Source organism: Salmo trutta, chromosome 21 (assembly GCF_901001165.1).
Source record: "Salmo trutta chromosome 21, fSalTru1.1, whole genome shotgun sequence".
NCBI classification, from domain to species: Eukaryota; Metazoa; Chordata; class Actinopteri; order Salmoniformes; family Salmonidae; genus Salmo; species Salmo trutta.
This window is the reverse complement of record NC_042977.1, coordinates 35,285,214-35,396,094: the sequence shown is the minus strand read 5'-3', so window position 1 is coordinate 35,396,094 and position 110,881 is coordinate 35,285,214. Positions and strand designations below refer to the sequence as shown.

Below are 110,881 nucleotides of genomic sequence, written 5' to 3'. Positions count from 1 at the left end.
ATCTTCAGGCCCAGCATAGCAGCAGCATCTTCAGGCCCAGCATAGCTTTGAACAGGAGGAGGAGTTTGGACTCCTAAGACTTTAACTTTCCTAACCATCTCTGCCAAAATGGTTTTCCTTTCCAGTACTGGTCTTTTGGAAAAGGGGGGCAGCGGTATTCTCCTCAGCTTTGTTCAGCCTGGTCCCAGCAGCCTTCAATATAGACCACCCAGCTAACAATTCTAGGGGTAATGTTATTCTATCAATGTTAGCAATAACTTTTTGTTGCATGTTTTGGTATTAGTTAGAACATTCTCTTAAAGTCAAACAACTTATCTAGAACATAGTTACAATGTTCTCAGAATATACAACAATAATGTTCTAGACACATTCTGTCCAGTTTTCTGAGGATTGGAGAATATTTCAGAATTTTCACATCAAACATACACAGAACTTTGGTTGCCATGTTCTCAGAATGTAAGATATTAAAGTTCTAGACATGTTTCATAGGTACGTTGCAAGAGCATTTCTGTGTATCAGTTGTCAGGATGCCGCCTGAAGGTCCAAAGAACCCCCCCCCCCCCCCCCCCCCCCAAAAAAAACAAACACATTACGCCTTGTTACTGTTGCCAAGCCCATGATTGGTGAAACACTGAACCACCCACAGCTCCATTTGTCTGTTGGCAAGGTTAGACATAATCACACAGTGATTCTTACATACAGCGTTCTCAACTTACGTATTTGACACACTTTGACATAAATGATTATCTTGTGCGTGTTCATTTAAACAGTAATAATTATTCAACATGTCCTCATCTGGGATTTGAAATCAACACCTCTTCGTTCACAACATTCTAATCTTCCTGCTACGCCACCATGTCTGTGTTAGTGATCAGTTAATATGACTGTTCTCTCATCAATCATTTGATTTACTTATTTCAACAATATAATTAAGGGTTGTTGGTGGGACATATTAACCTGTTTTAATAATACTCCTGAATCACTATGATCAAAACAAGTTTTTCTTGAGTGTACTTTTAACAGAGCTGAGATTTAATTTAAAGTGCATTCACCCTATTGCTTACACCTATCAAGTTGTGTCAGATCTACACAAGTGCCGCCTAGGAAGTAGGGGGTAGGGTTTCTTCTGGACAGGGCCCAACTATACTGGCCCAATAAACACATAGTGATATGTGTTTAAGGGATATGTAATATCCCTTATTGGTACAGTGGTTAAGGTGTTTGTCATTGGTGCTGGTGGGCTCAGTTAGAGACCCACTTAGGGACTCATCGTATTCTTAGCAATATATGTTAAAGTCATTATTTGGCAACAGTTACAACAAACCTATCTGATCTAATTCAAATTTGTTTCTCATTGAAAGATGGGAATTGATAGAATTCTAGATAACTGAGAATCTCAAAGATACCCATTTTTGAAATCCACACCACATACAGTATACCATGTAGAACAAACGTGCCTTTGATAAGTAATCACCTCAGCTCTCGTCATTGCATTTATATATTTTTCAAGCATTGTGGTGACTGCATCATGATATGGGTAAGCTTGTAAAAGTTTTTCAGGATAAAAAAGAAATGAAAGGGAGCTAAGCACAGGCAAAATCCTAGAGGAAAACCTGGTTCAGTCTGCTTTCCACCAGACACTGGGAGATTAATTCACCTTTCAGCAGGACAATAACCTAAAACACAAGGCAAAATGTACACTGACGTTGCTTACCAAGAAGACAATGTTCTTGAGTTACAGTTTTGACTTAAATCTACTTGAAAATCTATGGCATGACCTGAAAATGGTTGTCTAGCAATGATCAACAACCAATTTGACAGAGCTTGAAGAATTTTGAAAAGAATAATGGGCAAATATTGCACAATCCAGGTGTGGAAAGCTCTTAGATTCCCAGCTAAACTCAGCAAAAAAAGAAACGTCACTTTTTCAGGACCCTGTCTTTCAATGATAATTCGTAAAAATCCAAATAACTTCACAGATCTTCATTGTAAATGGTTTAAACACCGTTTCCTGTGCTTGTTCAATGAACCATAAGCAATTAATGAACATGCACCTGTGGAATGGTCGTTAAGACACTAACAGCTTACAGACAGTAGGCAATTAAAGTCACAGTTATGAAAACTTAGGACACTAAAGAGGCCTTTCTACTGACTGAAAAACACCAAAAGAAAGATGCCGTGGGTCCATGCTCATCTGCGTGAACGTGCCTTAGGCATGCTGCAAGGAGGCGTGAGGACTGCAGATGTGGCCAGGGCAATAAATTGCAATGTCCGTACTGTGAGACGCCTAAGACAGAGCTACAGGGAGACAGGACGGACAGCTGATCATCCTCACAGTGGCAGAGCATGTATAACAACACACAGCATCTCACAGCAAGAACTGGCAAATCAGGTGCAGTCCATGAGGAGAAGATGCACTGCAATACTTAATGTAGCTGGTGGCCACACCAGATATTGACTGTTACCTTTGATTTTGACCCCCCCACTTTGTTCAGGGACACATTATTCAATTTCCGTTAGTCACATGTCTGTGGAACTTGTTCAGTTTATGTCTCAATTGTTGAATATTATGTTCATACAAATATTTACACATGTTAAGTTTGCTGAAAATAAACGCAGTTGACAGTGAGAGGATGTTTCTTTTCTTGCAGAGTTTATAATCACTGCCAGTGGTGGTTCTACAAAGTATTAACTCAGGAGTTAATACCAAGCCTGGCCTGCTGAGGAGTGACGGACTCCATCCTAGCTGGAGGGGTGCTCTCATCTTATCTACGAACATAGACAGGGCTCTAACTCCTCTAGCTCCACAATGAAATAGGGTGCAGGCCAGGCAACAGGCTGTTAGCCAGCCTGCCAGCTTAGTGGAGTCTGCCACTAGCGCAGTTAGCGTAGTCAGCTCAGCTTTCCCCATTGAGACCGTGTCTGTGCCTCGATCTAGGTTGGGCAAAATTAAAAATGGCGGTGTTCGCTTCAGTAATCTTACTAGTATAAAGACCTCCTCCATTCCTGCCATTATTGAAAGAGATTGTGATACTTCACATCTCAAAATTGGGTTACTTAATGTTAGATCCCTCACTTCCAAGGCAGTTATAGTCAATGAACTAATCACTGATCATAATCTTGATGTGATTGGCCTGACTGAAACATGGCTTAAGCCTGATGAATTTACTGTGTTAAATGAGGCCTCACCCCCTGGTTACACTAGTGACCATACCCCCCATGCATCCGGCAAAGGCGGAGGTGTTGCTAACATTTACGATAGCAAATTTAAATTTACAAAAAAAAAAACAATGACGTTTTCGTCTTTTGAGCTTCTAGTCATGAAATCTATGCAGCCTACTCAATCACTTTTTATAGCTACTGTTTACAGGCCTCCTGGGCCATATGCAGTGTTCCTTACTGAGTACCCTGAATTCCTATCGGATCTTGTAGTCATAGCAGATAATATTCTAATTTTTGGTGACTTTAACATTCACATGGAAAAGTCCACAGACCCACTCCAAAAGGCTTTCGGAGCCATCATCGACTCAGTGGGTTTTGTCCAACATGTCTCTGGACCTACTCACTGCCACAGTCATACTCTGGACCTAGTTTTGTCCCATGGAATAAATGTTGTGGATCTTAATGTTTTTCCTCATAATCCTGGATTATCGGACCACCATTTTATTGCGTTTACAATTGCAACAAATAATCTGCTCAGACCCCAACCAAGGAAGATTAAAAGTCGTGCTATAAATTCTCAGACAACCCAAAGATTCCTTGATGCCCTTCCAGACTCCCTCTGCCTACCCAAGGACGTCAGAGGACAAGAATCAGTTAACCACCTAACCGAGGAACTCAATTTAACCTTGCGCAATACCCTAGATGCAGTTGCACCCCTAAAAATTAAAAACATCTGTCATAAGAAACTAGCTCCCTGGTATACAGAAAATACACGAGCTCTGAAGCAAGCTTCCAGAAAATTGGAACGGAAATGGCGCCACACTAAACTGGAAGTCTTCCGACTAGCTTGGAAAGACAGTACCGTGCAGTATCGAAGAGCCCTCACTGCTGCACAATCATCCTATTTTTCCAACTTAATTGAGGAAAATTAGAACAATCCGAAATTTCTTTTTGACACTGTCGCAAAGCTAACTAAAAAGCAGCATTCGCAAATGGAGGATGGCTTTCACTTCAGCAGTAATAAATTTATGAACTTCTTTGAGGAAAAGATCATGATCATTAGAAAGCAAATTACGGACTCCTCTTTAAATCTGGGTATTCCTCCAGGGCTCCATTGTCCTGAGTCTGCACAACTCTGCCAGGACCTAGGATCAAGGGAGATACTAAAGTGTTTTAGTACTATATCTCTTGACATAATGATGAAAATAATCATGGCCTCCAAACCCTCAAGCTGCATACTGGACCCTATTCCAACTAAACTACTGAAAGAGCTGCTTCCTGTGCTTGGCCCTCCTATGTTGAACATAATAAACGGCTCTCTATCCACGGGATGTGTACCAAGCTCACTAAAAGTGGCAGTAATAAAGCCTCTTGAAAAAGCCGAATCTTGACCCAGAAATTATAAAAAACTATCGGCCTATATCGAATCTTCCATTCCTCTCAAAAAATTTTGAAAAAGTTGTTGCGCAGCAACTCACTGCCTTCCTGAAGACAAACAATGTATACGAAATGCTTCAGTCTGGTTTTAGACCCCATCATAGCACTGAGACTGCACTTGTGAAGGTGGTAAATGACCTTTTAATGACGTCAGACCGAGGCTCTGCATCTGTCCTCATGCTCCTAGATCTTAGTGCCGCTTTTGATACCATCGATCACCACATTCTTTTGGAGAGATTGGAAACCCAAATTGGTCTACATGGACAAGTTCTGGCCTGGTTTAGATCTTATCTGTCGGAAAGATATCAGTTTGTCTCTGTGAATGGTTCGTCCTCTGACAAATCAATTGTAAATTTCGGTGTTCCTCAAGGTTCCGTTCTAGGACCACTATTGTTTTCACTATATATTTTACCTCTTGGGGATGTCATTCGAAAACATAATGTTAAATTTCACTGCTATGCGGACGACACACAGCTGTACATTTCAATGAAACATGGTGAAGCCCCAAAATTGCCCTCGCTAGAAGCCTGTGTTTCAGACATAAGGAAGTGGATGGCTGCAAATTTTCTACTTTTAAACTCGGACAAAACAGAGATGCTTGTCCTAGGTCCCAAGAAACAAAGAGATCTTCTGTTGAATCTGACAATTAATCTGGATGGTTGTACAGTCGTCTCAAATAAAACTGTGAAGGACCTCAGCGTTACTCTGGACCCTGATCTCTCTTTTGAAGAACATATCAAGACTGCTTCAAGGACAGCTTTTTTCCATCTACGTAACATTGCAAAAATCAGAAACTTTCTGTCCAAAAATGACGCAGAAAAATTAATCCATGCTTTTGTTACTTCTAGGCTCGACTACTGCAATGCTCTACTTTCCGGCTACCCGGATAAAGCACTAAACAAACTTCAGTTAGTGCTAAATACGGCTGCTAGAATCCTGACTAGAACCAAAAATTTTTATCATATTACTCCAGTGCTAGCCTCCCTACACTGGCTTCCTGTTAAGGCAAGGGCTGATTTCAAGGTTTTACTGCTAACCTACAAAGCATTACATGGGCTTGCTCCTACCTATCTTTCCGATTTGGTCCTGCCGTACATACCTACACGTACGCTACGGTCACAAGACGCAGGCCTCCTAATTGTCCCTAGAATTTCTAAGCAAACGGCTGGAGGTAGGGCTTTCTCCTATAGAGCTCCATTTTTATGGAATGGTCTGCCTACCCATGTGAGAGACGCAGACTCAGTCTCAACCTTTAAGTCTTTACTGAAGACTTATCTCTTCAGTAGGTCCTATGATTAAGTATAGTCTGGCCCAGGAGTGTGAAGGTGAACGGAAAGGCTGGAGCAATGAACCGCCCTTGCTGTCTCTGCCTTGTCGGTTCCACTCTTCCCACTGGGATTCTCTGCCTCTAACCCTTTTACAGGGGCTGAGTCACTGACTTACTGGTGTTCTTCCATGCCGTCCATGGGAGGGGTGCGTCACTTGAGTAGGTTGAGCCACTGACGTGGTCTTCCTGTCTGGGTTGGCGCCCCCCCCTTGGGTTGTGCCGTGGCGGAGATCTTTGTGGGCTATACTCGGCCTTGTCTTCGGACGGTAAGTTGGTGGTTGTAGATATCCCTCTAGTGGTGTGGGGGCTGTGCTTTGGCAAAGTGGGTGGGGTTATATCCTGCCTGTTTGGCCCTGTCCGGGGGTATCATCGGATGGGGCCACAGTGTCTTCTGATCCCTCCTGTCTCAGCCTCCAGTATTTATGCTGCAGTAGTTTATGTGTCGGGGGGCTAGGGTCAGTCTGTTACATCTGGAGTATTCTCTTGTCTTATTCGGTGTCCTGTGTGAATGTAAATATGCTCTCTCTAATTCTCTCTTTCTTTCTTTCTTTCTCTCGGAGGACCTGAGCCCTAGGACCATGCCTCAGGACTACCTGGCATGATGACTCCTTGCTGTCCCCAGTCCACCTGGCCATGCTGCTGCTCCAGTTTCAACTGTTCTGCCTGCGGCTACGGAACCCTGACCTGTTCACCGGACGTGCTTGTTGCACCCTCGACAACTACTATGATTATTATTATTTGACCATGCTGGTCATTTACGAACATTTTAACATCTTGACCATGTTCTGTTATAATATCCACCCGGCACAGCCAGAAGAGGACTAGCCACCCCTCATAGCCTGGTTCCTCTCTAGGTTTCTTCCTAGGTTTTTGGCCTTTCTCAGGAGTTTTTCCTAGGGAGTTTTTCCCAGCCACCGTGCTTCTTTCACATGCATTGCTTGCTGTTTTTGGTTTTAGGCTGGGTTTCTGTACAGCACTTTAAGATTTCAGCTGATGTACGAAGGGCTATATAAATACATTTGATTTGATTTGATTTGAGTGTGAATTCTTACATACATTAGATATTTCTGTATTTCATTTTCAATACATTTGCAAACATTTCTAAAAACATGTTTTTTGACTTTGTCATTAGGGGGTATTGTGTGAAGATGGGTGAGAAAAAGTATATTTAATAATTTTGAATTCAGGCTGTAACAACAAACTGAATGAATACTTTCTCAAGGCACTGTAGGCCCTGTCCAGAAGAAACCCTAACCCCTCCTCCCTAGGCGGCACTTGGGTAGATCTGAAACAACTTGATAGGTGTAAGCAATAGGGTGAATGCACTTTATATTAAATCTCAGCTCTGTTAAAAGTACACTCAAGAAAATATTTTATTGATCATAGTGATTGAGTATTATTAGAACAGGTTTATTAGAACATTTTCTTGAGTGCACTTTTAACAGAGCTGAGATGTAATTTAAAGTGCATTCACCCTATTGCTTACACCTATCAAGTTGTTTCAGATCTACCCAAGTGCCGCCTAGGGAGGAGGGGTTAGGGTTTCTTCTGGACAGGGCCTACAGAGAAAGTATGCCCCACAAACATTAGACAACTACAGATGTAGGATGTTAATTTGAGCCAGTTTGCTACAGCAGGAAAATAATCCTGCAGCTTCAGGTAGTGAGAATTATTATGTGGATTATAATTAATGGATATTTTTTGTAGGGGTTAATGCATTTTACATTAGGGCAAATCAAGTCTGATATTTTTTTGTTAAAATTACAAACTTCAGTAGCCTTTTTAAACCTTGAGTACACAGCAAGTTTGCATTTCCTTCTGTGGAGGAAAATTCTCATCAACCAAAGAGTGATCAAATTAAGATCCATCTGTATACAGAAAGCACTTTAATTGCTCAAATAAGTAAATGAAATCAATGATGAGCAAATAGTCAGATTAACTGATACCTGACATGGACATGGTGGTGTAGAGATCGGAGTACTGTGAACTAAGAGGTTGTGAGTTCAAATCCCAGGTGAGTACATGTTTAATAATAATTAATGTATGATTGAACATGCACAATGTAATCATGTATGCCAAATATGTAAGTTAAAAGCACTGTGTATGAATATCCTTACCAACAGAAAAAAGCTATCAATGGTTCACTAATCAGGGCCTTGATTGGCTCGACAAGAGTGATGTGTATAGACGTTTTGGGCAGACACATGTCTGGCAGACACATCAGTGTGGATGACGGATCACCACCTCAAGCTGAACCTCGGCAAGACGGAGCTGCTCTTCCTCCCGGGGAAGGACCGCCCGTTCCATGATCTCGCCATCACGGTTGACAACTCCATTGTGTCCTCCTCCCAGAGTGCTAAGAGATTTGGCGTGACCCTGGACAACACCCTGTCGTTCTCCACTAACATCAAGGCGGTGACCCGATCCTGTAGGTTCATGCTCTTCAACATTCGCAGAGTACGACCCTGCCTCACACAGGAAGCGGCGCAGGTCCTAATCCAGGCACTTGTCATCTCCCGTCTGGATTACTCCAACTCGCTGTTGGTGGGGCTCCCTGCCTGTGCCATCAAACCCCTACAACTCATCCAGAACGCTGCAGCCCGTCTGGTGTTCAACCTTCCTAAGTTCTCTCACGTCACCCCGCTCCTCCGCACACTCCACTGGCTTCCAGTTGAAGCTCGCATCTGCTACAAGACCATGGTGCTTGCCTACGGAGCTGTGAGGGGAACGGCACCTCCGTACCGTCAGGCTCTGATCAGTCCCTACACCCAAAGAAGGGCACTGCGTTCATCCACCTCTGGCCTGCTCGCCTCCCTACCTCTGCGGAAGCAGTTTCCGCTCAGCCCAGTCAAAACTGTTCTCTGCTCTGGCATCCCAATGGTGGAACAAGCTCCCTCACGACGCCAGGACAGCGGAGTCAATCACCACCTTCCGGAGACACCTGAAACCCCACCTCTTTAAGGAATACCTGGGATAGGATTAAGTAATCCTTCTAACCCCCCCACCCTCCCCCCCAAAAAGATATAGATGTACTATTGTAAAGTGGTTGTTCCACTGGATATCATAAGGTGAACGCACCAATTTGTAAGTCGTTCTGGATAAGAGCGTCTGCTAAATGACGTAAATGTAAAATGTAAACATACATGTTCATGAAACGTGTCTAGAACATTAATATCTTACGTTCTAAGAACATGGCAACCATGTTCAGTGGATGTTGATGGAATATTCTCTTAACCCTCAGAAAACTGGACATGAATGTTCATTAAACATGTCTATAACAACATGGTAACCACATTCTGGGTGAGTTCTATTTGACATTAAGGGAATGATCTCTTGGAAACATTCCTTGCACGGGAACATTCCTATGAAAACGTTAGTTAAGGACCTAATGAGACTCTTAAGGGAACATTCTCCAGTGTTTGTTGTTAGCTGGGCATGCAGTAACTGTGTCCATCTAGACACACTGGACAGAGAAATTGATCCTGGTAGATGAGTTCCTCTGCCTGTGCCATTTCAGAGAGTACAGGAGAAACAGCCAGAGAGAGAGAGAGAGAAACAGCAAGAGAGAGAGAGAGAGAGAACCGTATTGATTTCTTTTGATAGTGAAAATTGCTGAATTATATTGTACTTCCTGGTTCAACCAGCAGTTACAGGAGGTGTGGTTACTGTGTAACAAAGAAAAAGGAACTTCCGGCTATGTTCATGTGTGTGTGCGTAAGAGACAGTATGACATTTGTTCATGTCTATTTCCATCTGGCACAGTACAAAAAAAAAAGAGGCATGAAATGAAAATGAAATGTATGTATTCACTACTGTAAGTCGCTCTGGATAAGAGCGTCTGCTAAATGACTAAAATGTAAATGTAAAATGTATTTCGCAACAGACTGGACTTTTGCGCACTGCTGTGCTGTTGCCACTGAGGTTACTTGTGATACTTTTGATAAAAACATACTACAATAAATGTGTTTAAAAAACACAAATGTCAGTGCTATTGATATTGCCCTTAATATGACACCATTTAAAATCAACATAATGGTGATGTGATGACAGTCAGATTAGACAATAGGGGAACAGGATAGACTTTTCTTTTAATTTCACTTCACAAGAAGGTATTTGCAAAATTTGCATTGAAATTATTGTGCTTTGTTTTGCCAGCAAAATACAAATTATATAAACTCTACAGTAACTAAACTACTAAACTATACTTTAACTCTTCAGTAATAAACAAATACAAACCGGGGTGAGCGACATATCTGAGACTATCAATTATTAACTTCACCATGAAACTAATTTTCACACATGCTACTGCTTTTCTCTCAGCTGTTATTTCGCTTTCATTCCATCTGGCACAATTTAACGAAGACTCCGAAACACATAAACTCAAAGCCAAGATAGAGGGGCTGAGTAAATGTGGCTTGGACTCTATGGAGCAGGGTCATTGTGTCAGAGACGCTGTAGAAACACAGACTTCCTGCCCTGTGATCCAGGTACACTCCTATCCTAGAGGAGGTTGAAGTGGGTATTCTAGTGGCCACGTTATTGTGCCAGATGGTACAACCTTTTCTGGAACAGAACAAACTCCAGGACTTGTCATTGCGTCCAAAGTGGGAGTCATTGCCCTCTCCTCTCCTGGTCATCTCTTTGTACGCCACAGCCATGTTGATGCCACTCCCGCTACACTCGGCTTCCCAGTAGCAGCGCCCTGACAGGGCCTCAGTACAAAGCACCTGGCTCCAGTGATCAAACCTCTCTGGGTGCTCCAGGCAGGAGTGGTCCCTGGCCCTCACTGTCACCACCTTGTTCTCCTCAGACACACTCAGGTCCCTGTGGGCTGTCCGGGGGTCCAGTGTGAGCTGACAGGAATCTACGAGGAAATAAGGGTATGAAAGGAATGCTAACAAGAAGATTAATGGAATCCATAGAGCACCACCACGATGCAGATTTAGCCCCGAGCTCAGTTTGGATAATAGCACTCTGGCTATTAATGGAGTTGAAACTGACTTACAGTATAAAAACTCTGGTCTGATCCGGGGCTCTGGACACTGCAGGAGTTTCACTGTGCCCGCTACAGTTGAATACGGATTAGACAGTGATGAGTAGTAATGTTCCACAGAAGAAAAAAAAACTGTACTTTTAAAACAGCTTTAATGCAATATGGAGTGAATTACAGTAAAGTGTCCAGTCTCACCTGCCCTGGATATTTTGGGCCATTCCCCTTTGAACAGGTCCTCCAATCTCTTCTGGAGTGCTGTTACCGAGGCTCGAACTTGACCAAAATCCACCAGAGGAACCACTGTGATTCTGGGTGTGTCTGTGAGTTCAGTCGATTTAGAGATTGACTGGCAGTTCTAGAATCCAGGAGAGAGGAAGACAAAGTGTGGGACGGATTACAAGATACAAATAAATAAAAACACTGGACACCTTAATTATACCAATGCCAGAGCAGCAGTGATGCTACCTGTAGAAAATAGATATGATCCTCTGTGTGTGAAAGCTGCTCCAGCTCACAGTCTTTCTTCCTCAGCTCAGCCACCTCCTGCTCCAGTCTCAGTATGAGCCCTTCAGTCTGACTCACTGCAGTCTTCTCCTGGGCTCTGATCAGCTCTCTCACCTCACAGCACCTTCTCTCTACGGAGCAGATCAGCTCAGTAAAGATCTTCTGGCTGTCCTCCACTGCTGTCTGTGCAGAGTGCTAGTGGGAGACAGAGTGTGGTCAAGATATAACATTTATCCAAGTATGAACAAACTCCCAAAACCTCCCCCATCCACTAAAATATTAGCTTATTAATACTTGAAAGTCGCTTCGGACTTGGCCATGGCTGCCATTGCTCTACGGATCTCCACAGTGCATCACCTTTAGTGATTGCAGAGCCTGTCTCAGATCCAGCAGTTCCTTTTCTTTGGCTTGCATTCTCAGTTTGGATTGCTTCCTCATCTTCCCCAGCTGCCTCTGCAGGGACAAGGACACACCCACAAGCCTATCTTAGTAAATATTTGGGGCTCATATAAGCAGGCTATTGATCTTATGGTGAGTCGTTCGCTTTGTCAAATTGAATATTTAGCTGGTGAAAGCTGTGAGGTTGTTTAGTCTCCATAACACTCAACATACATACTTTTTTTCCTTTTTACATTCTACATTCCTCAAATGAAAAAAAGCCTACTCAAAATGGACACATTGAGTCATAAAATGACTTACACATTCTATAACCCGTAACAGCTAGGCTATGGATGAAGGGAAAATTTTGACTTCCCTTAAGAGAATCATGTTACACATTTGCACATCATCTCAGTCAGATAGTCAAAAGAGATGAAGAGGTTTTGCATGTGGAAGCATAGTGTATGGTGCCACATTCAAAGCAACTGACTGAACCAATGACAGGCACCTGACACACCTTATCCAGGATAGGAACCCTTCCTCAGATCCCTGGTTACATATAGGCAGGTGTCAGATACAGAGTTAACATTTGAATATGGGAAAGGAAGTTCTATTGATAGAAATGTACCTCTAACCTTTAGATTTTATGGCCTCAACTCTGATCATTATCAGGGAAATGTTCACATTGTTCAAATTATATGAATCACTCCCAGTATATAAGGCACCAAACATACCACTTCCTTATAGTTATCAGTCATAGGAATGGGCATAAGTATTCTTAATGCACATAACATACTTTCAGAAATGTACATATTCTGTCATGGTTAAACAACTGAGGTTGAAGGACAAGAGATTGTTTTTCAGTCCTTACTCGTTTCTTGGTGCTTTCTGCTGCAGCTGAGACGGTAGCATGGCTCCTGTGTTCATCCATCACACACAGCAGACAGACACACTGCTGATCAGTACGACAGTAGATCTCCAGTAGTCTATCGTGATGAGAGCAGATCCGCCCCTGCAGTGGCATGGTGGCTTCAACCAGGGTATGCTTCTTAAGGGCAGGAGATTCGTTGTGAGTGTGGAGGTGAGCTGCACAGTAAGAGGCCAGACACACTAAGCAGGATCTGGTGGCTTTGATCTGACCACCGAGGCAGATATCACACGCCACATCTCCAGCTTCAGCATACCGGCAGCGTTGACCAGAGGGTGCAGCTTGGAGTCCCCCTGTATTCAGTTTCTCCACCATCTCAGCCAAAATGGTGTTTCTCTTCAGAATTGGTCTTGGAGTGAAGGTCTGTCTGCACCGAGGACAGCTGAAGATGTAAGAGTCGTCGTCTTCACCCCAGCAGGCCCTGATACAGCCCATACAGTAGCGGTGTCCACAGGGGAGAGCTACTGGCTCCTTCAGTATCTCCAGACAAATTGAGCAGCACAATTTCTCTCTATCCCGAGGACCTGTTTGTGCCATTCTCTACCACAGACAGGGGGAGATTGTATAAGCTTCTCTGGAGCCGCCTGTGGCATCCCTTTTATAAACCTACATACTGTATACAAAGCAGCAACCCACAACCACACCTCCCACAGCAGTTTGGGGTGTGTGTGTGCGCGCGCACCTTTGAGTGTGTGTGCATGTTTGAGTGTGTGCGCACATTTGAGAGAGATAGAGAGAGAGATTGAGAACACCTAAGTGTTAGTTTATTTTGTTCAATTAACAAGGACAAAGACAGATATACATAGGCTATAATTCAGGGATCATCAACTACATTCAGCCGCAGACTGTAAATTGCCTGGAAGAAGCCCAAACAGATAACATTTGACTCAAACATAATAATTTGAAACTTAGCTTACATGTGTATACAAATCACATTACTCGCTCTGTTATATGTGGAAATAATTTTGGAACAGATTTCCAAAATTAAAAACAGTTGAAGTTGATTTGCTGGTGTTTTTAGTCCTTTATGTCAAATCATTTAAATTTGGTGTGGGTTTGCTCAGAAAACTTGGGGGCCAAATAAAATTTGACCCGTGGGCCCCCAGTTGACAAACCCTGCTATCATTTGTCACATTGCTTTTACTGAACACTGGATTGTATGTTTCCATAACACTGATGTGGTATGCACAGTCTCAACAGGCACACGGAATAAAAAACATGTCATGTTTAGTAACAGCAGGAAGTAGTGAAGACGATGCAGCAAATGGATGTCTCCCTCTATGACAAAGTGGACATTCTCATTCACAAGAGCAGATTGTTACAGCAGTACAAAGCAATGGGCCAGATTAAAAATAACACATTTTCCTTTTTCTTTTTATTCAAAGATGTTTTTGGAGACACCATAGCCTACAGAGAACGGGTTATAACAAACACATAAGTGTCGAACAGTAAGTGTTCATTACACAGTGAGTTTTAATTCAGTTACCTTATGCATATATTATTTCAACATACAATATACTCCTGACATGTAGCTTGGCAGAAGATGAAAATATAAAAAAAGGGTAAAAACAGGAATGTAAAATTAGTAAAAAATCTACACTAACAGAGTATATCTTTACATTAATTCAAACACAATTTGTTCTACTTCACGTCTTGAAAACATTTGGAGCAGTGTACCAATCTTCTAGGAATTACTTAGGGGTTTGATTGAATTACTTTTAACCCTTCGTAACTCATCTTAAACAAACTAGGAAGGTGTGAGTTGTTCTGTAAAATCTACCTACAGTTTTCCATAATGTAAAAAGTCATGCTTATTAAAAGACCATTGAACGTTGTAAGACTTTACATGATCTATAGTAATGTCAACATACTCAGCAGATCCATCCGGTCTTTGGAATACTGCATTTATGTGTGTGTCAGATAATCAGAGCTCAAACTTTGAAAAGATCTGTTCCATCTGATCATAGTTCTTGGGTCCATAAAATCATCCTTGTGTAAGGACTTTTCCTTTTGCATGAAATAAGAAATCATTTAGTCTCTATGTGTGGAGGTGACTAATGGCTGAACATTGATATATAAATGACACAAAATACAGTAAGCAGTTTTTGTTTCTCCCTCTTTCTTCACCTCTTCATTTCTACTCCTCAATATTTCTTTCCATCCGACTCAAAATCAACTACCTCTTCTCGTTCTTCCCCTCTATACCTTTTGCTCACACAGTAATAAACACCAGTCGGGCAGAGTAGATCAGGTCTGCCAGGTAGAGCACCAAGTTGACTGCAGTGAGCACAGCCACAGCCATCTGCTTGTCCCATGCACACAGCCCTTGACTGTTACCACAGAAAGTGGGCCTGGAGGAAGAGTGCTTCCTGTCAAATGTAAAAATGGGCCAGACGATGGTAGCGGAGAGGTACATGATGACAGCCAGTAGGGCGTAGGCAGACAGGAAGCGGGCGAAGGGGAAAGGCAGGCAGCCGGTGCACTCGCAGATACACAGCACAATGATGGCCGCCGACAGGATGAAACAGATGCAGTAGACGGCCAGGCACCACCTCAGTGCATCGTGAGAGTCGTAGGACACTGGGTCGCTGATGAAGACAAAGATGACGCAGGCCACAAAGGTTTCACACACTTTCAGCAGACCCGGGGCGGTGGTCATGTAACCTGCTACCTCACCTGGCCGGGCTTTGCTGATGCTCACCTCACTCATGTAAGCGATGGTGGCCAGGCAGGAGAAGACGGTGGCCACGATGCGGTAGTTATGAGTCTCGTTGCGGGAGGTCTGGCCCTTGAGGAAGTAGAGGGGGAAGATGATGGAGGCGGAGAGGCAGAGCAGGGAGGCATAGCAGGCGAAGGTGATGGGGAAGTTTTTCCAGGAGACGGGGGCACGGGTCTGCAGGCCAAACAGCTCTACCAGCAAAACCAGCAGGGTCCCAGCGAAGCTGAAGGCCCAGCAGAACACAAACCAGTCCCCTGTACCGTGCTTGAGGTCGGCCCCATGGATGGTCACAGCAAAAGCCACACAGGAGAAGACCAGAGCACACAATCGCACCCAGAACAGGGGGTTGGAGTGCACCACCACTATCGGCATGATGGGATATGGATGATGCTTGACAACTAGGACGGGTTAGACTGAAGTGAAGGGCTGAATTGGCTGGAGATGTAGGTGTTTCTGCGAAATACCCCAGGCCTACAGTTCTTTGTGCATCTGTGGCAGAAGGATCTATAAGGAGACACAGAATAGAGAGCAGCTGTCAGTAACAAAGAACAAATTGACAGCATGCATTCATATAAAAAATATCTCATAGCAAGTATTGATTCCATTATGATTTTCAATGTACATTCTTGATGAGATATCATATTTGGACTCATGAGGGCAACAGTAGCAATGTGTCATTATCTCCCATCTCAACATGAAAGTAAAAAAAAAAGATTTCATATTTTGATACCTTGTACAAGGAGAATCAAAAGTATAGGTTCTCTTCAGTTTTATACTCTGTGAGAGTGCTTTATCAGCTGAGGGATTCCTGTTCTGTGAGTCAGTGTCCCTGGACATTCCTTCACCCCCCCCCCCTTTCAGACAGACGTGGTGCTGAGACCTCTACCCGACCTCTCAGCCAATCTGTCATCAGCCTCTGCGGCAGGGCCTCATCCACTAACAGTCCCAACATCCAGAGACACTCAGGGCTGCTCCCTCCCACTATCCCCCACAAGTAATAGTGAGTCCATGTTCCCAGTTTACATACTGTTGAAGGACTCATAAACAGAGACACATGTTTACATTAATAAAATAAGTTGTTCAAACAGCAGGGGACAGAGTTGGAGAGAGAAAGAGAGGAAACAGACAGACGAATTAAGATTTGAAAAATGGACAAACTCAAAGTGAGAGTGACCAAAGCAGTCAGGCAAAAAAGGCTAGCTGAAGTAAGAGGAGAAAAATAAATCCATTATTATTTTTTTTTAATTTAAAAAAAATGGGGAAAGCCCTGTGCCTTAACCTCAGGACACATTTGAAACACGATGATGAATAGCAGAGCAGTGAGTCACCTCCCTCCCTCCCTCTCTGCCCCTCCGTCATTCTCCCTTTCTCTTCCCCGTAAGATTTTCCAACTCGTTGATTTTTCCCAGATGTGCAGACTGCTGCCGAACTGCAAACTGAGTCAAAGGTGCCAAGTCCCTTCTACCTCTCTCTCACACACACTAGAAAAACCATATGGAAGGCAGTAATGGAAAACCCATCCCCTACCTACCATTACTTGAATGTTAGGAAAATTGGTAAAAGACCATAAAGTCCCTGCATGGAAAGCCACCTTATAAGGGGTGGCATGGAAAAGACTACATTATCATCCAAACAGAGGGACTTCCCTTTAGAGATACACTCACAGTCCCACACACAGTCTGGACAAGAGAGAAAACAGGATATTACAGTCAAATTATCTCCCTCCCTCTCACACACACCCTTGAGGGTGAGGAGGCTCAGTGTTTGTTTGCAGCCAGGGTCACGAGCGTTGTTATGACAACATGGTTAACTCGATTTCACCCATAATTCAGTTAAAGAGCTATGGGCTCCCAGGCTGGAGATGTTCACATGTTGTTTCATCATGCTCCATAGTTCAGCTGCGATAATAAGGGGAACTACTTGCTTCCACGTGTTCTGATCAATAGTAGACTATATTCACACAAAATACACTAATATATGTATGTATATGTACAGTTGAAGTCGGAAGTTTACATAGCCAAATACATTTAAACTCAGTTTTTCACAATCCCTGACATTTAATCCTAGTAAAAATTCCCTGTCTTAGGTCAGTTAGGATCACCACTTTATTTTAAGAATGTGAAATGTCAGAATTAAGAGTAGAGAGAATTATTTATTTCAGCTTTTATTTCTTTCATCACATTCCCAGTGGGTCAGAAGTTTACATACACTCAATTAGTATTTGGTAGCATTGCCTTTAAATTGTTTAACTTGGGTCAAACGTTACGGGTAGCCTTCCACAAGCTTCCCACAATAAGTTGGGTGAATTTTGGCCCATTCCTCCTGGCAGAGCTGGTGTTACTGAGTCAGGTTTGATGGCCTCCTTGCTCGCACACGGCTTTTCAGTTCTGCCCACAACATTTCTATAGGATTGAGGTCAGGGCTTTGTGATGGCAACTCCAATACCTTGACTTTGTTGTCCTTAAGCCATTTTGCCACAACTTTGGAAGTAAGCGTGGGGTCATTGTCCATTTGGAAGACCCATTTGCGAGCAAGCTTTAACTTCCTGACTGATGTCTTGAGATGTTGCTTTAATATACCCACATCATTTTCCTGCCTCATGATGCCATCTATTTTGTGAAGTGCACCAGTCCCTCCTGCAGCAAAGCACCCCCACAACATGATGCTGCCACCCCCGTGCTTCACAGTTGGGATGGTGTTCTTTGGCTTGCAAGCCTCCCCCTTTTTCCTCCAAACATAACGATGGTCATTACGGCGAAACGGTTCTATTTCTGTTTCATCAGACCAGAGGACATTTCTCCAAAAAGTACGATCTTTGTCCCCATGTGCAGTTGCAAACCGTAGTCTGGCTTTTTTATGGTGGTTTTGGAGCAGTGGCTTTTTCCTTGCTGAGCGGCCTTTCAGGTTTATGTCAATATAGGACTCGTTGTACTGTGGATATAGATACTTTTGTAGCCGTTTCCTCCAGCATCTTCACAAGGTCCTTTGCTGTTGTTCTGGGATTGATTTTCACTTTTCGCACCAAAGTACATTAACCTCTAGGAGACAGAATGCATCTCCTTCCTGAGCGGTATAACGACTGCATGGTCCCATGGTGTTTATACTTACGTACTATTGTTTGTACAGATGAACGTGGTACCTTCATGCGTTTGGAAATTGCTCCCAAGGATTAACCAGACTTGGAGGTCTACAATTTTTTTTCTGTGGTCTTGGCTGATTTCTTTTGATTTTCCCATGATGTCAAGCAAAGAGGCACTGAGTGAAGGTAGGCCTTGAAATACATCCACAGATACACCTCCAATTGACTCAAATTATGTCAATTAGCCTATCAGAAGCTTCTAAAGCCATGACATCATTTAATGGAATTTTCCAAGCTGTTTAAAGGCACAGTCAACTTAGTGTATGTAAACTTCTGACCCACTGGAATTGTGATACAGTGAATTTTAGTGAAATAATCTGTCTGTAAACAGTTGTTGGAAAAATAACTTGTGTCATGCACAAAGTAGATGTCCTAACTGACTTTCCACAAATTTCTTGTTAACAAACTATAGTTTTGGCGTGGTTGAAAAATTAGTTTTAATGACTCAAACCTAAGTGTATGTAAACTTCCGACTTCAACTGTATGTATGTATGTATGTATGTATGTATGTATGTATGTATGTATGTATGTATGTATGTATGTATGTATGTATGTATGTATGTATGTACACACAAACAAAAGTACAGTACTAGTCAAAAGTTTGGACACCTACTCATTCCAGGGTTTTTCTTTATTTTTACTATTTTCTACATTGTACAATAATAGTGCAGACATCAAAACTATGAAATAACCCAAATGGAATCATGTAGTAACCAAGAAAGTGTTAAACAAATCAAAATATATTTAATATTTTAGATTCTTCAAAGTAGCCACCCTTTGCCTTGATGACAGCTTTGCACATTCTTGGCATTTTCTCAACCAGCTTAATGAGGTAGTCACCTGGAATGCATTTAAATTAACAGGTGTGCCTTGTTAAAAGTTCATTTGTGGAATTGATTTCCTTCTTAATGCGGTTGAGCCAATCAGCTGTGTTGTGACAAGGTAGAGTTGGTACACAGAAGACAGCCCTATTTGGTAAAAGACCAAGTCCATAACATGGCAAGAACAGCTCAAATAAGCAAAGAGAAACGACAGTCCATCAAGATATAAAGGTCAGTCCATGCGGAAAATTCCAATTCCAAAATTCCAATTCCAAGAACTTTGAAAGTTTCTTCATTTGCAGTTGCAAAAACCATCAAGCGCTATGATGAAACCGGCTCTCACGAGGACCACCACAGAAAAGGAAGACCCAGAGTTACCTCTGCTGCAGAGGTAAAGTTTATTAGAGTTATCAGCCTCAGAAATTGCAGCCCAAATACATGCTTCACAGAGTTCAAGTAACAGACACATCTCAACATCAACTGTTCAGAGGAGACTGTGAATCAGGCCTTCATGGTCGAATTGCTAAAAAGAAACCACTACTAAATGACACCAATAAGAAGAAGAGACTTGTTTGGGCCAAGAAATATGAGCAATGGACATTAGACCGGTGGAAATCTGTCCTTTGGTCTGATGAGTTCAAATTTGAGATTTTTGGTGTCGTTCCCACCATGAAGCATGGAGGAAGAGGTGTGATGGTGCTCTGATGGTGACACCGTCAGTGATTTATTTAGAATTCAATGCACACTTACACAGCATGGCTACCACAGCATTCTGCAGTGATACGCCATCTCATCTGGTTTGTGCTTAGTGGGACTAACATTTGTTTTTCCAACAGGACAATGACCAAACACACCTCCAGGCTGTGTAAGGGCTATTTGAGCAATAAGGAGAGTGATGTAGTGCGGAATCATATTACCTGGCCTCCACAATCACCCGACCTCAACCCAATTGAGATGATTTGGGATCAGTTGGACCCCAGAGTGAAGGAAAAGCAGCCAACAAGTGCTCAGCACAGGTGTATAAAATCGAGCTTACAGCCATGCAATCTCCATAGACAAACATTGGCAGTAGAATGGCCTTACTGAAGAGCTCAGTGACTTTCAACATGGCACTCTCATAGGATGCCACTTTCCAACAAGTCAGTTAGTCAAATTTCTGCTCTGCTAGACCTGCCCCAGTCAACTAAGTGCTGTTATTGTGAAGTGGAAACTTCGAGGAGCAACAACGGCTCAGCCGCGAAGTGATAGGCCACACAAGCTCACAGAACAGGACTGCTGAAGCGCGTAGCGCATAAAAATTGTCTGTCCTCGATTGCAACACTCACTAGTTCCAAACTTCCTCTGGAAGCAACGTCACCACAAGAACTTCGAGAGCATCATGAAATGGGTTTCCATGGCCAAGGAGCCGCACACAAGCTTAACATCATCATGCGCAATGACAAGTGTCGGCTGGAGTGATGTAAAGCTCGCCACCATTGGACTCTGGAGCAGTGGAAATGTGTTCTCTGGAGTGATGAATCACACATGGTCTGGCAGTCCGGTTGACGAATCTGGATTTGGCGGATGCAAGGAGAACGCTATGTGCCCCAATGCATAGTGCCAACTGTAAAGCTTGGTGGAGGAATAATGCTCTGGGGCTGGTTTTCTATGGGTTGAGCTAGGCCCCTTAGTTCCAGTGAAGGGAAATCTTAACGCTACTGCATACAATGACATTCTAGACGATTCTGTGCTTCCAATTTTATGGCAACAGTTTGGGGAAGGCCCTCTCCTGTTTCAGCATGAAAATGCCCCCCGTGCACAAAGCAAGGTCCATACAGAAATGTTTGTCGAGATCGGTCTGGAAGAACTTGACTGGCCTGCACAGAGCCCTGACCTCAGCCCCATCGAACACCTTTGGGATGTATTGGAACACCGAGTGCGAGCCAGGCCTAATCGCCCAACATCAGTGCCCGACCTCACTAATGCTCATGGCTGAATGGAAGCAAGTCCCCACAGCAATGTTCCAACATCTAGTGGAAAACCTTCCCAGAAGAGTGGAGGCTGTTGTAGCAGCCAAGGGGGACCAACTCCATATTAATGCCCATGATTTTGGAATGAGATGTTCGACGAGCATGTGTCTACATACTTTTGGTCATGTAGTGTATATCAGAGCCCTCATATTCAAAAGAGTCAGATAAAATAGGTTTACAATTTCCCCGTTATTCTGGCAGCTGTTGCCTTCCGTTATCCTCCCGTTATTCTGGCAGCTGTTGCCTACCATTATCCTCCCGTTATTCTGGCAGCTGTTGCCTACGGTTATCCTCCCGTTATTCTGGTTGGTCATTGACAACCACAGGCCGAGGTGATGCGTGAAGTGCAAATTGTGCCGTGCACTGGAGTTTCTCAGTGTATCAACCATCAAGTCATTCATAGAAAGCAAAAACATTTCAATGGAAAACAAGTTTTACAACACCGCAGCAGTTATTGTCTTGACTATCCTATCTTGTGTCCTAAATACTGCTAATAATAGGCAATTTACTGGATCCCGTGCAAAAGTGATGTTTAATTTCCAGCGCTCACGGTGAAAATGATTATTTTCAATAGACTGTGTTAAAACTATAGAAAAGCATGCAGGTAGGCCAAGTTTCAACTGTTTGTAGACAACATGTATAAAAACTACGCTAACTCTCGGATAGACCAGTATTCTATTACACAATCTCAAATACAACTCTGAAACAAAAAGGTATTACCTTTTCGTTAGTTTTGGGACTGCAAAATCCTTCGTTCTCTCTCAGGATCTGTCATCGAATAGGAATTTACACTGGTAGCCATCCTAGTCCTGAATTTAACACATTCATAGTCAGAGAAAACCCTCCCCCCAGCTTCCCGCCCATTGCAACCAAATTAGGTATGAAATGTCTCAAGCGTTATTTCCACATATTTCTACTGCGCGTCATCCCAATCCACCCTCCTCCATTTAGATGAATAATCTTTATATTAACAACCTGATATAAATTAATGAAATAATGTCAATTAAATAATTACAGTTTAATTAATTGAATTGATTGTCATTTGGTTATTATTGTTTAATTTGGCGTAATGGTTCCAATTTAAAGCAGCAACGTCCTACTATGGAATAAGATAGAGTGGTGAGGGCTACAGAACGATGTCATCATTGGCTAGGCTACCAAGATAATACATCATTTTGCATGTACTACTATTCTTTTTTTTGTTGCTCACATTATTTGTATTATATTGCTAAGAAACAGAGGCAGTTCCCCTGGAAACCACTATTTATTTACTTAGAATGTGATTTAAGTGACTCAGAAACATCCGTTTCCGGACCTGGGTCAAAGATTGAAGGCATACGTAGTTGCACAAAGCTGCACCAAAAGTGTTGCGCTTCAGCGCGACAAGCAGTCACACACACATACACACACACACACACACACACACACACGATTCAGAGGAGTTGGGTTAAATTTGGAAGACACATTTCGGTTGAATGCATTCAGTTGCAGTGGTGTAAAGTAAAAATACTTTAAAGTACTAAAGTGGGATTGGGGGGGTATCTGTAATTTACTATTTCTATTTTTGGAAATGTATACTTTTACTTCACTACATTCATAAATAAAATAATATACTTTTTACTCAATTCAATTTTTCTGACACCCAAAAGTACTCATTACATTTTGAAAGGAAAATGGTCCAATTCACACTTATCAAGAGAACATCCTTGGTCATTCCTATGCTAGATTTGTAAATTTGGTCTGAGTGTTGGCGTGTGCCCCTGGCTATCCATAAAAAAACACAAAAAAACAGTGGTGCTGTCTGCTTTGCTTATTATAAGGAATTTGAAATGATTCATACTTTTACTTTTACTTTTGATACTTAAGTATATTTTAAACCAAATACTTTTAGATTTTTACTCAAGTAGTATTTTACTGGTTGACTTTCACTTTTACTTGAGTCATTTTCTATTAAGGTATCTTTACTTTTACTCAAGTATGACAATTGAGCACTTTTTCCACCACTGTTCAGTTGTGCAACTGACTAGGTATCCTTTCCCTTTCTCTCATTCTCATTCTCTCTCTCTCAAACACACACACACACACACACCACTGTGTGTGTGTGTAACTACGGACATGTAGCCTAACAAAGGGAAAGTGTTTAGCCTACCCTCCATTCATGTCCTTGATCCCACAAGAACACCTGGTAGTAGCATTTGCATTTATTTTTTTATTTAACCTTCATTTAACTAGGCAAGTCAGTTAAGAACAAATTCTTATTTTCAATGACGGCCTACCAAAAGGCAAAAGGTCTCCTGCGGGGACGGGGCTGAGATTTTTTTTAAATTAATATAAATACAGGACAAAACACACACCATGACAAGAGAGACAACACAACACTACACTACATAAAGAGACACCTAAGACAACAACATAGCAAGGCAGCAAGACATGACAACACAGCATGGTAGCAACACAACATGACAAGAACATGGTAGGAACACAACATGGTAGCTGCACAAAACATGGTACAAACATTATTGGGTACAGACAACAGCACAAAGGGCAAGAAGGTAGAGACAACAATACATCACGCATAGCAGCCACAACTGTCAGTAAAAGTGTCCATGATTGAGTCTTTGAATGAAGAGATTGAGATAAAACTGTCCAGTTTGAGTGTTGTTGCAGCTCGTTCCAATCGCTAGCTGCAGCGATCTAAAAAGACGAGCGACCCAGGGATGTGTGTGCTTTGAGGACCTTTAACAGAATGTGACTGGCAGAATGGGTGTTGTACGTGGAGGATGAGGGCTGCAATAGATATCTCAGATGGGGGGAGGGAGGCCAAAGAGGGTTTATAAATAAGCATCAACCAGTGGGTCTTGCGACAGGTATACAGAGATGACCAGTTTTACAGAGGAGTATAGAGTGCAGTGATGTGTCCTATAAGGAGCATTGGTGGCAAATCTGATGGCCGAATGGTAAAGAACATCTAGCCGCTCGAGAGCACCCTTACCTGCCGATCTATAAATTATGTCTCCGTAATCTAGCATAGGTAGGATGGTCATCTGAATCAGGGTTAGTTTGGCAGCTGGGGTGAAAGAGGAGCGATTACGATAGAGGAAACCAAGTCTAGATTTATCTTTAGCCTGCAGCTTTGATATGTGTTGAGAGAAGGACAGTGTACCGTCTAGCTATACTCCCAAGTACTTGTATGAGGTGACTACCACAAGCTCTAAACCCTCAGAGGTCTTAATCACACCTGTGGGGAGAGGGGCAGTCCTCTTATCAAACCACATGACCTTTGTTTTGGAGGTGTTCAGAACAAGTTAAGGGTAGACAAGCTTGCTGGACACTAAGAAAGCTTTGTGGTAGAGCATTTAACACAAGATCCGGGGAGGGGCCAGCTGTGTATAAGACTGTATCATCTGCATATAAATGGATGGGAGAGCTTCCTACTGCCAGGGCTATGTTGTTGATGTAAATTGAGAAGACGTGGGTACTCCCTTGGTGACAGGCAGTGGCTGAGACAGCAGATGTTCTGACTTTATATACTGCACTCTTTGAGAGAGGTAGTTAGCAAACCAGGCCAAAGACCCTTCAGAGACACCAATACTCCTTAGCAAACCCACAGGAATGGAATGGTCTACCGTATCAAAAGCTTTGGCCAAGTCAATAAAAATAGCAGCACAACATTGCTTAGAATCCAGGGCAATGGTGACATCTTTGAGGACCTTTAAGGTTACAGTGACACATCCATAACCTGAGCGGAAACCAGATTGCATACCACAGAGAATCCTATAGACATCAAGAAAGCCAGTCAGTAGATTATTGACAAGTTTTTCCAACACTTTTGATAAACAGAGCAAAATAGAAGTATGCCTATAACAGTTAGGATCAGCTTGATCTCCCCCTTTAAATAAAGGATGAACCGTGGCTGCCTTCCAAGCAATGGGAACCTCCCCAGAAAGGATAGACAGGTTAAAAAGGTCGGAGCTAGGCTTGGCGATAATAGGGGCAGCAACCTTAAAGAAGAAAGGGTCTAAACCATCTGCCCCAGATGTTTTTTTGGGGTCAAGTTTCAGGAGCTCCTTTAGTACCTCTGACTCAGTGACCGCCTGCAGGGAGAAACTTTGTAGCGATGCAGGGGAAAAAGAGGGAGGAGCGTCGCGGCTAGTCGCATTAGAAGGGGTGGGAGATCAGGAAATATTGGATGGGCAAGGAGGCATGGCTGTGTCAAATAGGAATCCCGACTTAATGAAGTGGTGATTAAAGAGCTCAGACTTGTGCTTCATGTCAGTAACAACCACATCATCAACATTAAGGGACATGGACAGCTGTGAGGAGGAGGGGTTTTTCTCCAGGTCTTTAACCGTTTTCCAGACCTTCTTAGGGTTAGACCCAAAGAGAGAGAACTGCTCCTTAAAACTAACTAACTTTGGCCTTCTGGATGGTCTGAGTGCACTTATTTCTCATTTGCCTGAACGAGAGCCAGTCAGCCTGAGTATGCGTGTGCCGAGCCTTTCGCCAAATGCAACTCTTGAGGTGGAATAAATCTGCAAGATAACGGTCGAACCAGGGGCTGAACCTGTTTTTAATTATAATTTTATTTATGGGGGCGTGTTTTTTAACAATACCACTGAAAATATAAAAAAATAAGGTCCAAGCATCTTCGACAGAGGGGATCAAACTGATTCTATACCATTTTACAGAGACCAGTCCATGAAGGAAGACTTGCTCATTAAAGTTTTTTGCAAGCGTTTATGACAAATCAGGACAGGTCGTTTCACTGAGCAGCCATTATGAACACAGGCTGTAAAACAGTGATCACTAAGGTCATTACAGAAAACACCAGACTGATAGCTATCAGGATTATTTGTGAGGGTAACATCGAGGAGAGTAGCCCTTTCTGAGTGTTTGGAGTCATACCTTGTGGGATTGGTAATAATCTGAAAAATATTTAAGGAGTCCCATTGCTTTAGGACTTGGTCAGGTGGTTTAAGTATGTCCCAGTTTAGGACCTAGCAGGAAAAATTCAGACTTAGTGTAAGGGGCCAGGAGAGAGCTTAGGGCAGGTAGGGCACAGGCCGGTGCTGATGGAGGACGATAGCACCCAGCAACAGTCAACAAAGAGCTATTTGAAAGTTTAATGCTTAGAACCAGCAAATCAAATTGTTTGGGGACAGACTTGGTGGAGACAACCGAGCACTGAAGGTGATCCTTGGTGAAGATTGCCACTCCCCCACCTTTGGAAGATCTGTCTTGTAATACAATCAAGGCACTGCAGTGTTGATTTATGACATCTGAATGTGCATTAGATGGCAACAAGATCATATTATACAGCAATTTCATCAGGTAACATGAATACAAAGCCGGCGAGAGGTGGTTAGAATAGGATGGGAGGCCAAAAGTCTGTGTAACCAATGGAGAGTCAGAGTCCCGAATGTTGGAATAAACATAGTCTGTCCCATGGTGTAACGCCCTGGCCATAGAGAGGGGGTTTTAGTTCTCTATTTTGGTTAGGCCAGGGTGTTACATGGGTGGGCGTTCTATGTTTATTTTTCTATGTTGGTTTGTTTCTTTGGTTGGCCGTGTGTGGCTCTCAATCAAGAACAGCTGTAGTTCGTTGTTGCTGATTGGGAGTCATACATAGGCAGCCTGTTTTTCCTTTGGGGTTTGTGAGTGATTATTTTCTGTCTAGGTTTGTGTTAATCCTGACAGGACTGTTTGGCTGTCGTTTCTTTTCGTGTTTTGTTTGTAGTGTTCATTCGTTCATTAAAAACTTTTATGATGAACACATCCTCCGCTGCACCTTGGTCTCATTGCGACGACGATCGATACAGATCTACCCACCAAAAACGGACCAAGCAGCGTGGAGGGGAGCAGCACCAGGAGTGGAGGAAGCAGCGTGCTCGGGAGGTGATGGCATCCTGGTCGCTGGAGGAATTGGAGGGAAGAATAGACTGGACTTGGGAACAGCTATTTGACCATTGCAACAACCTGCCGGGGAAGCAGGTGGAGGTGAAGAGGCAGCCCCCAAAATTCTTTGGGGGGGGCACATGGGGAGATTGGCGGAGTCAGGCGTTAGACCTGAGCCAACTCCCCGTGCTTACCGGAAGCGGCGTGGTACTGGTCAGGCACCGTGTTATGCGGTAGAGCGCACGGTGTCTCCAGTGCGCGCTCATAGCCCGGTGCGCTACATCCCAGCCCCCCGCAAGTGCCATGCTAGAGTGGGCATCGAGCCAGGACGGGTTGTGCAGGCCGTGCGCTCTAGACCTCCAGTGCGTCTTCAGGACCCGGTCTATCCTGTGCCTGCGCCCAGAACCAGGCCTCCTGCATGTCTTCCCAGCCTGGTGAGTCCTGTGCCTGCGCCCAGAGCCAGGCCTCCTGCATGTCTCCCCAGCCTGGTGAGTCCTGTGCCTGCGCCCAGAGCCAGGCCTCCTGCATGTCTCCCCAGCCTGGTGAGTCCTGTGCCTGCGCCCAGAGCCAGGCCTCCTGCATGTCTCCCCAGCCTGGTGAATCCTGTGCCTGCGCCCAGAGCCAGTCCGGAGCCGCCCGCCAGTCCGGAGCCGCCAGAGCCGCCGCCTGTCCGGAGCCGCCAGAGCCGCCCGCCTGTCCGGAGCCGCCAGAGCCGCCCGCCTGTCCGGAGCCGCCAGAGCCGCCCGCCTGTCCGGAGCCGCCAGAGCCGCCCGCCTGTCCGGAGCCGCCAGAGTCGCCCTCCAGTCCGGGGCCCGCTGCGAGGGTCCCCAGTCCGTGGTCGGCGGCAGGAGATCACGCTCTAGGGAAGCCAGTGAAGTGGGGTGAGCCAGTGGTGGAGTGGGGTCTGCGTCCCGCTCCAGAGCCTCCACCGCGGAGAAATGCCCACCTAGACCCTCCCCTATAGGTTCTGGTTTTGCGTCCGGAGTCCGCACCTTTGGGGGGGGGGGGGTACTGTCACGCCCTGACCTGAGAGAGCCTTTTTATGTCTCTATTTAGTTTTGGTCAGGGTGTGATTTGGGTGGGCATTCTATGTCTGTATTTCTATGTTGGGGATTGCTTTGTTTTGGCCAGGTATGGCTCCCAATCAGGAACAGCTGTACATTGTTGTTGCTGATTGGGAGTCATACTTAGGCAGCATGTTTTTCCTTTGGGTTTGGTGGGCAGATGTTTTCCGTATAGCTTATGTGCCTTATGGAACTGTGTAGTCGTTGTTTTGTTTGTTTTTGTAAGTGTTCACTTTTCTTCAAATTAAAAAGATGAGCATTCATATTCCCGCTGCGTTTTGGTCCTGTGTTCCAGACGACCGTTACACATGGGGATTTTAATGCAGGGAAACTTAAATCAGTTTTACCTCATTTGTATCAGCATGTCACATGTGCAACCAGAAGGGAAAAAAATTCTAGACCACCTTTACTCAGCACACAGAGACGCGTACAAAGCTCTCCCTTGCCCTCCATTTGGCAAATCTGACCATAATTATATCCTCCTGATTCATGCTTACAAGCAAAAACTAAAGCAGGAAGCACCAGTGACTCGGTCTATAAAAAAGTGGTCAGTTGAAGCAGATGCTAAACTACAGGACTGTTTTGCTAGCACAGACTGGAATATGTTCCCGGGATTCTTCCGATGGCATTGAGGAGTACACCGCATCAGTCATTGGCTTTATGAACAAGTGCATCGAGGACGTCGTCCCCACAGTGACCGTACGTACATACCCCAAACAATGAGACAGCCTTTAGGGAGGAGGTCAGAGACCTGACCGTGTGGTGCAAGGACAACAACCTCTCCCTCAACGTGATCAAGACAAAGGAGATTATTGTGGACTACAGGAAAAGGAGGACAGAGCACACTCCCATTCTCATCGACGGGGTTGTAGTGGAGCAGGTTGAGAGCTTCAAGTTCCTTGGTGTCCACATCACCAGCAAACTAACATGGTCCAAGCACACCAAGACAGTCGTGAAGAGGGTACGACAAAAGTTTTACAGCTGGACCATCAAGAGCATCCTGACGGGTTGCATCACTGCCTGGCTATGGCAACAGCTCGGCCTCCGACCACAAGGCACTACAGAGGGTAGTGCATACGGCCCAGTACATCACTGGGGCCAAGCTTCCTATCGTCCAGGACCTCTATACCAGGCGGTGTCAGAGGAAGGCCCTAAAAGTTATCAAAGACTCCAGCCACCCTAGTCATACTGTTCTCTCTGCTACCGCACGGCAAGCGGTACCGGAACGCCAAGTCTAGGTCCAAGAGGCTTCTAAACAGCTTCTACCCCCAAGCCATAAGACTCCTGAACACCTAATGAAATGGCTACTCAGACTATTTGCATCCCCCCCCCTTTATACACTGCTGCTACTCAATGTTTAATATCTATGTATAGACACTTTAATAACGCACAGCTCTACAAATAGCTGTTAATGATGATGGCATATTCAATGAACTGATGAAAACTAACCAAGCGCTCCAGGACAAGCTGTCTACAGAAATAAAGGAACTTAAAATCAAGAAATTCAACCAAGACAAAAAAGACAAGGCCGAGGATAAAGTCTACTTTTGGAGAAACCCTGACAAAGGAGGTCCTGCTCCTCTCCATGGCAGACGCAGGAGGGATGACACTTACTTTGATCCACCCCCGTCTGACCAACACTCTACAACCAGTGCCTCATCGGCTTCCAGTGGCAGTTTTTTCATTCAACGAGAGACTGGGCCAACGGAAGGGCGCAGTTGGCCGCAGGCACGCGCATCGACGAGATGCCGCACCCGACGGGGTAAGAAGAAACGACTATCCGAGGCAGAGGAGACCGTTCACACGGTCCCAGAACCCACGGGACTGAGTGTCTTTAATTTATCAAGCAAGATATTGAGCCCTGCCCATGTCTCTTTGCTTAATAAAGGGTTATCTTTTGTGCCTACAACACAGTGTAACGATTTTGACGTTAAGGTAGACATGTTCAAGTTTTTTAGAAACATCCGTTTAAGGGAATACTTTAGCTCCCCTAATCCTGACATTTCTATTGAACCAGTAGGTTACTCACCTGTACATACTCCGACTCCTTTTAGAAGCAAGAGTTATTTTGTACCCCCAGCCAATCGCAATCACTCTATCGAGACATATTACAGACTTGTTGAAAAAGATGTTGCTCATCTCCTTAAGAATAAACAGGAGTTCAAATCTTTCCATAATTTATCTAAGGATGAAAAACAAGCTTTGCTTGATTTACAATCCGATACGTCAGTCCTTATTCGTCCTGCTGATAAGGGTGGGTCGGTTGTACTCATGGATAGGACAGCTTATGTAAATGAGTGTCATAGAAAACTGCTTGACAACACCTTTTACAAGAAACTCAGAAGTGACCCTACTTCCCAATTTCAGAATACTATCTTTACTGTCCTAGATGGTTATTTAAATTCTGGTCAGATAACCAAAAAATAATATGACTTTCTGGCCATTCAACACCCTAAAATTGCCACTTTCTATACTTTGCCGAAATTACACAAGAATGTTACAAACCCTCCAGGGCGCCCTATTGTAGCGGGCATTGATGCAGTAACGGCCCCTCTATCTACTTTTGTTGACTTTTTTATTAGACCACTCGCAGAACAGCTCCCCTCCTTTGTAAAGGACACCAGCAGTATGATCTCTATCATTGAATCTCTTGATCCTCTCCCTGAGAACACCTTGTTAGTTACTTTTGATGTTGAGTCGTTATACACAAATATTCCACACGAGGGCGGTATTGAAGCCATGGAACATTTTCTTCTGCAACGTGACCCTAATGAACTACCTTCCAGTGCCTGCATTATAACATTGGCTGAAATAGTACTCACACATAACTATTTCATGTTTCTAAATTATTTCTTTATTCAGACGAAGGGTACTGCTATGGGATCCCCCATGGCTCCTAACTATGCTAGATTGTATGTGGGTTACATGGAGAAACAATCCATTTTCAACCCTCTCAAAAATGTTTTCTTGCCTAACATCATTATTTGGAAACGGTATATTGACGATATTTTTGTTCTATGGAGGGGTGATGCAGAACAGCTCCAGGCATTGCATGCTTTTCTTAACTCCTGTTCTGAACATTTGAGATTTACTATGCAATCTGATACACGTCAAATCAGTTTTCTTGATCTTCTGATCTTGTGTGAAGATAATGTTCTATACACTGATCTTTACAGGAAACCTACTGATCGTAACAGTTTGTTGAGGGCTGATAGTTGTCACCCACTTCCCTTGAAAAATAGTTTGCACTACAGCCAATTCTGTCGAATCAAAAGAATTTGTATAAAACAATCAGATTTCGACAGAAATATGGCTGAGACGCAGGATAAGTTCAAGGAGAGGGGGTACAACAATGATCAGATTAATATTGCCATTGAGAAAATTCAAAACAAAACGAGACATGACCTTTTTCAAGGTCAGTCTCGCAAAAAGACGCATTCTTGCGTTCTCACTACCCGCTATTCAAAGTGCTCTGAACAAATTAAAGGAATCGTTCACAAACATTGGCACATTCTGAAATATGATGATAGTCTCGGTAATGTGTTTTCTGACCTTCCCCTGGTCGTATTCTCGCGGGGCAGAAATCTCAGAGACCAATTGGTACACTGATTTACCACCCCAATATATTCCTGAACAACGTCTATTTGCGTCCATACTGGATGGAAATTACAAGTGTAATGGCTCAATGCAATGGCACTTATAAATGTAGATCCTTCAAACACCCCCAAACAGGGAAATCTATCCCAATTAAAGGTGTTATTACGTGGTCCACTAAGGCAGTTATTTATCTTATAACTTGTCCTTGTGGTAAAAATTATGTGGGTAAAACAAAGCGTGAATTAAAAGTATGTATCTCAGAGCATCGTAGCACCATTAGGTGCAAAAACTTGACTTACCCAGTTGCGGCCCACTTTTTGGAAGCAAACCATTCGATTTCGTCTCTGCGTTATATTGGCATCGAACATGTCACCCTCCCGAGGAGAGGGGGTGACCTTGATAATGTATTGTTAAAACGAGAGGCTGCCTGGATCTTTAATTTAAAGACCTTTGCTCCCTTAGGTTTCAACATAGACTTTGATCTGAAGCCATTCTTGTGATTATTGTGATTTTGCCATTGTAATTGTTTGTTAGATACATTTTAGACTACAAATGCTATGATCGTATGCTATCCATTTGTTTGTCTTTTTGTATGTTCTTTGTATGCCATTTTTTTAAATATTTGAGTTAACCAATGATATTAGGCCACACTTGGCCATGATTACAAACACCTGTGTGTCTCTTGACACTATATAAATGACTCATCTCGCAGTGTTTGTGATGATACCCTGATGAAGACAGCTTTGCTGTCGAAACGTTGGTTATTACATTTTTGCATCTGGGCTCTTATAGTGTGTGGCTTTCCCTTATTTTCTACTTTAATAACTCTACCTACATGTACATATTACCTCAATTACATCAACTAACCGGTGCCCCCGCACATTGTCTCTGTACCGGTACCCCCTGTATATAGCCTCGCTATTGTTATTTTACTGCTCCTCTTATTTGTTACATTTCTTTCTTTCTTTTCTTGGTATTTTTCTTAAAACTGCATTGTTGGTTAAGGGCTTGTAAGTCAGCATTTCACTGTTGAATTCGGCGCATGTGACAAATAAAATATTATTTGATTTGACACTAGAGACTCACATCAAAACTCAAAAGAACAGACAATGATTCTTCTCTTTCACCACTCACACCATCCTGTATATGTTGAACCAAATGACGAGCATCACAAACACCAGGAATCTTTCCATTCAGTTGGTCCACTTTCACATTTACCGCTGGCCTAGTAATCACTCCTTTCAATGGCAACCTTTTCTTGAGAGGAAAAAAAGTCACATCTCTTGTCCTAATTCATTTGGGGCGAAGTGCCTGCTCCTTCTGACCAGCAAGAACCACAAACAATTATCACAAGACCACTTCGAGTTACCTTCATCGATTTCACAGCACCCAACTCCGTTTCCACGTACCCTGGAACCACAAATGGATCAGCCAAAAGGCATAGGCCCACTTTCTCCAAAAATGGCACTCCTACCATCACAGAATCATCTTTTCCTGACCACCGGTGCAAGCATCGGGCTCCGAGGACTTCACCACACCTGCCACCTTCGATAATTTGACCTCATCACTTCAATTTCTCCTCCAGACCTCGATTCAGCATACGGCTCACTCTACTTACACTTCCTACCATTCTTCTCCGACAAAGCATCTCCATTTCTTAGACCTCTGCCTTTCTTTTCCCCTCCATTCCGCCTCCGTATTCCAAGTACATGTACAGCTGAAGTCGGAAGTTTACATACACTTAGGTTGGAGTCATTAAAACTAGTTTTTCAACCACTCCACAAATTTCTTGTTAACAAGCTATAGTTTTGGCAAGTCGGTTAGGACACCTACTTTGTGCATGAAACAAGTAATTTTTCCAACAATTGTTTACAGACGGATTATTTCACTTATAATTCACTGCATCACAATTCCAGTGGGCCAGAAGTTTACATACACTAAGTTGACTGTGCCTTTCAACAGCTTGGAAAATTCCTGAAAATTATGTCATGGCTTTAGAAGCTTCTGATAGACATAATTTGAGTCAATTGGAGGTGTACCTGTGGATCTATTTCAAGACCTACCTTCAAACTCAGTGCCTCTTTGCTTGACATCATGGGAAAATCTAAAAAAATCAGCCAAGACCTCAGAAAAAGATTGTAGACCTCCACAAGTCTGGTTCATCCTTGGGAGCAATTTCCAAACACCTGAAGGTACCACGTTCATCTGTACAAACAATACTGCGCAAGTAGAAACACCATGGGACCACACAGCCGTCATACCGCTTAGGAAGGAGACGTGTTTTGTCTCCTAGAGATGAACGTCCTTTGGTGCGAAAAGTGCAAATCAATCCCAGAACAACAGCAAAGGACCTTGTGAAGATGCTGGAGGAAACGGGTACAAAAATATCTATATCCACAGTAAAATGAGTCCTATATCGACATAACCTGAAAGGCTGCTCAGCAAGGAAGAAGCCACTGCTCCAAAACCGCCATAAAAAAGCCAGACTACAGTTTGCAACTGCACATGTGTTACGGCTTGGTAATCGTGGAGGAGGAATGAGGCGCAGGAAGCAGCGAACACAGGGTAGTGGTGTTTTTAATATACACTCACACAAAAAACAAATGTTCCCACACACAGGGGAGAAAATACATACGGCGTCAAACAACGTCGACACGAACATAAGCCGTCTGTCAAGAAACAATCATTAATCCCGCACGAACAGGAGCGGGCCAGCTAAACTAAATAGCCCCTCTAATGGCTAATTGACCACAGGTGTCACAAAATAAAAAAAGGGAAAAGCAAAAGGGAATCGGTGGCAGCTAATAGGCCGGTGACGACGACCGCCGAGCGCCACCCGAGCAGGAGGGGGCGCCACCGTCGGTGGGAATCGTGACAGTACCCCCCTCCTGACGCGCGGCTCCCGCAGCGCGCCGACACCGGCCTCGAGGTCGACCCGGAGAGCGAGGCGCAGGGCGATCCGGACGGAGGTGGTGGAACTCCCTCAACATAGATGGGTCCAGGACGTCCGCCGCCGGCACCCAGCACCTCTCCTCCGGGCCGTACCCCTCCCAGTCAACGAGGTACTGTAGGCCCCTCGCCCGGCGTCTCGAGTCCAGTATGGCCCGTATGCTGTACGCCGGGGACCCCCCGATGTCCAGAGGGGGCGGAGGGACCTCCGGCACCTCATCTTCGTGAAGGGGACCAGCTACCACCGGCCTGAGGAGAGACACATGAAACGAGGGGTTAATACGGTAATAGGAAGGGAGTTGCAACCGATAACACACCTCGTTTATCCTCCTCAGGACTTTGAAGGGCCCCACACACTGCGGCCCCAGCTTCCGGCAGGGCACGCGGAGGGGCAGGTTCCGGGTCGAGAGCCAGACCCTGTCTCCCGGTGCGAACACGGGTGCCTCACTGCGGTGGCGGTCAGCACTCCTCTTCTGCCGCGCACTGGCCTCCTTTAGGGAGTCCTGGACGGCTCTCCAGGTCTCCTTGGAGTGCTGGACCCAGTCCTCCACCGCAGGAGCCTCGGTCTGACTCCGGTGCCATGGTGCCAGGACCGGCTGGTAACCTAACACACACTGAAAGAGTGATATGTTAGTAGAGGAGTGGCGAAGTGAGTTCTGGGCTAACTCAGCCCAGGGAATATACCTCGCCCACTCCCCTGGCCGGTCCTGGCAATACGACCTCAGGAACCTGCCCACCTCCTGGTTCACCCTCTCCGCCTGCCCATTGCTCTCGGGGTGATAACCGGAGGTCAAACTGACCGAGACCCCCAGCTGCTCCATAAACGCTCTCCAGACCCTGGATGTGAACTGGGAACCTCGATCAGAGACAATGTCCTCCGGCACCCCGTAGTGCCGGAAGACGTGGGTAAATAGGGCCTCTGCAGTCTGCAGGGCCGTAGGGAGACCGGGCAATGGGAGGAGATGGCAGGACTTAGAGAACCGATCCACAACCACCAGAATCGCCGTGTTCCCCTGAGAGGGGGGAAGATCTGTCAGGAAGTCGATGGACAGGTGCGACCATGGTCGTTGTGGAACGGGGAGGGGCTGTAACTTCCCTCTTGGTAGATGCCTAGGAGCCTTACTCTGGGCACACACCGAACAGGAAGAGACATAGGACCTCACGTCCTTAGCTAAGGTGGGCCACCAGTACTTCCCCCTTAGACTCCGCACTGTCCTCGCCTCACCAGGATGACCCGCAGTGGGTAGCGTGTGCGCCCACCGAATCAAACGATCACGAACACCGAGCGGCACATACATGCGCCCCACGGGCACCTGCGCAGGCGCAGGTTCCAACACCAATGCCCGCTCGATGTCCGCGTCCACCTCCCATACCACAGGTGCCACCAGCCTAGACGCTGGAATGATGGGAGTTGGATCGATGGGCCGGTCCTCCGTGTCATAGAGACGGGACAGCGCGTCGGCCTTAGTATTCAGGGAACCCGGTCTATAGGAGATGGTAAACCTAAACCGGGCGAAGAACATGGCCCACCTCGCCTGACGTGGATTCAGTCTCCTCGCTGCCCGGATGTACTCCAGGTTTCGGTGGTCGGTCCAGATGAGAAAGGGGTGTTTAGCCCCCTCAAGCCAGTGCCGCCACACCCTCAGGGCTTTGACCACTGCTAGCAACTCCCTGTCCCCCACATCGTAGTTACGCTCCGCCGAACTGAGCTTCTTCGAAAAGAAAGCGCAGGGGCGGAGTTTCAATGGCACACCCGAGCGCTGGGATAGCACGGCACCCACCCCAGCCTCGGACGCGTCCACCTCCACTACGAACGCTAAAGACGGGTCCGGGTGCGCCAACACGGGTGCGTCGGTGAACAGCGTCTTCAACTTCTTGAAGGCTCCGTCCGCCTCCGCCTCCGTCGACCATCGCAAACGCACCGGCCCCCCCTTCAGCAGTGAGGTAATGGGAGCCGCTACCTGGCCAAAACCCCGGATAAACCTCCGGTAGTAATTGGCAAAGCCTAAAAACCGCTGCACCTCCTTCACCGTGGTTGGAGTCGGCCAATTACGCACGGCCTTAACGCGGTCACACTCCATCACCACCCCCGTGGTGGAAATGCGATAACCCAGAAAGGAGACGGCTCGTTTGGAAAACTCACACTTCTCAGCCTTAACGTATAGGTCATGCTCCAGCAGTCTCCCAAGCACCTTGCGCACCAGGGACACATGCGCGGAGCGGGTGGCGGAATATATTAGAATGTCATCGATATAGACTATCACGCCCTGCCCGTGCAGGTCCCTGAGAATCTCGTCAACAAAGGATTGAAAGACGGCTGGAGCATTTTTCAGCCCATACGGCATGACGAGGTACTCATAATGGCCTGATGTGGTACTAAAGGCGGTTGTCCACTCGTCTCCCTTCTTGATACGCACCAGATTATACGCGCTCCTGAGATCCAGTTTTGTGAAGAACTGTGCTCCGTGAAATGATTCCACCGCCGTAGCGATGAGAGGTAGTGGGTAACTAAACCCCACCGTGATAGCGTTTAGACCTCGGTAATCAATGCACGGACGCAGACCTCCCTCTTTTTACAAAAAGCGATCGCCAAATCGGCGTATTCAGGGGGAATGCGCACGGTGGACACCTGGTCTGGACTTTCCACCGACGTGGCACCTATGGAAACTCCTAGACACCTACCTGAACACTCCTCTGACCACCCCTGGAGAACCCCCTGTTTCCACGAAATACGGGGATTGTGACCAGCCAGGCAGGGGACCCCCAGCACCACCGGAAACGCAGGCGAATCAATAAGGAAAAAACGAATGCGTTCCTTATGATTCCCCTGCGTTACCATGTCCAGTGGCACCGTAGACTCCCTGACTAACCCTGACCCTAATGGTCGGCTATCTAGGGAGTGCACAGGGAAAGGGAAAAAAAATTGTAAACAAAACAGGCTGGCTCCTCCAGCCAAAACAGACTGGCTCCTCCAGCACCGGTCGGCCGTGTGTCCTCTCCGACCACAGCTGGTGCAGGAGGAGCCACTTCCTCCAGTGCCCCTTTGCACGGCCCCCCCTACCTCCATAGGGGTAGGGGCGGGGGTGCACAGGGGTGGAACGGGCAGGACCCTGTCCGAACGCCCGCGGGCAGCCAGCAAATTGTCCAGTCGTATGGACATATCTATGAGCTCGTCCAGGGACAGAGCTGTGTCCCGACAGGCCAGCTCCCTGCGGACGTCCGCCCGGAGACTGCAGCGGTAGTGGTCTATGAGGGCCCTGTCGTTCCACCCCGCCCCAGCAGCCAAGGTCCTGAACTCCAGCGCGAAGTCCTGGGCACTCCTCGTCTCCTGCCTGAGGTGGAACAGCCGTTCAACTCTGGGTAGTGGTCCCTCGCCGAGTCTGGACCGTTCCAGACCGCATTAGCCCACTCCAGAGCTCGGCCCGTCAGGCAGGAAACGAGGGCACTCACGCTCTCCTCCCCCGTGGGAGCAGGTCTGACGGTGGCCAGGTACAGCTCAAGCTGGAGCAAAAATCCCTGGCACCCAGCCGCCGCCCCATCGTACTCCCTCGGGAGCGCCAAACGAAGCGCGCCAGAGCCAGACGTCATGGGAGGAGAAGATGGCTGTATCGGGGGAGGTGGAGAGAGGATACCACTTCTCTTCCATCGGTCCATCCTCTCCATCATCTGGTCCATTGCCGATCCGATGCGATGGAGGACTGTCGTGTGGTGGAGTACGCGTTCCTCCATCGAGGGCAGAGGAGTGGCCGCTGCTCCCGCTGATTCCATGCCTTTTATCTTGGTGCGGGATTCTGTTACGGCTTGGTAATCGTGGAGGAGGAATGAGGCGCAGGAAGCAGCGAACACAGGGTAGTGGTGTTTTTAATATACACTCACACAAAAAACAAATGTTCCCACACACAGGGGAGAAAATACATACGCCGTCAAACAACGTCGACACGAACATAAGCCGTCTGTCAAGAAACAATCATTAATCCCGCACGAACAGGAGCGGGCCAGCTAAACTAAATAGCCCCTCTAATGGCTAATTGACCACAGGTGTCACAAAATAAAAAAAGGGAAAAGCAAAAGGGAATCGGTGGCAGCTAATAGGCCGGTGACGACGACCGCCGAGCGCCACCCGAGCAGGAGGGGGCGCCACTGTCGGTGGGAATCGTGACAACATGGGGACAAAGATCGTACTTTTTGGAGAAATGTCCTCTGGTCTGATGAAACAGAAATAGAACTGTTTGGTCATAAGGACCATCGTTATGTTTGGAGGAAAAAGGGGGAGGCTTGCAAGCCGAGGGAACACCATCCCAACCGTGAAGCACGGGGGTGGCAGCATCATGTTGTGGGGGTGCTTTTCTGCAAGAGGGACTGCTGCACTTCACAAAATAGATGGCATCATGAGGCAGGAAAACTATGTGGATATATTGAAGCAACATCTCAAGACATCAGTCAGGAAGTTAAAGCTTGCTCACAAATGGGTCTTCCAAATGGACAATGACCCCAAGCTTACTTCCAAAGTTGTGGCAAAATGGCTTAAGGACAACAAAGTCAAGGTATTGGAGTGGCCATCACAAAGCCCTGAACCTCAACCCTATAGAACATTTGTGGGCAGAACTGAAAAAGCATGTGCGAGCAAGGAGGCCTTCAAATCTAACTCAGTTACACCAGCTCTGTCCGGAGGAATGGGCCAAAATTCACCCAACTTATTGTGGGAAGCTTGTGGAAGGCTACCCGTAACGTTTGACCCAAAGTAAACAATTTAAAGGCAACTAAATACTACTACTAAAAACTAATTGAGTGTATGTAAACTTCTGACCCACTGGGAATGTGATGAAAGAAATAAGTGCTGAAATAAATCACTACTATTATTCTGACATTTCACATTCTTAAAATAAAGTGGTGATCCTAACTGACCTTAGACAGGGAATTTATACTAGGATTAAATGTCAGGAATTGTGAAAAACTGAGTTTAAATGTATTTGGCTAAGGTGTATGTAAACTTCCGACTTCAACTGTATATGTCTCCTTATGATAATATTGTAATTCTTCTAACATACATCATCTTGTTCTTGCCCTATCAAGCGACACAATTTTAAGCTCCTCTCCTTGGATGAACACCTTTCTTCAAACTGCCTTGAAATGGATATTCCAACTTGCTGCTGGTTGTCATTTAATTTAAATGTAGAAAAATAAATAATTTCCTCTGTAATCAATAATAGTTTATGGAAATTTACGGAATATTTCTACATCTCACACTAGAGGTGCGAACTATCTATCCCGGCAACTTTGACAACAAAATATACTGAACAAAAATATAAACGCAACATGCAACAGTTCATAGCAGGAAATCAGCCAATTGAAAAAAAAAAGGATTCGCTTTTTGTGCATATGTAACATCTCTGGGATCTTTTATTTCAGCTCATGAAACATGGGACCAACACTTTACATGTTGCGTTTATATATATTTTTTCAGTAGATATCGGAGTTGTGCCTGTTGTTCACACAGCTATCTGCCCTCTCATCGGCTAGAATGGTCCCACCTGATCTTGCCTCCCCCCGACTGACTTCAATTTTTGAAGAAATGTATTCTAGGAAAAGGGTTTGGCGCAGCTAAAATGCGTAGCAGGTTATGATAATTAACGTGGCAGGTTAGGAGGACTAACGCAGCAGTTTAGGATAATTAAAATGGCAGGTTAGGAAAACGAGGTTAAGATTAAGAAAATAGTTAGGTTTAGCAAAATGCTACAGTTGTCAACATTGAACTCGTTGTGCCGCCCAATCAGCCATGCAAAACGGTCTTGAGTGGCAACAAATCTGCCCAATTAGCTCCATATATGCAGTTCGTTATCGTTAACCTCATCGAAGAAGACTCGTTAGAACGGCCACTTGAGTATCTGGTCAATAAAATAGATCATCTGTGAAGAAATCCATGCCAGAGTGACGCACAATCCGCGTCGATTTTATACGCATACGTCATTTTACTGCGTCTGCAGTAAATTTGTTTGGAGAGAGAAGATGGCGTCAGAATCAGCGGAAACGTTAGCCGAACAAGACACAGAACTGGACGAGTTATTGGACAGTAAGATTTGACATTACTCCCGAGTGAAGTGTGATTGTCATCAATCCTGCCAATACATTCATTCATACAAAGAATTGTGTCAAACGTGGCGCAGCGGAGCAATGTGCCTTGTTAGCTAGTTTAGCCTAGTTGGTGGAATGTGGTTGGTCCTGCCTGGCAAGTCCAAAACCAGTCAGGCATTCTCTTACAAAATCTCCTACAACGCTGCAGCAGATGGCTCAGTGGGGATGTATAACTATAATATCATCATTTTCGTCGTCAACTTTGACCCCGATTTGACAAAAACGTAACATCATAATGTGTTAACAAGCTAAACTGCTCTTGAAATGTATATCATTTTTGTTATGGTTGAAGCGCTAGTATGACAGAGGTCTGTAAATCCAGATCTCACTATCTGTTATTGTTTCTGTCAACTGGCCTGCCGATTTGAATTCATAATAGTATTTAATACTTGTAGCCGATGCCACTTTGTGTATTGTGACGACCCTGGGTTTATAGGCGCGGATATCGACTCTGCCACTTGAGCATGCTTTTGCGGCACAGTCGATAGCGCGCTGGATTTAGGGATAGAAGATCGATGGTTCGAGACCTGCTCCCTGCTGTTTCATTACAGTATTATTAACTATGGCCTACCAGACTACTATTATCTTGATAGCAGGAATTTAATGGAGATGATCATAATCTGTCGTTTTTAATATTTCAAGTAGTTTGGTGAAGTTGTACTCCTAACATCAGAGATGGTAATGGTTTCTAAAGTAGAAGTAGTGACCTCATCATACTGATAATCAACTAATGCATGACTGAATTGCACATTGACCCAGACTTTGAAGAGGTTACCTTTGTCCTCTTAACTACCTGCTCAATCCGGTCACCTTGCCTTGACCATGCTTCCACCTGCTCATGTGAAATGCTGCTATCTGTGCCACTGCTTTTCAGCTTTTACTGACTTTCCTCTACTAAAGGTGCACTCGATGACTTTGAAAAGTCAAACCCGGCCACCCCAGCCCCAGTTCCTGCTGCTGCCGCGGCTCCTCAGTCAGCCAAGGGCAGTGAGGAGAAAGTGAGTGAATCTTTTCTTAACTTCACCAATTGCCTGGAGCTTGCATATAAGAAGCTGTCGTTTTTAGTGTTCAGATTGTGGTACAGACGTTAACTTTCAGTGTCTCAAGTCTGTCAACCCTTTCCATTTCTGTCTGTATGTGGGGGAAGATCAATTGAACAGTTTGTTTACTTGTTGATGCACATCTCTCTCTAGCCCCCTCTACTGGAAGACAGTCAGTTCTTTGAGGCTCTGTTTGAAGGGGAGATGGCCTCTCAGGCGAAGGAGGAGTGGGAGAAAGCCATGACTGAACTCGCACAGGAAGAACCTGAGCTGCTGCAACACTTTCACAAATTGTCAGAGGCAGCAGGGAAAGTTGGTAAGCATCCACATGTTTTCAGTTCCGTTCTTTTGTGCCTGTCAATGTACTACCTCGTACCCCTGCACTTTGTTCTCAGTACCGGTAGTCTTTGTAAATAGTCTCATTTTATTGTGTTACTATTTCCTTATTTTTTGTTGCTAATTTAGCTCTGCATTGTTGGGAAAGTAAGCGCTTCACGCACAGGAGGCTGGCTTATAATATAATGAGCAAAGTGAATAAAATGTCATCAACCACCTGGTAACCTTTTTAGTAGACGCTCTTATCCAGAGCGACTTACAGGAGCAATTAGGGTTAAGTGCCTTGTTCAAGGGTACATCTGCAGATTTTTCACCTAGTCGGCTCGGGGATTTGAACCAGTGACCTTTCATTTACTGGCCCAACACTCTTAACCGCTAGGCTACCTGTCACCCAATGTTTGATGTATTTGATACCATTCCACTCTAGCCATTAACACAAGCCCGTCCTCCCCAGTTAAGGTGCCACAACCTCCTGTGATTTCATGGTAAAGTCTACACCTGTTGTATTCGGGACATCTGACAAATAAAATTTGATTTGAGGATTGATTGGAGCCGGGGGTTTTTTTCATCTCAGTATTTTTTGCGCTGTGTTTTGCAAGGAAAAAATTAATTCAAACTGTCCTCCTTTTGAACAGGTACTGATGTAGCCTCCCAACAAGAATTCACTTCCTGTCTCAAAGATACCCTCAGTGGATTGGCGAAAAATGCAGACAACTTACAGGTAGTTCAGATTGTAATTTTTTTTTTTTATAAGTTATGGAAGGTTTGGTTGTCACCAACCACCCTTGGACAATGTTCTGAAAATATTGAAACTTTGGACCATTGGCAGAATGTCTGTTTCTTTGGTCTTAGATGCATTTCAGACTGTTCTCTTGTTTTTATTCATCAGAGTGCAGGTTTGGCTGGAGAGGATCTAGCAAAGACTCTGGAAGGGCTGGGATTGGATGAGGGTGGACAGGGGGGCGGGGAAGATGGAAACATCTTGCCGATTATGCAGTCCATCATGCAGAATCTACTCTCCAAGGAAGTGCTCTACCCATCTCTCAAAGAGATCACTGAGAAGGTTAGTGTTTTTTCTGTCCATATGTTTGGGTTTTTCCTAAAAATGTATATAGTTAACAAGCCACTAGCAGATGTTGATTCTTGTTTTTATAGATCTTTCCCTTGTCTGCCCTTTACACAACTTTCTAACTGGATAACTGGCTGTTATTCAATCCTCATGCAGTATCCTGAGTGGCTGAACAGCAATCGTCAGTCCCTCCCGCCAGATCAGTTCCAGCGCTACGAACAGCAGCACAAGGTCATGGGAGAGATCTGCAGCCAGTTTGAGAAGGAGGGAGAGCGAAGTGGAAGGGATGGGGAGAATCGCTTTGAGAGCATTCTGGAACTCATGCAGCAAGTGAGTCAAAGAGGACTGTTTCTTACCTGCATGAATTGTTGGTTGTCATTCATACTGACTGATGGTTTGCTATGCATGGATATTGATTGAGTTATTGTCTGAATTTTCAGCTACAAGACCTGGGCCAACCACCCAAAGAGCTGGCTGGTGAATCGGTATGTTTCTCCTCTCACTTGCTCTCTCTTTCTCCTTCAGCTACCAACTTTTGTTATTGCAGCTGCATAGTACGTTTCCCTCCTTGGACAGGGCCCATCTGGTAAAATAAACTATCTAAATGTGCTATACAGAATGAATTCAAATTAAATGAAACCCACTCTGTTTCCCCCCCCCATCAGCCACCTGGCCTGAACTTTGACCTGGAATCCCTGAATCTCCCAGGAGCCTCTGGGGCTGGAGCGGCAGAGCAGTGCTCAGTCATGTGATGTCAGAGAAGCCAGATCAATGGATGCACAGGCTAGGAGCTGTGTGCGAGGGGGGGATGATGAGAGAGGACGATCGATCACAAGACAAGGAGGAGAACGAGACTGTTTGCACTGCTCTCCTTGCAACAGATGTTTCTGTGTCTAAATAGAAGGCACAGTCAAGGGTGGCACAACAAACCAATATTACCACCCTTCGGTAACTCACTGATCATCACTTCACTGATTTTAAATTAATTGCTTTGGTTTTTCATAAGCTCTTCTAGGTCATTCATGGTACAGGTAGTAGCATACCCACACACACAGCTCAACTGACTAGCACTTGACTTATGAGTCTGTTTTTACACTCACCATTGTTTAGCCTCATGGTAGAACTGGTTGAACTGCCCTATTGGTTAAAATGGTGCCTTGCATTATTGTTATAAACCTTACAGCAAGGATAATAGGATTCTCTGTTGTGAGAGTTGCTGAGTGATGATTGAGTTGTTTCATAGCTGCAGTATCATCATGGGGCTGCGTGCCCAACAAAGGGTGTTGAGTCAGCGTCACAGTTCCACTCATCAATAAAGTAACACCAACACCCCAGGGGTTGATTAGGTTGTTTCTGACCACTAGTTTAGAATTATACATGTTGCCATTTTCATCATTAATACTGTTAATGTAACAAATGCGTGTAGATTAATATTGTTGGTTGCTTAACCAGTGTACATTTGTGAATTATTTAAAGAAAATCGAGGAGTTAAACTTACCTCGTTCTAATTTCATAATCATAAGACAGCTAACTGATTTTTAGAGACCTACTTTACCTTGGTTAGTTATACAGTATCTTCCCAAAAGCTGCTATGTTGTACCAGAGACTGTAGATGGCTGTGCACTTGATTTGACCTCTAGTTTTCTTGACGTCGGTTCAAACATTGTTACATCCACAAGATGTAAGAACCAGTCCTGTGGCCAATTGTGACATATGTTTATAACTGACATTATTCAAGTTTTTAAACAGGTTAGCGAGGTTGGTGCTCTGGTTTGAGCATTGTAGCTCGGTGGGGCTAGAGCCAAGGTCGGTCCGTAACCATCGGGATTAAGACGGTCCCCTGAATCCCGGGGCGTCTGTCCAGTAGTGGGACTCTTTTGTGACTGTGGTTATAACCCTCTTAGCTTTTTATGCACTACAAGTTATGGAAAAAAGGTTTCTGACACCGTGACCACAATGTCGAAATTGGATTTGGGCCAGGATGAGAAAATACTGTTTCACATGATTATATCGAAATCAGTACCATTACTGGTATGTGACCCTGCTGTTTTTCTTGTGATCAAAATGATACGAATATATAGCATTTATATAAGGGACAGACACAAGTAGTAAAACAGTTCAAATAATTTCAGAGAATCTTTACAAGTGTTGAAGTGATGTGCAAAAATGATTTTTCCCAGTGGCCTTTGCTGTGGGCACAGTGATTAGTAGTGTTAAAATTACTGTGAATTACCCCTCGTGTTTGACAGTGGTTTGCTGTTCCTTTGGAGTGAGTGGAGTGACATTCTTGATATTTCATATGCCAACATATGCATTGACTGAATCTTGGGGAGTACCGCTGTAGTTAGTAATGATTTTCATTAGTCAAATTGGGTGCTACTTCATTAGGCTACAGTATGTACTCTTTCATACCCTACATCCAGACATGTTCTGGTTGTGTAATTTATTGGCAGTTGGCATCTAGAGCAGTCACCTTATCACCTCAAACATTGGGATTTACTTCACTTGTGGTAAACATACAGTACCAGCCAAAAGTTTGGACCCACCTACTCATTCAAGGGTTTTTCTTTATTTTTACTATTTTCTACATTGTAGAATAATAGTGAAGACATCAAAACTAACCAAAAAAGTGTTAAACAAATCAAAATATATTTGAGATACTTCAAATAGCCACCCTTTGCCTTGATAACAGCTTTGCACACTTGGCATTCTCTCAACCAGCTTCACCTGGAATGCTTTTCCAACAGTCTTATGCTGAGCACTTGTTGGCTACTTTTCCTTCAATCTGCGGTCCAAATCATCCCAAACCATCTCTATTGGGTTGAGGTAAGGTGATTGTGGAGACCAGGTCATCTGATGCAGCACTCATCACTCTCCTTCTTAGTCAAATAGCCCTAACACAGCCTGGAGGTGTGTTGGGTCACTGTCCTGTTGAAAAACATGATATAGTCCCACTAAGCGCAAACTAGATGTGATGGCGTATCGCTGGATAATGCTGTTGTAGCCATGCTGGTTAAGTGCCTTGAATTCTAAATAAATCACTGACAGCGTCACCAGCAAAGCACCATAACACCTCCTCCATGCTTCACGGTGGGAACCACACATGCGGAGATCATCTGTTCACCTACTCTGCGTCTCACAAAGACATGGTGGTTGGAACCAAAAAATCTCACATTTGGAATCCAGACCAAAGGACAAATTTCCACCGGTCTACTGTCCATTGCTCGTGTTTCTTGGCCAAAGCCAGTCTCTTCTAATTGGTGTCCTTTAGTAGTGGGTTCTTTGCAGCAATTCGACCATGAAGGCCTGAGTCTCCTCTGAACAGTTGATGTTGAGATATCTGTTGTTTGAACTCTGAAGAATTTATTTGGCTGGTAACTAATGAACTTATCCTCTGCAGCAGAGGTAACTCTTGGTCTTCCTTTCCTGTGGCGGTCCTCATGAGAGCCAGTTTCATCATAGTGCTTGATTTAAAAAAAAAAATTTGCAACTGCACTTGAATAAACTTTTTAAAAGTTCTTGAAATTTTCCGGATTGACCGACCATGTCTTAAAGTAATGATAGACTGTCGTATCTTTGCTAATTCTTTTTCTTCTTCTATGAGGTTTAACGGCGGTTGGCATCCAATTTGTTGCATTACTGCCACCTACTAGACGAGTACAACTCCCTTATACTTTACTTGAAAAAGAGAAATGTACTAAACAAATACCCTACCATCTAACACTATACTAACTAATTTCAAAATTAGATAAAATTAACACCCCCCCCCCCCCCCACTCCACTAATTAAATGTATTTATTCTTACCTTATGCCATCACCCTGAAAGGATGGGACATCGCCACTTAACACATCCTGTAACTCTTAAGTCTCGTACACCCAAATACAACTCTGCAGATGCCACCGCAACCTCAATTTTCTGAGACTTCTGATCCATCCCTGCAGTACAATTAATAACCATTGCTATAAATGCTAAAAATCCAATCTTACTGAAACTTATTTCACTTTTTGGCCTATCCCTCTGTACTGGTATATCTCTACTACTCTCCCTCCTCCCCCTTAACCCATCTTCCTCTACTTTCTTCACTGCCTCAGCATATGACAGCTTCTGCACTACTCTACCCTGGAAACCTCAACCTGCCTCTCTCGCACGGGACATTTCCGATCCCCAGCTCCATGGGCACCCCTACAATTAACACTTTCCCCAATACTACATATTCCTTTGTCTCATGCCCTTCTGCACATTTCAAACACCTTGGACCCTCCCTCCAACACACTGCTGCCACAAGCCCATAAGCTTGACACCTGTAACATCTTAATGTATTCGGCACATACGCTCGTACAGGATAACTTATGTATCCTAACTTCACATTGTCAGGCAAAGACTCATCTTCAAAACTCAAAAGAACAATGACTCTTCTGTTTCTCCACTCTCGCCACCCTGTCTGCATCGCATCAAACAACGAGCATCACATACACCGGGAATCTTTGCCCTTGGCTGGTCAACGTTTATATCTACTGCTACCCCAGTTATCACTCCATTCATTGGTGCCCTTTTCTTGAGAACGAAACAATTTACTTTTCTTGCCCCCATTCATTTTACTTCGAGTGCATTCTTCCTCTGCCCAAAAGAAACACAAACAATTATCACTAGACCACTTCTAGTTACCCTCACCGATTCCACATGACTCAACTCTTTTTCACCCACTGTGAATCCACAAATGGATCGGCCAAAAGGCAAGAGTCCACTTTTTCCATAAACTTCACTCCTACTGTCACGGACTCTTGTTCATCCTGATCCTTGGTGCATACCTCGGTCTCCGATAACTTTACCGTACCTACCACCTCCGATACTTCACCCTCATTCACTTGCATTTTTCCTCTTGTCTTCAGCTCCCTCTGCTTACACTTTCTACCATCCCTCTTTGACAACCCGTCTTCCTTTTTCCACCATTTTTATCTGACTCAAGCTCACCCTCTTCTTCTTTCACTCTCTTAGACCTCTTCTCCCTCTCTTTTTCCCTCCATTCCTTCTTCGTTAGTACACATCTCCTTATGATAATACTGCCGCTCCACCCCTGACACTCATCTTGTACTTGCTTTCTCTAGGGACTCCATGTCCCCAATAACGTGAATACAACAGCGCAGCTGCTTTTTGCTTATTTGAGCTGTTCTTGCCATAATATGGATTTAGTCTTTTACCATCTAGGGCTACTGATTGGCCTCAAATGCATTAAGATGGAAAGAAATTCTACAAATGTACTTTTAACAAGGCACACCTGTTAATTGAAATGCATTCCAGGTGACTACCTCATGAAGCTGATTGAGAGAATGCCAAGAGTGTGCAAAGCTGTCATCAAGGCAAAGGGAGGCTACTTTGAAGAATATCAAATATATTTTGATTTGTTTAACACTTATTTGGTTACTACCTGATTCCATATGTGTTATTTCATAGTTTTGATGTTTTCACTATTATTGTACAATGTGGAAAATAGTAAAAATAAAGAAAATCCTTGAATGAGTAGGTGTGTCCAAACTTTTGACTGGTACTGTATATCAGGCTGATAGACTCGTGGAACAGCAGATAAGAGGAGTGTGATAGAAATAGCGGAGAACGTATAGGCTTACCATTGACATATGTCAGTAATGGCTGTGGAGAGGAGATGAAGGTAGCTTATGTATTGTCAGAGTTACTGCTGCATGTTAAAGCAAAAGGAAAATGATCAGTCCATGTAACTCTGTCGGAGCTGATAGCCTCTGCTCTCAGGACTGGTGTCGTTCAACCAATTATTTCTACCCGATTAGCTACATGTCTCTTTCCACTGTCATCATTAAATTATCAGCCTGAATATATTGTATAAATCATCTCTGTAGAATATGTAGGCCTATTAAAAAATAAACTAACAATGTTTATGAAATAAACAAACAAACAAACACAGTGCTGTCTTCCTTTTGTTTTATGTTCTGTTCAGATCTCAAGAAATATTGCTGGTTGAGAAATTGGGAACCGGTAGTTGTTGAGGTTTTTTATTTTTATTGAACCTTTATTTAACTAGGCAAGTCCGTTAAGAACACATTCTTATTTACAATGATTGCCTACTAGAAAGCAAAAGGCCTCTTGTGGGGACGTAGGCTGGGATTAAAATAAATAAAACAAATATAGGACAAAACACACATTACGACAAGAGAGACAACACTACATAAAGAGAGACCTACTCAATCACTTTTTATAGGTAATGTTTACAGGCCTCCTGGGCCGTATACAGCGTTCCTCAATGAGTTCCCTGAATTCCTATTGGACCTTGTAGTCATGGCAGATAACATTCACATTTTTGGTGACTTTAATATTCACATGGAAAAGTCCTCAGACCCACTCCAAAAGGCTTTCAGAGCCATCATCGACTCAGTGGGTTTTGTCCAACATGTCTCTGGACCTACTCACTGCAAGTCATACTCTGGACCTAGTTTTGTCCCGTAGAATAAATATTGTGAATCTTAATGTTTTTCCTCATAATCATGGACTATCGGACCACAATTTAATTACATTTGCAATCGCAACAAATAATCTGCTCAGACCCCAACCAAGGATCATCGAAAGCCATGCTATAAATTCTCAGACAACCCAAAGATTCCTAGATGCCCTTCCAGAATCCCTCCACCTACCCAAGGACGTTAGAGTACAACCATCGGTTAACCACCTAACTGAGGAACTTAATGTAACCTTTCGTAATACCCTAGATGCAGTCGCACCCCTAAAAACAAAAAACATTTGTCATAAGAAACTAGCTCCCTGGTGTACAGAAAATACCAGAGCCCTAAAGCAAGCTTCCAGAAAATTGGAAATCTTCCGATTAGCTTGGAAAGACAGTACCGTGCAGTATCGAAGAGCCCTCACTGCTGCTCAATCATCCTATATTTCCGACTTAATTGAGGAGAATAAGACCAATCCAAAATGTATTTTGATACTGTCGCAAAGCTAACTAAAAAGCAGCATTCCCCAAGAGAGGATGGCTTTCACGTCAGCAGTGATAAATTCATGAACTTCTTTGACGAAAAGATCATGATCATTATAAAGCAAATTACAGACTCCTCTTTAAATCTGCGTATTTCTCCAAAGCTCAGTTGTCCTGAGTCTGCACAACACTGTCAGGACCTAGGATCAAGGGAGACACTCAAGTTTTTTAATACTATATCTCTTGACACATTGATGAAAATAGTCATGGCCTCTAAACCTTCTAGCTGCATACTGGACCATATTCCAACTAAACTACTGAAAGATCTGCTTCCTGTGCTTGGCCTTCCTATGTAGAACATAATAAATGGCTCCCTATCCACTGGATGTTTACCAAACTCTCTAAAAGTGGAAGTAATAAAGCCTCTCTTGAAAAAGCCAAACCTTGACCCTGAAAATATAAAAAAACTATCGGCCTATATCAAATCTCCCATTCCTCTCAAAAATGTTAGAAAAAGCTGTTGCAAAAAAAGCAACTCACCACCTTCCTGAAGACAAAATATGTATACGAAATGCTTCAGTCTGGTTTTAGACCCCATCATAGCACTGAGACTTTACTCATGAAGGTGGTAAATTACCTTTTAATGGCGTCAGACCAAGGCTCTGCATCTGTCCTCATGCTCCTAGACCTTAGTGTTGCTTTTGATACCATCGATCACCACATTCTTTTGGAGAGATTGAAAACCCAAATTGGTCTACACGGACAAGTTCTGGCCTGGTTTAGGTCTTATCTGTCGGAAATATATCAGTTTGTCTCTGTGGATGGTTTGTCCTCTGACAAATAAACTGTAAATGTTGGTGTTCCTCAAGGTTCCGTTTTAGGACCACTATTGTTTTCACTATATATTTTACCTCTTGGTGATGTCATTCGGAAACATAATGTTAACTTTCACTGCTATGCGGACGATACACAGCTGTACATTTCGATGAAACATGGTGAATCCCCAAAATTGCCCTCCCTGGAAGCCTGTGTTTCAGACATAAGGAAGTGGATGGAGGCAAATGTTTTACTTTTAAACTCGAACAAAACATAGATGCTAGTTCTAGGTCCCAAGAAACTAAGAGATCTTCTGTTGGATCTGACAATTAATCTTGATGGTTGTACAGTTGTCTCAAATAAAACTGTGAAGGACCTTGGCATTACTCTGGACCCTGATCTCTCTTTTGATGAACATATCAAGGCTGTTTCAAGGACAGCTTTTTTCCATCTACGGAACATTACAAAAATCAGAAACTTTCCGTCCAAAAATGATGCAGAAAAATTCATCTATGCTTTTGTCACTTCTTGATTAGACTGCTGCAATGCTCTACTTTCTGGCTACCTGGATAAAGCACTAAATAAACTTCAGTTAGTGCTAAACATGGTTGCTAGAATCTTGACTAGAACCAAAAAATTGGATCATATTACTCCTCTCATCTCTTCAGTAGGTCCTATGATTGAATGTAGTCTGGCTCAGGAGTGTGAAGGTGAACGGAAAGGCACTGGAGCAACAAACTGCCCTTGCTGTCTCTGCCTGGCCGGTTCCCCTCTCTCCACTGGGATTCTCTGCCTCTAACCCTATTACAGGGCCTGAGTCACTGGCTTACTGGTGCTCTTCCATGCCGTCCCTAGGAGGGGTGTGTAACTTGAGTGGGTTGAGTCACTGTGGTGATCTTCCCGTCTGGGTTGGCGCCTCCCTCGGGTTCGTGCCGTGGGGGAGATCTTCGTGGGCTATACTCGAGCTTGTCTCAGGGTAGTAAGTTGGTGGTTGAAGATATCCCTCTAGTGGTGTGGGGGCAGTGCTTTGGCAAAGTGGGTGGGGTTATATCCTGCCTGGTTGGCCCTGTCCAGGGGTATAGTCGGACGGGCCACAGAGTCTCCCGACTCCTCCTGTCTCAGCCTCCAGTAATTATGCTGTGATAGTTTGTGTCGTGGGGCTAGGGTCAGTCTGTTATATCTGGAGTATTTCTCCTGTCTTATACGGTGTTCTGTGTGAATTTAAGTATGCTCCCTCTAATTCTCACTCTCTCTTTCTCTTCTCTCTGAGGACTTGAGCCCTAGGACCATGCCTCAGGATGACCTGGCCTGATGACTCCTTGCTGTCCCTAGTCCACCTGGTCGTGCTGCTGATCCAGTTTCAACTGTTCTGCCTGCGGCTATGGAACCCTGACCTGTTCACCGGACGTGCTACCTTGTCCCGGACCTGCTGTTTTCGACTTTCTCTCTCTACCGCACCTGCTATCTCTAACTCTGAATGATCGGCTATGAAAAGCCAACTGACATTTACTCCTGAGGTGCTGACCTGTTGCACCCTCTACAACCACTGTGATTATTATTTTTGAACATCTTGGCCATGTACTGTTATAATCTCCACCCGGCACAGCCAGAAGAGGACTGGCCACTCCTCAGAGCCTGGTTCCTCTCAAGGCTTCTTCCTAGGTTCCTGCCTTTATAGGGAGTTTTTCCTAGCCACCATGGTTCTACATCTGCATTGCTTGCTGTTTGGGGTTTTAGGCTGAGTTTCTATATAGCACTTTGTGACATCGGCTAATGTAAAACGGGCTTTACAAATAGATTTGACCTAAGACAACAACATAGCATGGCATCAACACATGAAAACACAGCATGGTAGCAACACAACATCACAACAACATAGTAGCAACACAACACGGCAGCAGCACAACATTGTAGCAGTACAAAACATGGTACAAACATTATTGGGCACAGACAACAGCACAAAGGCCAAGAAGGTAGAGACAACAATACATCACGCAAAGCAGCCACAATTGTCAATAAGAGTGTCCATGATTGAGTCTTTGAATGATTATATAAACGAGAATTTGGTAGAAAGGTGGATTCTACATATAATTAATTCAGTACAACTCATTAGGATTCCAGCCAGCCCCATCCATTGACTGTAGTCAAAGATGTTCTAATCTGTGGCGGTTCCATTCTATCGTCACTGTGCCGTGGAGTTGTTTGGGTCAGCTGTATCCTAATTGCTGCATTCACAACAGCTAGAAAATGGGCACTCAGAAAACTCACGATTTTCAATGCGTTCACGACAACTGGGAAGTCGAGCTCCGCCTCCGAATGGGACAATATAGTTTTCAACGGTCATTCATCTCGGAATTCCATGTCAGAAACTCGGACATCTTTCTCGAGCTCTGACTTTCCGACCTGAAAATCATTGACGTCATGATTTGACCTCGTTTTTCCCGGGTTCCCAGTTGTCTTGAAAGCACCATTAATATGAACTTTATTGTTCCCAAGCAGGAAGACATTGCACCAACACAGGTCGACGTGTCAGGAAACACTCGGGAGAAGTAAATGGGCTAAAGAAGCAGTTGGGAGACCAGTCTGCGAAAAATAAGAGTTTTATATGTTCAGCGTCAATTTGACACATTCATATATAGTTATCATTGCTTTCCTGTGATGTTGACCAAATTTGAGACGAAGTCGGCCCGTGTGAAAGGTAACGTTACGTTAGCAGCCTGTTAGCTAGCTAACGATGTTACCCATGCAAAATGTTGTCATTTTTTTGTGGTAAATTGATAAGACCAAGTTATTGATACGATTAGCAATGTCATGTCACTTTTTTTTATTTTTATATCATTCATGACTTAACGTTAGCTGCTACCAAGGAAACCTATGCTATCTCAGCTAATGTTAACTAGCTAGCCAGCTAATGTTAGCAAGGTTTACTTAACAAGTTAGCTAGCCAGTCAACACCTTCAGTTCATACCTCCGCTAGTTTTCAATGTCATTCATGTGATCTGCATGTGTATCATTGATGATGGTTTACTTGATGAAACTTTTTCCATTCATTGGTGTCTAACTTACTAATGTTAGTAAGCCAACATTCTGAAACCATTTCTATTCCATAGGGCTGAGTTTCCACCCTAAACGGCCCTGGATCCTTGCTAGTCTTCACAATGGAGTCATACAGTTGTGGGACTATCGGATGTGCACACTGATTGACAAGTTCGATGAGCATGATGGTAAGAATGTGTTTTTCACATTTCTTAACATGAAAATGTAATTGATTTCGATTATTGATGATGATTGTGATTTTATTGTGAAGGACCTGTCAGAGGAATTGATTTCCACAAGCAACAGCCTCTGTTTGTGTCTGGAGGAGATGACTACAAAATCAAGGTTAGACATTCATACACCCTCACATTCTCCCTTGTACATGTTTTAATTGCAGAGAATACATTCTAAAACGTACTGGGAAAATGTGATAATGATGTCACTGCACTATTTACTATTTATCTCCCTTTACCAGGTGTGGAACTACAAGCTGCGGCGTTGCCTCTTCACTCTTCTTGGACATCTGGACTACATCCGCACCACCTTCTTCCATCATGTGAGTCCTTATTTTTTCACTCTCAAAATGGCTAGCCTACATCCATTCTGTTGTCACTTACATGAAGACCAACCTTTTAAATGTCATGTTTATCCCATAGTTTCATGTTCTTGCATAGAATTCCATATAGGCCTAATAATGCATTCTGAAACTCATTCCTTTCCTTTCTCCAGGAGTATCCATGGATTTTGAGTGCCTCAGATGACCAGACCATCCGTATCTGGAACTGGCAGTCCAGGACCTGTGTCTGGTAAGTCAGTGCCTGAGCCAAGTGTTGGCACCTCACTGAAACACTTGTGTCTATTGTTTTTCTAATTGTAATTTCTGTGTTTCTGTCCTGCAGTGTACTGACAGGGCATAATCACTATGTGATGTGTGCTCAGTTCCACCCCTCTGAGGACCTAGTGGTGTCGGCCAGCCTGGACCAGACCGTGCGTGTGTGGGATATCTCCGGTGAGGGCGTGGGGATGGGACTCAGGGTTGTGGGTGGGCAGTGAGGTTTGGGGATGGGGCTGGGTGGTATGGAGTGGAAGGCGGAGACACGTCCTTAACCCCTCCTTCCTCTCCTCCTTGTAGAGAATTAATCTCTGGGCTTTTTGCAGAAACACCTCTCCTTAGTTGAGATGGACAGTTGAATAGAGTGAAAATGCTAGTTTTAGAATAGGGAAAACTGATGAAGAGAGCCTAGTTATGAACAGAACTAAAGACCTTTCACTGAAGATTTGTAGAAGGGGTTAAAATGAGGTAAGAAAGGTAACACTAGATGTGAGAAATATGGAGAGCGAGAATATGGGAGAGGTGTTTCTGTGCTTCTGCATGTTTTAATATTTACTTTTCTTTGGTGTTTCTTGCCTGTCTTTCTGTCACACTTCTCATTCACTTACCCATTTTAGGTATCTAATTGTTCTACCTCATTCTCAACACACACTACACGTAATCCTGTCGCCAGGCTGTTGGCCATCACAATTGCACCCTTCAAATACCCCAAGTAAACTGTATTAGCCATCAGCTCTGTGCTACCACTCACTACTAACTGCTCTCATTGATGAGAAGAGCACATACCTCACAAACGTACTAATTAAGCACTAAGGCCCCAGTGGGTGTGGTATACAACCAATATACCACAGTAAAGGGTTCTTATGCGCAACGCGGAGTGCCTGAATACAGCCGTTAGCTGTGGTATATTGGCAATATACCACATACCCCAGAGGTGCCTTAATACTATTATAAACTGGTTACCAATGTAATTAGTGCAGTAAAAATAAATGTCTTGTCATATCTGTGGTATACGGTCTGGCTGACAGCTGTGGTATACTGTATCAATCAGCATTCAGGGCTCGAACCACCCAGTTTATAATAAGTAATAAACCTGCACGATATAATGCTCAATCTGCAGCGCACAATGTCTCCATGGCACAGTCAGTAATACTGTAAGTAGCCATAACATCCCTGCTTTGGATTACTTTGACTGGTAAATGATACGCTTGTTGGTCAGGAAGCATGCACTCTTGGCATGACAGAAACCTCACAGCAGCAGTAAGATGTTTTGTTTGTAGCAGTATCTAACCCAAGCATGGACTCAAACACTACTCACCCTCCTGACATTCAACGCCCCATCAGAGCACCTCTTTACAACCCCAACCACCACCTCCACCAGCCCATCGGTCAAATCCACCTCTTCCCACTTCCGCTTGTCACCTGTCCCCATGCTCCCTCAGGAAACATCCACACCTGCACATGGGTTCCTAGTGCAGTTCTCCTTCATGAATCCTCTTCTTGATCCTGTTGGGTTATCTGTTCACCACGTGATTTCTCTGGGCTGGAGACACTGACACACACTGTTCTCTCTAGATTAAGTGTGTGTTCTGACTCGAGTCCTGGGTGTCATCTCTTTTGTGATTTGATTAATTTAGGGCTGTCCCCGACTGGAAAAAGTCTTTCGACCAGTTGTGGTATTTTTAAATATGTGTTTTTCCAAATATAGACACCCTGTGTTTTAATAAAATCAACAAAATATGCATTGAGCTTGTCTGATGCGTTAAGCTCACTGTTCGCTAAAATAAGACACAAATGTCTCGACCATCCTCGTCCCACTCATACTGGCTTTCGCAGATTCTGTCGTTACACTCCTGAAGTTGCTGGTAATAGGCAACATGAGGAGTCTGCAAACTTTTTCGTGTAGAATGCCAATTTATCTTACCATTTCTACCGATCTGTGTGCCAGTTATGGTTTTCATATGCACATTTGTCTTTGTCATGTGGTTAGTCAAAATGCTATCCAAATCTAAATGACAAACATAAAAATAACTTCTAGTGCCAACTATGGAAAAATAGCCAAAAAAGCCAACAAACATTTCATGATAAAAATATCCGGATAAAAATAAATATCCTATAAATCACATTGGCTAGCGCGGCCTGTCTGCAATGAACTTGAAACATTATGTCAACATAACTTGGGTCCAGCCTGAAACTCCTTGCAGCATTGTATATCATATTCTGGGCCAGTTGTAGGCTATTTGTGCAAGGGATAAGAAGGAATCAGGTAGGCAATTTTATGACGTTTCTACTGGATCAGAGCATGACATCTTTCCCTTTCACGCTGAGTGGTTATCAAAAGGGAGAGAGCTGGGGGGGGATCAAATACATTGAGGAATTATTGTCATTCTCAAAGCTCCACAGCTCATTAGTGGTGGTGCATTAAGCCTATCAGAAATATTATCAGATCCCCAAATGGGCACATTATACACTGAAAACAAAACATGTAAACGCAACTTTTAAAGTGTTGGTCCCATATTTCATGAACTGAAATAAAAGATCCCAGAAATGTTGCATATGCACAAAAAGCTTATTTTCTCATTGTGCACAAATTTGTTTACATCCCTGTTTGTGACCATTTCTCCTTTACCAAGATAATCCATCCACCTGACAGGTGTGGCATATCAAGAAGATGATTAAACAGCATGATCATTACACAGGTGCACCTTGTGCTGGGGACAATTAAAGGCCACGTCCATATTATGGCAAGAACAGCTCAAATAAGCGAAGAGAAACAACAGTCCATCATTACTTTTAAGACATACCACCCTGCATCCCACTGCTGGCTTGCTTCTGAAGCTAAGCAGGGTTGGTCCTGGTCAGTCCCTGGAAGTGGTGTTGGAGGGCCAGTAGGAGGCAAGCTTTCCTCTGGTCTAAAAAATATCCCAATGCCCCAGGGCATTGTGTAGGGTGCCGTCTTTCGGAAGTTAAACGGGTGTCCTGACTCTCTGAGGTCATTAAAGATCCCATTGCACTTATCGTAAGAGTAGGGGTGTTAACCCCGGTGTCCTGGCTAAATTCCCAATCTGTCCCTCATACCATCACGGCCACCTAATCATCCCCAGTTTACAATTGGCTCATTCATCCCTCCTCTCCCCTGAAACTATTCCCCAGGTCGTTGCTGTAAATGAGAATGTGTTCAGTCAACTTACCTGGTAAAATAAAGGTAAAATAAAAAATAAACATGAAGGTCAGTCAATCCAGAAAATGTCAAGAACTTTGAAAGTTTCTTCAAATGCAATTGCAAAAACCATCACACTATGATGAAACAGGCTCTCATGAGGACTGCCACAGGGAAGGAAGACCCAGAGGTAACTCTGCCTCAGAGAACAAGTTCATTAGATTTACCAGCCTCGGAAATTGCAGCCCAAATAAATGCTTCACAGAGTTCAAGTAACGCAACACAGCTCAACATCAACTGTTCAGAAGAGACTGCGGAATCAGGTCTTCATGGTTGAATTGCTACAAAGAAACCACTCATAAAGGACACCAATAATAAGAGACTTGCTAGGGCCAAGAAACACGAGCAATGGACATTAGACCGGTGGAAATCTGTCCTTTGGTCTGATGAGGCCAAGTTTGGGATTTTTGGTTACAGTCTTTGTGAGACGCAGAGTAGGTGAACGGATGCTCTCTGCATGTGTGGTTCCCACCTTGAAGCATGGAGGTGGGGGTGCTTCATTTAGAATTCAAGGCACACTTAACCAGCATGGCTACCACAGCATTCTGCAGCAATACTCAGTCCCACTAAGCGCAAGCCAGGTGGGATGATCATTTGTTTTTCAACAGGACATTGACCCAAAACACACCTCCAGGCTATGTAAGGGCTATTTGACCAAGAAGGAGTGATGTCGTGCTGCATCAGATGACCTGGCCTCCACAATCACCTGACCTCAACCCTATTGAGATGGTTTGGGATGAGTTGGACCACAGAGTGAAGGAAAAGCAGCCAACAAGTGCTCAGCATATGTGGGAACTCCTTCAAGACTGTTGGAAAATAATTCCAGGTGAAGTGGGTTGAGAGAATGCCAAGAGTGTGCAAAGCTGTGGCTACTTTGAAGAATCTCAAATATAAAATATGTTTTGTTTAACACTTTTGGTTACTACATGATTCCATGTGTTTTTTTTTATAGTTTGGATGTCTTCGCTATTATTCTACAATATAGTAAAAATTAAATAAAAACCCTTGAATGAATATGTGCCAAACTTTTGACTGGTACTGTATTAATGGGGGAATTGACAGACAGTAGCAATCAATTCACACTATGAAGTTATGAAAAAATGTACGTGGCTCCGCAATGGCTTATTCGCGATGGATTAGTCTACCGCTCAACTTTACAGCCTACCGGTCAACCAACAGCCTATCGACCAGTCGAATAATTTGGGTCAGCCCTAGATTAACTGTAATCCAATGACAGGAGAACTGTGATGCTCTTTGTGTTAATCAACAATCAACTCAATGACTGTTTGATGTGCTGAATATGGTGATAGTGTTCCTCCTGTACTCGAGTTAGGACCACACCGAGAACACTGGTTGTGTCCCTGCTATTCAGCGTGTGTGTGTTTGTGTGTGTGTGTGTGTGTGTTTTCGGTAATTCAACAGCTACGTTTGTGTGTTAGTATGATCAGAGTTCCCTATCTTTGCCTCTTGTTGATGGTATCTATTTTAGAGTGTATTAACGTATCATGTTCTGTCTTCTTTCTCCCTGATCTGTATCTGGGTGCCCCTGTGTAACACATATGGATTCCCCTTGTCCGTGGTGCTTTGCATGTTGGTTCCAGGTCTGAGGAAGAAGAACCTCTCTCCCGGTGCCGTGGAAACTGATGTGCGAGGCATCTCTGGTGTTGATCTGTTCGGAGCATCCGATGCCGTTGTCAAACACGTGCTCGAGGTAAGAGTCTGTTTTGAGTCTCTCTGTAAGACATTGATGTCTATTGATGGTACTTTAGTTGTGCTTCAGAACTGCTATAGGCAAAGATCTATATAAGGAGAGTGTTGTGAGCATTGAGCAGATCACTGAAATGAATAGTAATGTTATTGGTATGCCCAGGAGTTTGTGCTTATTAAGAACAAGTCTGGGCCACATGAGGGCCAGTTGTGAGCCATGTGAGTTTCCCTCTCTCCCTGCAGGGTCACGATCGTGGGGTCAACTGGGCCGCCTTCCATCCCACCATGCCCCTCATCGTCTCAGGGGCTGACGACCGGCAGGTCAAGATCTGGAGGATGAACGGTAAGTAGAATGGGTCATACCATGAAATTAGGCCCTTTTGCGTCCCTTTGATATTTCAGGTAGGAATTGTGCACCAATATTGAATTTTAAAAGCCTGATATATTAAATGTAGTGCTCTTTACTATTGACCACATGGAAAATTCAAATCTTGCAATTCAATACATAATTTTTTTAATATGAATAAAGACTCGCTAAACTGCCAAAATTCTGTATTTTGACATGTCCCTCTGTGCACCCTCTATGACATAGGAACATTTTAACCACTTAATTAAACCTCTTTGGGCTAGCATCCCACCTCGACAACATCCGGTGAAATTGCACAGTGCGAAATAAAAAATACAAAAATCGTAATATTAAACATTCACGAAAATACAAGTGTTTTACATCGTTTTAAAAGCTTAACTTCTTGTTAATCCAACCGCGTTGTCAGATTTAAAAAATGCTTTACAGCGAAAGCATACCATGCGATTATCTAAGGACAGCTCCCCACATACACCAGCATTAAAAACATTTTTCAAACCAGCAGAGGCATCACAAAAATCAGAAATGGTGATAAAATAAATCACTTAGAAATGCTATTACTTCAATTTCTCAAACATATGCCTATTTTACACCATTTTAAAGACAAGACTCTCGTTAATCTAACCACACTGTCCGATTTCAAAAAGGCTTTACAACGAAAGCAAAACATTAGATTATGTCAGCAGAGTACCCAGCCAGAAATAATCAGACACCCATTTTTCAAGCTAGCATATAATGTCACAAAAACCAAAACCACAGCTAAATGCAGCACTAACCTTTGATGATCTTCATCAGATGACACACCTAGGACATTATGTTACACAATACATGCATGTTTTGTTCAATCAAGTTCATATTTATATCAAAAAACATATTTTTACATTAGCATGTGACTAGCATTCCCACCGAACACTTCCGGTGAATTTACTAAATTACTCACGATAAACGTTCACAAAAAACATAACAATTATTTTAAGAATTATAGATACAGAACTCCTTTATGCAATCGCTATGTCCGATTTTAAAATAGCTTTTCGGCGAAAGCACATTTTGCAATATTCTGAGTAGATTGCCCGGCATCACGGGCTAGCTATTTTGACACCCACCAAGTGTGTCACTCACCAAACTAAGATTTACTATAAGAAAAATTGGATTACCTTTGCTGTTCTTCATCAGAATGCACTCCCAGGACTTCTACTTCAATAACAAATGTAGGTTTGGTTCAAAATAATCCATAGTTATATCCAAATAGTGGCGTTTTGTTCGTGCGTTCAAGACACTATCCGAAGGGTAAAGAAAAGTGACGCACCCGACTCGTTTCGTGACAAAAAAATTCAAAATATTCCATTACCGTACTTCGAAGCATGTCAAACGCTGTTTAAAATCAATTTTTATGCGATTTTTCTCGTAAAAAAAGCGATAATATTCCGACCGGGAAACCCTGTTTTAGTTCAAAGACGAAAAAATAAAAACATGGTGTCGCCTCGTGCACGCGCCTCAGTCTCATTGTTCTCAGATCGACCACTATCCAAATGCGCTAATGTTTTTCAGCCATGGCCTGCAAAGCTACCATTCATCGTTCTGGCGCCTTCTGAGAGCCTATGGGAGCGTTAGAAAATGTCACGTTATGCCAGAGATCCCCTGTTTTGGTTAGAGATGATCAAGAAAGTCAGAGAGAGCGCTTCCTGTTTGGAATTTTCTCAGGTTTTGGCCTGCCAAATGAGTTCTGTTATACTCACAGACAGCATTCAAACAGTTTTAGAAACTTTAGGGTGTTTTCTATCCAAATCGAACAATTATATGCATATTCTAGTTACTGGGCAGGAGTAGTAACCAGATTAAATCGGGTACGTTTTTTATCCGGCCGTGCAAATACTGCCCCCTATCCCCAACAGGTTAAATACCGGAGATAAATAACGAAGTGCGTGCCCTCATTCACGTGCGCCATAAAACTAGAGTCCTAATGAGAGACACCTTGAAAAACTACAACTACTTGCTCATTTTTCAAAAAACAAGCCTGAAACCCTTTCTAGAGACTGTTGACATCTAGTGAAAGCCGTAGGAACTGCAATCTGGGAGATATTTATTTGTATATCCCCATATACAAGTATTGAAATGGCCTGTGATCTCAAAAAAAAAACAATCTGGATGGATTTTTCTTGGGTTTTCACCTGCCATATCAGTTCTGTTATACCCGCATACATTATTTTAACAGTTTTAGAAACTTCAGAGTGTTTTCTATCCAATGCTACCAATTATATGCATATCCGAGCTTCTGGGCCTGAGTAACAGGCAGTTTACTTTGGGCACGACATTCATCCGAATTTCCAAATACTGCCCCCAAGCCCTGAAGTTTTAACCCCAACATTTTTTCACCATCATTAACACCGTATCCATCCACAGTTTTTATGTGAGTAAAGTCATACCGTATAAAAAAACGAATCACGTCAGCTGCGATGGAAACAGGAAGTTTCTGTACAATATTTTTTTTTTATGCTGACAGAATTTGTTCGTTAGACATGGTGGGATCTTTTTGTGTCTGTAAAATGAATTATGCGAGAAAGGCGGTGGAAATATTGATACTAATCATCATACCGAAGAAAACTTGGAGTCACGATAATAAGGTGTGTGTGTGGTCCTCCCACTACGACTCGGGAAACCATTCAGTTCAGGCTTTGGTTCAGGAAACCGTTCAGGCTTTGGTTCAGGAAATCATTCAGTTCAGGCTTTGGTTCAGGAAACCATTCAGGCTTCAAATTAAATAAGTAATGGTGAAAGTGCACAGTAATGTTGATGTTCCTTTCCAAAAAATATCTCGGGTCTTATTCTGGTGACATGATGATTGATGTTTGGTAAATATTCTCACGCTTATACATAATAATCTCATGTTGACTATCCTACCCGCACCGTATCTGCGAGCTGTTGGCTAGTGCGCACGTGCGAAGGCTAGAGCAGTCATATTTGCGATTTAACGCAACAGTTTAAAATGCGATGGAAACATTGAACTTTAGAATTTTATTTGGTACTTGAAAACTTAAGCGGAAAAAATACGTTTTGTGTGCACCTCTTCATCACGCACCTATTTTTATCCGCATGAAGTCAGTTTGGTGAAAACACTACAACATTTCTTTATGCGGATTCTAGAATATTCGCATGAAACTGTCGCTAATTGAATGGAAACCTAGCTACTGTAAATACCAGAGTTATTTTGTTGCTTTGACAGTCATTTCATGCGAATTCATGCGAATTATTTATTTCATGGGATTCATTTTAAGGTAAAACGAGGTACAGGTTGTCTTTTTAAGGTCAACCCTGTTACATAACCTGAACTCTTGTTATAATAAGGTGAAACTATTCCTTTTTTAACAATAAAAAGAAACATTATACAGTATGATTTGACTATTAGATGTTCAATCAGGTGAGCTGATTCTACTCTTTTTGGACATTTTCTGTTTTGTGGTGGATTACTTGAGTGGGTCGAGCATAACACATAACCCTGTTACCCATAGATGGGCTAGAAATGTTTTAACAATTTCTTCTTTTTTTGTGACGCTTTCATTGAATTGTCCCTCGCTGTTGCACACAAGAAGTGTCCATTCACCCTGTTACTTTATTTGGCACTTAATAGGCACTTGCTATCGTCATTTTTATTATTTAACCTCTTGAGATGGGAAGACATGTTTTTTATTAAGTTGAACATGTGCTCTTTATGACAGAAGGGTAGGGTTATTTATTTTTTACACTGTCCAAAAAGGTACTCATTTCTTGGAACAACCCAGATAATGAAAAGTCTTGACTATGTACGTTTATGAACTGCAGATAAATGTTTTAAATAAAGGTACAGTGCTATTTAAAGAACATGCTTGGTTGCTGATTAGATTATTATTTTTTAAGAAATTCTCCTTAAGATCCTAGCAATTTTTTTACTTGATTGTCTTACTTTCTCCCCTTCCCCAGAGTCCAAGGCGTGGGAACTGGACACCTGCAGGGGCCACTACAACAATGTGTCCTGTGCTGTCTTCCACCCCCGCCAGGAGCTCATCCTCTCCAACTCTGAGGACAAGAGTATCCGTGTGTGGGACATGTCCAAAAGGACCGGTGTCCAGACCTTCCGCAGGGACCACGACCGTTTCTGGGTGCTGGGGGCTCACCCCAACCTCAATCTATTTGCTGCTGGTGAGTGACTTACACATAATGATAACATTATGGTGCTTTTTAATGTGCTCAAAGTAGATTACATTGTAAGGCGGTTGGAGCTCATAGTCTTGAATCTTGACCCACCTCATATGCAGATAGATAAACGCACTGAATATTGCTGCACTTCATTTCACTGTCTTTCAGTGACCGTGTGTTGGAGGCATTTGTTAATTAGAAGTGGAGTGTGTAACCAGGCTGTTTGTCCTCCAGGTCATGACAGTGGTATGCTGGTGTTTAAGCTGGAGCGTGAGCGTCCGGCCTATGCTGTGTACGGCAACATGCTCTACTATGTCAAGGACCGCTTCCTGCGCCAGCTCGACTTCAACAGCAGCAAGGACACCGCTGTCATGCAGCTGCGCAGGTGTGTGTGCATATGCATGCTCATATAATACTGCAAAGTCTTTATTGTCCTGAAACTGAGTTCTGAAGGATGAGTGACTGCTTGCCATTTTGTAAAAGAATGCAAGAGGTCAGCTGGTTTTGTCATTATGTGGAATCTAACCACGTTCTGTTTTTCTACTAGTGGGTCAAAGTTCCCAGTGTTCAGCATGTCTTACAACCCTGCAGAGAATGCTGTCCTGCTCTGCACTGTGAGTCTCGCTCTTAAAAAGAAGTGCATACACATAATAGGTTATACAGTACAGTCGTGGCCAAAAGTTTTGAATGACACAAATATTAATTTTCACAAAGTCTGCTGCCTCAGTTTGTATGATGTACATTTGCATATACTCCAGAATGTTATGAAGAGTGATCAGATGAATTGCAATTAATTGCAAAGTCCCTCTGCCATGCAAATGAACTGAATCCCCAAAAAACATTTCCACTACATTTCAGCCCTGCCACAAAAGGACCAGCTGACATCATGTCAGTGATTCTCTCGTTAACACAAGTGTGAGTGTTGACAAGGACAAGGCTGGAGATCACTCTGTCATGCTGATTGAGTTCGAATAACAGACTAGAAGCTTAAAAAGGAGGGTAGTGCTTGGAATCATTGTTCTTCCTCTGTCAAACATGGTTACCTGCAAGGAAACATGTGCCGTCATCATTGCTTTGCACAAAAAGGGCTTCACAGGCAAGGATATTGCTGCCAGTAAGATTGCACCTAAATCAACCATTTATCGGATCATCAAGAACTTCAAGGAGAGCGGTTCAATTGTTGTGAAGAAGACTTCAGGGCGCCCAAGAAAGTCCAGCAAGCGCCATGACCTTATCCTAAAGTTGATTCAGCTGCAGGATCAGGGCACCACCAGTACAGAGCTTGCTCAGGAATGGCAGCAGGCAGGTGTGAGTGCATCTGCACGCACAATGAGGCGAAGACTTTTGGAGGATGGCCTGGTGTCAAGAAGGGCAGCAAAGAAGCCACTTCTCTCCAGGAAAAACATCAGGGACAGACTGATATTCTGCAAAAGGTACAGGGATTGGACTGCTGAGGACTGGGGTAAAGTCATTTTCTCTGAATCCCCTTTCCGATTGTTTGGGGCATCCGGAAAAAAGCTTGTCCGGAGAAGACAAGGTGAGCGCTACCATCAGTCTGGTGTCATGCCAACAGTAAAGCATCCTGAGACCATTCATGTGTGGTGTTGCTTCTCAGCCAAGGGAGTGGGCTCACTCACAATTTTGCCTAAGAACACAGCCATGAATAAAGAATGGTACCAACACATCCTCTGAGAGCAACTTCTCCCAACCATCCAGGAACAATTTTGTGACGAACAATGCCTTTTCCAGCATGATGGAGCACCTTGCCATAAGGCAAAAGTGATAACTAAGTGGCTCGGGGAACAAAACATTGATATTTTGGGTCCATAGCCAGGAAACTCCCCAGACCTTAATCCCATTGAGAACTTGTGGTCAATCCTCAAGAGGCGGGTAGACAAACAAAAACCCACAAATTCTGACAAACTCCACGCATTGATTATGCAAGAATGGGCTTCCATCAGTCAGGATGTGGCCCAGAAGTTAATTGACAGCATGCCAGGGCGGATTACAGAGGTCTTGAAAAAGAAGGGTCAACACTGCAAATATTGACACTCTGCATCAACTTCATGTAATTGTCAATAAAAGCCTTTGACACTTATGAAATGCTTGTAATTATACTTCAGTATTCCATAGTAACATCTGCCAAAAATATCTAAAGACACTGAAGCAGCAAACTTTGTGGAAATTAATATTTGTGTCATTCTCAAAACTTTTGGCCACGACCTGTACACACACACACTCAATTTAGACACGGTTTCTTTAGTTGTTGAAAATGTAATGCCGTGTCTCTTGCTCTTGCAGAGGGCAACCAACCTGGAGAACAGCACCTATGACCTGTATGCCATTCCCAAAGAGAGCGACTCTCAGAACCCAGATGGTAAAGCTGCACCGTTATTCTCTCGTATAGTGAGACAGCATCTTTGAAGTGTTAATGTAATTCCAGTTTCATATCCTGTTTTTTAGATTATGAAAACCCACTAAACCCATGTTCATTCTTTCTCCACCTCCTCAGCTCCTGAGGGGAAGAGGTCCTCTGGTCTGACCGCAGTCTGGGTCGCAAGGAACAGGTTTGCTGTTCTGGACCGCATGCATTCTGTAAGTGTGTGTGCACATTATTAAATTGTATTTGTAATTTCTGGGCCAATGGCTGTAGTTATTCTAAATATGGGTATGGTACATTTGAGTGGTCAGAGGATGACTATAATAATGATGGTGAACCCTGCTCTCCCTCCAGCTGCTGATCAAGAACCTGAAGAATGAGATTGTGAAGAAGGTGCAGGTGCCCAGCTGTGAGGAGATCTTTTACGCCGGGACAGGCTCCTTGCTGCTGCGTGACGCAGATGGGGTCACCCTCTTCGACGTGCAGCAGAAGCGCTCGCTGGCCACCGTGAAAATTGCCAAGGTCAAGTATGTGGTGTGGAGTGCTGATACCAGCCACGTGGCCCTGCTGGCTAAACACGGTACGTACTGTACACACTCTAAACACACTCAGATCTATATCAGGATTACACTCTTCTGTCCTCTACTTTCTCTACAGCTTGGCTGTCAAGGTTTTGGGCCCTCTTGCTGTTTTTAAACTTATCACGATTCACTCTCTATAGCTGTTGTCAACAATGTATCCTATATTTACACCCTTTTTAGCTTTTCCCTCGCTCTCTAGTACCCCAGATTTACCTGCTATTAAATCTGTTGATAAATCTCTGCTTTCCTCTGCAGCCATTATGATCTGCAACAGGAAGCTGGAGAGTCTGTGCAACATCCATGAGAACATCCGTGTGAAGAGTGGAGCCTGGGACGAGAGTGGTGTTTTCATTTACACCACATCTAACCACATCAAATACGCCCTCACCTCAGGGTAATGCACAAGACGCCACTAACGCACACTTTATTCAGAGTATATTCGAAGTACAGTATATTGATTCATTCCCTTCCTAGTCCTTTGTGAACATACTGGATTATGAAAGCTGTTTACTCCTTCAGTGATGCGTTTCAGAGACGAGAGGAGTTCCAACTTTTCTAATCACACTCTACTCTTGTCTGTAGTGATCATGGTATCATCCGGACTCTGGACCTGCCCATCTACGTGACCCGGGTCAGAGGCAACAGCGTCTACTGTCTTGACCGTGAGTGCAGGCCCCGTGTGCTGACCATCGACCCCACGGAGTACCGCTTCAAACTGGCCCTGGTCAACCGCAAATATGAAGAGGTGAGAACGATGCAATTCAGTGCTCCTATCTCTGAGTTAACATGGTCATCTCTTTTTCTTTTAGACTGACTTTGTGACCCCTGACCTTTGTCTCCTCCAGGTTCTGCACATGGTGCGTAACGCCAAGCTGGTTGGCCAGTCCATCATCTCCTACCTGCAGAAGAAGGGTTACCCTGAGGTAGCCCTGCACTTTGTCAAGGATGAGAAGACCCGCTTCAGTTTGGCTCTGGAGTGTGGCAACATTGAAGTGAGTTTGAGACCCCATGTTTCATTAGGAATCTCTTGAGATCATCTGTGAAACACTGTGTGATGTAATTTTTCCTTTGTGTCTGTAGGTGGCGCTGGAGGCTGCCAAGGCTCTGGATGAGAGGGGCTGCTGGGAGCGGCTGGGCGAGGCTGCGCTGCTGCAGGGTCACCACCAGGTTGTGGAGATGTGCTATCAGAGGACCAAGAACTTCGACAAGCTCACCTTCCTCTACCTCATCACTGGTAACCTTGCCAAGCTCCGCAAGATGATGAAGATCGGTAAGAGATTATTATTTTTTTGTCTTTTGTTTGACTGACGGTGTGTTTCTGAGTTGTATGACTGACGTCTGTGTGGTGTTGCAGCTGAGATCAGGAAGGACATGAGTGGACACTACCAGGGTGCTCTGTATCTGGGGGACGTCAGCGAGAGAGTTCGCATCCTGAAGAACTGCGGCCAGAGTGAGTCCCCCTTAATTCACACACACCTCAATCGCTCTCCCACTCCCTCGACATTTCTGACACAAGACTCTTGTTTCTGGTGCTTTTGGTCTAAATTGCTTGTCTGTAACTCTGATCTCTCTGTGGCTGTCTTCCAAATGTAGAGTCACTGGCATATCTGACTGCTGCTACCCACGGGATGGACGAAGAGGCAGAAGCCCTGAAAGAGACATTTGACCTGGAGAAGGAGACTGTCCCTGAGGTGGACCTCAATGCCCAGCTGCTGCAGCCACCACCTCCTATCAACCCCCTGGATACCAACTGGCCCCTGCTTACTGTGTCCAAGGGCTTCTTCGAGGGAGCCATTGCAGCCAAAGGTGAGTGAGTCCCCAGCCCTGACACTCCATGCACTCATTTGAGTTTAGATGTAATGTTGTAATGGTGATGTAATGTGCCATGTCAGCATGGCGTGTATTGAGTTGAAAATGTTTTTACGTGTATGTTGGAGTGGAAAGTGCTCAGAATATTTGTTGCGTAGAGATGTTTAATCTGTTTTTGTGTGTGATTCAGGGAAGGCTGGTCAGATGGCTGCAGACATGGATGTTGATACCCCAGGAGGAGAGGGCTGGGGAGAGGACGCAGAGCTTCAGCTGGATGAGGGTGAGTCAGTCAGTCAAAGTAGAGACATCTGATGGACCCTGCCTGTTACCCCATCTCTTCCTATGTTCATCTCATTTCTCTGCTCTGTTTCCATCAGATGGCTTCATGGATGCCCAGGATGCATTAGGAGAGGAAGGAGGTGCAGCGAAGGAGGAAGGTGGAGGTTGGGAGGTGGAGGAAGATCTGGACCTTCCTCCAGAGCTGGTGAGATGATTATCTTCTTTGACATCAGTTCTGTCTTGACAATTTGGCTTAAGGAATGCAAATCGTAGCAGGAATGATGACGTCAGTTTGAGAACGTTTATTTTCTCTACCACTAGGAGTTGTCAGCTGGCGCTGGAGGAGGGGCTGAAGATGGTTTCTTTGTCCCACCCACTAAGGGCATGAGCCCCACCCAGCTGTGGTGCAACAACTCCCAGCTCCCTGTGGACCACGTTCTGGCTGGCTCATTTGAGACCGCCATGAGGGTAAGCTCACACACACACACACACACACACTTTATACAGGTTTATACTTTGTACTAAAGTCTCTCTCTTCCTCTACTTTTCAGTTGCTCCATGACCAGGTTGGGGTGGTGCAGTTTGGGCCCTATAAGCAGCTGTTCATGCAGACTCTGTCCCGCGGGCGGACCTGCTACCTGGGCCTGCCTTCTCTACCCTGCCTGCGTGGTAACCCCCAGAGGAACTGGAAAGAGTGTGGGACCAAGCAAGGGCTGCCTGCCGTGGGTCTTCGTCTTTCTGACCTCATCGCCCGCCTGCAGCAGTGCTACCAGCTCACCACTGCCGGCCGCTTCGAGGAGGCCGTTGAACGCTTCCGCGCCATCCTGCTGTCTGTGCCACTCCTGGTGGTCGACAACAAGCAGGAGATCGCAGAGGTATGCAGACTTGTTTTAGAGTAAAATGATTTTATTGTGGTCAATGTTATTTACTGCGGTTAATCAAGTGTGGGCCGGATGGTAGTTGGTGGTGGTTACCTGATGAGGTTACTGTCTCTCTTAGGCTCAGCAGCTGATCACAATCTGCAGAGAATACATTGTTGGCCTCACCATGGAAACAGAAAGGAAGAAGTTGCCTAAAGACACATTGGACCAGCAGAAGAGGCTGTGTGAGGTATTGTCATTGTTTCTCTACTTCCCATCTCAACCGTTAAGTCCATAATCATAAGAGTTTACTACCCAGTAGTCTTTTAATTATTGTATTTGATTGTTATTTTCAGATGGCAGCTTACTTCACCCACTGCAGTCTCCAGCCAGTCCACATGGTCCTGGTCTTACGTACGGCACTAAATCTGTTCTTCAAACTGAAGAACTTCAAGACAGCTGCCAGTTTTGCCCGTCGCCTGCTTGAACTAGGGCCCAAACCAGAGGTGGCACAGCAGGTAACAATCTAACTTGTTTGTCTGTATGTAAATGTAATTATTTCCATATTGTACCTTTTACCCTCTCTATCGCTGTCTTTTAGACACGCAAGATCTTGGCAGCATGCGAGAAGACACTGACAGATGCTCACCAGCTGAACTACGACCCCCACAATCCATTTGACCTGTGCGCTGCCTCCTACACGCCCCTATACCGTGGACGCCCCGTGGAGAAGTGCCCTCTGTCTGGGGCCTGCTACTGCCCCCCCTACAAAGGCCAGGTCTGCAGGGTCACACAGGTCAGTCAAGAGAACTTCTGTACTGTGTTATGTACACAAAGCCCCTCCTATTTAGAAGTGTCCCGCTTTTATGTAAATGTTGTATTGATTGCTTTGTCAGTCTTAAAACAGAGTTTAGACATCGCCTTCCCAGTGATATCTCTGACCCTTTAACCTTATTTCCAAGGTGACGGAGATCGGAAAAGATGTGATTGGTCTGCGTGTCAGCCCCCTGCAGTTCCGTTAGAGGACACGAAGAGGACCAGGGAAGAACGGCGTTGATCCGTTCAGAGAAACACATCCACACTTTATTCTATATATACAGTTTTTCTCACTAGGGTTGGAGAGAACAAAACATGCTTGATAGGATGACGTGATTTATTGGTGAGAGAATTCTTGATATTAAGCATTTACATTTTTCAGACTGTCTGCTTCACTTTTCCTGTAATGCTGTACTTGTGAGTGCCATGTCATCTCTGCTCCAACGATTGAGAATTGTGGTTTTATTAGAACCCTACTAGCCATCCCTGTTGGTCTCTTTCTGACTTGTATACACCATCAAATGTAAATCACTGCTTTGTGTAACTCGTTAAATAAAATTGTGTGCACCATTCTTTAATTCCACATGTATCATTCTAGCTTGTTTTAAGTCCTAGTTTTCAAAGTTGACACCCCAAAGATTTGACAGCTCTGGATCAGTCATGTCCTGCAAATGTTGCAAGTACAGCGCGAAAGGGCCAAGTTGGTACAAATAAAAGTTGTCCTTGATCTGAGATAAATTAAATGTTATTCCATTTTTTTCCCAGAGTACAGGTTTAATCATTAACTCTACTCATGTAGGAATAAATGCCATTGTAACATTTTGACAAACCATCTTGCAGTTTGCTTTTGAACACGGAAGTTTGTTCTAAATTTCCTTCAAAACAAACTTCCTTTAGATTTTCTAAAGTGCCTGTCCTATATCTGAGATGTCAAAGATCAGGGAACTTTTAACATGTATTTAGCCCCTTAGTTTAGTGCCTATCTCCATGTACTTCCATTCAGGAGACACGTGTGTGTGTGTGTGTCCTAGAGCAAAACAGAATGAAGGTTGTGAGCTATATGGATCACTCCAAGATATTGGTATCACTCCGCGGTGGAGGGATACATCTGAGGTGAGGATTTACAGATTCACTCTCGTGTACACCTGTGTCACGGCTGGGGTCTGCCCCTATATATAGACCCCATGTCCGCGACACGTTCTCTACATAATTTGAGGCGCCTCTAGCACCGTAGATGATTGGAGTGATCCATATAGCTCACATAACCGAGGTTTCACTATATTGGATCACTCCAATATAATCAGGATACCCGTACCAGATTTAGTCGGTACTAGAGGGACCTGGCCCGCCAGAGGCGGTTAATGTGGAAGGGAGGTCCCGGTACAGTCCCCGGAAGGGGAGGCAATGCCCAGTACCGCTGAACTAACTGCAGAGGGAGGTGCCACATTACCCAATAGTACCTAGCAAAAGGTGCAAGAGGAAGCCCAGCTGGCTGTAGCACAGATATCAGTGAGGGGCACTCCTCTCAATAGAGCCCAGGACACAGCCACACCTCATTGAATGTGCCACCACAGATCCCAGCACTGGCCTGCCAGCCAAGCGGTATGCTATCATAATCGTGTCCACGATCCAGTGAGAGGCTCTGCTTGATAGAGTCCTGGGGGCTGGGCTCTCACCATAGACAAAATGCTGGTCTGTTGTTCTCACTGACCGTGTCTGCTCCACATAGGCAGCCAGTGCCCACACAGGGCACAGCATGACGGAGGGAGGCCCAGACTCCCCCGCCACTGCCGGGGTGGGTCGTAAGCAGACAGGATAAAAGGGATGTTCACATGCCTGTCTGACAGAACCTTCGGGAGGAATGAAGGGTTGGGGCGGAGAGATGTACTCCTCCCCCGGGGTCCATCCTGTAGCACTCAGAACTTACCGAAAAAGCACGGAGCTCACCCACCCCTCTTCATGGAAGTAATGCTACCAAGAAAACCACCTTCATAGAGAGGTGTTGGGAGGAAGGCGGCTTTTCCAAAGCTGCCAAGACCATATCCAGATCCCAGCTTGTCATTGAGCGGGTCTGAGCTGGACGCAGGTGACAAACCCCCTTCATAAACCTGGAGACCAAGGGATGGCGCCCCACAGGCCTGTCCATCCACCCCACATGGCAGGCAGATAGAGCGGCCAAATACCCTCAATGCAGAGGCTGCCAAGCCCTCATCCAAGCGAAACTGCAGATATTGGAGGACATACTGCACCCTGCATGACTCGGGAACAACCTCAATACCAGTGAACCAAGAGCAGAACAACCGCCAGCGCCACTGATATGCCACGGTTGTAGCTGGTCACCTTGCGCTCTGCATGGTGTTCCTTACGCCCTCCTGTAGTCCTAACATGGACCATTGGTGCCGTGCAGAGGACAAGCCCACAGTCTGAGGCGGTGCGGTCTCGGATACCACAGTGTTCCCCCGGCCTGAAACAGCAGGTTGGGTCTCGGGCATTTACCAAGGTGTCCCAGACAACAGGGACAGGAGAAGGCTGAACCAGGGTCGTCTAGGCCAGTATGGGGACACCAGCAGCAGATGATGCTCCGCCATCCTGGTCCTGTCCAGCACAGCCTGGATCAGGGGGAAAGGGGGGGAATGCGTAAGCTCCTGGCCAATTGTGAGTCAGAGCATCCATGCCCAGAGTCCCTGGTGGCTCCGACATGGAGTACCACAGGGGGCAGTGTGCATTGCCCAGGGAGGCAAACAGGTCCATCTGCACCCTCCCTAACTTGTTCCACAGGATGTAGGCTCCAGTCCCAAGGTGGCTGGCCCTCCCTCGAGAGCATATCCGCTGCCACATTCAGGATGTCAGGTACGTGCGCTGCCCGTAGAGACGCTAGACGTTCCTGAACCCAGAGAAGGAGCTTGCGTGCTATAAGACCGTAGTGCCAGCAGTACAGCTCAGAGCTCTAGTGTATTGATGTGCCTGCCGCTCTAAGGTGGTAGACAACAGCCGCTGGCCGACCTGCCCTTGGTCACACCCCCCAGCCGTTCTGGGAGGCGTCTGTGCTGACCAGCTCCCGGCGGCACATCCTCAGCATCTCCACCCCACCTGAGAGAAAGAAGCGACAGCGCCACCTAAAAAATGTCCTAAGGCCCTGTGTGGTCACACGCAGGTGACGGTGGTGCTTCGGGTGCAGCCGGTGGGAGTTGAACCACCGTTGAAGAGGCCAGAGATGGAGCAGGCCTAGGAGAATCAGCAATGAGGCCGCTGTCCGCAAGCCCAACAGGCGTTGGCAGGTCGATGCAAGATGAGATCGCCTGAACCCTTCCGATGGGCAGGCGTGCTCTCATGCGGACCGAGTCCAGTTCCATGCCAATGAAGGCAACCCTTTTGTAATTTACAGTAATGCCCAGCCCGCCGATGTGGGTCAGGAGCATGTCTCTGTCTGAGAGGACCTGGGTCCTGGTTGGGGCACAAATCAGCCAATCATCCAGGTAATTGAGGATCATCAATCCTTGGGACTTGAGAGGTGCCAGGACAGCATCCATGCACTTTGTGAAACTGCGGAGTGCCAAGGAGAGCCCGAAGGGAAGAACCATGAATTCGTAAGCCGTCCCTTTGAAAGTGAATCGAAGGTACTGCCAATGAGCTGGGTGAACAGGAACAAGGAAGTACGCATCCCTCAGGTCCAGCGTCACAAACCACTGGTCCCTGGACAAGGCCTGCAACACCCAGCTGGGGACAGCATATGGAACCTCAGTACCTTCAAGTACTCATTGAGGTTGTGGAGGTCCAGAATCGGTAAAAATCCTCAGTCTCTTTTTGGGACCACAAAATAAGTGGAGTAGAACCCACCTAGCCGTTATGATACCGTGGTGACACGAAGGCCCCTGAAGGACGGGGGCCGGCACCGGAATTGGAGTTGGTAACCCTTGAGCATTGTGGAAAACACCCAGGGGGACTCCACACCCTCCTCCCACTTTGAGACCGGGAGAAGCAGCCGGTGAAGGGTATGTCAGGGGTCCTGCCGGGTCCTGCCTCTCCTCTGGCGCCCCGAGCGCCTGGGTCTCCCAGGCACGTCCCTATAGCGGTGACGGTTGACACCACCACACCTGTCACAAAGGGAAGCCGTAAGCTCAGCCGTAAGCTCAGCCGTAAGCTCAGCCGTAAGCTCAGTCAAGCCAACAAGGCCACGGAGCAGGGGTCCGACGCCCTGGGAGAGTTTGTCGTGACCCGCTTGGAGGAATAGGGTCCCGGTGAGGGATAAATTACCCAGTACCTCTGCAAACACAGGGGACGACACCTACGAGAAAAACAAGCAGACGAAAAAAAACAGCAAACAGGTAATGGATTTGATTTATTTGTTTTACGCCAACTGCAATATTACTTAGCTGGTTTAATATCCAAGCAGTAAAAACAGCACCATATGGAGTAACTCCATTAAGGAACTCCAAAGTTAATATCTCTACAAGCCCAACACAATACTTTTACACTCTGCAGGGGAAAGAACAAGAAAAAAACCTATGGCCTGTGAGCAGCATGTTAAAGCAATTCACAGCACAGACATAGAACAAGCCAGTCGGCAAGTTGTGTAAAGTAAATTACAGTTTGTGGCTGCAAGAGCCACCATAATAATGGATGCACACGGCGTCGTAGTGTAACGCTAACGAAAAACAATTACAACAAACCAGGGGCGGAAGACACAGATCAATAGTGCGCTGCGAGTGGAGCACTCAAGAGGAGGGTCTAGCTGCTCCAGGCTGCAAACAGCCAGTGAGTATAGTTCCACGCAAGATATTACACTTACCAGTGACTTACCAAGCGAACTTCAGAAAGTTTGTACCTCAAACCATATGAACGTCCGCCGAGAAAATCAAAGAGAACGTGTGTGAGCCAATAGACAATGGGCCTGATCGGACAGCTCAGAGCTTCTGCTCTTGTCCGTAAAAACAAATGGATTGGTGGAAGAGGCAGGGCAGGCCATGAGCAAGGAAGGAGGGTGTGGTCAAGCAAGGCATCCCTGGAGTCTAAATGCACTAAGGTTTTATCAGAACAGGCATAGATTAGATTTTCCTTTCCGACATGAGTTTATTGTGTTTAAAACCAACTTTATTAAAATTACATCTTACAGCTGTGGGGAGGGAGGGGGGGCTAAGGAATGCATCCACATATATACACACACTTGTTATATACACACATTTTTCGTACTTTTGTATTTTGTAAAAATAATACAATATTATGCTTATGGAAAATAAACTATGTGTAATTAAAGTCAGTCTTGCATGATTATGTTTATTTTTTATGTCAGTTTCAACATGATGGACATCGGTGTGTCTGTGGTCCATTTGGCCTGTCCCACAGCTTCCTTCAATGATGGATTTATGTGTGGCTCTGTTGATGAACTTCTGTGTTGTGGCTATGGGGTCTATATATAGGGGCGGACCCCAGCCATGACACAGGTGTACAAGGGAGTGAATCTGTAAATCCTCATCTCGGATGTATCCCTCCGCCACGCAGTGATTCCAATATATTGGAGTGATCCAATATAGTGAAACATAACAGCATTGTATTCGTGCTAGTAATCTTTCAATCGAGTAGGCTACAGATGTTTTTTGTGAGAAAACACCGTTCTAGCTCTGAAGGTCGATATCAGCTGATGCGGTGGATTGAGAAGCATCCCATCCCCAAAAAACACATCTCTACCTAAAACAGACAGATTTTGATGAGGATTGTTTTATGTTAGATTTAAGGAATAAGGCCAGATGAAGTGTGGTGTATGGCCAATATACCACAGCTAAGGGCTGTTGTTATGCGCAACGCCAAGTGCCTGGACACAGTCGTTAGCCATGGTATATTGGACATATCACAACCCCCCGAGGCGCCTTATCGCTATTATAACCTGGTTACCAACGTAATTAGATCAGTAAAACATTTTTGTCATACCCGGCTTTCAGCCAGTCAGCATTCAGGACTCGAACCACACAGTTTATAATTCCTATTAACCCATGATTTTTTTATGGTAAAATTATGGGCACATTAGTAGTAATGAGAAAGCGACAGACTATAGACGAAAGTCGAGGGAGCTGCATCTGCGACAGCTGAAAGTCAGACACAATTTCAGAAAGAAAACGACATGTAGAAATATGTTTGACCATTTATTAAGCAATGAATAATGAAAGTCGACATAGGCTCTGCTCCCTCAAAATAGAATACAGGCACTGAGCGCAATCCCCTCACAGGAACACAGAACCTAAACACGTGGAGGCTGGTGCAAATGTATTAAAAATAAACAGAAATTACATTTACTTAAGTATTCAGACCCTTTACTCGGTACTTTGTTGAAGCACCTTTGGCAGCGATTACGGCCTCAAGTCTTCTTGGGTAGGAAGCTACAAGCTTGGCACACCTTTATTTGGAGATACTCCCAATCTTTATCAAATGTATTTATATAGCCCTTCTTACATCAGCTGATATCACAAAGTGCTGTACAGAAACCCAGCCTAAAACCCCAAACAGCAAGCAATGCAGGTGTAGAAGCACAGTGGCTAGGAAAAACTCCCTAGAAAGGCCAAAACCTAGGAAGAAATCTAGAGAGGAACCAGGCTATGAGGGGTGGCCAGTCCTCTTCTGGCTGTGCCGGGTGGAGATTATAACAGCACATGGCCTAGATGTTCAAATGTTCATAAATGACCAGCATTGTCAAATAATAATAATCATAGTAGTTGTCGAGGGTGCAACAAGTCAGTAACACAAGAGTAAGTGTCAGTTGGCTTTTTCATAGCCGATCTTTGAGAGTATCTCTACCGCTCCTGCTGTCTCTAGAGAGTTGAAAACAGCAGGTCTGGGACAGGTAGCATGTCCGGTGAATAGGTCAGGGTTCCAGCAGGTCTGGGACAACAGGTCTGGGACAGGTAGCACGTCCGGTGAACAGGTCAGGGTTCCATAGCTGCAGACAGAACAGTTGGAACTGGAGCAGCAGCACGGCCAGGTGAACTGGGGACAGCAAGGAGTCATCAAGCCAGGTAGTCCTGAGGCATGGTCCTAGGGCTCAGGTCCTCCGAGAGAGAGAAAGAAAGAAAGAGAAAGAGAGAATTCGAGAGAGCATATTTCAATTCACACAGGACACCGGAAAAGACAAGAGAAATACTCCAGATGTGACAGACTGACCCTAGCCCCCCGACACATAAACTACTGCAGCATAAATACTGGAGGCTGAGACAGGAGGGGTCAGGAGACACTGTGGCCCCATCCGATGAAACCCCCGGACAGGCCAAACAGGTAGGATATAACCCCACCCACTTTGCCAAAGCACAGCCTCCACACCACTGTGCAGATCCTCTCAAGCTCTGTCAGGTTGGATGGGGAACTTCGCTTCACAGCCATTTTCAGGTCTCTCCAGAGATGTATGATTGTGTTCAAGTCCGGGCCACTCAAGGACATTCATAAACTTGCCCTGAAGCCACTCCTGCATGGTCTTGGCTGTGTGCTTAGGGTCATTGTCTTGTTGGATGGTAAACCTTCACCCCAGTCTGAGATCCTGAGCGCTCTAGAGCAGGTTTTCATCAAGGATCTCTCGTTACTTTGTGCTGTTCAATTTTCCCTCGATCCTGACTAGTCTCCCAGTCCCTGTAACCTATTAAAAAAATTACAAATAGTTTATACAAAACGTATTGCATTTGGTGGTCATCCCCCAAATTTGACCATTTAAAGCCTTGATAGTTGCATCCTTCCTCAGGGAATGGTCGATAGTTGACAACATGGTGGCAGGTATTTTGATCTGCTGCTCTAGAGTTCCAGCAGACTCACCTGGGAAAAGAGAGATGAACACATTCGTTTTTATAAAAGTCTAGGAGACTTTTAGTGGGGGAGAGCACATGAGTTTGAGTGAGTACAGTAAATCCAATCCAACCAGTGGCCCTGGATAATATGCTATATGTCATCACACAGACAGACAGCCATAGTGAAGGAGGTTTACATAGTGCATAAAGGATATTACCACCAGCAGAGGTTACATGTCTGTGCTCTGGAGAGATCGCAGGTAGTTGGTCTGAAGGCTTTGGAGGTCCTTGGAATATTATGTCTATATAGCGATAGATGGAGGTACTGAATGCTATTGAAAGAGAGATCAAAGAGATTCTTCAAAGTAGCCACCGTTTTCCTTGATGACAGCTTTGCACACTCTTGGCATTCTCTCAGCCAGCTTCATGAGGTAGTCACCTGGAATGCATTTCAATTAACAGGTGTGCCTTGTTAAAAGTACATTTGTAGAATTTCTTTCCTTAATGCATTTGAGCCAATCGGTTGTGATGTGACAAAGTGGGGGTGGTATACAGAAGATAGCCTTATTTGTTAAAAGACCAAGTCCATATTATGGCAAGAACAGCTCAAATAAGCAAAGAGAAACGACAGTCCATCATTACTTTAAGGCATGAAGGTTGGTCAGTCAGGGCGGCAGGTACAGTAGCCTGGTTAGAGCGTTAGGCCAATAACCGAAAAGTTGCTAGATCAAATCCCCGAGCTGACAATGTAAAAATCTGTCGTTCTGCCCCTGAACGAGGCAGTTAACCCACTGTTCCTAGGCTATCATTGTAAATAAGAATTTGTTCTTAACTGACTTGCCTAGAAAAATAAAATAAAAAAATCTGGAAAATGTCAAGAACTTTGAAAGTTTCTTCAAGTACAGTCGCAAAAACCATCAAGCGCTTTGATGAAACTGGCTCTCATAAGGACCACCACAGGTAAGGAAGACCAAGAGTTACCTCTGCTGCAGAGAAAAAGTTAGAGTTAGCAGCCTCAGAAATTGCAGCCAAAATAAATGCTTTACAGAGTTCAAGTAACAGACACATCTCAAAAACTGTTCAGAGGAGACTGCATGAATCCGGCCTTCATGGTTCAATTGCTGCAAAGAAACCACTACTAAAGTACTCCAACAAGAAGCAGAGACTTGCTTGGTCCAAGAAACACGACATTAGACCAGTGGAAATCTATTCCTTTGTCTGATGAGTCCAAATTTGAGATTTTAGGTTCCAACCGCCTTGTCTTTGTGAGATGCAGAGTAGGTGAAGGGATGATCTCCGCATGTGTGGTTCCCACCGTGAAGCATAGGAGGAGGAGGTGTGATGGTGCTATGCTGGTGACACTGTCTGTGATTTATTTAGAATTCAAGGCACACTTAACCAGCAAATCAAATCAAAGTTTATTTGTCACATGCACCAAATACAACAGTGAAATGTTTACTTCAAATGCTTGTCATCAAGGCAAAGGGTGGCTACTTTGAAGAATGTCAAATATAAAATATATTTTGATGTGTTTAACACTTCTTTGGTTACTACATGATTCCACGTGTTATTTCATAATTTTGATGTCTTCACTATTATTCTACAATGTAGAAAATAGTAAAAATAAAGAAAACCCCTTGAATGAGTAGGTGTTCTACAACTTTTGACCAGTAGTGTATATATATTTTTTAAACAATATCTTTTTTCCACAAAATTAGTGCACTGGGACTTTAATAGTCCTGTATTAGTGGAGCAATATCGCCTTATGAAGCATGGGCAAAATCTCTACTTCCCCAGCTATGCCTGTCTGGCTCCCGGCCTGTTTAGAGTGTTTATATGCTGTTAAATATGACATGTAGCATATTTGAAATTATGAGCTCTTCTTACATTCACCTTTTCATGTTTATTAAAATAATTTTCATTCAAATCATAAAGTTAAATAAAGGCAACACATTTTTTTATATGGTTTTGTTTCAATACTTCAAAACCAAATGGCAGGTCCAGGTAATCACAAAAATAGATGGGTGTTGGTTAAATTGTGATTTTAATCAATGGAGTTTATTTGGATTGGCAGTTTTTATCCCTGTGAGGCAGAGGTTTTTAGCTGGAGTGGTTGGATAGAACCTGAAGTGGTCTGCTCCATTAGCGGTTCAGAACTCCGCCACATACTTTGACTGGGTGGGATTTCTATAGGTTTGAAGACTCAATCGCGCTGCCCATGCTGTCAAATACGCTATTATGGCTATAAAGATGAGTCCTCTATCTATCTCTATGTTCTGTTTTCACTGCCATTTTGATGAGGTTTTGCAATATTGGAACCCAGAACAAGTTTTACTGCAACGCTTCCTGTGTTTTTAACTGTTCTTTATGAAACCAGGAAGATGGCGTTGGAATCATCGAAATGGGTTATGTTCATAGTTTGTTGGCTTTTCAAAAGTAAGAATTCCTTTCGTTTGTAACGTTAATACTAGCTACATGCTTTCACTTACCTATATCTTATTACCGATTTAGTTTGGCTCAGTAAGCTACAGCTAACTAATAGCCCAATTATTTAGTCAACGACGTTGCTGACAGTGAGGTCCTATGGATTATAATGCTTTATAATTTTACACTAGACAACCCGAATTATGTAGCAAGTTTTTTGAAATCCCGTATGCGATGCACTTAGCTAGATAGATAGATAGCCATGTTAACCAGCTGGCTAACTAGCAAACTTGTGAAACTGATACTGTTGCTGCTAGGCACCACAACTTGAGTCAGCCACAGCGTGACCACTCAGAGCTCAAGGCAAGCAGTGGGTGGGCGGCTATACAGGCATTATATACAAAACAAAAATAAATCAACATGCAGTCATTTCAACGATTTTACTGAGTTACAGTTCATATGGAAATCAGTCAATTGAAATAAAATAATTTGGCACTAATCTATGAATTTCACATGACTGGGCAAGGGCGCAGCCATGGGTGGGCCTAGGACAAGCATAGGTTTTCCCCACAAAAGGGTTTTATTACAGACAGAAATACTCCTCAGTTTCATCAGCTGTCCGGGTGACTGGTCTCAGAGGATCCCCCGCAGGTGAAGAAGCTGGATGTGGAAATCCTGGGCTGGCGTGGTTACACGTGGTCTGCGATTGTGAGGCCAGTTGGACATGCTGCCAAATTCTCTAAAATGACATTGGAGGCCGCATATGGTCGAGAAACGAACATTCAATTATCTGGCAACAGCTCTGGGGGACATTCCTGCAGTCAGCATTCCAATTGCATGCTCCCTCAACTCAAGACTTCTGTGGCGTTGTGTGACAAAACTGCACATTTTAGGGTGGCATTTTATTGTCCCCAGCACAAGGTGCACATGTGTAATGATAATGATGTTTAATCAGCTTTTTGATATGCCACACCTGTCAGGTGGAAGCATTATCTTGGCAAAGGAGAAATGCTTATTAACAGGGATGTAAGCAAATTTGTTGACATTCTATTTATATATCTACTACTGTACAAAATAATATATTATTTTGTGCTTATTGGCATTTACTGCATTATTTGATAGGAACTATGAACATAAGCATTTTGCTGCACCCACCTGCTAAACTGTGTACTGACCAATACAATTTGATTTGGTTTGGTGTCTTGGGAATACATCATTACAGAAACTGGTCACTTCAATTCAATTGTTTCTCTTCTTTTGTCTTTCAGATGTGAGTTCTAACTCTGTTGCGCAGAAGATTTATGTTGAACTGAATAACACTGTACCATGCGTCCGACTGCTCAATGCTACACATCAGATTGGCTGCCAGTGTGAGTGACATGACACACACACACTCTGCTTGGTACAATACTGTGCTCTGTATCCTTGCTATATTTATGTAATGCTGGATATTTGCATACTAAGACAAGCATTTCTTTCCATCCTGTGTCTCAGCCTCGATATCAGGTGATACAGGGGTGATCCATGTCTTGGAGTCTGAGGCAGATCTGGAATGGCCTTTGAGCAAAGGACCCAATCCTCCTTATATGGTCCTGTTGGAGTCATCCCTCTTCACCAAGTAGGCTATACACACAGCCAAAAACAGTCAACTCCATCTCCATTGACCTCCAGAACAAAGTTGGAACACTCTCACTGTGACTATTGTTCAGCACAGCCACACAATGATATGATCTATATCCTAGTAGCCCCCTCATACTCAAACATTGTCATCATTTTACAGGTCCATCATGATGAAGATGAAGAATGCCTCCAGCAGGGTGGCAGGGGTTGTGGTGGTCCCAAAAACTAGCCCACCGGAGTTCTCGCCACATACAACATGTCCCAATGAGAACACAGGTAGGAGGATCAGGCATTAGGACGCCAGTCTGTCAAAATGACCAAATGACCTTTGCTAACCAGCATGCTTTTTGAACGTCATTTGTTTACTTTTATCCTCAGGTGTTTACACGGAAACCTATGATCATAATTTAGCGCACTGTAACACGACTGTATGGAATCCTCGGGGGAACGGTCTATCCTATGAGGAATTTGATTTCCCTGTCTTCTCCCTGAAAGAAGACAATGAAACAGAGGTCATCAAACAGGTGAGGAGTCACTTCAAGCAGTCACAACCCAGTCTGGTAAAATCATGTCACTTAATGACCATGAAATGTCTTTATTCAAAGAACAGAGGTGATGTCTTATTCTACAGTATTTCTGTGTATTAAAACAATGTGCTCCTCATTCTGATAAATGTGTCCACTCTCTACCTGCAGTGCTACTTTGATCATAATCGTGTGGTGAACGGCAGTGGCCTGCAGTACCCTCTGTGTGCCATGCAGCTCTTCTCTCATATGTATGCTGTCACTGACACTGCAACCTGCATGAGACGCGGAAGCATCGACTTCAGCACCTCCCCAGGTATACAAAGATGCATTATTGTATATGCGTGAGTAGTCAATACACACACTGTCATGTATATATTACAGACATCTCTCTCGCTCTCTCTCTCTCACAGTGATGGTGTGTAACCCTCTAGGTGATTATAATGTGTGTGCTTTCATCCGGCCTTATAACAGCACCGCCTTTGGTCACAAGGAGAACGAGAGTGTTGTTGTAGCAGCAGCCAGGGTGGGTGATGCATTGAGGCCTTGCCTCCCACTGACTCCTCTTGTCACATGTTCACAGATGTCTAAGCCTTTTGGAATCTACACAATAGTATATACAATATGAGCCACATTCCAGTGTGTGTTATACACATCCTGAAAAGTGCTTTGGTATTTGCTCAGTACCATTTCCTTCTATACAATCCTTACATGGTTTTTCCTTGTTTGGCGTTTATGGAAAATTGACTGGACACTGGATTCTTTCTCCATTTTTGTAGCTGGACAGCAGGGCATTTTTCTTGCAGGATTCTACAGGAGCGGAGGGGAGTGTCTCAGGGTTTGTTACTCTGCTGGCTGCTGCCCAGGCACTACGTGAAGCCACTCAGGAAGCCCCTCCCACACGGAATATCCTCTTTGCCTTCTTCCACGGGGTGAGTTCCTTCGGTCTCCCTTAGCAAGTCATTCTGTGGTATGTCAATTATGGAGTCACATGTGGTCACTTTATCATATAGCAGTATTGTTCAGTGTTGTACTGTAAGAGGATGTTTATAGCTTATTCCTCTCTTTCAGGAAGTATTTGACTACATTGGCAGCTCTCGAATGGTTTATGACATGAAGAATAACAAGTTTGTGATAGACCTGGACAATGTTCACTCAATACTGGAGATTGGACAGGTTAAGACATGTATATGTTCTCATTGAATACTCAAGCACACAACAGGCATCAATGTGTAAAATGCATGGATATACAATCAACCAACAAATAACAATGAATCTCTAATGTAATTTGTTAGGTAGCAGTGCGCAGTGGCACCAACCTATTTCTTCACTCAGACCCTGTGTCCAGGAGGAACAACACCATCCATGACGAGGTAAGGGGGAGTGAAATGATTCTATTTGTGGCGCGCTTACCTGGTCCATCCTCATCCACCCCTTTTTTCTATATTCTCTTCATTATGCTCTCTCTCAACCCACTTTTCCCAACCTCTTACCTCTGTTTCAGGTTACGAATCTTGTAAAAAACTTACAGTCCTCCACGGCTGGTCTCAACTTCTCATTTGTTGAGACAGGTTTTTCTCAGCCACTCCCGCCCTCCTCCTTTCAGCGTTTCCTCCGAGCTCGGGCAATTCCAGGAATTTTTCTTGCAGACCATCAAACAGCTTTCAACAATAGGTGAGTGTTTGACTATGGTCTGTCGTTGCTGGTCATTTTTATTACTGCAATCTTTATCTTGCCTGATGAGTTTATTAGTGAAGTGTTCTACCCTGTTTTTTTATTTTTTATTTCACCTTTGTGTAACCAGGTAGGACAGTTGAGAACAAGTTGTCATTTACAACTGCGACCTGGCTAAGATAAAGCAAAGCAGTGCGACACAAACAACACAGAGTTACACATGGAATAAACAAACGTACAGTCAATAACACAATAGAGAAAAAAAGTTTATATACAGTGTGTGCAAATGGAGTAAGGAGGTAAGGCAATAAATAGGCCATACTGGTGAAGTAATTACAATGTAGCAAATAACACTGGAGTGACAGATGTGCAGATGATGATGTGCAAGTAGAAATACTGGTGTGCAAAAAAGTAAATAAAACAATATGGGGATGAGGTAGGTAGATTGGATGGGCTATTTACAGATGGGCTATGTACAGCTGCAGCGATCGGTTAGCTGCTCAGATAGCAGATGTTTAAAGTTAGTGAGGGAGATAATTCTCCAACTTCAGCAATTTTTGCAATTCGTTTACCCATGCGCAGGTACTATGAGAGTTTTTATGACGACGCTGCCCACCTGAACCTGACTTATCCATCTAACTTGAGTCCAGAGGAACAGCTAGAGTTTGTGACTGATACTGCAAAGGTATTGTTACCATAGTAAACCCACTGATGGATTTATTTGTAGTAGTCACAGTTTCCATTACATTGTCCACTGTCTGTTAGAATAATATCTCTCTCTCTCTCTCTTCCCTCCCTCACTGTACTCTTTCAGTCTCTTACCGAGGTGGCTACTGCAGTTGCCCGCGCTCTCTTCAAGCAGGCTGGGGGAAACAACTCCCAAGTCAACAACATCAATGCAGACCCCAAAACAGTAAGACTCGATGATTGATGAGGTGTTGTACAAGTCAAACTGATCAGTCATGGCCTCCCGAGTGGTGCAGTGGTCTAAGGCAGTGCTAGCTGTGCCACTAGAGATTCTGGGTTCGAGTCCAGGCTCTGTCGCAGACGGCCGCGACCGGGAGACCCATGGGGCGGCGCACAGTTGGTCCAGCGTCATCCGGGTTAGGGGAGGGTTTGGCCGGCAGGGATGTCCTTGTCCCATCGCGCACTAGCGACTCCTGTGGTGGACCGGGCACAGGGCACGCTGACACGGTCACCAGGTGCACGGTGTTTCGGCCAACACATTGATGCTTCTGGGTTAAGTAGGCATTGTGTCAAGAAGCAGTGCGGCTTGGTTGGGTTGTGTTTCGGAGGATGCACGGCTCTCGACCTTCGTCTTTCCCGAGTCCGTACGGGAGTTGCAGCGATGAGACAAGACTGTAACTACCAATTGGATACCACAAAATTTAATTTGGGAGAAAAAGGGCTAAAAAATGTTTTTTAAACTGATCGGTCATACTGTTATAGTCTGTTATTTTCCATGACACTGTCAATATGTCTGCTAACATATGTCATTCTCAACATCTAAAATCTTTTCAAATTCACTTTTTTGGGACAGTGAGCAGAATTGTTTGACCAACACTGTGCATCTCTCTCTCAGGTGACCCAGATGCTGTATGGGTTTCTGGTTAGATCCAACAACAGCTGGTTTCAGGCATTGATGGCCCCAGAACTGAAGGACGTTCTCCGTGAGTTTTAGTCTGATACTTTTTCAGAAGGACACCCTTTGACACTATAGAGGTGTTCTGCTACTACTGACGTCGTAAAACCCATGCAGATATGGACTAGTCACAGACACACTCACGTCTATAAAGAAAGTATTTGGGTTTTCATTCCATTGTGTTTTCTGTCTCTCAGAGCCCAACCCACCCCAGTACTACGTTGGTGTTGCCAAGTTGCCCCATCAGGCTAACGCACTGACCTATCTGGTCCAATATCTCCTGGCCAATTTAACGGGAACAGCCACCAACCTCACCCAGAGCCAGTGCAAGAAGCCAGATGAGCTGCCGAACGAGAGCACATATGTAAATGTGCCTCTGGATCTGTCTGTGCTGATGGATAGATGTTTACAAATGAAAAATGTGTTTCTTTGTATTGCTGGAACCACACCGCACTCTGATTGGCTCATTCTCTCCCTCAGATGTACTCTTATTTCTGGGTTCAGGGCATGGTCCCACCCAACAGCACCCAGAGGGAGTCTTTCTGCGTACGCACAGCAGTACGCCTGGCCAAGGCAGTGTCCCCTGCCTTCGACCTGGGGGATTACGTTTCCAAAGAATATTCCACGTGGACAGAATCGCAGTGGACGTTCATCAAAGCACGAATTTTCCTAGTAGCCAGCCGGGACCTGGAGGTAAAACTGCACTCAATTTTCCCACCATGATCCATCTGTTTAATTAATTACAGTTTTGTATACGTTCATGTAGTTCTGTTTGAATCTAGTAAGCCTGTGTAAGTGGTATATATTTTTTTTTATTGTATATTTGTTTTACACGTTTGACTGTATCCATTGTCTGATAAAGATGATGGTAGAAGAGAATCACATTATTTACCTTTTTCTTTCCTCTTAATTTCTCTCATAGATGCTGACCTTAGGCGTGGGAGTGGCCGTGTTGTTCACATCGCTACTGGTGACATACTTTGTCAGTACCAAGGCAGATGTCCTCTTCAGCGCCGTCAGGGAACCCAACAACGGCGCATACTGATTGCCTCATACTAACCTGTGACCAGCAACCACTACTCTCACAGCCAAACAGGACAGACAGAGTTTTTTTTTTTTACACACGATAGGTACACAGACAAATGGACAGGTTAGGCAGAACTGGTTGTTTTAACTCACAGTGAATGGCCTGTTTGGACTCACACAGATGAGTTTTAACACATAACCGGATTTGATTGGCCTGGATGGATGTGGACTCACCAGGGTCAGATTGCCACCACTGTAAAAAAAAAATCATATTTTGTTTTGTCAAATAATGTTTTGTTTACTGTATCATGGGATTAGGCACTAAACTTTCTTTGACCTTGACGTGTGAGTGTGTGTCCAAATGGGAGGTGAGTGTTTGCGAGCGTGTGCAAGTGTGTTTTGAGTATGCGGTTGTAGTATGTACAATAGCTTTCCTATCATTTCTCAGGAGAATGAACCTTATGTCGGGCAAATGGACTTTGGATGTGGGTTCAGCTGAATGACCACTACTATCCTTAAACATTCGGATATCGAAATAGTATTTTTTTTATTTGAGTTGCAGTCTTTAAAAATCGACTTTATTTTAAATCTACACATAAATTGCAGGATTTAATAACATCATGCCCAGATGTTTTTAATCATGTATTGATGGAATTGTTAAGTGACCTGGAGGTTTTTTGTATGTGAAGGTGACCTCTGATTTTGACCAACTGGGGAATAAATGTGATTATTGCCTTGATAACTAAATAAACATGGCCTTTTTTCCTATCTAGTGTTGCTTCTCTACTATTTCCCGGCATGGTTTTGGTACAGGACATGGTCTAGGACAGGAGAAGGTACTGCAGTAGGCAATTACATACAGTGCCTTCAGAAACTGTTCACACCCCTTTTTCCACATTTTGTTACAGCCTGAATTTAAAATGGATTAAATAGAGATGTTTTTTTTGTCACTAGCCTACACACAATACTCTTCATTCAAAGACCTAATCATGGACACTCTTATTGACAGTTGTGGCTGCTTTGTGTGCCGTATTGTTGTCTCTACCTTCTTGCCCTTTGTGCTATTGTCTGTGCCCAATAATGTTTGTACCATGTTTTGTGTTGCTACCATGCTATGTTGTTGTCTTGGGTCTTTCTTTATGTAGTGTTGTGGTGTCTCGATGTGTGTTTTGTCCTATATTTTTATTTTATTCTTAATCCCAGCCCTCGTCCCCGCAGGATGCCTTCTGGTAGGCTGTCATTGTAAATAAGAATTTGTTCTTAACTGACTTGCCTAGTTAAATAAAGTTACATTTTAAAATAAATACCCCATAATGTCAAAGTGGAATTGTTTTATGAAATTTGTACTAATTAAAAATGAAAATCTGAAATGTCTTGAGTTAGTAAGTATTCAACCCATTTGTTTAGGCAAACCTAAATAAATTCAGGAAATGTGCTTAACAAGTCACATAAATTGCATGGACTACCTAATCTCTGTACCCCACTCACAATTATCTGTATGGTCACTCAGTTGAGCAGTGAATTTCAAATACAGATTCAACCGCAAAGACCAGGGAGGTTTTCCAATGCCTCGCAAAGGGCACCTATTGGTAAATGTGTAAAAAAAACAAACAGGCATTGAATATCCCTCTGAGCATGGTGAGGTAAGGGTGTGTGGGGTCCTTGAGGCCAACGGGGACTTTAAAACAGTTAAGAGTTTAATGGCTGTGATAGGAAAAAACTGAGGATGGATCAACAACATTGTAGTTACTCCACAATACTAATCTAATTGGGAATGAAAAGAAGGAAGCCTGTACAGAATAAAAATATTCCAAAACATGCATCCAGTTTGCAACAACGCACTAAAGTAATACTGCAAAAAATGTGGCAAAGCAATTCACTTTTTCTCCTGAAAGCAAAGTGTTTGGGGCAAATCCAATACAACACAGAGTACCACTCTTCATATTTTCAGCATAGTGGTGGCTGCATCATGTTAGGCGTATGCTTGTAATCATTAAGGACGGGAGTTTTTTAGGATAAAAAAGAAACAGAATGGAACTAAGCACAGACAAAATCCTAGAGGAAAACCTGGTTCAGTCTGCGTTCCACCAGACACTGGGAGATTAATTCACCTTCCAGCAGGACAATAACCTAAACACAAGGCCAAATCTACACTGGTGTTGCTTACCAAGACATTGAATGTTCCTGAGTGGCCGAGTTACAGTTTTGACTTAAATCTACTTCAAATTCTATGGCAATACCTGAAAATAGTTGTCTAGCAATGATCAACAACCAATTTGACAGAGCTTGAAGAATAATGGGCAAATGTTGCACAATCCAGGTGTGGAAAGCTCTTAGAGAGTTACCTAGAAAGCCTCACAGCTGTAATCGCTTCCAAAGGTAATTCTAATATGTATTGACCAAGTGGGTTGAATACTCATCTAATCAAGGTATATTTGTTTTTTTACAAATGTTCCAATTTTTCCTCCACATTGACATTACAGAGTATTCGGTGTTGATCGTTGACAACACCGTTTACAGATGGGCTATGTACAGGTGCAGTGATCTGTGAAATGCTCTGACAGCTGGTGCTTAAAGCTAGTGAGGGAGATATGAGTCTCCAGCTTCAGTGATTTTTGCAGTTTGTTCCGGTCATTGACAGCAGAGAACTGGAAGGAAAGGCGACCAAAGGAGGAATTGGCTTTGGGGGTGACCAGTAAGATATGCCTGATGGAGCGGGTGCTACGAGTGGGTGCTGCTATGGTGACCAGTGAGCTGAGATAAGGCGGGGCTTTACCTAGCAGAGACTTGTAGATGACCTGGAGCCAGTGGGTTTGGCGACGAGTATGAAGCGAGGGCCAACCAACGAGAGCGTACAGGTCGCAGTGGTGGGTAGTGTATGGGGCTTTGGTGACAAAACGGATGGCACTGTGATAGACTGCATCCAATTTGTTGAGTAGACTGTTGGAGGCTATTTTATAGATGACATCGCCGAAGTTGAGGATCGGTAGGATGGTCAGTTTTACGAGGGTATGTTTGGCAGCATGAGTGAAGGATGCTTTGTTGCGATATAGGAAGCCGATTCTAGATTTAATTTTGGATTGGAGATGCTTAATGTGAGTCTGGAAGGAGAGTTTACAGTCTAACCAGACACCTAGGTATTTGTAGTTGTCCACGTATTCTAAGTCAGAGCCGTCCAGAGTAGTGATGCTGGACGGGCGAGCAGGTGCGGGCAGTGATCGATTGAATACATTGCATTTAGTTTTACTTGCGTTTAAGAGCAGTTGGAGGCCACGGAAGGAGAGTCGTATGGCATTGAAGCTCGTCTGGAGGTTAGATAACACAGTGTCCAAAGAGGGGCCAGAAGTATACAGAATGGTGTCATCTGCGTAGAGGTGGATCAGGGAATCACCAGAAGCAAGAGCAACATCATTGATGTATACAGAGAAGAGAGTCGGCCCGAGAATTGAACCCTGTGCCACCCCCATAGAGACTGCCAGAGTTTCTGACAACAGGCCCTCCAATTTGACACACTGAACTCTATCAGAGAAGTAGTTGGTAAACCAGGCGAGGCAATCATTTGAGAAACCAAGGCTGTCGAGTCTGCCAATAAGAATGTGGTGATTGACAGAGTCGAAAGCCTTGGCCAGGTCGATGAATACGGCTGCACAGTAATGTCTCTTATCAATGGCGGTTATGATATCGTTTAGGACCTTGAGCGTGGCTGAGGTGCACCCATGACCAGCTCTGAAACCAGATTGCATAGCGGAGAAGGTACGTGGGATTCGAAATGGTTGGTAATCTGTTTGTTAACTTGGCTTTCGAAGACCTTAGACAGACAGGGCAGGATAGATATAGGTCTGTAGCAGTTTGGGTCTAGAGTGTCACCCCCTTTGAAGAGGGGGATGACCGCGGCAGCTTTCCAATCTTTGGGAATCTCAGACGATACGAAAGAGAGATTGAACAGGCTAGTAATAGGGGTTGCAACAATTTCGGCAGATAAATTTAGAAAGAGAGGGTCCAGATTATCTAGCCCAGCTGATTTGTAGAGGTCCAGATTTTGCAGCTCGTTCAGAACATTGTTCAGAACAGAAGGAGATGGGGCGGGCCAGCCGTAGAGAAATGCTTATTGAAATTCTCAATTATAGTGGATTTATCGGTGGTAACAGTGTTTCCTAGCCTCGGAGCAGTGGGCAGTTGGGAGGAGGTGCTCTTATTCTCCATGGACTTTACAGTGTCCCAGAACTTTTTTGAATTTGTACTACAGGATGCAAATTTCTGTTTGAAAAAGCTAGCCTTAGCTTTCCTAACTGCCTGTGTATATTTGTTCCTAACTTCCCTGAAAAGTTGCATATCACGGGGGCTATTCGATGCTAATGCAGAACGCCACAGGATGTTTTTGTGCTGGTCAAGGGCAGACAGGTCTGGAGTGAACCAAGGACTATATCTATTCCTGGTTCTAATTTTTTTGAATGGAGCATGCTTGTTTAAGATGGTGAGGAAGGCACTTTTAAAGAACAACCAGGCATCCTCTACTGACGGGATGAGGTCAATGTCCTTCCAGGATACCCGGTCCAGGTCGATTAGAAAGGCCTGCTCGCAGAAGTGTTTTAGGGAGCATTTGACTGTGATGAGGGGTGGTTGTTTGGTCTCAGACCCATTACGGATGCAGGCAATGAGGCAGTGATTGCTGAGATCTTGATTGAAAACAGCAGAGGTGTATTTGGAGGGCGAGTTAGTTAGGATGATATCTATGAGAGTGCCCGTGTTTACGGATTTGGGGTTGTACCTGGTAGGTTCATTGATAAATTGATCATTTGTGTGACAGAGAGAATCGTTTTTGTGTCATTTAGAGGGGAAATGAGTGCATTTTAGCATTTAAGTCACTTTTCAAAAGTTGCTAAAAGTTCCAAATACATTTTTAAAAGTAGCTACATTTGTTGTTAGGTGCTGTTTGAAAAAAAAGTTGCCAGGGTAGTCTGAAAAGTTGCAAAATCTAGCAACAAAATTGCTAAATTGGCATCACTGGTTTTAGTACTAGTTCTAAGTAGGATGTTACATGGGGGTCTGAAGTTGGCTACGTCATCAGCCTTGAGGTTCCACAAAAAGAAAGGAGTGGAGGAGGGGCAATGAATCGGGGGCGGGCCGCAGGGTGCTACTGTTGAGGGGGGGAAATGAGGAACGTGAGAAAATACCTGAATGAATATTTTGGGACATCTAAGGAGTTTTTCAGTGTGGATAGGTATAGAGAACAATGTTTGGACATTATTGACCATTGAAATACAGGGGAAGACAAAATAAATAGGCGCTAGAGTCTCATGTTTCCGAAACAATAAGTCTGTTATCGCTCGAGACCGCAGTTGCAGGGAAGTTTAGAGAGGACCCCTGATCGGGCCTATTGTTATTTTCACCCTGGACACGTATCTACGGTATCTAACCAGATATCGGACGGTTCGTAGGGCTGAGTCCCGAGTCCCCAACAATTTGGGAGGAAGTAGCTTACCCCCATCGCGACGGCATGGAAACTAGACTCGGAGAGGATAAATGGGTTCCAGCTTCGTGAGAATTTTCGCCGAAGGTTGGTGTTTATTTCAATGTGCATGATCCATCATCTATCCAGGGTTTTCCCTTTCGAAAAGAGCGTAAAAAGATTCGCCGACTGGAAATGTCAGTCTCGCCCCATTGTTTGCCCTAGTCCTCATAATGGACGATGCTGATGTTGCATACAACTGGCATTTATAACTTGTTTTTCGTAGTTGAATCTTCGATTAACATATTTTGTTTGCTAGTTTATTGCTCATGTAGTAACAGGTTATTGTTTCATTCAGTCCTTTGTGGTTGTGATGTTTAATTATTAATAGACCTTCATGTTGGTCCCTGTTCCAAACAGGCTGGGCACGAAATGAGGTTGATGCATGCCTCTGTTACACTGTAGCAAGTTATATTCGTATCTGATTCAGCTGGTGGTTAAAGTACATGTTTGTAACATTGTTACAACATTGTAGCAAGGATTGTCCCCATTGTAACAAGATTGTAACGTTGTTAAAAGGACTGTAGCTATGCATTTTAATAAATGTATCCTACAGTCTAGAGATTAAAGTGAAACAGTATGTATGTAGACTACTGCAGCAGCTCAAATGCTGGTGCTTGTTTTACTTTCCGATCAAAGTAAACTACAAAAACTGTGCAGCAAGTAGCCTAGTGGTTAAGAGCGTTGGACCGGTTACCGAAAGGTCGCTGGTTCGAATCTCCGAACCCACTAGGTGAAAATAATCTATGTGTCCTTCAGTAAAGCACTTAACCCTATTTGCTCCTGTAAGTCAGAGCGTCTGCTAAATTACTAAAATGTACAGAATTACAATGTTTTCAGTTGAAAGTTATGTTAGGTTAAAGTTAACTGTTGTGTTATGCATAATGAAATCAAATGGTCTTGCAAAATTATCAGAAGCTAATGAAAGTACAACAAATAACCAACTTTGCCACTGCAATCATCCAAAATATATAAACAAAATAACAGCTGGCTACAATATTATTATTTTGTTAATTTTATGCCTACCTTTATCATGTAGTAATTGTCCACTAGCTTTTTCTTGGGCTACTGTAGAGTTCCCAATGCCCAGGCTATTGTCCCAGCTGCCGTGGCTCTCAAAATAAACAGGCCAACAAGTCAGGCCTATAGATGAGGCAAAGTCAATGGTGACAGAGGCAAGACTTGGGACAGTGGTAACCTCTAACCCATACATGGGCTTGAATATGGCTTATGGGCACAGCACAGTTTGTGTTTGGTAAATTGTCTTGCCCCTCTTGTATCAATCGTAACAAGACTGCACTGTCCAGTCCATAATCTATTGATTTGGCCACACCATGTCTTCCACATTGTATTCTACACACACCAGCTCCACTTCATATCACATGGGCAGATTGGGCACAAAGGTTGAGAGTGCACAGTTGTCTGTTTTCCAGTGGGTTTTCTGGTGTTTTTGCAGCTAGCAGTAGGTGGGTGGGGTTTGAAATGGTGTGTGTGTGGCCCTCTCTCATACACTCTCTCTATACCACCGGTGCTGGGCTTTGTACATTTATTTTCACAGTTGCCATTTTTTCCTTCATATTACTCTGACATGAAGTAACATACCGCTTTGACACTGATCATTACTCTGACATGAAGTAACATACCGCTTTGACACTGATCATTACTCTGACATGAAGTAACATACCGCTTTGACACTGATCATTACTCTGACATGAAGTAACATACCGCTTTGACACTGATCATTACTCTGACATGAAGTAACATACCGCTTTGACACTGATCATTACTCTGACATGAAGTAACATACCGCTTTGACACTGATCATTACTCTGACATGAAGTAACATACCGCTTTGACACTGATCATTACTCTGACATGAAGTAACATACCGCTTTGACACTGATCATTACTCTGACATGAAGTAACATACCGCTTTGACACTGATCATTACTCTGACATGAAGTAACATACCGCTTTGACACTATGATAATTGTTTGTTTGGACTTTGCCACTCCCTCAAACAGTTGGTGAAAGTTTGGATTTGATTTAATAAAAATGGTTTTGAAGGGTCTCTGTGTGGGCATGTAGTTAGGGGTATATCACCTCCCCTGCTTATATTCACCAAGCACCATTAAAAGATGAAGCTTTGTGAGAGAGGAAGGAGATGGTGTCATTTGTCAGGCATGTGTGCTGTTATGGTAGTCTAGGTAAGGGTGTAGAGTCATGTGAAGAGATAGATGTACTCATAGAAGGCAAGGCATCTGTGATACTCACTATGAGGCAACGAGATGTGCATAATAGTTTATACACTGTCAGGAAAGCCATGCCGTTGGCTTGTCTGACTGGATCATCATCTTTTTTAAATAAAGGTTAAATATAAAATTAATATTTTAAGAGACTAAGGTTCAATGGGACTACCTATTATTTATTTTAAATAGGGGCCTCCCGAGTGGTGCAGCTGTCTAAGGCACTGCATCGCAGTTCTTGAGGCGTCACTATAGACCCGTGTTAGATCCTGGGCTGTGTCACAACCGGCCTCGACTGATGAGTCCGATAGGGTGTCACACAATTGGCCCAGCATCGTCCGGGTTAGGGGAGGGTTTGTCTGGGGGGGCTTTACTTGGCTCATCGCGCTCTAGCGACTCCTTGTGGCGGGCCGGGCGCCTGCGTGCAGCTGGCTTCCAGGTTTAGTGGGCGGGTGTTAAGACCACGGTTTGGCGAGTCATGTTTCAGAGGTCACATGACTTGACCTTCGCCTCTCCCGAACCCCTTGGAGAGTTGCAGCGTTGAGACAAGATTGAAATTGGGAGGGGGGAAAAAAAGTGTGTGTGTGTATATATCTATATAATATGACTACAGGGCCAGATTATGCTGCTAAAAGTGAATTCTGTTGAGTTGGTACTGGGCTTGCTTGTGTATGGATTTTATACAAGCACAGGCAGGTGAATCTGACAGCCTTCTATGTTTGTTTAGATTGCTACGGTATGGTTGGCCTCAGAGTCGAGTATTTAAAGAGTTGGGCCATTTTTAATATTTTTTTTTGAATATTGTTGTAATTCTAGACATTCAGTTATACCATTATTTAAATATTCCACATGTTATGTTAATAAGATGCTAACATGGCTGCCACAGAATGTTGGAGTGCCATGTTAATGCATCATAATGCAGAAACCTCAATGGCCCAACTCTCTAATTACATGGCTCTGGTTAGCCTTTATGACATGATGATGTGGTTGAGTGAGGTTGGCGTTAGTCACGTGAGGAGTCACCACCACCCGCACAGTTAATTAACTGGGTCACAAGACATACAGGGTTGAATAGGGAAAGGAAACTCTATCTAGGCCTATACATCTCTCCAGCAGACCACACCTTAATGGATCAGGTGTTCATCATATCCCCAGTATCAAGCAGACAGCCTGGTCTGTCCTTGGGGTATCAAGTCCAGATCATGGGAATACTAACAGCAAGCTGGGATGAGCATGTCTTCTCCCTGCTCCTCACTATCTAGCATAGCCTGCCTTGTCTCGAATTTCAGGAGTATGCCTATACATTAAGCATACATTTTCCCCCACATCCTTTACACAGCACCTCCACCGAGACTGATTAATAGATTGTGTTTCTTTTCAGCATTCGATGGGAGCTGAAGTTCAGCACATGCTCTGGGGCTCATATGTTTTTATAGGTGTGTACAAAGGCTGAGTTTATTAGCATAAACAGTGGGGCACTCTACTAAGACGAGGCTTATGTCAACTTGTGCAAGCAGACACATACATACTTTTACATTTTTTATGGAAGGAGGGTACTTGAGAATAGAATGGTATTTTGGTAGAGTTGTTTAATTTAATGCCTTGCAAGGCTATGACTGACTGTCGCCCCACATGTGACAAATCAAGCTCTCCAATTAACATCAAGATCTCCAATTAACTTGGTGAGCCCATACAATTAACATAGTGCCCATATCAATTAAGCATGTGAGAAGACAGTCACACAAACACTTGTATTTATGGGGCATTTTCCTCAGTTTATGAGAGGGTGGTGTAAGGTCAGGTTCCCATGGAAACTGTCAACCTCAAATCCCCTCCAGCTGAACACCCTCTTTCATCACCATGGCAGCGGAGAGGCCCTGTTACCCAGGGGACCAAGGGAGACCAAGAGGGAATGTGAGATGGGGAAAGAGGGAGAGGTCAAATAAGTTTGTGAAAACAGTAATCCAATGTGGCTGCCATTGTATCAGATCTGTAGGCTTTCCAGGACCTCATCTCACTGCAGTCTTATAGCCTGTAGAACTACGCTCACATGAAGATCAACCTTGAGATCTGAAAGCTTATCTTTACCTCTAGAGCTAACATATTTTAGCTCAATTGGCAAACGTCGTCTTGAGTTGCGCAGACAGTCGGGGTCAAATACCAAGAAACAGGTTGGTTTTAAACACCACAGCTTAGGGATAGGAGTTTGTTTTTGTCACTAATTCTAACCCTTCTCTCCTCTATTTCAGGACCTGTCCACCTCAACACCCGCCTCCTATACTCCCAACCATCATATCTTTTTACCCTCCCTGTCTAGTCTAGCTTTTCTTCTCCTTCCCTCCTTTCTCTAGTCCATCGTTTCCCTGATTCCCTCTATCTTGTAGGCTCTTCTACCTCTCCCTGCCCTCCGGCCTCCAAAATAGATTCCTTCAGGAGTAAGGTTGACCTGCTGAAGCTGCCTCTGGCCCTGTCCACCAAGTCCATCTCTGAGCGCAAGAGCCAGCTGGGCGGAGCCAGGGAACAAGCCACGGGGGGAGGAGGGGCCCGCAAACCCTGCCCACCGACCCGCGACATGGACAACGAGTCACAGTACTCGGGCTACTCTTACAAGTCGTCCCACTCCCGCAGCTCCCGCAAGCACAGGTACCAGAAGGGTGGTCACAAATGCCCCAAAAACACACAAGCGTGCACGCACACTGTAAACACAGAGATCAAAGGCATGTGTGTAATACACATCGATCCATTAGTCAATGGGCACATTGATGAGCAACCACACGCACGGGTCACACATGTACCCCCAGGCTTCGGTCACACAATGACATGGGCTTAACACGCTGACATAACTGTGTGGTTGTCCTGTTTCTGTGCTCCAGGGATCGGAGGGACAGGCATCGCTCCAAGAGCAGAGACGGCAGCAGCCGTGGAGACAAGTCTGTGACCGTCCATGCCCCTGGGGAGCCACTGCTAGACGCAGAATCCACCCACGGAGATGACCGGGTCAGAATCACAACCTCCTCCAACACCTCTACATCTCAAAATCTTTATCTCATAATAGGGCCAGAGGTTTTCCTGACCATGTGACCTAACCAGGAAAAACTCAGATCAGGTTATGTGGTCAGAAAAACCTCAGGGCCCCAGTCATCTTCCCTACCCATCCAAATCTCAACATCTCTATCCTCTCATATCTCTTTAAAGCCCCCTTTCCAATCTCTCCTCTATGTTTACCCTATCTCCTGTCTCTGTTCCTCTCTGTAGGATGACAACTGGGGTGAGACCACCACTGTGGTCACAGGCACATCAGAACACAGCGTTTCCAACGAGGACCTGACGCGCGTCTCCAAGGAGCTGGAGGAATCGTCTCCCCTGGAATGCAAGCGCTTCCTGGGGCCTGTGCTGGGTGGCTGCCTGGGCCTGTTCGCCCTGTTCACCCCCCTGGCCTTCCTGGTCCTCCCCCAGCTGCTGTGGCGTGAGGCCCTGGAGCCCTGCGGCACGCCCTGCGAGGGTCTATACGTCTCTCTGGCCTTCAAGCTCCTGGTGCTCCTCATCTCCTCCTGGGCACTGTTCCTGCGCCCTCCGCGCGCCACCCTGCCCCGCTTCTTCGTCTTCCGCTGCCTGCTCATGGTGCTGGTGTTCCTGTTCGTGGCGTCCTACTGGCTGTTCTATGGCGTGCGTGTGCTGGAGCCCCGGGAAAGGGACTATAGAGGCATCGTGGAGTATGCGGCGTCGCTGGTTGACGCGCTGCTCTTTATCCAGTACCTGGCCCTGGTGCTACTGGAGGTCAGACACCTGCAGCCTGCCTTCTGCCTCAAGGTGGTGCGCACCACAGACGGGGCTAGCCGCTTCTACAATGTGGGACACCTCAGGTCAGTCTGTGTGTGACTGTAGTGTGTCATAGGATGAGGATGATCATTACTAACACAATGATAAAGATTATGATGACGATGGATCTCACCATTTCAAAAATAAAATAAAAAATTCACATTTATTTAACCAGGTAGGCTAGTTGAGAACTGCGACCTGGCAAAGATAAAGCAAAGCAGTGTGACACATACAACAACACAGAGTTACACATGGAATAGACAAAACATACAGTCAATAATACAGTAGAACAAAAGAAAACAAAAAGTCTATATACAGTGAGTGCAAATGAGGTAAATTAAGCCAATAAATAGGCCATGGTGGTGAAGTAATTACAATATAGCAATTAAACACTGGAATGGTAGATGTGCAGAAGATGAATGTGCAAGTAGAGATACTGGGGTGCAAAGGAGCAAGATACATAAATAAATACAGTATGGGGATGAGGTAGATAGATGGGCTATTTACAGATGGGCTATGTACAGGTGCAGTGATCTGTGAGCTGCTCTGACAGCTGGTGCTTAAAGCTAGTGAGGGAGATATGAGTCTCCAGCTTCAGTGATTTTTGCAGTTCGTTCCAGTCATTGGCAGCAGAGAACTGGAAGGAAAGGCGACCAAAGGAGGAATTGGCTTTGGGGGTGACCAGTGAGATATACCTGCTGGAGCGCGTGCTGCTAGGGTGACCAGTGATCTGAGATAAGGTGGGGCTTTACCTAGCAGAGACTTGTAGATAACCTGTAGCCAGTGGGTTTGGCGACAAATATGAAGCAAGGGACAACCAACGAGAGCGTACAGGTCGCAATGGTGGGTCGTGTATGGGGCTTTGGTGACAAAACGGATGGCGCTGTGATAGACTGCATCCAGTTTGTTGAGTAGACTGTTGGAGGCTATTTTATAGATGACATCACCGAAGTCGAGGATCGGTAGGATGGTCAGTTTTACGAGGGTATGTTTGGCAGCATGAGTGAAGGATGCTTTGTTGCGATATAGGAAGCCGATTCTAGATGTCATTTTGGATTGGAGATGCTTAATGTGAGTCTGGAAGGAGAGTTTACAGTCTAACCAGACACCCAGGTATTTTTAGTTGTCCACGTATTCTAAGTCAGAGCCGTCCAGAGTAGTGATGCTGGACGGGCGAGCAGGTGCAGGCAGTGATCGATTGAATAGCATGCATTTAGTTTTACTTGCGTTTAAGAGCAGTTGGAGGCCACGGAAGGAGAGTTGTATTTACATTTACATTTCAGTCATTTAGCAGATGCTCTTATCCAGAGTGACTTACAGTAGTGAATGCATACATTTCATAAATGTTTTCTCCGTACTGGTCCCCCGTGGAAATTGAACCCACAACCCTGGCGTTGCAAACACCATGTTCTACCAACTGAGCCACACGGGCATTGAATCTCATCTGGAGGTTAGTTAATACAGTGTCCAAAGAGGGGCCAGAAGTATACAGAATGGTGTCGTCTGTGTAGAGGTGGATCAGAGAACCACCAGCAGCAAGAGCAACATTATTGATGTATACAGAGAAGAGAGTCGGCCCGACAATTGAACCCTGTGGCACACCCATAGAGACTGCCAGAGGTCTGGACAACAGGCCCTCCGATTTGACACACTGAACTCTATCAGAGAAGTAGTTGGGAAACCAGGCGAGGCAATCATTTGAGAAACCAAGGCTGTCGAGTCTGCCAGTAAGAATGTGGTGATTGATAGAGTCGAAAGCCTTGGCCAGGTTGATGAATACGGCTGCACAGTAATGTCTCTTATCGATGACGGTTATGATGTCGTTTAGGACCTTGAGCGTGGCTGAGGTGCACCCATGACCAGCTCTGAAACCAGATTGCATAGCGGAGAAGGTACAGTGGGATCCGAAATGGTCCGTAATCTCTTTGTTAACTTGGCTTTTGAAGACCTTAGAAAGACAGGGTAGGATAGATATAGGTCTGTAGCAGTTTGGGTCTAGAGTGTCACCCGCAGAAGTGTTTTAGGGAGCGTTTGACAGTGATGAGGGGTGGTTGTTTGGTCGCAGACCCATTACGGATGCAGGCAATGAGGCAGTGATTGCTGAGATCTTGATTGAAAACAGCAGAGGTGAATTTGTAGGGCAGGAGCCCTGGACGGGCTAGCTTCAGGCTAATTGGTGCTTGTTCCGGGATGGAAATGCTAGCCAGGAGTAGTCACCCGGGATTGCGGTTAGCTAGTTGCGAAGATCCAGATGAAAATGTTCAGAGTTTGCGGAATCCGGGGATATCGGAAATTAAAAAAACAAATAATAATAGGTCCGTTATGCTCTGGTTTGAGTCACGTTGTTCGAACTGGCGAGAGCTTTCCGAGCTAAAGGTTAGCTGATGACCGCTAGCAATGGTTTGCTGACTGATAGCTGGTAGGTAGGTAGGTAGTTAGCTGGCTAGCTTCAGTTGAGGGATTCCAGATCCGAAGTAAATAGAAATACTTGGTGTCTGTGTGTTCCAGTGTCCAGAGGGCAGCAGTGTGGGTGCTGGATCAGTACTACAGGGACTTCCCTGTCTACAACCCTGCCCTGCTCAACCTGCCCAAGTCTATCCTCTCCAAGAAGATGTCTGGATTCAAAGTCTACTCTCTGGATGGTAAATAGCATTGTAGACTACTTACTTTCTCTACCTCATCCCTCTATCCATCCATTCATCCACCAACTAACCAACCCTTACCTCACTCCATTCATCCATCCATCCACTGACTGATGTATATGTCTTGATCCACAGAGAACAGCACCAATAACACCAACAGTCAGTCCCGGGCCATGATTGCTGCTGCAGCCCGCAGGAGAGACAACTCTCACAGTGAGTATTACTACGAGGAGGCCGAGCTGGACCGCAGGTGCCGCAAGCGGAAGGCCAGGTAAGACGGACAACATCCTGTTTTCTATACATTTCTATAATATACTTTTAAGTGATTACAGGGGGACAAACCCTGTTAATGTCCCTATTCTGTTTGTGTTCAGTGAATTCTGTTATGTACGTTGCTAGAGAATGACCAGTCCCTTTCATAGTGTATTTCAGGCACAGTAATGATGACTGATGACACTATCCATTAAGCTCTCCTGTATCATGGTTTAAAAATAAATAAAAATAATAATAAAATATTTAACCTTTTATTTAACTAGGCAAGTCCGTTAAGAACAAATTATTATTTACAATGACGGCCTACCCCGGCCAAACTCGGATGACACTGGGCCAATTGTGCGCCGCCCTATGGGACTCCCAATCACGGGCGGATGTGATGCAGCCTGGATTCGAACCAGGGACTGCAGTGCCTTAGACCGCTGCGCCACTCGGGAGCATGATGATGGTGATCATAATGATGATTGTTGCATTGTCCAGGCTGGTAGTGGCAGTGGAAGAGGCCTTCACCCACATCAAGCGTCTCCAGGATGATGACCCCGCAGCATCGTCCCCCAAACACCCCCGTGAGGTGATGGACCCCCGGGAGGCGGCTCAGGCTATCTTCGCCCCCATGGCCCGAGCCATGCAGAAGTACCTGAGGACCACGCGCCAGCAGCCCTACCACAGCATGGAGAGCATCCTCACACACCTGCAGTTCTGTATCACTCACAACATGACCCCCAAGGTGAGAAACAACGTATCACGTTCACTTGTCTATAATGTATAACCCGCAAAGAGAAGGGATACATTGTGTCACTTCCTGGGTATAATGTTACAACAGCTTTTGGGATAAATATCATGCATTTGATCAGATCTACAATTCAAACAATCAGTTGTGCTTAACTAGTCATCTACTCTGTACCCATTCACAGGTCTTCCTGTGTAAGGTTGATTTTGAAAGGCTGTATTTTTGTCTTTTCAGGCTTTCCTGGAGCGTTACCTCAGCCCAGGCCCTACCTTGCAGTACCAGCGTGAGAATGGCAGGGGGCGCCATTGGACTCTAGTGAGCGAGGAGCCGGTGACCTCTGCCCTGCGTCAGGGTCTGGTCTTCTCCCTGCGCCGCCTTGACTTCTCCCTGGTCGTCACGGTGCAGCCCCTCCCCTTCCTGCGTATTGGTGAGGAGTTTATCGACCCCAAGAGTCACAAGTTTGTGATGAGGCTACAGTCGGAGACCTCTGTGTAGAGCGGGTCAGTGGAGGCCCCTCATCCTACTGGGATACGCAGGGTGCTAGATCATGTAATCTCCTATTGAACCATTGTCATGGATGTTAACAGAATGTGATGAAGCTACAATCTTCCATAGAAAGAAGATGGATGCCTTGACCATGTCTTTATGATACACTGTAAAATGCCCTTGTTTTTCCAAAGGGAGCATTTGCCTACATTTATTCTGATAAATAACAGCAATTTTTGCTACTTTCACTGCAACCACTGATCACTGTGTAGTAAACTCATCACATAAAAATCACTATCTGACTGCTAGAGGGTCATGGCTAGAATGGATCCAGCTTTTGTCAAATTAACATCAAAAGTTGCTTTTAGCTAACCCTTTTCTTTACCTAATTATCTTAACCTGGTACGTTAATTCTCCTAACCTGCTACGAAAAGTCAACCTAACGTTAATTTGACAAAAGCTGGATCCCTTCTAGCCATGACCCCGTTAGAGTGGCTGTGTCATGTCTTACGAAAGTACCAATCAGAGTACAACTCTCAAAGGTGGCAGGCAGCCTGACGGTTAAAAGCGTTGGGCCAGTAACCAAAAGGTTGCTGGTTCGAATCCTGAGCCGACCAGCTGGGAAATCTGTCGGTGTGCCCTTGAGCAAGGCACTTTACCATAACTGCTCCTGTAAGTCACTCTGGATAAGAGTGTCTGCTAAATGACAAAAATGTAAGTCAGCTGACTGCAAACTTGGTAAACTGCTTCTACTCATTGCCAGTGTGTTGTGCTTGAAGTGATGGTTAGGCCTGTTTTATATAGGGTGTGACTTTTTTTTATTACTGAATGTATACGTATTGAATTAAGGTTTTTCTTGTTGTCTGTAGGCCAACTGTCTCCATCTGTTTAGGAAGGAACAACATTCCTGAGCTTGTTGTATCTGAGACTGTATGTTGTAAGGAGTCATATATTCCGTGTATATGTGGCTCTCATTTCAATTTACGCTTGCCTTTTTACACACGTTATCATGATTTTGGTAACATTGAATGAGGAAATCTGAGAATCCCTGCCTTGGGACAGCTTTCTCATACAGACTGTCCTGAATAACCTGTAGTTCAATTAAGCTTTTTTGAATGGACTCCTCTTTTCTTTACCCTGTGTCCACTGTCCTCCATCCATCTTCTTCTGCCCTGGAACATGTGATTGTATCCTCACTGCAAGTCCTCTGCAGTTGTAGCAAATCACCAGATTGTGCCACATATTAAAACAAGCACAGTATGATTGCGGCATCCAATAGCCTTACTCATGTGTGAACTACGAAACGCTGTCCGGTCATCTCTGGCAAAGAACCACTTCTCTGACCACTACACTTCTCGGTTCTAACCAAGACATACTGTAACTGGCAGCCTGGTGTTGAGACTTGAACTGCTCCAAACTGTTGTCTACCTTTTTTTGGACAACTGAGCCACTATGACTGCCAGTCATTTTAATTCAAGCAGAAATGCCCTTCATTTCTGTGAGAACCAATGAAACAAAGTGCAGAACTAGTTGACGTAACTGATGAGAACATCTGGATGACAGAATGCAAATGATTGTTCCCGTTTTTTATGGATTCTAGAATTTAGGGTTTAGGTACATTTTATATGATGAGCTTGTTTGTTTCTTTTTTTTAAGATGCCTAAGTTATAATGCAATTCAATAAAAATGAAACATTTACTTTTGGAAAAGAGGACAGCTTGTACACGTGTACATTTGACTTGTATTGTTTATTTTATTAATAATAGTAGCTTGTATAGTGTGCTAGATGTTTTTGACATTATTAAACCATTTTCCTGTGCACCTGTTCTCACTCCTTTTTCTCTCACACACACTGAGTTGTGATTGTGTGAAGCCCTGTCTGTCATTTTCCTAGCCTCGTATTACCAGACTGATTACTGCTGAAATATGTGTAGTGAAACAGAATGTAATCTTGGGAGAGTTCCAGATGGTTGTAAGAGGTTATCATTATCCTGCCCTGTTAGCAAAAAGAGTACGGTAAGCCTACTGATTAGAAGATGATTAAAGACTTAATGGAATATGTGAGGTCTTTAAACAAGAAGCAATCTACAGTACATCTAATCCCTGATCTCAGAGCTCTTTCATAATTCAGAGAAGGATAAAAATAATTCAGATTGAGTTTAAACTTCCCTTTTTTTACCTAAAACATTTTTTTCCTGATCAGTTCCATTGTCTTTTTTTGTGTGCATAATACCCCATTATTCAATTCAATATAGCTCTTAAGCTAAAGCTACTTCAAACTGCACATTGGCAGTTTGAAGTGACTCATCCTATTTTTTGGCATATCTGATTCGAATCTGTTCTTTTTCCTGCGGTCTGAACAGTCAAAAAAAGCACATGGAATAGGAAATTTCATGACACAAATCTGATACAGTTTCAACTGTTCTGCCTGCGGCTATGGAACCTTGACCTGTTCACCGGATGTGCTACCTTGTCCCGGACCTGCTGTTTTCGACTCTCTACCGCACCTGCTGTCTTGAACTCTGAATGCTCGGCTATGAAAAGCAAACTGACATTTACTCCTGAGGTGCTGACCAATCACTGTAATTATTATTATTTGACCCTGCTGGTCATCTATGAACATTTGAACATCTTGGCCATGTTCTGTTATAATCTCCACCCGGCACAGCCAGAAGAGGACTGGCCACACCTCAGAGCCTGGTTCCTCTATAGGTTTCTTCCTAGGTTCCTGCCTTTCTAGGGACTTTTTCCTAGCCACCATGCTTCTACATCTGCATTGCTTGCTGTTTGGGGTTTTAGGCTGGGTTTCTGTATAGCACTTTGTGACATCGGCTGAGGGCTTTATAAATAAATTGGATTGATACCTGGCCATGCGACTTGTGTCTGAACGGTCAAATCTGATTTATTTGCCCTCAAGTGATTTTTTAAATGTTATTTGGCATATCTTGTTGCTTGCTAGCTACTTTGTTGACAAGAACATGTGGTAGGTAACTAGATAATTGTTTACAAAGTAGTGAATGTGCTAGAAAGCAAAAAAGCTACCCAGCTAGTTGACTGCTGTGGCTAGACAAACTCATTTAGAAAGTTGGATCATATCCTTTGAGGCTTTAAAAGGGTTCTTACACTATGATTTTGAACATTCAAATCAACTGAGAATCGTCCATGGCAGGCATTGTTGTCACCTTAGCTTGCTACATAACTTATGTGTGATAGGAAGCAGGAGCACCACCACCAATCAGCCTACATCACTGGGCACACGCCTGTCATTACTACGACAAATAGCGTAGCCATGTCAGCGAATGACTGCTGTCTGAACATGCACACATCCGATTTGGTTACTTGTAACTTGTTGTTTGGACAGTCAATATTCCTAAACGAATTTGAAAAACAAAACTGATTTGAGCATTAAGGCCTGAAGTGTGAACAATGCTTTAGTGACAACATGCAACACCATGTGAACACCCTGAAAAGTAACTTCTTATTTAGCCATGTGTATGTATATCATACTAAGTTGAAGTTTATGTTTCTGACCACCATATTATTTAATATTTACATCACAACTTAAAAAAAAAAAGTTAATCACACTAACAAGTAGCCTTACACAGTATCCATTCTTTTGAATTACAATATGGCACATAATGAGGTATCCAGGCACAGTGTAATAATGTATGCATCATAAATGTGTACATGTTTGTGTTTCCATCTTCTCTTCTCACTGAAGTTAACAAGTACTATATATCTGTGGGTGGGAAGGGGACAAGCATGTGGTTTTAGCATATAAAAACGGACACCAGTATGAGCCCATAACTTCCTGCTAGAGCTCTCTGCACTTTCTGTTCAGAGGTGTCAGAAACCCACAGACAGCCATTGAAATAACACGAAGTACTCCAACTCTCCATCTACTCTCTTTAACCTTTCATTTTGTGCCTGCTACGAAGATGTTTCAGGGATCTCTGATCTTGGTCGCTCTACTCTTGAACTTCAGCTTTGCAGGTGAGATTCCTGTTTTATTTTACATTATGATGTTCAGCACTTTTTTATTCCATCATGAACAGGGATATTTATACTATATATATATATACACACACACACACATAGAGGGACATGTATACTCAGTGTACTGTGATAATTACTCCTGATCCTCAACTTAATGGCCTAGTAACACAGTACTCTATGCAATAGATGATTTATCTTTATATTTAACTACAATGTTCTAAACACTAATGTGTATTACATGTATAATTCATTATTTGCAGTATTACAACATGAACAGATACAAATAGTAGGCTTGTGGTTGATAAAACATTGTTTTACATGATGATGGGATAGTGATGATGATGATGATGCAGTGTGATCCCATAATGTGTGCAGAGGCTCAAGTGCCAGACGGTAAACTGTGTTATATCCTGGATGGGATTCTCGTGATCTATGGCGTCATTCTCACCATCTTGTACTGCAGACTGAGGGTAAGGAATTATAAACGCTCTATAACACATTATAAATCATTCCACCATCCACAAAACATATGATATATCAGGGTATGCAGTGCACACATATCTCCATGACCATATTAACAATATTCATACAGTAAAATGCTATTTATATTTCAATAATGATAGCACATTCAAAACATCAATAAAAATATAAATGCCTCACCAATTGAAGACCAGCTCCCACATAAATAGAATATGTTTCACATTCACACAGCTGTTTAATTAAAATGATATTTATCATGTTCCTCAGATGCATCCCATCTACATAAACAGTGGCGGATCTCCACAGGGCACTGGCGGGTATCCACAGGTACAATAAAAATGTGTGTGCATATGTAAGAGGGAGAGAAAGAAAGAGCGAGAGAGAAAGTGAATGTGTATTGGGCATGTATAATTTACACAATACTCTCAATAACCACTATTCAACTCTAGCTTTCTTTACAAACCCCAAAATATATGTATACATCTGAATGTTGATCAAATTCAGCTGGCGAAATGCTTCCTCCTGGTTGTTCAACAAATTAGCTATGTAAGAGGAATATGTCAAGTCATATGCCGTCTTACCATGTCACCTCGAAGTCCACAGTTCTGCTTTTCGTCCCCCTCCTTCAGCAACTGTGATCATTTCCTGTTAACAAGAACTGACCACCAACCCTGCCACTTATAAACACAGTTTCCATTACAGTCAGACTAAAATACAACACTATATCCTGTTACACAGAAATACCCGGGTAGACAGATTACTTAGAAAGAAAATCCAATTACAGTGGAAGCTAAGAGTAGTGAAGCTTTAAACGGTCGCATCATCACCCTCTGTGTCTAGTCTTCTACACCAATTCCTTTCTTTGCCCGATAAAAAAAGGTAGAGAAGGAGAACATGAGAAAGACGGAAGGAGAAATGAGGAATGATGTTCTTTTGTTAAATGTTCTTCTGATAAAATAAATTGTGTGTGTGTGTGTGTGTGTGTGCGCATGTGCATGTGTGCCTTCAGCAGATAACAACGCAGATAACAGCTCTCGTAATTTCCATTTTACAGAAAGGAGAGGGACTTTACGCAGTAAGATCATTTTTCTTATTCTTATTATGACTTACAGTATATCATAAATGACAAAGAATATTGCAGTTTTAAGGATTTCAAGTTGTTTTCAAGTCCCTCATTGTTCTTCCTCTCACAGGGTTTGACCCATAAAGGTCAGGACACCTATGAGACCATCAAGGTGCAGAAGAAAGCGATGCTGGTGTGATAGAGGAAGAAGACAGTAGTGTGAGTGGTGGTAAACAACAAACCACAACCCCGTCTTACATGGCATTTAAATGAGTTTTGATCTATATGACTGCTTGCTTTCCAAATCTTAGGTTAGGTTGGGCCGGTAGTGTTGGTGGCTGTTGACTGGGGGCCTGAGATGGGAAGTGTTTAAGATGCATTTTGGTTATTCTGTAAAGCAGCCCTTTCACTTTGTATAATTGACTATCAATTAACTTGTCATTTAAAGATTAAATGATTCGGAAACTACCTTAAATCAGGGTCCGTTTTCTTTTTTGATTACAGCTTCATTGACATGAATGTATTCTGTCCATGCTTAAACTGATATTATAAAACCATATGAGTGTTACTACTGTGTTACATATGAGTGTTACTACTACATACTACTGTGTCACCGTGGGAAGAACCCAACAAAGGCTCAACAACTGACTGCACAGAGTCCGATGGACTGACCGACTGACTGACCAACTGCATGTGAGATTATTTTATCTGTCAAAGCCAGGTATCCTTGCTTGAGATCAAGAAAGACCACTAGATGGCATTCACAGATCCATAGTTACTGATCACAATATTTGTTTTTATGCGTGTAGATATGGTTGTTCTTGTTTGATAGAGCCATTGGACGTCTTTCAGCAATGTTCCTATCTACACCAAAGAATGGAGCCGGAGGAAATGGCTGCCGTTTTACAGACTCCAAACCAATTGTACTATAGTGTGTGTTTTTTCGCGTTATTTGAAACTTATTTTGTACATAATGTTTCAGCCACTGTCTCTTATGACCAAAAATAGCTTCTGGATATCAGGACAGCGATTACTCACCTCGTACTGGACAAAGATTTTTTTCTTTAACGAGTCGGACGTGAAGGATTTACTTCAGACACCCGACAAGGCCCAAATCCCTGTCATTTGCATGAGAAAGAGACAGAGGGGTGTAGGTCAGGGGTAAGGGTGCCTTGTAAGGATCCGACGGCGAGTGGGTAATCTGCCATCAGTCCTATTAGCCAACGTACAATCATTGAATAACAAAATAAACGAGCTACGATCATGAATATTCTACCAACGGGACATTAAAAACTGTAATATCTTATGTTTCACCAAGTTGTGGCTGAACGAAGACACGGATAACATACAGCGTGGGGTTTATGCTGCATTTGCAAGACAGAACAGCTGGCTCCGATAAGACAAGGGTGTCTATTTGTAAATAACAGCTGATGCACGAAATCTAATATTAACTTATTAAGGAAGTCTTGAGGTTTTGCTCAACTGAGGTAGAGTATCTCATGATAAGCTGTAGACCACACTATTTACCAAGAGAGTTTTGAACTATATTTTTCGGAGCTGTCTACCTACCACCACAAACCGATGATGGCACTAAGACCGCACTCAATGAGCTGTATAAGGCAATAAGCAAACAGGAAAACGCTCA

General features: G+C 44.2%; 7 protein-coding genes across 11 annotated transcripts; 5 read left to right on the top strand and 2 right to left on the bottom strand.

The window, feature by feature from the left end:
• Positions 1 to 9,995: 9,995 nt before the first annotated feature.
• On the bottom strand, positions 9,996 to 13,285 carry ftr66 (finTRIM family, member 66). Of its 2 annotated transcripts, XM_029705415.1 has the most exons (6): positions 12,673 to 13,285; positions 11,781 to 11,876; positions 11,385 to 11,618; positions 11,115 to 11,274; positions 10,932 to 10,991; positions 9,996 to 10,790 (listed from the first exon to the last, which is right to left on the bottom strand). In XM_029705415.1, the coding sequence occupies exons 1-6, from the start codon at positions 13,264 to 13,266 to the stop codon at positions 10,261 to 10,263; spliced, it is 1,674 nt and encodes a 557-aa protein (XP_029561275.1). In that variant the 5' UTR covers positions 13,267 to 13,285; the 3' UTR covers positions 9,996 to 10,260. The 2 variants fall into 2 exon arrangements, with proteins under 2 accessions (XP_029561275.1, XP_029561276.1); XM_029705416.1 differs by lacking the exon at positions 10,932 to 10,991.
• A 182-nt stretch (positions 13,286 to 13,467) lies between these two features.
• myadmb (myeloid associated differentiation marker b) lies at positions 13,468 to 22,256 on the bottom strand. Its single transcript, XM_029705417.1, has 2 exons — positions 22,138 to 22,256; positions 13,468 to 15,952 (listed from the first exon to the last, which is right to left on the bottom strand). The coding sequence occupies exon 2, from the start codon at positions 15,818 to 15,820 to the stop codon at positions 14,942 to 14,944; it is 879 nt and encodes a 292-aa protein (XP_029561277.1). The 5' UTR covers positions 15,821 to 15,952; positions 22,138 to 22,256; the 3' UTR covers positions 13,468 to 14,941.
• An 18,630-nt stretch (positions 22,257 to 40,886) lies between these two features.
• On the top strand, positions 40,887 to 45,729 carry LOC115157288 (peroxisomal biogenesis factor 19). Its single transcript, XM_029705413.1, has 8 exons — positions 40,887 to 40,992; positions 41,955 to 42,052; positions 42,248 to 42,410; positions 43,066 to 43,151; positions 43,320 to 43,493; positions 43,656 to 43,829; positions 43,940 to 43,984; positions 44,165 to 45,729. The coding sequence occupies exons 1-8, from the start codon at positions 40,929 to 40,931 to the stop codon at positions 44,249 to 44,251; spliced, it is 891 nt and encodes a 296-aa protein (XP_029561273.1). The 5' UTR covers positions 40,887 to 40,928; the 3' UTR covers positions 44,252 to 45,729.
• An 8,040-nt stretch (positions 45,730 to 53,769) lies between these two features.
• Positions 53,770 to 71,905, top strand: LOC115157287 (coatomer subunit alpha). Its single transcript, XM_029705412.1, has 28 exons — positions 53,770 to 53,963; positions 54,376 to 54,489; positions 54,573 to 54,646; positions 54,777 to 54,857; positions 55,031 to 55,107; positions 55,201 to 55,310; positions 59,955 to 60,064; positions 60,304 to 60,403; positions 64,382 to 64,600; positions 64,832 to 64,982; positions 65,145 to 65,211; positions 66,899 to 66,974; positions 67,110 to 67,192; positions 67,332 to 67,557; positions 67,814 to 67,952; positions 68,141 to 68,303; positions 68,404 to 68,550; positions 68,639 to 68,828; positions 68,913 to 69,008; positions 69,152 to 69,364; positions 69,558 to 69,647; positions 69,745 to 69,851; positions 69,968 to 70,114; positions 70,198 to 70,521; positions 70,646 to 70,756; positions 70,863 to 71,024; positions 71,108 to 71,302; positions 71,469 to 71,905. Exons 1-28 carry the CDS (start codon positions 53,924 to 53,926, stop codon positions 71,526 to 71,528), a joined length of 3,672 nt encoding a protein of 1,223 aa, XP_029561272.1. The 5' UTR covers positions 53,770 to 53,923; the 3' UTR covers positions 71,529 to 71,905.
• Positions 71,906 to 81,305: 9,400 nt separating this feature from the next.
• Positions 81,306 to 88,760, top strand: LOC115157286 (nicastrin-like). Its single transcript, XM_029705410.1, has 17 exons — positions 81,306 to 81,518; positions 82,775 to 82,876; positions 83,001 to 83,124; positions 83,287 to 83,402; positions 83,505 to 83,650; positions 83,822 to 83,966; positions 84,064 to 84,176; positions 84,430 to 84,582; positions 84,722 to 84,826; positions 84,946 to 85,023; positions 85,155 to 85,324; positions 85,907 to 86,009; positions 86,139 to 86,237; positions 86,907 to 86,994; positions 87,164 to 87,330; positions 87,447 to 87,659; positions 87,889 to 88,760. Exons 1-17 carry the CDS (start codon positions 81,464 to 81,466, stop codon positions 88,009 to 88,011), a joined length of 2,100 nt encoding a protein of 699 aa, XP_029561270.1. The 5' UTR covers positions 81,306 to 81,463; the 3' UTR covers positions 88,012 to 88,760.
• A 4,341-nt stretch (positions 88,761 to 93,101) lies between these two features.
• LOC115157285 (vang-like protein 2) lies at positions 93,102 to 105,518 on the top strand. Of its 2 annotated transcripts, XM_029705409.1 has the most exons (9): positions 93,108 to 93,549; positions 97,129 to 97,183; positions 97,997 to 98,390; positions 98,621 to 98,744; positions 99,003 to 99,610; positions 102,075 to 102,208; positions 102,344 to 102,479; positions 102,962 to 103,208; positions 103,446 to 105,518. In XM_029705409.1, the coding sequence occupies exons 3-9, from the start codon at positions 98,320 to 98,322 to the stop codon at positions 103,704 to 103,706; spliced, it is 1,581 nt and encodes a 526-aa protein (XP_029561269.1). In that variant the 5' UTR covers positions 93,108 to 93,549; positions 97,129 to 97,183; positions 97,997 to 98,319; the 3' UTR covers positions 103,707 to 105,518. The 2 variants fall into 2 exon arrangements, with proteins under 2 accessions (XP_029561268.1, XP_029561269.1); XM_029705408.1 differs by lacking the exon at positions 97,129 to 97,183 and having other exon boundaries at positions 93,102 to 93,549.
• Positions 105,519 to 107,516: 1,998 nt separating this feature from the next.
• On the top strand, positions 107,517 to 109,711 carry fcer1gl (Fc receptor, IgE, high affinity I, gamma polypeptide like). Of its 3 annotated transcripts, none has more exons than XM_029705406.1 (5): positions 107,517 to 107,690; positions 108,069 to 108,163; positions 108,441 to 108,500; positions 109,186 to 109,248; positions 109,367 to 109,711. In XM_029705406.1, exons 1-5 carry the CDS (start codon positions 107,636 to 107,638, stop codon positions 109,433 to 109,435), a joined length of 342 nt encoding a protein of 113 aa, XP_029561266.1. In that variant the 5' UTR covers positions 107,517 to 107,635; the 3' UTR covers positions 109,436 to 109,711. The 3 variants fall into 3 exon arrangements, with proteins under 3 accessions (XP_029561266.1, XP_029561265.1, XP_029561267.1); XM_029705405.1 differs by having other exon boundaries at positions 109,183 to 109,248; XM_029705407.1 differs by having other exon boundaries at positions 107,518 to 107,690; positions 109,228 to 109,248.
• Positions 109,712 to 110,881: the final 1,170 nt, after the last annotated feature.

Bases quoted from the DNA above. Each gene is read 5' to 3' on its own strand.
- ftr66 (XM_029705415.1), bottom strand. From the start codon at position 13,266: ATGGCACAAACAGGTCCTCGGGATAGAGAGAAATTGTGCTGCTCAATT. The intron at 11,275-11,384 runs GTAGCATCACTG...CCTGGATTCTAG, and splicing joins ATCATATCTATTTTCTACAG to AACTGCCAGTCAATCTCTAA. The intron at 10,992-11,114 runs GTGAGACTGGAC...ATTCAACTGTAG, and splicing joins GCCCAAAATATCCAGGGCAG to CGGGCACAGTGAAACTCCTG.
- myadmb (XM_029705417.1), bottom strand. From the start codon at position 15,820: ATGCCGATAGTGGTGGTGCACTCCAACCCCCTGTTCTGGGTGCGATTG.
- LOC115157288 (XM_029705413.1), top strand. From the start codon at position 40,929: ATGGCGTCAGAATCAGCGGAAACGTTAGCCGAACAAGACACAGAACTG. The intron at 40,993-41,954 runs GTAAGATTTGAC...CCTCTACTAAAG, and splicing joins ACTGGACGAGTTATTGGACA to GTGCACTCGATGACTTTGAA. The intron at 43,494-43,655 runs GTTAGTGTTTTT...ATCCTCATGCAG, and splicing joins TCAAAGAGATCACTGAGAAG to TATCCTGAGTGGCTGAACAG.
- LOC115157287 (XM_029705412.1), top strand. From the start codon at position 53,924: ATGTTGACCAAATTTGAGACGAAGTCGGCCCGTGTGAAAG. The intron at 67,558-67,813 runs GTACGTACTGTA...TTTCCTCTGCAG, and splicing joins GGCCCTGCTGGCTAAACACG to CCATTATGATCTGCAACAGG. The intron at 71,025-71,107 runs GTAACAATCTAA...GCTGTCTTTTAG, and splicing joins AACCAGAGGTGGCACAGCAG to ACACGCAAGATCTTGGCAGC.
- LOC115157286 (XM_029705410.1), top strand. From the start codon at position 81,464: ATGGCGTTGGAATCATCGAAATGGGTTATGTTCATAGTTTGTTGGCTT. The intron at 83,403-83,504 runs GTAGGAGGATCA...TTTTATCCTCAG, and splicing joins ATGTCCCAATGAGAACACAG to GTGTTTACACGGAAACCTAT. The intron at 86,238-86,906 runs GTAAGACTCGAT...TCTCTCTCTCAG, and splicing joins TCAATGCAGACCCCAAAACA to GTGACCCAGATGCTGTATGG.
- LOC115157285 (XM_029705408.1), top strand. From the start codon at position 98,320: ATGGACAACGAGTCACAGTACTCGGGCTACTCTTACAAGTCGTCCCAC. The intron at 98,745-99,002 runs GTCAGAATCACA...TCCTCTCTGTAG, and splicing joins CCACCCACGGAGATGACCGG to GATGACAACTGGGGTGAGAC. The intron at 102,480-102,961 runs GTAAGACGGACA...TGCATTGTCCAG, and splicing joins TGCCGCAAGCGGAAGGCCAG to GCTGGTAGTGGCAGTGGAAG.
- fcer1gl (XM_029705405.1), top strand. From the start codon at position 107,636: ATGTTTCAGGGATCTCTGATCTTGGTCGCTCTACTCTTGAACTTCAGC. The intron at 107,691-108,068 runs GTGAGATTCCTG...TAATGTGTGCAG, and splicing joins CTTGAACTTCAGCTTTGCAG to AGGCTCAAGTGCCAGACGGT. The intron at 108,501-109,182 runs GTACAATAAAAA...GTGTGCCTTCAG, and splicing joins GCACTGGCGGGTATCCACAG to CAGATAACAACGCAGATAAC.